Source organism: Notolepis coatsorum (genome assembly GCF_963971535.1).
Source record: "Notolepis coatsorum genome assembly, chromosome: 13".
NCBI lineage: Eukaryota > Metazoa > Chordata > Actinopteri > Aulopiformes > Paralepididae > Notolepis > Notolepis coatsorum.
The window spans coordinates 121,357,658-121,501,836 of NC_140177.1; the positions used below are offsets into that span (position 1 = coordinate 121,357,658).

General features: G+C 43.9%; 1 protein-coding gene across 4 annotated transcripts; it reads left to right on the forward strand.

Annotated features, from left to right (window-relative positions):
• Positions 1-42,419: 42,419 nt before the first annotated feature.
• Positions 42,420-98,618, forward strand: LOC311239652 (uncharacterized protein). Of its 4 annotated transcripts, none has more exons than XM_084328037.1 (11): positions 42,420-42,538; positions 43,012-43,149; positions 70,413-70,509; positions 74,356-74,456; positions 74,637-74,720; positions 76,384-76,445; positions 77,031-77,102; positions 77,415-77,469; positions 79,347-79,535; positions 93,821-94,617; positions 97,719-98,618. In XM_084328037.1, exons 2-11 carry the CDS (start codon positions 43,030-43,032, stop codon positions 97,720-97,722), a joined length of 1,581 nt encoding a protein of 526 aa, XP_084184163.1. In that variant the 5' UTR covers positions 42,420-42,538; positions 43,012-43,029; the 3' UTR covers positions 97,723-98,618. The 4 variants fall into 4 exon arrangements, with proteins under 4 accessions (XP_084184163.1, XP_084184162.1, XP_084184161.1 ...); XM_084328036.1 differs by lacking the exon at positions 97,719-98,618 and adding an exon at positions 96,400-96,785; XM_084328035.1 differs by lacking the exon at positions 97,719-98,618 and having other exon boundaries at positions 93,821-96,785.
• The last annotated feature ends 45,561 nt before the right edge of the window (positions 98,619-144,179 follow it).

Here is a 144,179-nt window from a genome sequence, read left to right on the forward strand (position 1 = left end):
CCGAGTTTGACTGGGATGATGTTTGGGCAAATGTGGCATTATCTTCCCGCAACCCCAATCACCAGCAAATTAATTTTAATTATATTCATAGGACCTATCTTACACCTAGGAAGCTATTTGCTATGGGACTGATAACCGACTCTCGGTGCACTTTGTGCTCTCAAAAGGCCACAGGCACTTATATGCATATGTATTGGGATTGCCCACCAGTGGCCCGCTTCTGGAGGTCAATAACGGACAAACTTTCAGATCTGTGTGGCTTAACTATCCCATTCACAGCTGTTACGCTACTCCTGAACGATATAACGACACTACCCGCTTCCGTACAACTGAAAAGGGTTGTCCTAGCGGGCGTCACAGCAGCGAAGAAGCTGATAGCAATGAGATGGAAGGAGCCTGAGAAGCTTACAATGATTAACTGGTCCCTAACTCTATTGGATGTAATTTATCTTGAGATATCCACAGCCCGGGTGATTGGGGTGGGGCAGGCTGGAATTGACCTGTGGTTCGCAGCAGCTGAGAAGGTAAAGACCGCAGTGTGCGGCTGAGCGGGGTTGGGGTGCGTGTTCGGGTGAGTCCGGCGGTCTCTTGGGAGGGGGAGGAGGAAATGTTTTTGTCTGTCTTGTCCCTTGTCTTGTCATCTTGAGTTTAGCTGGGGATATTATGGGGGGGCAGCTATTTAACTAGTTCTTCACTGTTTGGCCACTTTTACACGGTCTCTGTGAGTCTATGGAACACCTACAGGTTTTTGTTTTTTCATGAAGGTTCATTGCTCTGGTTTCAGGTCGTGTTCCCCCCCAAAAAATGGTCCTTGTGGTGGATTGGAGATGTACGTTTTATTAATATAGGGTCACACGGCCGGGAATCGGGACTGAACACTGGGAAAGACCATTTATTAGATAGTACCCCTTGGAATTAATTTAGTAGGTTGAACTCTGGTTTCTTTTCTTTTGTCTGTATAATTGTTAGTCATTATTATTATTGTTTTTGTTATTTTCTTGTGAAGTTCTATGTATTGTGATTGTGGTTAATGTGTTGTCTTGTTTTGTGAGAATGTCAATAAAAAAATTTGATCAAAAAAAAAAAAAAAAAATATAATACATCAATTTTGTATAGCGCTTTTCCGAATGCTCAAAGACACTTTACAGAGCAAAATAAACAATACAGTTTTAGTAGAAACAATGAAAATTAAAAAATTATATAAAAGGTGAGAGAGGAAGGAGTTCAAGGCTTGAAAGCAAGGGTAAAAAGGTGGGGTTTTAGGGCTTTTTTAAATGATGAGAGGGTGTCTGCATGACGGATATGGTTGGGCAGGGCATTCCAGAGGGTGGGGGCAGCTGCAGCGAAGGCCCTGTCGGCCCCCCCAGGTCCGGAGCTTAGTCCTGATGGGTTGGAGGAGGTTAGCATCTGCGGACCTGAGGCAGCGGGTAGGCGTGTGGTGGAGAAGGAGGTCAGAGAGGTAGGAGGGGGCCAGGTTGTTGAGGGCTCTGAAGGTGATGAGTAGAATTTTGAACTGAATCCTGGATGGGGAGCCAGTGGAGATCGTGGAGGATGGGGGTGATGTGGTCAGAGTGGCAGGTGGAGGTGAGCATGCGAGCAGCAGAGTTTTGGACGTATTGTAGTTTGCTGAGGATTTTGGCGTGTAGATTTCCTCTTTGGCTGGTAAATTACGGAGGCTACTAGGCTACTCAGCCACTCTGGCGTGTAAAAGAATTGGGAGCCAACTTTCTGAATTTTCATAATTTTCATAAAAGAAATAGCTTCTGTTGTCAGCAGTCACTTCTATACGTGACATGTGTCCGTGTGTGTGTGTGTTTGTGTGCGTTCGTAGCATGAGATGCGCACTTCACCACCAGGTTTTTTTTACCTACGCAATCGCCTCTTTTTGATTGATCGCGTTGCCTTGTTGCCTGAGGTGATCTGATCTGTGCGCCAAGTGTAGTTAGTTGCATCGTCGGAGAGCTCGAGAGATAAGGTAGGGCACATGCAATAGCAAAGAAATCAAGACCCTACAAGGACTTCGCTTGGATGTGCGAGTAAGTTGATTGTGTTTTTGTTATAACGTTAGTTCAGCATGTTCATATAGGTGTGTCGGCTTTCACTTTCAGTAAGTTATGTTTGTAAAGCCTGGACGAATTGTTTACAGAACAATGCATGATGTCCATATTCACAATGACCCAAGAGTAGTGTAAGAGTAGCCGCAAGTATTATGAAGGAAATTCTCTCTCTGTGTGTGTGTGTGTGTGTCCCGACCCCACTTCTCCTAGTCTCACACACAACTGTCTATACATGCAGAAGCATACTACTGGTAGTACAGCGGTGATTCAGAATACATGTTGCCAACGCAATTTGGCGGTGACGGTCTCTGGTTGCTACTACTAGATAGAACAGAATGGTAGCCAATACTGATTGATTGGTTAATTATGAAATGTTAATAATCTTATTGTTTTTAACAGTGTTTTTGAGAAAGAGTATTCGAATACTCGTTCGGAAACACCAAGGAGTATTCAAAGCCTGTAAAATGGTATTCGGGACAGCCCTACACTAAATATATGTTTCAATAAATTATCTGCATTTTAAACTATTAACGCAGACTCATTCCTCCAGTCCACTCAAAATGATGCTAATATTCCTTATGTTGTTTATGATATTAATTGCATATGAGAGTATTATATAGTAATAACATATGGCGATATACTAAAAAGCTATTTATAATTTGGTGGTAAAAAATCTGCCTGGCTGGTAGTTTTTTTAATCTACCAGCCACCTTGGCTGGTAAGCCAAAAAGAAAATGTTGTTCCCTGGTTGGTTGGATGGTAGAGCTGTCCCCGAAGCCTGTTTTTGGGATTCAAACTTCGGCATCGTTTTTCGAACGGACGTTCTTCGAACCATCATTTTGAATCATGCAAGAAATGTGCTCCTAAATATTTTTTCTGGTTCAGTACTGTCAAGTCTTGACTTTAGGCACATAGCGTAGAACTAGGGATGCCCCGATCACGTTTTTTGCCACCGATACCGATCACCGATCGTCGTGAGCCATATCGGCCGATACCGATCCGATACCGATCGTTTTTGATTAAAAAGAAATTAAAAATTATTTTATATAAAAAGTTTTTTTTTTTTCTTTTTTTTTTTTTTTAATAAAATATATATATTATATAATTAGACTTGTACTTGTATTATCTGCGAGACATCGCCACCACGCAACAAGTCAAAATGCTCGCTATCTGCAAACAGCTCCACTGTCTGTGTGTACTCTAGTAGCCCAGCTCCAAAAAGGATTCTCCGGCGCTGCAGCGGGACCCTATTGGTAACGTTATGCTTTGGTCATTTCACATTCAGCAAGCCCTCAGCTCGAATACGCATTAAATCAATGTTATAAGACATTGATATCAAGAGCTATCTGTAGCTACTGCTAGCCGGCTAGATGACGTTAAGACAGAACTTTAGTTCAATGGGACATTTCGTTTTGAACAGTAAACTAACGTCAGCTAACGCAAGCTAATGCAAGCTACCGGAGGTATGAACATGGACTACTAGATTTTCTGGATCATTTGTTGATATCAGGAGCTATCGGTAGCTAGCCGGCTAAATACCGTTAGACAATGCCTACTAAACGTGAATAGTTGACTGGGTAATTTTGTTTAAACAGTAACGATAGCTAGGTAGCTAACGTTAGCGCAGGTCGAATGCACTACAGACTCGAGCAGAGGAGCCGCACCTCTTTGTTTACAAACTCTACACAGGGGCGGGCGGGGCTAGGGAGGAGGAGCAGTTTGCAGGTCCTGTGCGTCTGAGACAAGCGAGTGAGATATCCACTTGATCAGTTTCCGCGATCGGCGAATATGACTCATTATCGGAATTCCCCGATCGCATATTTATACTGATTATCGGCCGATAACGATCGGTGGCCGATCGATCGGGGCATCCCTAGAGAACATATGCGCATATTGCTGCGGTCAAAAATGGTTATTAAAAGTAGTAGTACCACTACCTACTTATTGGTCACAGGAGGCTTCAATAACATTTGGATGGTAATCCATTTTGTGAATACATTTGTTGAAACAACATCTTTGACGGCTCCTGCTATCTTAACGCTAAACGTGCATAGCTTAACGTGTATAACATACCTGTGTAACGTTAAGTAACTTGTGTTCCGCTGGGAAAGTTCAGCATCACTGCATACACTTGGTTTAATCCAAACGTTGATTCGGAAACGTTGTATTATGAAATAAGACAGGTGAGTGAGTCTCTCTCTCTCTTTTTGCACGATTGATTCATTTCCTGATAATGTATGACGGTGACCCCTGACCCCTCCTCATCATCGACTAGACTGTGTTGTTGTGTCTGTGTTCACACGTGACTTTCAAATTACTGTAAACATAACATAGTACTGTGATATGTATCACATTCTGATATATCTTTTTAGTGTAAAATAAATAAATAAAAAAAAACTTTTAAAAAGCGGAGGTTCGAACCCATTCATTAAGATTCCGAACCTTCGAACGTTTGGGCTCAGCCCTATTGGCTGGTTAGTTGGTTAGTTGGTTAGTTAGTTGGTTGGTTGGTTGGTTGGTTGGCTGGCTGTCTGACTGGATGATTCCTGTTTGTCCTGTGTTTCAAAATAACTGTAAACCTTGGGAATACAGTTTGTTAATAAGAGTGTGGGAATAGGGGCACCATGTGTGTGAGAGAGATAGATAGAGAGAGAGAGAGAGAGAGAGAGAGAGAGAGAGAGAGAGAGAGAGAGAGAGGAGAGAGAGAGAGAGAGAGAGAGAGAGAGAGAACTGTGTGAGAGAGAGAGAGATAATGTCTGTGTGTGTGTGTGTGTGTGTGTGTGTGAGAGAGAGAGAGAGAGAGAGAGAGAGAGAGAGAGAGAGAGAGAACTGTGTGAGAGAGAGAGAGATAATGTCTGTGTGTGTGTGTGTGTGTGTGTGAGAGAGAGAGAGAGAGAGAGAGAGAGAGAGAGAGAGAGAGAGAACTGTGTGAGAGAGAGAGAGATAATGGCTGTGTGTGTGTGTGTGTGTGTGAGAGAGAGAGAGAGAGAGAGAGAGAGAGAGAGAGAGAGAGAGAGAGAGAGAGAGAGAGAGAAAGAGAGAGTGTGTGTGTGTGTGTGTGTGTGTGTGTGTGTGTGTGTGTGTGTGTGTGTGTGAGAGAGAGAGTGTGTGTGAGAGTGTCTGCGTGTGTGTGTGGAAGAGAGAGAGAGAGAGAAGAGAGACAGAGAGAGAGAGAGAGAGAGAGAGGAGAGAGAGAGAGCGTGTGTGTGTGTGAGAGAGAGGCTGTGTGTGTGAGAGAGAGAGGGAGAGCGTCTGTGTGTGTGAGAGAGAGAGCGTCTGTGTGTGTGAGAGTGTGTCTGTGTGGTGTGTGTGTGTGTGTGTGAGAGAGAGAGAGAGAGCAGAGAGAGAGACAGAGAGAGACAGAGAGAGAGAGTGTGTGTGTGTGTGTGTGTGTGTGTGTGTGTGTGTGTGTGTGTGGTAGGGTTCCGTTAGAATTTTTTTTGCAGGTCTGAGTGTCCGGTAGATTTCAATCTACCGGACAAATGGGATAAATTCCGGTCAGAGTTTATTGAGCTTAAAAACAATTGATAGACCTATATAAAGAATGACATCATCAAGGCATTTATAATATTTTAACTTAAAACTAGGCTACTTTTGCGTATCAGTCATTAATATATTCCAAATAAAATAAGTCCCTCGAGACTTCGTGCTGCTGCTGCCGACTTGAGGTGTCGGTGGGCAGTCTGCCCGACCTTAATAAACAGCAGTCTGTTATAATCACATTTTTATGAGCTAACTAATTCCGTTATATTGGACATTTGTATTAATTATATCAAGCGAAGAACTGAGAAATTTGGCACCGCTGTGTCAGCGCGAGCTGGCTGCTGATATATTTACGTGAAGCATGGAGCACTTGGAGCAGGCAGAGCAGAGCAGTGGTGTCAGCAGCGCCCCCACCCAACAGCTGAATTGCCAATGGCTGAATTGGAGTACTGCACCCTGCCAAGCCATGCTTCACGTAAATATATCAGCAGCCAGCTCGCGCTGACAGCAGGATGTCATTATTAGACCGGCTGCTTGGTGAGATTGTTTCGTTCATCGCATAGGCTATATAATTTTAGCCTATTTTAATACAATTCAAATAATCTAATTGTGTTTAGAGGGAATTATTTTCACCGGACATTATGACCGGAGAGATTAAATATGTCGGACTTCAACAGATTTTGCCAGTCAAATACCGGTAATTACCGGCTAACGGAAACGCTGGTGTGTGTGTGTGTGTGTGTGTGTGTGTGTGTGTGTGTGTTAGGGGTGGACGGTATAAACGGTATACGGTATAAACGGTATGAATTTGCTCTACGGTATGGATTTTGCCTATACCGTGTAACCGGTAGTGCAGCTCTAAAATAGCAATGACGTCATGTAACCACAGCGCGACTATTTCACTCGCATTTGCCCCTAAAAATAGATAGAATTAGTCATAGATAATAGATATGTGCGAACTGGAAAAAGTTATTTAGGAGGCTTCGCGCAGTGGGCGTGCCAGCCCCTCCCGCACGCATGTAAACACGGGTCTACTAGTAGTGGGACGGGACGTCTCCCTGAGCTAACGTTAGCTTAGCTACCGTTACAAAATGACCCAGTCAACTATTCACTTTTAGTTTAATACATGATGAGGCATTGTCTAACCGAACGGTATCTAGTCGGCCAGCTACCGATAGCTCCTGACATCAACAAACGCTCCATCAAGTCTAGTAGAGAGTAGACGTGTATGATAGCTCCGTTAGCCGTTAGCTCACGTTAACACAAGTTAGTTCACCGTTCAAAACGAAATGTCCCATTGAACTAAATAATTCACTGAGGCGTTGTATTAACGTTATATATCCGGCTAGCAGTAGCTACAGATAGCTCCTGATATCAATGTCTTATAACACTGATTCGATGCGTATTCGAGCTGAGGGCTTGTGAATGTGATTTAACGTTATATACCAATACTAGGGCCCAGCTGCAGCGCCGGTGAATCCTGGCCGTAGCTCGAGGCTACTCGAGTATAGGTCCAGCTGCAGCTCCGGAGAATCCTGGCCGTAGCTAGAGGCTACTAATGTACACACAGACAGTGGAGCTTGTTGCGTGGTGGCGATGTCTCGCAGATAATACAAGTACAAGTCTAATTATATAATATATATATTTTATATTAAAAAAAAAAAATATATATAAAATAAAAAAAAAAAATTAATCAAAAACGATGATACCGTGATATATACCGTTACCGTCTATGCTTCAAATTATACCGTGATATAAATTTTAGACCATACCGTCCACCCCTAGTGTGTGTGTGTGTGTGTGTGTGTGTGTGTGTGTGTGTGTGTGTGTGTGTGTGTGTGTGTGTGTGTGTGTGCAGCACCTGGCATCCCCCTAGCAGACACAGAAGTCAAATGCCTACTGTTTGCAGATGACCTGGTGCTGCTGTCCCCAACAAAAGAGGGGCTACATTACAACAGCACCTTGACCTTCTGCACAAATTATCCCAGACATGGGCACTGACAGTAAACCTAAACAAAACTAAAATTATGACATTCCAAAAAAGGCCCAGCCTACAACAACAAAAACAAATTCCTCCTAGACACTATTTCCCTAGAACACACAAAAAACTACACATATCTCAGCCTAAACATCAGTGCTACAGGGAACTCGTGAACGACCTGAGAGACAAAGCAAGAAGGGCTTTCTATGCCATAAAAAGGAACATCAAGTTAGACATTCCAATCAAAATCTGGCTCAAAATATTAGACTCCGTCATAGAACCGATTTCCCTATATGGTTGTGAAGTCTGGGGCCCACTTGCAAACCAAGACTTCACCAAATGGGACAAACACCCAATTGAGACTCTGCATGCAGAATTTTGCAAATCCATTCTCCGCACCCAACGGAAAACGCCAAATAATGCATGCAGAGCAGAACTAGGAAGATACCCACTAATCATCAAAATTCAAAAAAGAGCATTCAAATTCCACAATCACCTAAAAGAAAGCGACCCAGACACACTCCACAACATAGCCCTCACCCACAGAGAGACCCTCGATAGATGCCCACTCAGCCAGATGGTTCTGGGACTCTGCTCACAAACACAAGCAGAGCCACCAGACAGAAACCACACTGGACTAAATCAAATTATAAGAAAACAAAAAGAAAACTATCTGACACATTGGAAAGAAACAACCCAAAACCAGAGCAAATTGAAATTCTATTTGGCCCTAAACAGAGAGTACACAATGGCAGAATACCTGAGCACTGTGACTGACCCAAAACTAAGAAGATCCTTGACTAGGTACAGACTCAGCGAGCACAGCCTAGCCATTGAGAAAGGCCGCCATAGGCAGACCTGGCTCCCAAGCGAAGACGGACTATGCACCCACTGCACACAAGATGAGGTGGAAACTGAGCTCCACTTCTTAACAACCTGCCCACTATACCAAGACATCAGAGACATATACTTCCCACAAATTGCAAACACCCAAAGAGACTTTGAAAACATGGACAATAACTCAAAACTCCCATACCTACTGGGAGAAATACAAGAATGTGCAAACACAGCAGCAAGATTTGTGAGCTGCTGTGACAAGAAAAGGACATCCAGCGGAATGCAACCACCATAAAGACTGTACAAGAAATTCCGTCTGTAATGTACTGATTTCTTTTGTTTTCTCTGTTTGATTGTTTTGTTTTGTTTGGCTTTGGCAATGTAAACGTATGTTTCCCATGTCAATAAAGCCCATTTGAATTGAATTTAATTGAATTGAGAGAGAGAGAGATAGCATCTGTGTGTGAGAGAGAGAGAGAGAGCGTCTGTGTGTGTGTGTGTGTGTGTGTGTGTGTGTGTGTGTGTGTGTGTGTGTGTGTGTGAGAGAGAGAGAACATCTGTGTGTGTGTGTGTGTGTGTGTGTGTGTGTGTGTGTGTGTGTGTGTGTGTGTGTGTGTGTGTGTGAGAGAGAGAGAGAGAGAGAGAGAGAGAGAGAGTAGAGCCATATGAAATCCGTTTTATTATTTTCCAAATTCCATAAAATTTTTTCCCAAATTCCATTTTTTTCTGTTTTAATATTTCAGAATTCTGTATTTTGCTTTTTATGCTCATTTTACCATCAGAAATAGTGTCTAATAAGTGGGAATGAATAAATGTCCACAATTGAATAAGATATAACAGTCCATTTAATGTTTTTAAGTGCTGCAACTCAGAAATACAGTTCAATTTTACACAATATTTTTCAATTAATATTGTGACAAAATAAAAATACATATTTCAAGTGTAAACAATAGATACAGCTAGCTACTACTGACATTATCACAATGACAATGTCAGTAACCTAGCTATATCTATTATATTGTGATGAAATATAGTAATGCATAATTTAGGCACCTTTAGTTTAGTTTATTTCGATTATAAAGGACAGTGTATAATGACAATCGTTTGCATTAAACAAATGGATGGGTGCACTAGATTTAGCAAGAAGCTATCATTTCCATCTATAGTCCTATGTACTGTAACGTTTCATAGCTATTTAAGTTTATTTAGATTATAAAGGGCAGTGTATAATGACAATCGTTTGCATTAAACAAATGGATGAGTGCACCAGATTTAGCAAGAAGCTATCATTTCCATCTATAGTCCTATGTACTGTAACGTTTCATAGCTATTTAAGTTTATTTAGATTATAAAGGGCAGTGTATAATGACAATCGTTTGCATTAAACAAATGGATGAGTGCACCAGATTTAGCAAGAAGCTATCATTTCCATCTATAGTCCTATGTACTGTAACGTTTCATAGCTATTTAAGTTTATTTAGATTATAAAGGGCAGTGTATAATGACAATCGTTTGCATTAAACAAATGGATGGGTGCACCAGATTTAGCTAGAACTTCTAGAAGCTATCATTTCCATCTATAGTCCTATAACGTTACATAGCTATTCAAGTGTATTTAGTTTATAAAGGACAGTGTGTAATGACAATCGTTTGCATTAAACAAATGGATGGGTGCACTAGATTTAGCTAGAAGCTATCATGTCCTAACGTTATAGCTATTTAATCACAATAGTGTCGCAAGTGTTTTTGCGGGTCCAGTCCACGGAACGTTGACAGAATTAGCAAAACACCTTATCACCGGAGGCATAAAAGTCATTAGGATACTGTTCTGCTCTGAATTGAGGGCTTATTGTGGATTTTTTTAGCTTCTTGATGATGTTAACACTGAAGCAGCCAGACGCTTGAGCACCGCTGTGTTGTGTGTAACACGCTGTAGCGTCCCCGCCTCCCCGGTCGCGTGTGCACCAGTGCATGTGAGCGGATCGGAGCGTGAGCGGCGCGGGGCGCGGAGCGGCCCGTTTTGACGTGAGCGAGGAGTGGGTTTTAAAATGAGTCTGCGCGACGTCCGGAGCGAGAGTTCTCCTCCGCTCCAATCCACTCCAGGCCGCTCACAGTGGTTTAACACTGATGTAATATATACATGCACTACAATGCCAAAGCAACAGATGGCGATGTACAAACATGAAGGCCATTTTCAACCAATGAGAAGGGTGAACCTGTGATAGGCTAGCCTGTTCAGGCTTTGTCACTGTAGAGACGCCCACACTCACTCCAGTAGAAAAAGTATCGACGCCATTGTTGTTGACGTTAGCTTACATGCTAACGTTAATGGCAGCGACCATAGCATTGTGGCTCGGCTAGCCTATCATCGCTTAATAGAACTAGTGAATGGATAAACAACGTTATTTAACATTGCAGAATGGCTACAATTACAATGCGGCTCAATACAAACAATTGTTAAGGGGCCCAGGGGGTGTAGACTGTTGTAGTTTGAGCTAATTTACACCATGCTCAAAAAAAAAAAAAAAAAAAAAACTGCTGAGCGATCTGGCGCGGGGAGTGGGGAGCGCTCGATTCAAGGTGAGCGGGGAGCGAGCGGAGAGCGACTTGGGGGCGGGGTCAACATGAGCGATTAGCGGAGCGGACCAAGCTTTAAAGAGCGAAGAGCGGATTTCTCGGCCGCGCCGATCCGCTCACGTGGCCTGGTGTGCACCAAGCGTTCCACCCAAAAACGAAATTTCAGTCCAGATTAGGCCAAATTCTGCAATATTCCATGTTTTGCAGTTGATTCCATTTTTATTGGTTAATTCCGCGATTCCGTCCGCGATTCCGTGAACGCGGATTTCATATGGCTCTAAGAGAGAGCGTCTGTGTGTGTGAGAGAGAGCTGTGTGTGTGAGAGAGAGAGAGCGTCTGTGTCTGTGTGTGTGAGAGAGAGTGTCTGTGAGAGAGTGTCTGTGTGTGTGTGAGAGAGAGAGAGAGTGTCTGTGTGTGTGTGTGTGTGTGTGTGTGTGTGTGTGTGTGTGTGTGTGAGAGAGAACATCTGTGTGTGTGTGAGAGAGAGAGAGAGAGAGAGAGAGAGAGAGAGAGAGAGAGAGAGAGAGAGAGAGAGAGAGAGAGAGAGAGAGAGAGAGAGAGAGAGAGAGACAGCATCTATGTGGAGGAGGTTGAGGTACTGGAACGCTGGGCCCCGTTCCCCGTACCTGGCTAACTGAGTTAGCCGGATAATTTCCAGTATAGCCTGACTTAAGCCGGACCTTTCTGTTCCCCGACGCTTGATTGTCTAAATCACCATGACAACAGATCAAAAAGTTTGAGCCTGGTCGAGAGCAGGGTTAAGTTCAGTTAGCCGGATGAACCATGGCCACGCCCCCGCAAATAAATGACAGCTCGCTTCCTGAAATGATTCTCACAGTCTAGAGATCCCATTTATACCATTCTGAATTATGTTTCTGTGCTTCGTTTTCCTAGAGGGGGCTTTTGAAATGTATAATAATAGAACTAAATGCTGATAATAAATCATATTCAGCCTATAGATTTACTTTGACCTAAATAAAATAATGCACGTCATATACGGCGCTCGGAGTGCGATACACGCTGCAGGCGCATTGCAAATGTGAATCCCGCGGGGATATTTTTAATGAATGAAACCTATCGGCCGTTTGGCTCTGATTAGTTTCATATATTCTCCGCTGTAGATTTGCTTAACGGAGCGCCCGGATTGTGTTTCATTCAAGCATAAAATTGAAGTGTCTATGCGTGGATTGTGGTTTTTGTGGATTATGAATTACGAGGACTCTGAGGATTGTTGAATTGTATCATCACTCACACGTTATTGTGATATTGTAACTGGGATTAAAATGTCTGATGAGATGCGCTGTTTGACGGATTTGAGAAATTGAATGAGCCGTTGACGTCACATTAATGCATTTGAGAATAAAGAGATAAAACTTCATTCAAAAGAAAAATATTCGAAACACGGGTCTTTGTCCATTGATGGATATACAATGAATATATCACGCCTGGCACAGTGGTCCAACGGCTAGTGCTCAAACCTGTCAACCCGACGGCCCGAGTTCGAAACCCCGCGCTTCCAATATCATTTTTTTGGAATATAATATTAATGATTATACGCAAAAGTAGCCTAGTTTTAAGTTAAAATATTATAAATCTACATGCATTGAGGATGTCATTCTTTATATAGCTCTAAACGTGCACCAAAGTATTTACATTGCAAAAAGAGGAAAAAGACTAGAAAGAGGGGGATTTGAACACGGGCCGTCTGCGTGAAAGTCAAAAGCACAAACCGTCACACCACAGTGCAGATAAGTAAAACATCCACCATACATCAATCAATGGGTAAGAGAGCCGTATCCTTATTCTGTATAACAGTTGAACTAATTATTTTCGCTAGCAAGATCTCATTTGATTATCCATTCCATAAACCTACTGCCAGCAGGCAAGTTTAAAGAAATATAATCTGATTGATTGGGGTAATGAGGGACTTAAAATTAGCCTATAGATTATGCATTTAACTTGTCGGCGAGGCTATTGAGCCGTACTGCAATCTGTTAATAAAGTTTTAAATCAATTAATCAATCAATGCCGTTAGAAAATCAGGGTTTCTGCTCTCGATACTTGCTGGCTTTTCAACTGAAGCGGCCGCGCGCACTTATCCTGGGTCTCAAGTCTGGTTCGAGTTAACAAGACTGAATCCACCTTCGAGGAACAGGAAAATCCCGGCTTCAAACATCGGGTTAATTGAATCTGGATAATGGGACTCTTGATCGACTTAGTTGAACCAGGTACGGGGAATAGGGCCCTGGTGCCAGGACAACAGCCTGCTCCTGAACATTGGTAAAACCAAGGAGCTGATCGTGGATTTTAGAGACAGCAGGAGACACACACACCACTTAAGATAAACAGGGCTACCGTGGACAGGGTGAGCAGCTTTAAGTACCTGGGGGTCCACATCTCAGAGGACCTGACATGGACAACACACATAGACTCAGTCTTAAAAAAGGCGAAGCAGCGCCTCTACCACCTGAGACAGTTAAGGAAGTTCAGAGTATCTGGGAAGATACTCCAGTCCTTCTACTCCGGAGCTGTAGAGCATCTTGACTGGAAACATCACTGCCTGGTATGGAAACAGCACGGCACAGAACAAGAAGGCCCTACAGAGAGTGGTGCGCTCAGCCGAGCGTACCACAGGTATTGCACTACCAACCCTGCAGGTCCTATACAACAAGAGGTGCAAATCCAGAGCCTGCAGGATAATGAAAGACCCTCACCACCCCAACAACAGCCTGTTCATGCTGCTGCGGTCAGGCAAACGCCTGCGAACACCAGTAACTAGGACAGAGAGACTTCGGCTCAGCTTCTTCCCCCAGGCCATCAGAGCCTTGAACACTGAACTCTCCACACACAAGCACACATGAGCACACACACAACACACACACTGTACACGCTCACACACTAGCAGCCACTTTAACATGAGCACACACACACTCATACTGCACACGCTCACACTTATGGTCACTTTACAGAAGGAAAGGTCACTTTAAGAATAGTATAGTATAGCTTGAGATTGTAAAATATAGCATTGTATAGCAGTGTACATAAAGACCCAGTGCCTCATCCGTAGCTAACAGTGTATTGCACTACCACAGGACCTAACATGTCCTACCATGCTCTGTAAATAACTCATGTACATATACCGATATGCCCTACTTTGTTTACTTGTTTTATTGCACAATGTCGTTCTATTGGATTCTTATTATATATTACTATTGTAATTATGCACATCGTTGCGGGCAAGACCCCCCGCATTTCATTGTATACTTGTATGCCGTGACAAATAAAACTCTTGTATCTTGTATGTGTGTCTAATGTGTGTTCTACTTCTACCCCAGGACCTTTTCCCAAACTTTCCCATTTGATTTGCATGGACAAAGGAAAAAACCTCATTGCACATGTTCTCCCCTGTCCATGCCATCCCTTGTTCTCTCTCTCTCTCTCTCTTTCTCTCAGGTCCAGTGTGGAAAATACGGCCTCAGTGAAACCACTGTCACAGCTCTCCAAGTATCCTGTGTGTGTGTGTCTGTGTGTGTAACCTCTCATCCAGGAGAGGGTGTGGATGGTAAGTTATAACCAGCGTCTGCAGTGCACAGATGCAGAGGGCTGGTTTATAAACTCGTCTGTGACTCCTTACCTCAATCAAATTGCCTTAACCAATGTCATGCCGTTTCAATACCGGCCATCATCATCATAACTCACGGTCGTGTGTTATACGGTTCACAAGATACAAGCAATAATCAAACAGCTACACGAGTGCCTTAGTGAATCAAGTCCACGTCTCTCGCGGTTGTGTACAGACTAGTGTAACACAAAATACTTGCATAAGAAAGACAACTTTAGGCCACGGTAGGTTTCTGAGGGCATGATATGAGGGCATGATATGAGGGCTGGGCGAAATCGTATCACAACTGTTACTTAGGTATTAATATTAGGATATATAGCATATACACAGGGAAGACTCGAGCGTCCACACAATGGTATCACTGTGTGCTCGTTTGCCACAATGCATTCGTTTTAGTCCGAGCAGCCGGCTGCAGAGTTGTTTATTATAGCCTACTGTACAAAAGGGACGTCACTTACCATGACTTTAGTCGGGAATAATCCCTACATAGTCGTCAGCTCTTTTGCTGGATTCGCTTCCTCTCGACATTCTCCCGATGAAGTTTCTCCCCTCGAAGGTAGGCTATCCGTTAACGTTACATGAGTAATAATTACAACCAAATACGTATTATTTGTTTATTATATAGGCGTCATTCCACGGTGTGCACAACGTCCCGCTCCAAGTGCGCAACTCTGTTCTGCACGCAGCCGCCTAACCGTACGACGAGAGAAAAGACGCGCGTCTGTTCTGCCCCCTTTCTCTCTCTCTCTCTCTCTCTCTCTCTCTCTCTCTCTCTCTCTCTCTCTCTCTCTCTCTCTCTCTCTCTCTCTCTCTCTCTCTCTCTCGCTCTCTCTCTCTCTCGCTCTCGCTCTCTCCCAGAATCACCGCTTTCCTTTCCCCTGCCTGCATGTCTGCGACCATATTAATCTGTGTGCATTTTTTTCCTCGTGTAACGTCAGTCGGTCCCCTGTAGCCTCCCTCCCTCCCTCCCTCCCTCCCTCCCTCCCTCCCTCCCTCCCTCCCTCCCTCCCTCCCTCCCTCCCTCCCTCCCTCCCTCCCTCCCTCCCTCCCTCCCCCTGACCAGCCCTAACAAGAGCGCCACAGTCCCGCTCTGAACCGCCGCTGCGCTCACACTTTCCACGGCCCCCCCCCCCCCCCCCCCAGTGTAAAACAAAATAGACAATGAAACACTGTTACGCCACTCCATAAATAATTGCAAAACCTCTCTGATGTTTTATGGGCGCAGTTAGTGTTTGTGAAATTGTATTTTCTTAATTGTCTGAATGGGCCCTAAATCCCTAATTAAAGTTAACTTAATTTGTTTTCGTTTTTTTTTGTTCAAATGGCGATGGCACTCAAACGTTGTTGCAGCAAACAAGAGATGATTCTGAGTTTTAAAACATTCGCTGAATATATAGGCGAATTATATATATATATATATATATTTTTTTTTTACCTCAAGTGCAGTGGGCTATTAGTCAGTAGTCACATACATTCTTGGAGTTTGATCAGCTGTTAAGGAAAATAAATAATTAGGAATAGATCTGTTATAGACATTGTTCAGTGTTTACAAATATTTGCTACAAAAACAATCCATGTATAGCAACACTGCAAATACAATTAAACACTCGTAATTACCTGTTGTCTAGTGTTAGTCCTTGCATCAAAATTGGTCAGTCAATCAGTTACTGAATGCAAAATATGCTCCATTGTTATTTTGTATTTTTGGTATTGGGCTGGCCATTACGTTTGGATCACCGATGGGGCCTTTAAAACATTTAGCTGAAAATGTGTAAAATAATGTTTTTTCTGTCTTTCACTTTTGCTCAAAGATTTTGCCCCCAGAGACAACGTCTCTTATTTGTGAAGATAAAGAGACAGATTAATGGAAATAGTCAGACAGAGAGACATGTTGGTGATATATTACATACTGTTGGTGATATACATAATGTAACGGGTTGTGACAACGTCACCTCAAACTTCGATGCCCCGAGTGGGAGTCGAACCCCGGTCTCCCACACCGCAGGCAGCAACACAGACCGCTATACCAAGAGGTGAATCCACTTCTAAGTACTGGGTCTATGTGTCTTTTGAGGATGTGAGAGTGAGTTTAACCCATAGCACCGCTACTTACCCGAGTCACTTCACACAACATCGGGAGTCCATCGTGACTGCGCTTCGCGGTACCATCCATTACATATATACTGTTGGTGATATATATACTGTTGGTGATATATATACTGTTGGTGATATATACTGTTGGTAATATATACTGTTGGTGATATATACTGTTGGTGATATACAGTACCGTATATACTGTTGGTGATATACATACTGTTGGTGATATATACTGTTGGTAATATATACTGTTGGTGATATATACTGTTGGTAATATATACTGTTGGTGATATATACTGTTGGTGATATACAGTACCGTATATACTGTTGGTGATATATACTGTTGGTAATATATACTGTTGGTGATATACAGTACCGTATATACTGTTGGTGATATATACTGTTGGTAATATATATACTGTTGGTAATATATACTGTTGGTGATATACAGTACCGTATATACTGTTGGTGATATATACTGTTGGTAATATATACTGTTGGTGATATACAGTACCGTATATACTGTTGGTGATATATACTGTTGGTAATATATACTGTTGGTGATATACAGTACCGTATATACTGTTGGTGATATATACTGTTGGTAATATATACTGTTGGTGATATACAGTACCGTATATACTGTTGGTGATATATACTGTTGGTAATATATACTGTTGGTGATATACAGTACCGTATATACTGTTGGTGATATATACTGTTGGTAATATATACTGTTGGTGATATACAGTACCGTATATACTGTTGGTGATATATACTGTTGGTAATATATACTGTTGGTGATATACAGTACCGTATATACTGTTGGTGATATATACTGTTGGTAATATATACTGTTGGTGATATACAGTACCGTATATACTGTTGGTGATATACATACTGTTGGTGATATATACTGTTGGTGATATACAGTACCGTATATACTGTTGGTGATATACATACTGTTGGTAATATATACTGTTGGTGATATACAGTACCGTATATACTGTTGGTGATATACATACTGTTGGTGATATACCGTTGGTGTATGATTGACAAACAATGTTACTTACCCGTAGCTGCCAGAGTTGTACCCTTCCTGCTGACTTGTCATACAGAACTTTGGATAAAAGCGGCAGCTAAATGACTAAATGTAAATGTAAATGTAAAATAACTTCTGGGGCAGTTGTTGAGGGAAGGGAACTCCTGCATTTCACCCACCAAGATTTACCTGTTGGTCTCCCAGGCAGCGTTTCAAAGTGTCCTTGAGCAAGATACTTAGCCCCTAACTGCTCCTGATGAGCTGGTTGGCACCTTGCACGGTCGCCTCTGCTGTCAAAATAAAACCCTACAGTTCAAATAGGCCAATTGGACATCCATTGAGACCTTGTTAGGGGGTAGGTGTGTGTATAAGGTGCTTGAACAATACTTCATTCAAAGCTTTTGGTAGATCTTTGCCCAGAATCGTAAGCAAAGTATTCAAATTTTCTTTGCTATAGCTAATAGTCTCACAAAGATGTGGATGTGTGCTTAGCTGGAGCTGAGGATGCGGAAAAAATTCTTATTGGGGATTGGAACACGGATATGCAACAAAAAAATGCACCCGTCTTCAAATCCTTCAATAGGTTTTGTGATCTGCACGGCCTCAGCCAACTAATCACCCAACCCACAAGGATATGTGAATCAACTCAGACTACCATTGACCTCATACTGACCTCTGACAAGTCCAAGATCTCCAACAAAGGGGTTATAGCATGCGGGTTAAGTGATCATTACATGATATTCTGTACCCGCAAAAAGCTAAAACTAAAGGCTGGCTGTCACAAAACAGTCACATCTAGAGACCTCAAAACCTACTCTAGCGAGGCCTTTAACCTTGAACTGGAGAGTCTGGACTGGTCAGATGAACTCAATGGTACACTGGTTGAAGAAACTTGGCTTGGCTTCAAAACCAAATTTTCATCAATACTAAACAAAATGGCCCCCCTAAGAACCACCAGGGTAAAAAATCGCGCTGAGCCATGGATGCACACTGAAATACTGACCGCTATGAAAGCCAGAGACAAAAAATGCTCTGAGTTTCATAAAAGTCAGTCAAAGCTTACCAAAAGCACGAGCAGTGAACTCCAAGACCACGTGACTGAACTCAAACTAGAAAGAAACAGACTAAGAAATGACGTAAACTCCATGATCAAAACTGCAAAAAAAAAAATCATCAATGACAAAACCGAGGAAAACAAAAATAAACCACGTGAACTTTGGAAATTACTCAACAATCAACTAGGCTGCAGTAAAAAACTCAAAACCAGATTCTCAAACATAAACATAAAGACGGACAACACGCTCATCACAGACAAGCTGGATGTAGCCAATTACTTAAACACTTTCTTCACAAACATAGCCACAACACTGGTAAACAAACTACCCTCCCACTCAGGGCAGTATGGGGTAGAACACATAGTAGCATACTACATGAACCTAGGCGTCCACAAAGACGACTTCAAACTGGAAATAGTAACTACAGATGAGGTACTCAAAAAACTGAGCGCCCTCCAACCAAACAAGGCCACTGGCCATGACAACATCCCCTCCAAATTCCTCAGAGACTCAGCAGCAGCCATCACCCCAGTCATCACACACATAATAAACCTCTCCATAAAACAGGGACACGTCCCCAAGGACTTCAAAATTGCGAGAGTAACACCCCTGCACAAAAAGGGCAGCAAATTAGACCCGGGTAACTACCGCCCTGTTTCTATCCTTACATCCATCTCGAAAGTCATGGAAAAAATAGTATACGAACAGATCGAAAAGTACCTCGCGGAAAAAAATCTAATCTACGAATTCCAATCTGGCTTCAGAACATCCCACTCCACTGACACATGCCTTCTCTACTTGAACGACCACATCAAACAAGAGGTGGACGCGGGCAAATACTGCGGCATGGTCATGCTGGACCTACAAAAGGCCTTCGACACTGTCAATCACACCATTCTGATTGACAAGCTAAAAGCAATTGGTTTTGATAGTTTATCAGTGAGCTGGATACAATCCTACCTGGAGGGGAGGGAACAGATGGTGGAAGTAAACGGTACCCTATCCCCCCCCCTCACAGTGAGCTGTGGTGTTCCACAAGGAAGCATACTAGGACCGCTACTATTCCTAATTTATGCAAATGACATGTCGTCAGCTTGTGACTGCAACTTGTTCCTGTTTGCGGACGACTCAGCCCTGCTGGTCTCTGACAAGAACAAGTTACAGGTTGAAAAAGCCCTCAGCTCGGAACTAGGCAAAATCTGCATATGGCTCGCCGACAACAAACTATCATTACACATGGGCAAAACAGAGTCCATTCTCTTCGGTTCAAATAACAAACTCAGCAAGACCGACGGCTTCTCGGTTACAGTGGGTGACAATATTATCACAAGGAAAGATGAAATTACCTACCTGGGTTCCATCCTAGAGGCTAATCTTTCCTGTGACAAAATGGCATCCAATGTAATAAAAAAAGTCAACCAACGAACGCGATTCTTGTACCGGATCTCCTCTCTGGTAAACAAGAATACCCTGAAGACTCTAGCAGGAGCACTCATTCAAGGGTACTACGACTATGCTTGCACCTCATGGTACCAAAGCACCTCAAAGGCACTAAAAAACAAATTACAAACATCTCAAAACAAGCTAGTCAGACTACTACTTGACCTGACTCCTAGAACCCACCTCACCCCTGCCCACTTTGACAACCTAGGATGGCTTAGAGTAGACGACAGAGTACAGCAACTTGCAATGGGCCTGGTCTACAAGATACACTACGCGACCAAGGTACCCATGTACATGTCAAAATACTTCCCAAAGGTCAGTGAATACCACGATCACAACACCAGAGGGAGCTCCACAAATCATGTAAAACCCAGATTCGGCTCAAACAAGGGACTAAACACGTTTCGCAATTATGCCACATCAATGTGGAACGCCCTGCCTAAAGCTGTAAAGGAATGTGAATCACTACCCACCTTCAAAAACACTCTCAAAAAACACCTACGTGAGACTGCAATTCGAAACTGGCCCCTACAAATGTCCTAACCTAGTTGTACAGTAAATGACCAAGTAAGGCTTTGTCAACATTCCAATGTACAGTGTAAAATGTGTGTGTGTCCCCTACCCAACCCCCCCCCCCCCCCCCCCCCCCCACCTCCAATGTACAGCCCTCACCCAACCCACCCAACCCCACCCCACCAACCTCCTCCAATGTACAGTTTCTACGCCAAATGTATATACACTCCTTTTCTGGACACTTTTGTATCACAAACAGTACTGTATTTGCAAATCTGATATGTCATAAATGTATAGATGTAGCAGTACTGTCTATCTGTATGTCATGTATGTCATATATGTTATGATGAATTGAAAATGGGGGACCCTGGTGGAAACAAGACGAAAGTCTTTCTCTGGTCTGCATCCCCTTAACAATTGTATGTATTGAGATGTACTGTACTGTACCCATTCTGCAATCTGTTAATAAACTTTTCAATCAATCAATCAATCAAAGTATCACCAAGCTGCTCTGGTGAGGCTGATCTGGGACCAGTGGTAGTCGAGGGCTGTGGTTGTACTGGTGTGGAAGGGAGGAACTGTAGCTAGTGTGTGAGGCTGATCTGGGACCAGTGGTAGTCGAGGGCTGTGGTTGTACTGGTGTGGAAGGGAGGAACTGTAGCTAGTGTGTGAGGCTGATCTGGGACCAGTGGTAGTCGAGGGCTGTGGTTGTACTGGTGTGGAAGGGAGGAACTGTAGCTAGTGTGTGAGGCTGATCTGGGACCAGTGGTAGTCGAGGGCTGTGGTTGTACTGGTGTGGAAGGGAGGAACTGTAGCTAGTGTGTGAGGCTGATCTAGGACCAGTGGTAGAGGGCCGTGGTTGTACTGGTGTGGAAGGGAGGAACTGTAGCTAGTGTGTGAGGCTGATCTAGGACCAGTGGTAGAGGGCCGTGGTTGTACTGGTGTGGAAGGGAGGAACTGTAGCTAGTGTGTGAGGCTGATCTAGGACCAGTGGTAGAGGGCCGTGGTTGTACTGGTGTGGAAGGGAGGAACTGTAGCTATGTGATGAGGCTGCGTTGTTGTGTGCTTTAGTTAAAGGAGCACTTCACCAAAAAACAATGCTTGATTTATTTTGCACATGATCTCAGACGCATCCAAAAACTCTAAACAGTTTTGCACATGTTCATTCAGTTTGACAGTTATTGAGAGTACATCAGTTTGAATATGGGCACCAGTGAAGTCATGTTACAGCTCCATGGAATTATGTAGATGAAAAAATAGCAATAGTCTTATAAGGACTGCTACCTGATCTTTTCACTGAGCTGTAATTAACACAACACAAGGATTCAATGTCCCAGATGACATCACTGGCGGCCATATTGAAACCAATTTACTGTCAATAACTGTCAAACTAAATGAACGCGTGCAAAACCTTTTAGAGTTTTTGGATGTGTCTGAGATTATGTGCAAAATAAATAAGCAACGTTTTCTTTTGGCGAAGTTCCCCTTTCACCTTCCCTGGGGATGTGGAGGGTAGTAGCAGCTCTTTCACCGTCAACAAGAGAATTTGATTGACCTTTAGAATTATACTGTTGAAAGGAAACTGATATTCCGTAACCTTGCATCAGTAGACTGCAACCAACGTTTTGCAATGGAATTTTCATATCGGCCCCCATTGCTGCAAAAAAAAAAAAAAAAAAAAATTGCTCCACTGGTCTCTGCTCTGTGAGAGAAGTGGTTCAGTAAATAGGATATAACATCACTATCCCAGAGGGGGGACATTGCATTGTTGTCTACGACACGACGTGGCAATGATGTACAAAGGCAAACGAGAACATAAGAAGCCGAATAAGAACATAAAAAAAAGGGGGGGGGGGCATAATTAGATGTTAATAAGCCACAGGATTCCTATTTAAAATCTACAGGAGTCAGTAAATATGTACAGTAGGGCTGCTCAATTATTGGAAAAATCATAATCACAATTATTCTTGGTCAATATTGAGATCAGGATTATTTAACACAATTACACATTGACTTTGGAAACATCATGCATTTATTAAAATTATTTAATTTTTTATTTAACAGTGGATTTCCACAATAGTGTTTACCTCGGTTTATCTTGTTTTTATAATCATTAGAAATATGACCTTACCTATGTCACCTGTTGCAAATTTCATCTGCCACTTACAACACTCGTTCTGCTCAACACATTCTCCTAAAGATTCCGAAAACATAATGTACTTACTTGGTCAAACTTCATTCAGGGCTGCTGCTGCCAGTGACTGGAACAACTGACAGAAAACACTCAAACTAGTCACCTTTATGCCAGTTCTTGAGGTTCTTGAGAACATTCTTACTGATTCCTGCAACTGTTTCTCAACCCAGTAACATCCCTGTCTGTCATGGTGCCCCTCTCACTGCTATATTGCTTTATGCCTCTCGCTTTGCATGGGTGTGCTACTCTCTGTTGTCTGTGCTTGTTTCTATTGTCCTGCTTGTTGTCATGAGTAAGTGGAAGATATGCTGCAAAATTATAACTGTATATTGTTTTACTGGTATATTTGGACATGTCCCTTTGTCCTTTAACTTTTTAAGATTGTTGTGCTTATAGAGTTGGTGTAACATATTAGGGTTCTTTTTTCTTATACTTGTTCATAACGGAGGTTTACTTATTCAACTGTGGTTGCAATACAGGGCATGCTAATAGTGGCCAGTAGAGGGTGCTGACTGCTGACACTCTATTGATTGAACAAGTTACAGGTTGAAAAAACCCTCAGCTCGGAACTAGGCAAAATCTGCATATGGCTCGCCGACAACAAACTATCATTACACATGGGCAAAACAGAGTCCATTCTCTTCGGTTCAAATAACAAACTCAGCAAAACAGACGGCTTCTCAGTTACAGTGGGTGACAATATTGTCACAAGGAAAGATGAAATTACCTACCTGGGTTCAACTTCCATCCTAGAGGCTAATCTTTCCTGTGACAAAATGGCATCCAATGTAATAAAAAAAGTCAATCAACGAACTCGATTCTTGTACCGGATCTCCTCCCTGGTAAACAAGAATACCCTGAAGACTCTGGCAGGAGCACTCATTCAAGGGTACTACGACTATGCTTGCACCTCATGGTACCAAAGCACCTCAAAGGCACTAAAAACCAAATTACAAACATCTCAAAACAAACTAGTCAGACTACTGCTTGACCTGACTCCTAGAACCCACCTCACCCCTGCACACTTTGCCAACCTAGGATGGCTTAGAGTAGACGACAGAGTACAGCAACTTGCAATGGGCCTTAGTAGTCTGACCAGTTTGTTTTGAGATGTTTGTAATTTTGTTTTTAGCGCCTTTGAGGTGCTTTGGTACGATGAGGTGCAAGTATAGTCGTAGTACCCTTGAATGAGTGCTCCTGCCAGAGTCTTCAGGGTATTCTTGTTTACCAGTAAGGAGATCCGGTACAAGAATCGAGTTCGTTGGTTGACTTTTTTTATTACATTGGATGCCATTTTGTCACAGGAAAGATTTGCCTCCAGGATGGAACCCAGGTAGGTAATATCTTCTTTCCTTGTGACAATATTGTCACCCACTGTAACTGAGAAGCCGTCGGTCTTGCTGAGTTGTTATTTGAACCGAAGAGAATAGCTATAGGCTATGTAAGGGATAATGTATAACTACGAGGTCATTGTCGCAAAATAATTGACCGACACAGAGTTTAGAATACCGAGGCGCCTCGCAGAGGTGTTCTAAACGTAGTGAAGGTCAATTATTTTGCGACAATGACCGAGTATAGGCTATACATTATCCCGCTTATTACATGGCTAACTTACTAACAATATACCTAATTCATTTTACACCATCGACAAGACGAGATCAAATGCAGACGCAGTTGTTCTGTGGCTCCGCTGATAGCCCAAATAAAGTCATTATTATTATCGCCGGCAGCCGGCAGGTGTGTCTGATTGCACTGATGCAGTGTGTGTCAGTGGGCTTGATTGCTCCAGCTGCGAACAGCGGTCATTATTGCTCGGTTGCCCCAGAGGGTTGCTCCTGACAGCGGTCAGTTATCGAAAAATAACGGACCGCTGCTATGGGCAACCGAGCGCTATTGACCAATCACAATCAAGCATTTCGGCGAATGTTAAAACGCCATGTAATAATATGTAATATCCAATAATACATTACAGTTGGGTTTGTAAAAGTTTGCATTGCGGCTGTCGTTTAGCTACAACAGTATGTCGGAAATGCTTAACCTGAATTATTTTTCAGCCCCCCCTCCCTTCAAAAGGCGTTGTCTCTTGCCAGGCCATCATTGTAAATAAGAATTTGTTCTTAATTGATTTGCCTGGTTAAAAAGCTAAAATTAAATTAAATAAATACATTTGGTGGCGGTGTTGGAGATCATCATTAGAAATATTATTTGATTAATCGTCCAGCCCTAATGTACAGATATGAACAGTATCATGTAGACAGTGAGTGAGTTTGAATGGTGTTACTGCACAGAAATATGTGTAGACATGCACTACAGTGTATACAGTATGTATCTACCATCTATGTACTATACTACAACATATACTGTAGGTGTATCTCTTACCTACATGCAGAAATATGTAGGCTATACAGAAAGAGTTTACATAGACACACAGTGTTATTGTATGTATATATACAATATAACACAGTGTTATTGTATGTCTATACAATATAACACAAAGCAGGAAGTGTTACTCATCCACATCCACAGCTCAACAGTGACCTCATCCACATCCACAGGTCAACAGTGACCTCTAGTGTTCTTCGCCTGTTCTTGCATTCATAAATGAAAACATGATGTAGTTTGGCTATGGTGGGGTACACTTTATGAGCAGAAATATCACTTTAGTGAACCTCTAATCGTGCTGGCCACAATATGGCCAGCGAGATGAGTGATACCTCGAAGCCTGTTGGTATGCTGGGGGGGCAACACCAACACCAACACAGACAAAATAAATAAGCTGGTAAAGATTCAAGAGTTGTATTTGTCACATACATACACGAGACATGCAGTGAAATGTAGGATGTCATGAATGTAAATGTAAATGTAAAGAAAGCTAGCTCTGTGGTGGGAGCTGACCTGGACACTGTCCTCTCTGGTGTTCAATCTGGGTTTCGTCCTGGTTATGGCTGTGGCACGCTCAAAGTTCTGAATGATATAACATCTGCATTAGACTCAAAACATCACTGTGCAGTAATCTTTATCAACCGCTAAGGCAGTGCTTCTCAAACTTTTTCTGTCAGGCCCCCCTTTGCCGGACCAAAATATTTTGAAATAACACCAATATCGTGACCTGTTTTCAGAGCTGTCATGGATGAAAAGCCAGCTTCACACAGATACTGTATGTGGTGCTGAATGGTATCAACACCTTAACTGCTGCATCATGAGATACTTGGTGGGCCATGAGATGAGATACTTGGTACTCAGCACCACACTCTGAAACTAGCTCTCTAGGTGGTATCAGATGAGATTTCAAAGAGTTCTTCCAAGAGTTTGGATGGAGATGTGTCGGGAAGCTTTGTCTCAATGTTGTCTGTAAACGTTTTTTTTATCCAGAGTAACTTGGTGATCCTTTTCTGTGTTTTATTAAATAATGATTTTCAGATTTTGAGAAATGGTATTTTCATGGAGAACAGTGCAGCTGCAACAGATAGCACTTTAGTGATAATTTTCTGTAATAAAAAAAAAAAAAAACTTCCTCTCACAACCCCTCCCCGTCACTAAGGGTGTACCCCCCAGGGATCGATCCTACTCCCCACACTCTTCTCCATTTATATAAATGATATTGCATATGTAATGGATGGTACCGCGAAGTGCAGTCACGAAGGACTTCAGATGTTGTGAAGTGACTGGGGTGAGTAGCGGTGCTATGGGTTAAACTCACTCTCATCCTCAAAAGACACAGACACGTTACAAAACAGTGAGTTCACTTCTTGGTATAGCGTTCTGTGCTGTTGCCCGCAGCACGGGAGACCCGGGTTTGAAACTCCCTCGGGGCATTGAAGTTTAAGGTAACCCGGATGCCTTGGGTGGCGTGGAGTGAGTTTAAGAAGGGTGAGTGTAACGGATGTTACCGCGAAGCTCAGTCACGAAGGACTTCAGATGTTGTGAAGTGACTGGGGTGAGTAGCGGTGCTATGGGTTAAACTCACTCTCATCCTCAAAAGACACATAGACACGTTACAAAGAAGTGAATTCACCTCTTGGTATAGTGGTCTGTGCTGTTGCCCGTGGCGTGGCGTGGGTGACCCGGGTTCGAAACTCCCTCGGGGCATCGAAGTTTAAGGTGACGACGTCACAACCGTTACACACTCGGTTATAAACTCTTCTATTCAACTTTACACTGATGACACCATTCTCTATTCCGTCGGTCCCTCCCCAGATTTAGTATTCACCTCACTCCAGGATGAGTCTCTACAATTCGTAGCCGCATTTCTGCAGACCCCTCTCTGATTGGTTGAGGCCATTTCTGCAGACCCCTCTCTGATTGGCCGAGCGCGCGCATGCGCATGAGCCGCGACAAGCTCCTCTAGCCAGGAGTCGAAACTCTGTTAAGCTCCAGAGAGAGAGGCTGAAAACCCACAGTTGTTGCCCGACGGATGGGAGCCGAATCCCGGATCCGAGTTTTCTGATGAATAGCCCCAAAACATGGAGGTCGCGAACACAATTTATACGCATGGAAGTATTGATTACGCCATAACGAATCATTAAAAAAATATACCGTTAACTGGAATATGTTGTGTGTGCCTTTACATGTTGTATAGGAATCTAGATTATGTAATTGGTTTGTCATTAAAAACCAATAATAATCGCTCGCCGGCTTCGCTGACCAGAGCTCTCTCAGATTAAAAGTTTTAATTGCATCCTGGAACATACATGTTTCGGAACCAATGTGTAACTAGACAGTTACAATATAACATTTATATTAATTAACCCAGTTAATGCCTTAAGAGAAAGAGTCTGGTGGTCAATTGCTACGGAAATGTTGTGTCTTACTAATAATAACTAATTCCTTGGTCAATAGAAGTCTCTGTGATACTTTCTGAATATGATTTGGGAACATCAAATGGGCAGTGTTACGATTAGTACGCTTCTTTGGCATGGTGAACCCAGATGGCAGAGTAGAGATTGATGAGACCGGAGACAGAACGTGACGATGAACAGTTTACTTCACAACAAGGTACATACACGACTAACACACACAGGTAACATTTAACAATGATCGCGCCCAGCAGGGCAGGACAGACAACACTATATACACAGACTAATTGACAAGACACTGATAGACACAGAGGGTAATTTACAAACAAGACACAGGTGTGGTAGACAGAAACAATAGAACACAGAGTACACTGGGAAAACAATAACAAATAAACAACCAGACTAAAACATAATTACAAACCACAGACAGGGGAACACAAGACTAACAAAGTGGAGACAACAGACAATAAACACAATAAACATAACTGACAATAAATCATAATGAGTTGGTGTGTGAGCTGATGCCAGATGTGCATCAGCCCACCGGTTGGCAATGTTGACTGAGGGTTATTGATGGGAGATTGTAAATGTGAATGTCTGGGTCCTGGTCCCATAGGACCAGGACCGGAGGAAGTGTTACAGGGCAGGCCGCGAAATAACAACGTTACAATGTACAGTTTCTGACAGCTGGCTGTGTTGTGAAATGTGCATAACGTTATGAATAAACCGTGAAGTCACGCGAAATAACGTTATATGCGAATCTGGTAGTACATTTCCAATCAGAGAGGGGCTTCGCTCAACCAATCAGAGAGGGGTCTGCAGAAATTGAGCTCAACCAATCAGAGAGGGGTCTGCAGAAATGCGGCTACAAATTGTAGAGACGCCTCCAGCGTAGCTTCCATAAGGTCCAGCAGGCCTTTTCTTCCCTCAACCTCCTGCTTAACACCAGCAAGACCAAGGTCATGTGGTTTGGGAGGAGGGGCTCTGCTGCAACCCCCACTGGCTGGGACATCATCACCACCCTTGAGGGGCGCTGTTCTAGACCAGGTCACTGAGGATAAATAATACTTGGGGATCTGGCTAGACAGCACTCTGTCTTTCTCTCACCACATCACCAGATTACAGTCTAAGGTCAAATCCAAACTCGACTTCTTGTACAGAATGCGCTCCACCTTCACTTCCTCTGCTAAACTCACTCTGATTCAAATGACAATACTCATGTTTGGACATGTCCCTTTGTCCTTTAACTTTTTTTTTTTAAACTTTGACCAGTCACCTGGTTCTTTTAGCGTTTATCGCTTTTTCTTCGCATTCATACTTGGTCAAGTTCGACTGACAGAAGCAGGCTGAAAGGGTTCAGATGGGGGGGAAAGACACTCTGGGAATGGCACGGCTGCCGTCCGGGATTCGAACGCGCTCAGCCCCAGATCCGCGCGAGCGCGGTTGTCCACGGCGCTGAAATAGCACTTGCGGTACGTGGTGAGCTACTGGAGCTCCCCTGTCCTTTAACTTTTTAAGATTGTTGTGCTTATAGTTGGTGTAACATATTAGGGTTCTTTCTTATACTCTATAAGAATGACACCCGGAGACATGAAGCTTGTTCATAACGGAGGTCTACTTATTCAACTGTGGTTGCAATACAGGGCGCGTCTATTCTTAACCCAAACGGTTCATGCGTTTCGCGAATCTGATTGGCCACTGACGTTTCTGGTCATGTGACATGTGCGCCCAATCGCGTGACGCGCCCATTTCCGCCTCGACCAGCAGCAAACCCTAACCCTAACCCTAACCGTTCTATCGCCATGCTCTAAGACAAACTCTAACCTTAACCAACTTCGAAAGAGTGCCTAAGTGTGAGGTTTGGTCCGCTCCCCACCCACACGCTCCGTTCCTTTAAGGTATTTGATTGGTGCTCTCCCCACCACACGCTTCTGGAGCAATGATCAATTTCATCCGGCAGCTGTCACAGCTTGTCATCAGCGCCCTGTGGCTTTATATACCCTGATCTCCCTAATATCGATGTTGGATCGTTTTGAATATACTCCTGCATTTGCCTGTCTTTCCCGTCGCTGTTCCCTGTCTGTTGCTCCCCAGGACTTTCGTGAAGTAATCCCTGTGGAGAACCTGATTCCCCGTACGAAGCTGCGCCTCGTTTATCTGCCCGCTTTACGCGTTGCGCTCTGGTGAGTTTTTGGAAACAGTTCTTTTTGGATCACCAGTTTTTTGTGTGTTTGTGAAACACAGAAGAGATCCTGTTTTTGTTATACTGTTCTCACCTATTTTTTGTTGTTGCATTTACACTTTGGATTACCGTATTGTTTTTTCTCTGGACTCTGCTAACTGTGTGTATCACACCGAAGATCAAGTCACTTGGATATTTATTTGGATCAGTCACCTCTCTGTTTCTGTTGTGCGCTGGGCTAACTGGGATTTCTCTCTCTCTCTCCGTTTCCACCTGGAGTGAATGCTGGGAGGATCTGCAGAGCGGCTTCAGATGTCACAAGCTAATTCCTCACCACCACCTACTGGGAGAATCTGCAGAGCCGCAACAATCTTCACATGCCAGATTCCCCGTTTGTTCTGTTGCTCAACCTAATTCAATCTTGTGACTCTGAGAATAAATACGCCCTTGCTTTGGCTAACTCTATAACAACTCTCTCTGTGCCGTTGCGCTTGAGGTCGGTTACAAACCCTAACATTACGATCCAACCATGACGACCCCAGCCGACACAGAGAGAGTCAGAACAGCATTGGCAGTCCAGATAGAGTTAACCAAGGGCCACAGCCTACAGCTAGATGCGGCTGCGGCTGCTGTACAGGAACTCCGAGAGCAGGTCCTGCCTATTCAGGGGTCCCTGGGCTCTCTGGCTAGCCAGCAGTCTAGTATTCTCCTCCACTTACACACGCTGAGTGAAACCGTTAACACCTTGCTTGTAACCCCACTTCCTTCAGGAGCCTTGGCCGGAGCATCACACGCAGCCCTGGCAGGCCCCGCGTCATCATTTTTCGTCATCAACCCAGTCGTTTCACTTCAAGGGGAGCCCAAGTGGCTTACATGACTAACTTGCTCTCAGGCCGGGCAGCCCAGTGGGTCACTGCCTCCTGGGCAATGAGGGCAGACTTCTGTTTCTCCTACCCAGACTTCATGGCTGAGCTCCGCAGGGTTTTCCACCACCCAGCCCGTGGCCAGGACCCTGGAGCCCGGTTGGGTACCTTCCGGCAGGGCAGTGGCGGGGTTACCGACTACGTGCTGGAGTTCAGACTGGCGGCTACGGAGAGCAGTTGGAACGATCAGGCACTTCATCTTACCTTCATGAGGGGGCTCAACGACGCAGTCAGGGACCAGCTCGCGACCCGTGAGGAACCTGAGTCCCTCGAGGACCTGTTCAGCCTCGCCATTCGCATCGACGGACGCCTCCAGGAGAGAAGACGTGAGAGAACCCGACAGGGACCTCCAGAGGTACTCCGGACCCCCCGTACTCGTGACGGTACTGCTGGTCGCCCTGCTCCCAACACGACTGGTGGCTCTTTTCCCTCCCGTTCGGTGCCCGAGGAGGAACCCATGCAGCTGGGACGTTCTCATCTTAGCCAAGCTGAACGGGAGGCGAGGTTCAGGTCCGGCCTTTGCCTCTACTGCGGTCGGGAGGGACACCGTATCGCCAACTGCCCCACCCGGCCAAAAGACCAGGCTCGCCGGGACCCCGGGAGATCCTGGTGAGCCGTTTTTCTCGTTCCCAGAGCCGTGCACCACCTGGCCATCTGATGAACGTCACCCTGGCCTGGGCGGACCAACGGGCCACGGTGGAGGCACTCATTGACTCGGGGGCTGACGAGAGTTTCCTAGACTTCGAGTTTGCTACCCGGGCCAACATTCCACTTGAGGACCTAGTGAGGCCATTGGAGGTATTCGCATTGGACCAACACCGCCTGGCTGACATCACTCAACGCACCTGCCCTGTCCTGCTCACCATTGCTGGTAACCACGTTGAGAGACTCCAGTTCCTTATCACCAGATCCCCTCTTGTCCCAGTAGTCCTGGGCCGGCCCTGGCTCGCGCTGCACGAGCCCCACATCGCCTGGTCCTCCGGTACCATCAAGGGTTGGAGCTCCTCCTGTCATGCCCAGTGTCTTCAGGCGGCGTCCTGTCCCTCGCCCCGGAGATCCGTTGGTGAGCCGCCTCCGGACCTCTCGACCATACCCCCCGAGTACCACGACCTCATGGAGGTTTTCAGTAAGTCCAGGGCTCAGGCCCTTCCGCCTCACCGGCCTTACGACTGTGCCATCGACCTCCGCTCAGGGGCTCCCCTTCCCGGCAGCCGCCTCTACAGTCTGACCGTCCCGGAGAAGGCAGCGATGGATCAATACATCTCTGAGTCCTTGGAAGCAGGACTCATTCGGCCGTCCTCCTCTCCTGTGGCGGCCGGTTTCTTCTTTGTTGGGAAGAAGGACGGAGACCTTCGACCCTGCATCGACTATCGCCAGCTCAACGAGATCACCATTAAGAACAAGTATCCTCTACCTCTCATGAACTCCACCTTCGAGCCTCTCACCCAGGCTACCGTCTTTACCAAGCTGGACCTCCGGAGTGCCTACCATCTAGTCCGTATCCGAGAGGGCGATGAATGGAAGACCGCCTTCAAGACTCCCAGGGGCCACTACGAGTACCTGGTGATGCCATTCGGCCTCACCAACGCTCCGGCGGTATTCCAGGCGCTCATGAACGACGTCCTTCGTGACATGCTGGAGGAGTTTGTGGTAGTATACCTAGACGACATCCTCATCTTCTCCAAGACCCTCGAGGAACACATCCAGCATGTCCGCCGTGTGCTGGAGCGCCTCCTCCACAATCGGCTCTTCGTCAAGGCGGAGAAGTGCCGATTCCACTCCGACTCCGTCGATTACCTGGGCTTCATCGTGGAGAAAGGCTTGACCCGAGCTGATCCTCGCAAGATCCAGGCCGTGGAGGAATGGCCGGAACCCACCTCTCGGAAGGAGTTACAGAGCTTCCTCGGGTTCGCCAACTTCTACCGAAGGTTCATCCGGAACTACAGTCAAGTGGCGGAACCGCTTACCAGACTGACCTCTCCCGCCTTGCCGTTCGACTGGTCCCCAGCGGCGTGTGCTGCGTTCCGCTCCCTCAAGAAGAGGTTCACTTCCGCCCCGATCTTGCTCCATCCAGACCCCAAGAGACAGTTCATCGTTGAGGTGGACGCCTCGGATACTGGACTGGGAGCTATCTTATCCCAGCGGTCGGCAACGGACCAGAAGGTACATCCGTGCGCCTTCTACTCGCGTCAGTTCCTCCCTGCCGAGAGGAACTATGACATCGGCAATCGGGAGCTGCTGGCGGTTGTGGCTGCCTTGGAGGAGTGGCGTCATTGGCTAGAGGGGGCCGAGGAGCCGTTTACCATTTAGACGGACCACAAGAACCTGACGTACATCCGTGCTTCCAAGCGCCTCAATGGCCGGCAGGCAAGATGGGCCAGCTTCCTCAGTCGGTTCGACTTCTCGCTGACGTTTCGCCCTGGTTCCCGCAACACGAAGGCCGACTCCCTGTCCCGGTTACACTCCAAAGGGGCTCCAACCACTGAGGACCCGACTCCCATCCTCCCAGAGGCCAGGGTGGTAGGAGTCGTCACCTTGGGCATCGAGGGGGTGGTAAGGTGTGCCCTACGCTTCCATCGCGCTCCAGGCAATGTACCGGTTCATCGTCTCTTCGTCCCCGACTCGGTCCGGTCCCGGGTCCTCCAGTGGGGCCATACCAGCCGGTTCGCCTGCCACCCGGGCGTTCATTGCACGTTCTCCTTCCTGGCTCGTCGATTCTGGTGGCCCACCATGAGGAACGACGTCAAGGAGTTTGTACTGGCCTGCGCAGTCTGCGCCCGCAGCAAGGCCTCCCACCAGGCACCCTCCGGGCTATTACAGCCGCTTCCCATTCTGAGCCGTCCTTGGTCACATGTGGCGCTGGACTTCGTCACGGGTCTTCCCTCCTCCCAGGGGAACACGTGCCTTCTGACCGTGGTGGATCGGTTCAGCAAGGGGGTTCACCTCGTGGCCCTTCCCAAACTTCCCTCGGCGGCCGAGACGGCGGACCTCCTGACACGCCACGTGTTTCACCTCCATGGTTTTCCCCAAGACGTCGTCTCGGACCGGGGGCCCCAGTTCACTTCCCAGGTATGGCAGGCTTTTTGCAAGGGATTGGGGGCAACGGTCAGTCTTTCCTCTGGTTATCATCCCCAGACTAACGGACAAACGGAGAGGATGAACCAGAGCGTGGAGTCTGCTCTTCGGTGTGTGGCTGCCGAGAGACCGGCTTCTTGGAGCCGTTTCCTTCCCTGGGTCGAGTACTCCATCAACTCCATGGTCAGTTCCGCCACCGGCCTCTCACCCTTTGAGGTATCCCTGGGCTACCAACCCCCTCTTTTCCCTGCACAGGAGACGGAGGTGGCAGTTCCCTCCGTACAGGACCACCTCGACCGGTGCCATCGGGTCTGGGAGATCGCCAGGACCGCGCTGCTCCGGTCATCAGAGCGCGCCTGTCGTGGGGCTGACCGGCGCCGGGTTCCTGCGCCGACGTACCACCCTGGGCAGAGGGTGTGGCTTTCCGCGAGGGACCTCCCACTTCGGTCCTCGGCCAAGAAACTTAACCCCCGGTTCGTCGGACCTTTCGAGGTTCTGAAGGTACTCGGTCCGGCGGCGGTGCGTCTTAAGCTTCCTGCGTCCATGCACATTCACCCCGTTTTCCATGTGTCCCGGGTTAAGCCTGTCTCTCTCAGTCCCCTGATGCCTCCTGCTCCGGAACCACCTCCTCCCAGGATGGTGGACGGTCACTCCCAGTGGCAGGTCCGCCGGTTGATGGGCGTTCGACGGCGGGGTCGGGGGTTCCAGTACCTGGTGGACTGGGAGGGGTACGGTCCGGAAGAACGGAGCTGGGTCTCCCGCCAGCTCATCGTGGATCCCGGCCTGATCACCGACTTCCATCATGCCCATCCGGGCGAGCCGGGTCGGCCTGGTCGCCGGGTGGCTCCCGTGGAGGGGGGGGTACTGTGAGGTTTGGTCCGCTCCCCACCCACACGCTCCGTTCCTTTAAGGTATTTGATTGGTGCTCTCCCCACCACACGCTTCTGGAGCAATGATCAATTTCATCCCGCAGCTGTCACAGCTTGTCATCAGCGCCCTGTGGCTTTATATACCCTGATCTCCCTAATATCGATGTTGGATCGTTTTGAATATACTCCTGCATTTGCCTGTCTTTCCCGTCGCTGTTCCCTGTCTGTTGCTCCCCAGGACTTTCGTGAAGTAATCCCTGTGGAGAACCTGATTCCCCGTACGAAGCTGCGCCTCGTTTATCTGCCCGCTTTACGCGTTGCGCTCTGGTGAGTTTTTGGAAACAGTTCTTTTTAGATCACCAGTTTTTTGTGTGTTTGTGAAACACCGAAGAGATCCCGTTTTTGTTATACTGTTCTCACCTATTTTTTGTTGTTGGATTTACACTTTGGATTACCGTATTGTTTTTTCTCTGGACTCTGCTAACTGTGTGTATCACACCGAAGATCAAGTCACTTGGATATTTATTTGGATCAGTCACCTCTCTGTTTCTGTTGTGCGCTGGGCTAACTGGGATTTCTCTCTCTCTCTCCGTTTCCACCTGGAGTGAATGCTGGGAGGATCTGCAGAGCGGCTTCAGACGTCACAAGCTAATTCCTCACCACCACCTACTGGGAGAATCTGCAGAGCCGCAACAATCTTCACATGCCAGATTCCCCGTTTGTTCTGTTGCTCAACCTAATTCAATCTTGTGACTCTGAGAATAAATACGCCCTTGCTTTGGCTAACTCTATAACAACTTTCTCTGTGCCGTTGCGCTTGAGGTCGGTTACAAACCCTAACACTAAGCTTAACCGGGGAAAGAACTTGCCGTCACACGATTGGTGCGACCAGAAACATCAGTGGCCAATCAGAGTGCAAAACGGGAACGCGGAAGCATGCACCGTTTGGGTTAAGAATATAGGCATACAGGGCATGCTAATAGTGCTGACTGCTGACACTCTAGAGATAGGCTATTATGTAATATCCAATAATACATTACAGTTGGGTTTGTAAAAGTTTGCATTGCGGCTGTCGTTTAGCTACAGTATGTCGGAAATGCTTAACCTGAATGTTAAAAAAAAAACATTCAGTTAAAAAATGTTAAAAATGCTTAACCTGAATAATTTTTCAGCCCCCCCTCCCTTCAAAAGGCGTTGTCTCTTGCCAGGCCATCATTGTAAATAAGAATTTGTTCTTAATTGATTTGCCTGGTTAAAAAGCTAAAATTAAATTAAATAAATACATTTGGTGGCGGTGTTGGAGAGAAAATTGCCTGGCGGTACTAGTGACCAACACATGCACAGTGCACACACTCACTTTAAACATTCACCTTAACATTCACTTTAGACACTTTAAACACGTTTAACACTACACCATATTTGTATCTATTTATTACAAAAAGATGTACACGACATCCCTACCTCATTCTTGCATTTTAAAAAGCTTGCATTTGTACTTTACTTTAGGTTGTTCTTTAGTTTGTATATTGTAGATTTTGTATAGTGTTTGGTATTTTTATTTTATTTTTAACTTTTTACTGTATGAAGCACAGTCTCACTGGGCTCATACAGAACCAAGCATTTCATTGTAATGTTATGTACATTTTATATATATGTGACAAATAAAACAAAACTTGAGACATGACTTGAACTTTGATGTAGAGGGGGACTTATACACGGGGAACTTAGGACCCGGGGGACATAGGATCCGGTGGACATACTTTACTCAACTGTAGGTAGGTACGCTCATAGATATATATAGAACACTAGATAGCTTAAGGCGGAGTCACCAGCGTCACTGAACCGCCGCCATCTTGCTCGAGTCAGCCTTGAGTGAGCTTGAGTGAGCTGCACAGACAAAAATACTCATAACTCGCTGAAATATTGACGGATTTACAAACGGGTTGGTTTGCTATAAACATCAAAGATGTAGTTATGATACTGCATACTTATAAAAATGTTTTCTTTTAAAGATGTTTTTTTTTACAAACCGCTTGAATCATAGCCACGTTAATAATGCTTGTAATAAACCAAACCGTTTGTAAATCCGTCAATATTTCAGCGAGTTATGAGTATTTTTGTCTGTGCAGCTCACTCACTCTCACTCAAGGCTGACTCGAGCAAGATGGCGGCGGTTCAGTGACGTCGCTCTCCATTGGCCGGCAGCGCGGGTAAGCTATCTAGTGTTCTATATATATCTATGGGTACGCTCCCGTTTAATTACCTGCACCTTCGCGTCACACGCAGTGGTGCAGTGGCAAATTGACAGTAGGTCAAACGCTCCACGCGCATGCGTGCGCGCGCATGTGCACGCGCATGCACAGTTTTTTTTGGCACAGATATTTTTTTTTATTTTTTTTGCTGCATACTTATAAAAAAAAATTTAACTATGTTTTTTTTTTTTACAAACCGCTTGAATCATAGCCACGTTAATAATGCTTGTAATAAACCAAACCGTTTGTAAATCCGTCAATATTTCAGCGAGTTATGAGTATTTTTGTCTGTGCAGCTCACTCACTCTCACTCAAGGCTAACTGGAGCAAGATGGCGGCGGTTCAGTGACGTCGCTCTCCATTGGCCGGCAGCGCGGGCAAGCTATCTAGTGTTCTATATATATCTATGCCTTAAAGTGTTGCGGATTGCGGTCCTGAGAGTGTTGGTGCTCTCGTCCTGCAGCTGGATACTATTGCCTCACAGCGCGGCCGTCCAATAGTACCCAGCTGCAGCTCCGGAGACCAGCGCTTACAAGCCCCGCACATACAAGCCCGCACATAGCAACCCCTCGCTTCCATTGGCTGATTTTGGTCACGTGATTTTGGGTCACGTTGCACGTTGCACTGCGGGATTGATTGATTGATTGATTGAAAACTTTATTAACAGATTGCCGTATGATTTGGGTCACGTTGCACTGCGGGATTGATTGATTGATTGATTGATTGATTCATTGATTCATTGATTCATTGATTCATTGATTGATTGATTGAAAACTTTATTAACAGATTGATTGATTGATTGAAAACTTTATTAACAGATTGCCGAATGGGTACATGTGACCACAGGCCCTGATTGATTGATTGAAAACTTTATTAACAGATTGTAGAATGGGTACACGTGACCTGACCGATTGATTGATTGATTGATTGATTGATTGATTGAAAACTTTATTAACAGATTGCAGAATGGGTACAGTGACCGATTGATTGATTGATTGATTGATTGATTGATTGATTGATTGATTGAAAACTTTATTAACAGATTGCAGAATGCAGTACAGCTCAATACACACAATTGTTAAGGGGATGCAGACCATGCAGTACTGTTACATTTGTGACATACAGTAAATATATACAAGGGGGAGGGAACTGTACATTTATGATGAATTGAAAATGGGGGACCCTGATGTAAACAAGACGGAAGTCTTTCTCTGGTCTGCATCCCCTTAACAATTGTGTGTATTGAGCTGTACTGCAGATATATTTCAATTGCCTTACTTATTTACATAAGTATTATAGGCCTACAGCAGTATTGTACAGACAGTCTGTGTGAAGTCTGTGTGGTTCTCCAGCTGCACAAAGGCAGAGCAAGAGGCTCTACAGAGGGTGGTGATGATAAAGCCATGATAAAGACCTTCAATCAGCTGAAGGGGAATCCCTCCAAGCTGCTGTCAGCGCTACACACCTTCGGCCGCTCTGGTATCAGCCATGCATCAAAACGTGCACACGCACTCAGGCGAGTCGCTAACCGTGCTGGGCCAAGTATAGCGGCTCAACCCACCTCTGTTGCCCGTCGTAAAATGAAGCTCGGGGGTCGACGACGGCTCGCTGCGGGGAGGCCGAAGAAAAGTGTGGTGAGCACAGACCATCGCTATAGTTTCCCAACAGGAGTAAAGTCTGGAACGCACCACAGCCTGTCACAAGCAGTAGAGATGTGTCGTAGCAATCCGAAGTGACATTGACCACCAATATAGCATGTACATAAAGACCCAGTGCCTCATCCGTAGCTAATATTGCACTACCACAGGACCTAGCATGTCCTACCATGCTCTGTAAATAACTTATGTACATATACCGATATGCCCTACTCTGTTTACTTGTTTTATTGCACAATGTCGTTCTATTGGATTCTATTATATGTTATTACTATTGTATTATGCACATCTTTGCGGGCACGACCACCCGCATTTTTTTTTTTTTTTTTTTTTTGATATTTTTTGCACAAATCTCTCCAATATTCAAAACATCTCTTTCCACATCACCATATGCAACTTCCAAGATTTGCCTTTTTCTTTTTTGTAAGAACATACAAAACATGTAAAGGACTCATACAAATACATTAACAACTCAAGTTCAAGTTCAAGTTCTTTAATAGTTGTCATACAGAAGTACAGAATACTTTCATACAAAATGCTTCTTACTGTTAAGCTCCAGAGACTGTGCTAGACAAGATAGTATCAAATAACATAATAACATAATATAGCATGAATTTAGAAGAAGAAAATGAGGTCACAGTGTTCGGTAAGCGTCCCAGACACATGTAGGTGTGCATGATAGCATGCATGCATGTGTGTCTCCAACATATGTATGTGGGTACGTGTATTGATTGATTGATTGATTGAATTGATTGATTGATTGATTGAAAAGTTTATTAACAGATTGCAGAATGGGTACAACTGACATGGAAAATAAAAAAGACTTACGAAAAAAAGAAAAATACTATACTATACATTGTGCGTATACATCCCTGATATATATACTTTGCATGTAGACCGATCTACCTGCGAGCAGGTATGTGCTGCATCCTCTATCGGGATGCCACCCTTCTCCATATTGCATGTGAGAGAAAGCGTCCCAGACACATGTAGGTGTGCATGATAGCATGCATGCATGTGTGTCTCCAACATATGTATGTGGGTACGTGTATTGATTGATTGATTGAATTGATTGATTGATTGATTGAAAAGTTTATTAACAGATTGCAGAATGGGTACAGTACAGTACATCTCAATACATACAATTGTTAAGGGGATGCAGACCAGAGAAAGACTTTCATCTTGTTTACATCAGGGTCCCCCATTTTCAATTCATCATAACATATATGACATACATGACATACAGATAGACAGTACTGCTACATCTATACATTTATGACATATCAGATTTGCAAATACAGTACTGTTTGTGATACAAAAGTGTCCAGAAAAGGAGTGTATATACATTTGGCGTAGAAACTGTACATTGGAGGAGGTTGGTGGGGTGGGGTTGGGTGGGTTGGGTGAGGGCTGTGTACGTAAGCATGTGTACATGCCTCACATGTGTGTGTGTGTGCATCTTCCAGGTATGCGACTGTACTCCTATCTCTTGTGTGTGTCTCGTATCCATGTGTGCCTCCGCCCCCTATGTGAGTGTATATCTCAGGTGTGCATATATATGTGCGTCTCAGCTACGTATGTGTGTGTGTAGCCGGTGTGATCTTGTCTGCATTGTGTTTAAAGTCGATTCGACCCCTGTTAAGGGATCGCCCTGAGTGGGAGTTGAACCCCGGACGCCGGCGTCGCGGGCGGCATCACAGACCACTAAGCAAGAAGTGAATTCACTGCTTGCTTCCGGGTCTGGATGCCTCTGGGGAGTGAGTTTACTTGCAGTACCGCTTACCATCCACAGCCACGTCACTACTTGTACCCGTGACTGTGGATATACTGCGGTACCTCCGTTACACTCACCCCACTAAACTCACACCACCCAGGGCATCCGGGTCACGGCACCACATGTAGCCGGTGTGATCTTGTCTGCGTTGTGTTTAAAGTCGATTCGACCCCTGTTAAGGGATCGCCCTGAGTGGGAGTTGAACCCCGGACGCCGGCGTCGCGGGCGGCATCACAGACCACTAAGCAAGAAGTGAATTCACTGCTTGCTTCCGGGTCTGGATGCCTCTGGGGAGTGAGTTTACTTGCAGTACCGCTTACCATCCACAGCCACGTCACTACTTGTACCCGTGACTGTGGATATACTGCGGTACCTCCGTTACATGTGTCTCCTATGTACATGTATATCCCCCATATGTGTCAGTGAGAGCCTATACCTCAACTATGTGTATATGTAGGTGTGTGTATGCCTATTTCCTATAAGTGAGTATGTGCATGTATGTGTGCCCCTGACATGTATAACTTAGCCTTGTGCATATGAGTGTGTGTAAACCTATTATGTACACATACGAATATGTGTATCCTAGATACTTGTATGCGGCTAAACATGCACATATGAGAGTGTGATAGAGACAGTGACCATTCCATAGATATACCATCCGGACATAAAATCCATGTACATACATATATAACACATTATAAAGTACAAGTACCATCAGATCAGATCCCCTTTTTCATATTCATCCTTGATATCATTGTAACCCCACCTTAATCATTTGTCCCCAGACCGTTCAGTCAGGTGTAGAAAACTGTCCCATAAACGTGTATGCAAATAAACAACTTGTGACAAATAAAACTCTTGACTTGACCACCAGCCTCTCTATCTAAATGTTATATTGTTAACTGTCTAGTTAGGCATTAACTGTGTTAATCTAAATGTTATATTGTTAACTGTCTAGTTAAGGCATTAACTGGGTTAATTAATCTAAATGTTATATTGTTAACTGTCTAGTTAAGGCATTAACTGGGTTAAGTGGGGAGTGCGTCATGGTACAGTTTCAGTAAGTGGGGAGTGTAAACAAGTTGAACGCGTCACGTGAAATAACGTTACGTGAATAAACATATAACGTTACAATGTACAGTTTCTGACAGCTGGCTGTGTTGTGAAATGTGCATAACGTTATGAATAAACCGCGAAGTCACGCGAAATAACGTTATAAACGCGAATCTGGTAGTATATTTATTTGTATCTTCTTGAGATGATAACATTAACATCCGCATTTTACCGCATGGCGAGCTAAACCAATCAGAGAGGGGCTTCGCTCAACCAATCAAAGAGGGGGCTGCAGAAATGGAGCCCAACCAATCAGAGAGGCGTCTGCAGAACTTCAGCCATTGGGTGGGACCCAAATCACGTGACCAAAATCAGCCAATGGAAGCGAGGGGTTGCTATGTGCGGGCTTGTATGTGCGGGGCTTGTAAGCGCTGGTCTCCGGAGCTGCAGCTGGAAGCATCTCCGGCCGTCAGCGCGCGGCCCAGAGAGCGCCGCTGGCTCTGCGGCTCTGCAGCTGCATGCTTCTCCGGGAGTCCGGTTGGATAATGCCATGTAAAAAGTCGCATGCCTGACATATCGGCATGTAACTCGAGAACCGAGGCACGGATTTTGGCGATCCAGATGGCATTCGAACGGCAATGAATAGCGCTTTATTCTGTAATTTATATGTTCGGCGAAAAATGCAGCCCCGAGCCTTCAGATGCTCGCAAAGGGCCGTGAAACTGAAACTGAAACTGAAAAACAGTGAAACCCCGGACATTTCGATGAATTAATAAACCCCCCCCGGACGCCCCGGACAGGGCGTGAAAAGAGGACATGTCCGGGCAAAAGAGGACGTTTGGTCAGCCTACTACCTGTGCTTTTGTTATGTAAAAACGGTGGCCGCGCCGAGCCGGCACTTAGTTACAACGAATGGGAACAGCTGATTTTTGTGTGCGTGACTGCGCGTACACGCGGGAACATTTCCGTGCGCGATTGCGCGTACTTCAGCCTCAGTGAGTGAGATACCGAGTGATACGAGCACTGCAAGCCTGGTCACACGGTTGAAGTTCCACCAGGTAGGCGGCCAGTTTATCTAAGAGGCGATGTCCGTCTTATTTTTCCTATAAGAAAACAAATTTACAACGCTAACGTGTGTTCATAGGCGAAGGTAATGAGGCGAATAGTTGAAACGAACGAGTATGTTGGTTGCCTAATTGCAGAATGTGGACTTGTTGTTGCTTCCCCTTAAGAAAGGAGAACCGAGTGTAACCGAAACTGAACTCTGAATCCAGTTGAATTGTTCATTAGCCATACTACTCGAGTCATGCCATATTGCACAAACGCACACATCACAGAAAAAGTCATGCACATTAATTAACGTTATATACTTTTTGGTATACGTTTTTGGACTGTAAAAATTGAGAGGGACAAAAACAAGATTTTGAAAAGTGAGGGGGGACATGTCCCCCCCATGCCTTAGGTCATAGCCTGCGTGTTGTGTTTGTACGTAGTATTGTACGTAACGGTGATTTGTGTTCGCTTGGAGGAGATTTAGCGAGGCGCAGTCATGGGCAACACGCAAAGTACCACCGAGAAACATGGGTATACTGCCGTGAAGGGTGGCGGTGGTGTTTACACGTCCACGGAAGGCGACCAAGTTGTCATCTTGAAAGTTCCCATACCACAGGTGAGTTGAAACTGTGCTACGACCACAGTGTATTAGTATATGGATTTTTATTGTATGGCTGACTGTTGGCAGTTTTTTAACATGTATCCCTATTACCACCAGGAACTGTTTTTAAAGCTGAGGGGAGAGGGCGTGCCTGGTCATATTAGGCTTGTTCGAGATGGATTTCGGTTCGCCTCGACTAGTAGACGAGAGTAGCCGAGTGAAGCCGGGGGAGGAGTTAAAAAGGCGGACACTTCCGATTTCACGAGAGCCTCTCGCCTAGTCTCGGCATGGCAGATACGCTTTCACGTCACCACACACACATTACACACCTGTCCAGCTCATTATAATGCGATGGCAAAATTAGATCAGATTCAAATGTACAGCACACCATATACTGCTATAGTGGAATATACTATTCATATACCATAATGTATACCATCTTGTTCCGCGCTCCTGGCCACACGCACACACAACACACTGCTGAATAATTCTGTTTTGCATCAATATATATATGTATACTGTGTATATTGAGGCAAAACGGAATTATATATACAGTATTGAGGCAAAACAGAATTAACAGTATTGAGGCAAAACAGACGACGCATGTGTGTATGTGTGTGTCTGACAGCTTGAAGTTTATCATGATGATAACGCATAACATAATAAAGTTTTCAATCAATCAATCAATCAAACGTCTCATAACTCCCTGGCTGTCACGTGGTTGGTGACTGACAACTTTTCTGAGCCAATAGGCGCTTTGCCCGACCATAGCAAGTCGCTTCCCAGCCGGGAGCAGCCGAGTGAGAGGTACTGTGGAGCCTCGCTCTGAAGGCTGCTTGTGGCTCGCTCCCGCGGGAGTTCCACGCCTCGCCTCGTCAGATTTGCAGAGCAAGTCGGACAACATTCTAACCGTCATGCTACGCGCTTGGCGAGGCAGTAGTGAAACCTGCGCAGATCTGCGTCCGCCTATCCCATCTCGAACAAGCCTAAAATTAGAATCCTGGCTTTCTGGTATGCGAACCAGACCATGCAGGTCACATGGGGCAGATCTGCGTCCGCCTATCCCATCTCGAACACGCCTTGTTAGAATGTTGTCCAACTTGCTCTGAAAATCTGACGAGACGAGGCGCGGCAAACTCGCGGGAGCGAGCCACGCACAGCCTTCAGAGCGAGGCTCCACAGTACCTCTCACCCAACTGCGTGTATCCTTTCGGCAACTGGCTTGTCCTTCCGCGCTCCCGTTTTGCGCTCTGATTGGCCAGGTCATGTGACATGACAGTGCGCCCAATAGCGTGACGACCCATTTCCGCGTCGAACAGCCTGCAAACTACCTGGCGTTCTATCACCATGCTCTAAGACAAACTCTAACCTTAACCAACTTCGAAAGAGTGCCTAAGCTTAACCGTCGAAAGATGCACCCAGAAAAGTGGCGCTTTTTTTTTTACTTGAACTTGAGGACTGCATACTTTTTTTGCAAAGCTTATCTTTATACTTTATGCTTATAGCACATGCATAAGCCTGGTCTCTTTTGAAAGATAACATTCTGAAGTTTCGTACACAATAAAGAAAAATCACTTTTAGTGCTAATGAGTAACATAGGGCTGAACATGAGTTGAACTTGTGTACTCATGTTTTTGTGTAGTATAGTTGCAATATTCCAAAATAATATATATTTTTTTTGTATAAGCTGGAAAACACAGCAAATCCATAGCCTGAAGGGACATGGGCCTGAAGGGACATTAACGTGTGTTGTTGGGCCTTACAAATACATTTGATTTTGATTTGATTATCAATAAGGTAGGATATCTGGAACACACAAACATACTATTTTTTAAATCACATGCCATGAAACTCTGGGACCTGGCTGAATTTAAGACTGCACAAATCATGTTTAAAGCGCGAAACAACTCCCGGGTAACATCCAAAAATTCTGTTATAGAGAGGGGGGTTACAATTTAGAGGAGAGTCTAACTTCAAGAAACAGGCTGTTCATTCAACAATGTATGTATATTTCAGTTTGTGGAGTGAATATGAGTTGCATAAGATAATAGAGTGTGAAGGTATACTGAATACTGTCTATCTGTATGTCATGTATGTCATATGTTATGATGAATTGAAAATGGGGGACCCTGATGTAAACAAGACGAATGTCTTTCTCTGGTCTGCATCCCCTTAACAATTGTATGTATTGAGCCGTACTGTATTGTACCCATTCTGAAATCTGTTAATAAAGTTATCAATCAATCAATCAATCAAGGGGGTAGGAATACATACGTTTACACTTCATTCTATACTCCTGCTTGTTTGTTTTTTAATCTGTTTATTACTTGTTTTTTATTATTGTTTATTTTCAATTTATGTTCGAAATAAATAAACGCATTCACTCAAGATATTGTGTGAGCAAAAGCAGGGCTGTACGCTAAGCTTTTTCACTAGGGGCACACTTGCCCCTAAATGAGAAATTTAGGGGCAAAGAATATTTTTTAGGGGCAAATTTTTAAATAACTATTTTACCATTATAGTAGGGCTGGGCGATATGGCCTCTAAATGATATTGCATATTTTTTGGCCATATCACGATACACAATATATATCGCAATATTTTGACATTTCCTAAAGCACTTAAAAATGCTTGATTTAACCCTTTGATGCATACAGTCACGCCAATATGATGATTATAATAAGTCCCTGCAACATATGTTTGCATTATTAAACCATGAAGATGCTTTAAAAAATTATTTAATGAAAATGTACTAAGAGTAGTCTACTGACACACTAATAAAAAAAATTATTTACATCTAAGACTATTTATATAAAAACTCTTGGGTGCCCTTTTTTTGCACAGTACTGTGTTTTCTATCCACTTTAGCCAAACACACACACACACACATATATATATATATATATATATATATATATATATATATATATATATATATATATATATACTACTGTGAGAAAATAATAATTACACACAAAGGGATAATGGCTTATAGCAGACTTAATGATTTTAGAATATTTCAGATAATGAAATTAAATGTTTATCATCAACTATCCAGTTAGTATTTATACTGTCTGTAACGTTTGGCTACTTTAAATCATTGAATGTAGAGAGAGAGCGAGAGAGAGAGAGGGGGCGAGAACGCACAAGAGAGCCAGCCCCCCCCCCCCCGGGTTTTGTTCTAGGTTCGCGTTTTGATCGTCTAAGCTGCCGTAGGTGATGACGTCACACTCAAATGTAAACAGGAAGAGTCTAACACGGAGATGGAAAGTCACAGTGGATGATATACAGAAACGAATAATTAATAAATATGAAGTTATGTTTAAACTTCTGTTGTCAAGCGTTGTCACTTGTCAATATAACCCACCCCCTTTCCTCACTTTTCCACCGTCCCTGCTTCACTCGGGACCACCAGCTAACGTTAGCCTATAGCTCCGCCGTCCCTGCTTCACTCGGGACCACCAGCTAACGTTAGCCCATTGCTCGTGTCAATTAAATTGCATGTTATTAAATGTCCGCGCTGGTCTGTCTAATGAAATTACAACCGCAACATTATGTCGCCTGTACAGCCCTGGTTGTAGGCTAATGTTAGTGTAGTGAAATGCGAATGAAGGGGTGAAATCACTATTCGCAAGCTTGCGAGTAGATATAATTTTTCATTCGCACCGGCCAAATTAGGGGGCAATTTGCGACGATCTCGTCGCAGCGTACAGGCCTGAAAAGTATAGTTCTGTTTCGTATTCGCTCTCGCTCGGCATCGCTCTCTGCACTATCTCGCATATGTGCACGCGCACTGAATAAAGACCACAAATGTACCTTTAATCCCAATATTCGTCTGACCACACCCCTATCAGCTTACCCATATAAGCAGGGGTGGGGCCACCCACTCGCCTCCTTCTCGCTTTCACCACAAGGAAGAAGTGCCTCGGTAGATCCCCACACTTGACACCATGCTGGAAGAAAGGATTAGGAGCAGTTTTGGGAAACAAGGATACGTTGACATCATATCTTTATTTTCTCTCTCACTATTTTCGAGAAAATACGGCGATATTGTCTTCGTACTGGAGTGTCTGGAAGATGATGATCATTCTAAAAATCCTCCACCGGTTTTCGTATTGGGAGTTCGTGCCGCTACATGCTTTTCCAACTGCAGTCCTTGCTGTGTGCTGGTTGCGGTAAAGGCACAGCTGGGCTGTAGGACGCGCCGCGGTTGTGAGACGCGGTGGGTTCCTGGTTCTGGTGAGTTATGTTTGCTGGCAGGCTTCACTTGTCTGTTAGTGCTATGGGGGCTACTTGACGATGTTTATGAAAACCGGCCCCAGGCTAGGGTCCTTTGTTCAGTCTCCTAGACGACAGAAGACCTTGGTCTGAAGCCATTTTAGTTTAACTAGTGAGCCGCGACCATTAACACTGGTGATCCCTGTGTGTTCTGGACGAGTGGGTATCTCTGTCCCGTGTTCTTTCATATCCAAATGAGAGTATTCCTTCACGAGGAGATATGTGCATGGATGTGCGATAGCGGCAGATCCATGTTCAAGTCAGCTACACAGGCCAGTTTGGTATTGTGCTGATTCCGTCGGGTGTTGGTAAAATCACCGTTGTAAAGCAGTGTTGACATCTTGTTTCTCTTTTCTCTTAAAAAGTGAGGAGAGGTTCAGAACGGCGGCCTGTCTGGGTGAGTGTTATGTCATTGTATACAAGTTCAGGTGATAGCTGCTTAGCTTACGGTTAGCCAGTCAGCTGTTAGCTGCTGCGTTAGCCTGCTGGGATCGCTGCATGGCCTACTTAGGTTGGGCCTACTGTTAGCCAGTCAGCTGTTAGCTGCGGCGCTAGCATGTCGTGATCACTAGGTAACGTTAGCTTGCTGCTACAGGCCAAGGCCTGGCGCGGGGTAGCTTCAGCTCCTCGCGCGCCGCCGCAAGCTCGCTTCTGGTCGCGTGCGCCGTTAGCTCGGCGTCACGCGAGCAGGGGCAGTAGCGCCCGAACGGTTGGAGCGGCCGTTAGCTTAATGCTACTCTGTTGAACGTGCTTTGATTATAACATGTTTTTAAACACTCTGGACTACGACGTCGTCTTTGACAGGAGATGTTCGTCGACCCTGCCCTGAGCCAGGACGGCAAGGTTGCGTCAACAAAGAGGACTGTAGTGCGGGTTGGAGCGGCGACGCTGCCCAGTTCGAACAACACAGGAGCGGCTGTGTTCCTACGGTGTCTGTGACTGCACTTCGCTGATCTACGTTCCGGGTAGGACAAGGTTTGACCAGACCTTATAACACGTCTTCTGGTTTTACCTTTCTAAATGTTTTGTGAATAACGATGTTTTCCCAAAACGTGTGTTGCTGCAATGCATTTAGGATACGACGCGAGTTATGTGTGAACTGTCTTTGTCACTGGCAGTTAGCTTCTCCGTGCAAATCGGGTTGTTACAGAAAATGATCTGGTTGTTGTGTGAGAAACATCATGTGTGTTTATATGTACCGTGTACTCACAACTAAGGTAACTAACCTATGAAGCTATGCTTAGTGACAAGTGAGTAAAAGAATGTTCTTTTCTCAGCCTGTGATGACAATGAACAGTGTTCACATATTAACAGGTTTTCCTGTTTTAACTGGCCGTATTAAGGGTAAAATAAGAGGATTGTGTTTCCCCCCGGTTCCCTGGGGACTTTTTCATCCTCCTATCAGACATGTTGCACTACATTGTGTCTTTTGTGTGGTAGGGATGCGATGTAACCCTTAGCTTGATTGCTGAGGTTGTGCTAAAACTGCTGGAGAAACTTTATTTTCCTGAAAGAAAAGATTGTTTGGTCGCTGTCGTGTGTGCTTAGCAAGGCCTGTGGCCGATACTAATCGAGAATTATGTATTCTCTCATTATGAAAAACGGCGTTCCTCTGTAGAGTGTTTTTGCCATTTTTTGTAGGTGATGATGGGTTGTGTGTGTCATGTGACCTACAACTGGGTTGGACTGGCCACAGAAGCACATGTGTATGTTGGACCGGGGCTCTTAGAGCCCTCTCTATTCTGTGTTTTTTCCTTAGTAAAAATCAGATAGCAGGTTAGCTCATGCGCTGTGTGGAGCTGTCAAACGCTTCATAGAGCTGACTATGACTGTCATATTCTCTTTTTGTCATTACATCGTATCATGGGTGTGGGGTCGTAAAGGGGTGAACTGGTAACCTTTCCTCTCCTCCTTGTTTCTGTCGGTCAGGGGTACACCCCCTGTCCTTCAAGGTTCCCGTCACGTGGCGGTTCGGCACGTTACGGGGGGGGGGGGGGGGGGGGGAGGGAGTTTCCTGGTCCCACAGCCTGGTATATTGGGCGTGTGCACCGCAGGAATTCCCCCGCCATAGAGTACGTCACCGTGCGCGTCTCTGTTGGTAGGACTTACGTGTGCTGTTCAGGTCCATGTGATGGATCTGTTTCAGGGGGGTGGTCAGGGCTCCTCCTCACCAAGCGCCTATTCGGGCCTTCTGTGAGTTCGGACTCCTTCTTCCATGTGAGGGAGCCTCCATCAGAGTACAGAGCCTTCCTCCTCAGATTGTCAAAGTGAGTGGACCCTCTAGAAGGTGTCCTATTCTATTGTATATGTATTTGATTCAATTCGATTATTGAGTGTGTATGGGTTCAGTGCCTCTTCCCCGGAGAGCCCTAAAACCAATTTTTTACATGGCTCAAGGTGCAATATTTTTTTTTCAATCTGTACAGCTCGCGTGGGAAGTCTCTCTGGGGATCCCCGTCTCCTTCCTATGGGAGGGTGGTGGGATGTAAAAATGTGAACAATTTTTACCCCCGGCTGTGTAGACTGGGATACATACTGTTGATGCTTTCTTCTTTTCTATTCAAAAAGTGTTGGAGTTAGGAAGTGTCACACCCCTCTTGTCGTTCCCTGGGCGCCTTGGGGATTCAATGACAGGTCTAAATAGCCTGTTCATTGATGGGGGTGTGTGCCGACGCACATATAGTGCTAGCTCGCTGTAAACAGGTGACTGACTGGCACGCCTTGGTTGCTTGTGGTTAAAACGGCGTTTTTATAAAGCAACTGAGATGGGGGTTTTTCCTCTTCCGACGACCAAATCCCACGACCTGGGTTGGTTTTCGACGGATTCTCGTTCATGTCTGGGGGATGATGACGGAATGGATCTGAACATATATAGAGGGGTCTCACGCCCTTGGGGTGGGCCACCAGGCGCGGTTCGCCCGAACGTCTTGGTGGCGCCTTTTTTTCATGTTAAGATCGACACGCATATCTGTCCTTTCTCCTGGAGTAGGCATGTCGGCGTGGTTAGGGCACGGGACTGGTTCTGGTCACGCTGGTCCGGATCAGTTGAACCCGTTGTCCGCCGGGGATGCAGATCTGCTGTTCTGGTACCCTGAGGGACTTGGGCTTTTTTCAGGGGGAAAAATGCCAGGTCGGTCCGGGTGTCACAGGGTTAAGCGCTATGGAGACCCTGGTTGGGTACGTTTTTACTCAGCACTGTCGTAATGGCTTACGGCCATGCCATTCTGTACACGCTCGATCTCGTCGGATCTCGGCCGCTACACAGGTTGGTCCTGGTTAGTACTTGGTTGGGAGACCGCCTGGGAATACCAAGTACGGTGTGCTTAGGGGCTGGTTCTCCATTCTTTTTCGCTCCTCTCTCACGCATGGCGAAGAGGGGCCTGTGGGGGTCAATAACGTTAATTTACTCCCTCGAGTCTGGCCCCGCGCGGATCTCACAGCTGTGCCCGCACAGTGCAATACTCCAATTCAGCCATTGGGTGGGTGGCGCTGCTGAGCGGCCCTCACAGCGCGGCCGTCAGCGCGCGGCCCTGAGGCGTGTATCGCTTCCGCAACGGAATTCGGTTTCCGGGTTCCTCTGATTGGCAGCGACCCCCACGTGACCCGCCCCCCTATCCACCGCTCTGCCGCTGCGAGCGAGCGGCCGCGGACTCGCTCGCTTCCTCAATTTATACGCATGGAAGTATTGACTGAATGAATGAATGAGAACTTTATTTAACAGATTGCAGAATGGGTACAATACAGTACGGCTCAATACACACAATTGTTAACACTTTAACTGCCGGGAAACGCTTTACAGAGTCATTCCCGGCCATGCTCAAGTTGCCGAAGGATCTTTAATATCAATATTTCAAAAATCTGTGATCGGATTCATATTTCCCCTCCGCTGGCCTGAGATCCACCAGGAGGACCCACTGAGCTCTCTGGCGGTTCAGGAGCGCCATCTGGTGGCCGATCGGCGCAATCGCCAAACAGGAAGTGCTGTGGAGGTTGTGCTGGTCGGCCATATTACTTCCGGGCACTCGGTTTGGCTCACGGCACTCTGGCCCGTCACAATATATAGCGACCCATTGCCAATAACTCGATAAACAACATGATTTGGACTTATATAGTATTATACAAGCTGGAAATGGTTCATCAGGATAAACATCCCATAATCGAAAACGGTCTACACCACGCTGATCGTCCAACGGCGCGAGGAAGATCCGGTAAGATTCAGCGTTATTTTTGAACGTGTTCCATATAAACTGTTATGATGAACATATGACCCACACTAGATGAATGATATAACGCTGCCCACGGAATTATAAACGATCCCCCGCCCATCCGGTCATCATCAGATCATACGTAGATCATTCTAGAAGTATGTCCAATTGAAATTTTTTATATCGCCCCGATTGCCATCAAACTGTATTTCATCATCAATATAATGCATTTGGGGCTATAGATCACGTTCTGGAGAAAGCTGCAGAAAGAGATGAAAACATACTTATACATTAGACCATACTTTACTATGAATATATGAATGAAAAAGTTTAACGTTGCTACACAATGAACAATACATATAGGACTTTGAATGGGCCCTAATAATGGCAATGTAGCAATAGAATTTAAAAAGTTATAGCCATGCAAAGAAGGGGTACTTCTCCATAGACAAATAGAGCTAGCAATCTATGGTATATCATGAATTTAACCCATGGCACCCAAAGTGTTAAGGGGATGCAGACCTGAGAAAGACGTTTGTCTTGTTTACATCAGGGTCCCCCATTTTCAATTCATATAGAACGACTACGCCGTAACAAATCATTAAAAAAATATACCGTTAACTGGAATATGTTGTGCCTTTACACATATGTTGGATTATGTAATTGGTTTGTCATGACAAACAAATAAAATAATCGCGACCCGCTGGCTACACCAACACAGTGACTGCATGTAGTCACTGTGTGTTGATGTTGTAGCCACCTCCTCCGCGGCAGGAATACTAAGCTCCCCCTTAAGCTCCAGGAGAGAGGGGAGAGGCTGAAAACCCGCAGTTCTTGCCCGCCTGATGGGAGCCGAATCCCTGCATCCGATTTGTCTGATGAATACCCCCAAAACGCGGAGGTCCCGAATGCATAGAAGTATTGATTGCGCCGTAACAAATCATTAAAAAAAGATACCGTTAACTGGAATATGTTGTGCCTTTACACATATGTTGGATTATGTAATTGGTTTGTCATGACAAACAAATAAAATTAATGATTTGTTACGGCGTAGTCGTTCTATATGAATTGAAAATGGGGGACCCTGATGTAAACAAGACAAACGTCTTTCTCAGGTCTGCATCCCCTTAACAATTGTGTGTATTGAGCCGTACTGTATTGTACTCATTCTGCAATCTGTTAAATAAAGTTTTCATTCATTCATTCATTCATTCAGTCAATACTTCCATGCGTATAAATTGAGGAAGCGAGCGAGTCCGCAGCCGGCAGCGGCAGAGCGGTGGATAGCGGCCGCTCGCTCTGGCGCGCATGGCAGCGGTGGATAGGGGGGCGGGTCACGTGGGGGTCGCGGCCAATCAGAGGAACCCGGAAACCGAATTCTGTTGCGGAAGCGATACACGCGGCCCTGAGAGCGCCGCTGGCTCTGCGGCTCTGCAGCTGCATGCTTCTCCCGGGGTGATAATCTGGCGCGCCATGTAAAAAGTCGCACGCCTGACATATCGGCATGTAACTCGAGAACCGAGGCACGGATTTTGGCGATTCAGATGCCATTCGAACGGCAACGAATAGCGCTTTAATTCGGTAATTTATATGTTCGGCGAAAAATGCAGTCCCGAGCCTTCAGATGCTCGCAAAGGGCCGTGAAACTGAAACTGAAAACAATGAAACCCCGGACATTACCATGAATTTATAAACCCCCCCCCCCCTGGACGCCCCGGACAGGGCGTGAAAAGAGGACATGTCCGTGCAAAAGAGGACGTTTGGTCACCCTATTATATCCATCAATGTTTGCCACCAGTCTAAGTCTATGGAGATGTTTACCTTCTTTGCAGGGCTATAACTTTTTTAATTGTATTGCTAAATTGACATTACTATGGCCCATTCAACATCGATTATCTATCGTTCAGGATAGGAACGTTTTACTTTTTCATTCACACATTCATACGAAAATACCTTCTAGAGTATAAATAATATGTTTTTATCGTTTTCTGCAGTAATTCCTAGAATGTGAGATATAGGCATAAATGCATATTGGATTATCAAATGCCGTTTGATACCGATCGACGCTATATAAAAAATTTCAACTGTACATGGTCCTAAACGTTATGACTGATCATGCGCGGGTGAAGGGGGGGGGGGGTCGTTTATAATTCCGTGATCGTCGTTAAATGATTTATGTAGTATGGGTGATATATAGATCAGAGCAGTTTGCATCGATAATAATAAACAAAAACGATAAGTCACGGCAGCCTCCTCTTACTGTTGGGCGATGATACTGGAGCAAACAGATCCCAGTTATTTGATGGGGATCGAGGCGATCCATTTCCGGTTTGTATAATACTAATACACGCCCAACAGGGGGGGGGGGGGGGCCCATCTCTCTCTCTCTCTACTGGTTCAATTAATGTAGAAAAGTAGAAAAACGTTGCACTATAAAAACGAACTGGATAGTTGATGATAATAAACATTTAACTTAATTAGCTGAAGTATTCTAAAATCATTTAAGCCATTCTCCTTTTCTGTGTGTGTGTGTGTGTGTGCACGCGTCTCATATCTGGTCTGACATCAGAGAAGTTTGATAGTATTTACTGAGGATTGCCAGATAATGTTGATATTTAAACACAAAAAAAATTATAATACAAAATAAATATACATGATCATGCAACATAAAAAAAAGTGTTGTAGGAACAGTTTGGGAGAGGGAGGTAAGGGGTTTTAGATTGTGTGTTGTGAAGTTTAGACTTCAGAGAGGGAGAGTAAAGTACAGAAAAAAAGGTACCGTTGGGTACCGGTATCGATTCCCAGGTAAAAAGAAACATTTTCAGACTCGGGTGTCCCGAACAGACCCACCGCGTAGGCCAGATGCAAGCCGCATTTACAATAAACCTATGTGGGGCTGCTTAAAAAAAAAAAAAAAATTGCAAATGTAATCGCAATCGCAATATCTGTCAGAAAAATCGCAATTAGATTATTTCCCAAAATCGTGCAGCCCTACTAGAGTCCTGGGATGATAAGCGAGTGGCCGGACGTAATTAGGAGACGCACCGAGATCCAACCGGCATATCCGGTTTGGCAACTCACCGATCATCCACCAGGTGGCAGTATTGAAGCGTTGCAGAGTTGTGCTGAGTCCCACAGCATCAGACAAGGCTCCGTGAGTGAAATATGAATACCATGGCGAAAATATGAAATATGATCACAATAACGTCGTACGCCGTGATCTGGCAGAATTAGCATGAACTTGAAACACGTCGTACAACGTGATTGGCGCAGAAAGTGTTAACCAACTTCGAAAGAGTGCCTAAGCTTAACCGTGCAAAAACTTGCCGTCCCACGATTGGCGCACATGTCACATGACCTGGCCAATCGGAGCGCAAAACGGGAACGCGGAAGGACAAGCCTGTTGCCGAAAGAATTCACGCCACCGACTGCTCCACGCAAATGCATGATGGGAAATGACTTGCTATCTCTGCGCAAAGCGCCTATTGGCTCAGAAAAGTTGTCACCACCAGCCACGCCCACAAGAGGAAGTTATGAGACGATTGATTGATTGATTGAAAACTTTATTAACCGATTGCAGAATGGGTACAATAATACAGTACGGGTCCCGTCTATCAGATATATTTATTATTATTGGATACAGGAGTTTGGGTACCAAGAGCTTCCTCAAATAAAGTTATCATCATGATAAACTTCAAGCTGTCAGACACCAAATAATTTTTTATCAGAGTAATGAATGCTGTCTTAATAACCATCTCTGCAATGGAGTTTATATCAAAATAACAATATATCAACCCCCCTGAACAAATGGTGATTGCTTCTTCCAATCCAACCTCCCCCGTCAAATCAAGCTCAACTTCTTTCATGCAACAGTTGAGTCTGTCCTTTTGTATGGCAGTGAATGCTGGACCTTGAAGCCCACCCTGCAGAAGTCCTTGGATGGGTGCTACACCAGAATGATGCGCGTGGTGCTCAACATAAACAGGGATGAGCATGTCACTAATGCAAACTTGTATGGGGGGGTGCTAAAGGTGAGCGATAAAGTGGCAGTCAGGAGAATGAGGCTGGCAGGTCACTGCCAGAGACACCATGATATGCCAACCAGCAAACTTGTGCTGTGGGAACCAACACACGGGCATCGATCACGTCCCACGTTAACCTACGTGGACGTACTCAGGAGAGATGCGGGAACAGAAAGCACCAACGAGCTAGCCAGATGCATGGAGGATCGGGATGACTGGAAGCACCGATGGAGGGCCCGTCCGAGGACGACCTAGATGGATCTTCAAGTCGATTCTACAGACGGACTGTTTCTATCATCGAAATTAAATAATTATAATTAGGGATGGGAATCGAAAACTGGTTCCAGTTGGGAGCCGGTTCCTAATTGTCCGATTCTTGGAATCGCATGCCTCCGTGACTATCGATTCCTCTATCGATGCCATGTTTTTCCGACAGTTGCGCATTTCAAAACAATAACGTTAGAGTTAGCATGTAGCCATGGCAGACTATTTGATTCCTTACGCTCAAAATTGCCTGGGTTTTGGTCATATGCTCCAGAAATGCTCCCGCTGTTTGACTGTTTCTAAGTGCAGTGATTGAAAACTACTCGAATGCTTTAGAACCAAGTCACCTAACAGCCACGGAGCTAGCGCTGGCTAACGCTAGCTAACGACGCGGGCTAATCAGGCTCATACAGACACACGGAGAGAGATAACAGCTGACAGCAGGTAGTACAGGTACAAATAAAAAAAAAAAGGGGTGGGGGCTGTTGTGTAAACCTTCACTTGTACTCTTTAGTTCACATAATAATAGACGGAGGGTTGACTGTTTACTTGTAGGTACCGTGCAACATACAAACATGTCCGTGTAGCAACACAAGCCCATAGCTTACAGGACAGGGGTGTGCGCTGGTCTTCTGAAAGACCAGAGACCGAGAAGTCAGAGGAATAACGACCTGTTGAATGCAACTACGGTTCAATAGATTCAATTAGTTTAAGATATTGAACTGTAGTTATATTCAACAGGTCGTTATTCAATAGATTAAATTAGTTAAGAGAATCTCAAATACATTATTTTATTTAAGTGTAGGCTATATTAAATTTTTTTTGTTTACAGTTTTTGTATTTTTCTGACATGGGGGCTCAACAATAAATGACAATCAGAAATGTCAAGTTGCATGTTGTTATTCTAACCAGCTTAGTTCTGTTGTATTTCCAATGAATGTATTTAAATTATAAAGCAGGAATCAATAAGGGAATCGATAAAGAATCGAACCGATAAGCAGAATCGATAAGGGAATCATATAGATAACATTTTATCAATTCCCATCCCTAATTATAATGATAATGAATACGACAATTACGTTTTTCATCATGACTCTATGAGCAATCTGACCATTACCGCTCTATGTACAGTACTCCTCTAAGTTCTCTCTAGGCTCTTAGTTAACCCAATCGCTAGATAGATTAACGAATTCCATATAAATCTATAGTTCATTAACGATGCAGCAGCTGAGCTGATAGTACTGTATCCCACACACACAGTACTGTATCCCACACACACACACACGTCGTCTGTTTTGCCTCAATATATACTGTATATATAATTCAGTTTTGCCTCAATATACAGTCTACTCTCGTCTATTTTCGAGGAGAGCCGAAATCAATCTCGAACACTCCTATTGATTTCGGCTCGCCTCGAAAGTAGACGAGAGTAGACGAGTGCAGCCGGGGGAGGAGTCAGAACGTCGGACACTTCAGATTTCAAGAGAGCCTCTCGCCTAGTCTCGCATGGCAGATACGCGTTAGATTAGATTAAATTAGATTCAAATGTACAGCACACCATATACTGTTATAGTGGAATATACTATTCATAATATACCATAATGTATACCATCTTGTTGCGCGCTCCTGACCACCGCAGCGCACGCACACACAACACACTGCTGGATAATTCTGTTTTGCATATATATATATACTGTGTATATTGAGGCAAAACAGAATTATATATACAGTATATATTGAGGCAAAACAGACAACGTGTGTGTGTGTGTGCGGGATACAGTATCTGCTCAGCTGCTGCATCGTTAATGAATTATAGATTTATATGGAATTCGTTAATCTATCTAGCGATTGGGTTAACTGAGAGCAGACGGCTTATACTGTACATAGAGCGGTAATGCTCAGATTGCTCATTGAGTCATGACTATAAATGCAAAATGTAATTGTCGTATTTATTATCATAATTATTTAATTCCGATGATAGAATCGACTTGAAGAAGCTCTTGGTACCCAAACTCCTGTATCCAATAATAATAAATCTATCTGAGGGGATAGACGGGTAGACGGGACCGTACTGTATTGTTGTACCCATTTTGCAATCTGTTAATAAAGCTTTCAATCAAAAGTCTCATAACTTCCTCTTGTGGGCGTGGCTGGTGGTGACAACCAGGTGACAACTTTTCTGAGCCAATGGGCGCTTTGCGCAACGATAGCAAGTCGTTCCCCATCATGGATTTGCGTGGAGCAGTCGGGTGAGAGGTACTGTGGCGCCTCGCTCTGAAGGCTGAGCGTGGCTCGCTCCCGCGAGAGTTCCGCGCCTCGTCTCGTCAGATTTCCAGAGCAAGTCGGACAACATTCTAACCGTCATGCAACGCGCTTGGCGAGGCTGTAGTAAAACCTGCCCAGATCCGCGTCCGCCTCGCCAATCTCGAACACGCCTAGTATCCAGCTGCAGAGCCGCAGAGCGGCGCTCTCAGGTCCTCAGGACCGGCTCTGAGGACCGCTCGGCAGCGCCACCCACCCAATGGCTGAATTGGAGTATTGCACTGTGTGGGCACAGCTGTGAGATCCGCGCGAGGCCAGAGGATGTACATACTGTATGAGTAAATTAACTATACTTTTGCTCACACAATATCTTGAATGAATGCGTTTATTTATTTTGAACATAAATTGAAAATAAATAATAATAAAAAACAAGTAATAAACAGATTAAAAAAACAAACAAGCAGGAGTAGGATGAAGTGTAAATGTATGTATTCCTACCCCCTTGATTGATTGAAAACATTAACAGATTGCAGAATGGGTACAATACAGTACGGCTCAATACACACTTGTTAAGGGGATGCAGACCAGAGAAAGACTTTCGTCTTGTTTACATCAGAGTCCCCCATTTTCAATTCATCATAACATATATGACATACATGACATACAGATAGACAGTATACCTTCACACTCTATTATCTTATGCAACTCATATTCACTCCACAAACTGAAATATACATACATTGTTGAATGAACACTAACAGCCTGTTTCTTGAAGTTAGACTCTCCTCTAAATTGTAACCCCCCTCTCTATAACAGAATTTTTGGATGTTACCCGGGAGTGAATTGTTTCGTGCTTTAAACATGATTTGTGCAGTATTAAATTCAGCCAGGTCCCCGAGTTTCATGGCATGTGATTTAAAAAATGGTGTGTTTGTGTGTTCCAGATATCCTACCTTATTGATAATCAAATCAAAATCAAATGTATTTGTAAGGCCCGACAACACACGTTAATGTCCCCATGGGCCAGGTAACGGCTATGCTATACACTACAGTCTATGTGATGTGGGTATGATGGTAATTAAGGAATGGTGAATATTATGTTTAATGTAAATATGTGTATACTGGATATAGGCCATATGGTGAAGGCTGTATCGTTTCATCCCGTTCCCACCTCGGCGAATTACACAATTTTCACTTTGGGTGAAAGTTCGATTGGTGTAGATTTAGGAACAAAAATCGATTAGGCAATCGATTGAATACAGCTGTGAAACAGGCGATAACGTTCGTGTTATTAACCATACTGTACATTTAAATCATATCGCCTTCCATCTACACCAACAACACAGCATTTCACACCGATGCATGACGTCCTGTCAGGGCAATTATTCAATAAACCTCCATAAACACACATTCTGTGATGCATGCAGCACATTTGTATCAAAAACACTTTACTTTGTGATTCCCAACCTGCAATATTAAAGATGCTGGTACAATTTTCTAAAGATTGAGGTCGTACACAAAACAGTTCAGTGGATAGTAATGACAAATGTATTAATTTAAAGACAAAATAGAATGCAGGTACAAAAATAGATTCAAGAGGTTTATTCGTCACATACATACACAAGTTACATTTTTTTTTATCTCAATAAAATATAGTAAAATAGGTCGTTTACGATGAAATGCTTGGTTCTGTATGAGCCCCTGAGAGTGTGATTCATACAGTAAAAAAAGTAAGTAAGTAAAGAGGAATATTCAATATACACAATATACACTACGGAATAAAATTAGTAAAGAGTGAGGTGTGTGGAAGGATCAGTGTCAAACTGATTTCAACAAATAAACAAATCACACTACTACTGTATAACCCTAATCCCCTCACCCTATACATCCACTATCATCTGAGTCATCCTCTAATGTAGCCCTATCCTCTGTTTCCTTAGAAACATTTGCACAGTTTTGGCATTGACAAAGATCTGTACATGGTAGTTTTGCAGACACACATGAACATCTTCCTGTCTCACATTTTCCTTGTTTGCAACCGCAATCGACTACTTGCAACTAGGGATGGGTACCGAATTCGGTACTTTTGAGATACCGAACCGAAACACGTCGGTACTACCGAGTATCGATTCAACGACTTGACTTGACTTGAAGTGAGATACAGATTTATTTTTACTTTATTTTTTTTTACCTTTTTTCTTCTCATGTCAACGTTCACACGCACAATATATGCTTACCTAGGATTTGACTTGATTCAACAACAAAGCAGTCGGAGCAATGGCAAGCCGAAAACTGTCGAAATTGTAGTTATTTGAAGTTTGGATTTTTTTTTTCACGACTGAGGTAGGTAAATAACATTTCTTGAGACTAAAGTACAGAAAAAAGGTACCGTTGGGTACCAGTATCGATTCACAGGTACCGGCGGCGGTACCGTATCGGTTAAAATGTGAAAGGTACCCATCCCTACTTGCAACACACTATCAGGGGTCAGATTTGTAGTCATCCAGGTCACTGTTAACTCCCCATCCTCAACGTGCCACCCATTGGTTCATTTTCAGCACTTCTTGGTTGACAATTATCCTTTGTCGGATGATGTTCTCACAGAAGATTTTGTAGCTGACATCAAAATTTGGCTTGTTTCTGATACACACAAACACACACACACACTTAATGAATGCATGTGCCAAGGGTTGGGCAGTCATGAATGCTACAGACAAACAGAATAGGTGGTCAAGCTTTACTTTTAAAATGTGCAATATGCAGGAATTAAGAATAGCTCATGGTATAATAACTCACTCTGCTTCCGTTTCTTCCAAAGTCCCAGTAGCTGTTGCAGTTGATTGAGGTCTCAAGGATCTATACTCTGATCTGGTCTGGTGTACTCCCTGTAACAGGTTGTGTGATATCGCACCTCAATTGCCACACAGTCTTTGTCTTGGATATGCAAAAGCAGGCTGGTGTCTTGCTTCACCTGGGCAGCTCTCAGCAACAGGCCTTTAAATAAAATTGGAGAATTTCTTTGATTGTATTTTGATAATGCGAGGAAAATGTATTTTGATAATGCGAGGAAAATGTTATCTATGTCAATCTGTGTTAAATCTCTGCAGACTTTGTGGAGACTGTAGCTTCACCCCCCCCCACACACACACACAAGGACACAGGACACAGGCATGCACCCCTCCCCCAGTATATGTGTGTGGGGGTGGTTAACAGAAGCTAACATACTTTAAACATCACTATGATATTTAGTAGTAAAACTACATACAGTATCTGAAGAAAACTAGAATGCTAGTTATGTCAACTATAAAAACACGGCTAAACTGTATCTCAGCACAGCATCAAATAGTGTATTTTCACATTAGTGTAGCTAGGCTTTTTTTCATACCTGCAGACAATGTTTCAGCCATAGATGGATGGTCCCTCTTGCGTTTGCCCTTCACAGTCACATATTTGTCCCTTTTCTTGCAAATGATGCACAAGACTGGAAGTACAGGTCCGACAAAAGCTGGTATAAGCCTGTCCTGGATCGAAGTTTCTTCAGAGGACTTTCACTTGTAGAGCCATGAGTTCTGGCTCTGCTTCCACATCTTGAGCTGCAGAACACATAGCCCGTTTTGCAGATGCATCAAAGCGTTTTTTTGTAGATAAAACGCCTATAGCAAGTAGCGTGAAAACCAGCATCCCCGGGAACATTGGCAAACTCTATCTCTAAACAATGTTTGTATGCATCTGCAATCATACGATTCTCTCCTGGCAACTTAAGCCACCGCTCGACAGAGTTTCTATCTATCCCACCGTGTCTGTGTAAAATCTTGTACACTTTCTTTCTGAACGGACGTGAGATGCATATAACATTGTTTCGAAACCTTTTTGCGAACTTTAGAAGGTGTTTTTTCTCCATTTTCGTCATCTTCTGTACTCGTCGATGAGTGCTGCCTTTCAGTTGCTTCCATTACTACTGTTTACACAAATCTCTTGTTGTCTGTAACTTGACAACAAGGAGAGCTGCTATTGGTCTAGCGCAAGATACGTGACCGAACTCGCACCAATTGCGTCAGATAAAAACTCTGCGGTGACCAAATATCCGTTCGCAGGGAAAGATCTAGTCCCGACTTTACGAAAATAATTGCGCAAAATGTGCTATTTTGTCAATGGAGAACTTTTTGTTCCTAAATCTACACCAATCGAACTTTCACCCAAAGTGAAAATTGTGTAATTCGCCGAGGTGGGAACGAGAATCGTTTTCTAGCCACTTCTCAGCTTTCACCATACGGTCTAATATGAACAGCAGTATTATAGGCCTACAGCAGTATTGTACAGCCAGCAATATTATACATGACTATTCTATGCAAGTAGGCTATGTCTAAGCTATTTTACAATATTATACATGAACTATGTGAAATTATGCATAAGACTACATAAGACACTACATGTGGGTATGCAGGGCTGTACGCTAAGCTTTTTCACTAGGGGCACACTTGCCGCTAAATGAGAAATTTAGGGGCAAAGAATATTTTTTAGGGGCACATTTTTTAATAACTATTTTACCATTATAGTAGGGCTGGGCGATATGGCCTCTAAATGATATCGCAATATTTTTTGGCCATATCACGATACACGATATATATCGCGATATTTTGACATTTCCTCTAAAGCACTTAAAAATGCTTGATTTAACCCTTTGATGCATAGTCATGCCAATATGATGATTATAATAAGTCCCTGCTGCAACATATGTTTGCATTATTAAACCATGAATATGCTTTAAAAAAGTATTTAATGAAAACGTACTAAGAGTAGTCTACTGCCACACTAATAAAAATTGTTATTTACAAGACCATTTATATAAAAACTCTTGGGTGCCTTTTTTTGCACAGTACTGTGTTTTCTATCCACTTTAGCCAAACACACACACACGCATATATGTATATATATATATATACACACACTACTGTGAGAAAATAATAATCACACACAAAGGGATAATGGCTTATAGCAGACTTAATGATTTTAGAATATTTCAGATAATGAAATTAAATGTTTATCATCAACTATCCAGTTAGTATTTATACTGTCTGTAACGTTTGGCTACTTTAAATCATTGAATGTAGAGAGAGAGCGAGAGAGAGAGAGATGGGGCGAGAACGAACGAGAGCTGGGTTTTGTTCTAGGTTCACGTTTTGATCGTCTAAGCTGCCGTAGGTGATGATGTCACACTTGAATGTAAACAGGAAGAGTTTAACACACGGAGATGGAAACTGGATGATATACAGAAACGAATAACTAATAAATATGAAGTTATGTTTAAACTTTTGTTGTCAAGCGTTGTCAATATAACCCACCCCCTTTCCTCACGAATGGAACTAGTGTTGTGGAGTCCGCTTTGACCGTTTTCCAGGGTTAGCAGCTAACGCTAGTTAGCTTAGCATAGTCCTAATGGATACCTTGGTTAGCAGCTAACGTTAGCCCATTGCTCGTGTCAATTAAATTGCATGTTATTAAAGGTCCGCGCTGGTCTGTCTAATGAATTACAACCGCAACATTATGTTGCACTGTACAGCCCTGGTTGTAGGTTAATGTTTTACTATTTTTTTTATCCAATTTGTATGGATTAATTTAAGAGTGAAATGCGAATGAAGGGTTGAAATCACTACTCGCAAGCTTGCCCCCAAATATTATTTTCCACTCGCACGGGCCAAATTAAGGGGCAATTTGCGATCATCTCGTCGCAGTGTACAGCCCTGGTATGTCAGGTGGTCTTGTGGTCAATGTTATGTCTGTGGAATCATATATTTATTTAAATTTGTTTGGACTTTATGGTGTTCTTGTTTTGTTCTTGACTTATTGTGATGTTTCTTCTTGACTTGTTTAAAGAAGATGTGTCCGGCCCATGGGGACATTAACGTGTGTTGTCGGGCCTTACAAATAAATTTGATTTTGATTTGATTATCAATAAGGTAGGATATCTGGAACACACAAACACACTATTTTCACATGCCATGAAACTCGGGGACCTGGCTGAATTTAAGACTGCACAAATCATGTTTAAAGCACGAAACAATTCACTCCCGGGTAACATCCAAAAATTCTGTTATAGAGAGGGGGGTTACAATTTAGAGGAGTCTAACTTCAAGAAACGGGCTGTTCATTCAACAATGTATGTATATTTCAGTTTGTGGAGTGAATATGAGTTGCATAAGATAATAGAGTGTGAAGGAATACATATGTTTACACTTCATCCTACTCCTGCTTGTTTGTTTTTTAATCTGTTTATTACTTGTTTTTTATTATTATTTATTTTCAATTTATGTTCGAAATAAATAAACTCATTCATTCAAGATATCTGGCCTCGCGCGGATCTCACAGCTGTGCCCGCACAGTGCAATACTCCAATTCAGCCATTGGGTGGGTGGCGCTGCTGAGCGGTCCTCAGAGCCGGTCCTGAGGGCGTGTATGCCTTCTACAACAGAACTGTGTTTTCGCGTTCGAGTTTTGCGCTCTGATTGGCCAGGTCATGTGACATGTGCGCCAATCGTGGGACAGCAAGTTCTGCGCCTATTTCCGGGTCTAACAGCCTGCAAACTACCTGGCGTTCTATCGCCATGCTCTAAGACAAACTCTAACCTTAAGCAACTTCGAAAGAGTGCCTAAGCTTAACCGTCGAAATCAGGGCAGGCGTTCTATCGCCATGCTCTAAGACAAACTCTAACCTTAACCAACTTCGAAAGAGCGCCTAAGCTTAACCAGTGTAGAAACTTGCGGTCCCACGATTGGGCGTACATGTCGCATGACCAGAAATGACCTGGCCAATCAGAGACGCGGAAACGCAGTTCTGTTGTAGAAGGCATTCAGGCGGTCCTGAGGACCTGAGAGCGCCGCTCTGCAGCTGCATGCTTCTCGCAAGAGTAGACTATTGCAGCCGGGGTAGGAGTCAGAAAGTCGAACACTTCAGAGTTGACGAAAGCCTGCTCGCCTAGTCTCTCATGGCAGATATCGCGTTCACGTCCCCGTCCCCCCCCCACACACACACTGCTGAATAATTCTGTTTTACATCAATATATATACTGTATATTGAGGCAAAACAGAATTATATATATTGAGGCAAAACGGAATTATTCAGCAGATGCTTTATCATGTAAGATGTGTGCAACGAGATGTAGCCTATATATTATCATTTCAGCTAATTATAATTTCAAGAGCGCACTGATAATGTTTGGCCAGCTAATTATCCTTTGGATTTTATGTGGGGGGTATAATGAGAACAGGTAGAAATACTCGTATTTATTATCATTATAATTATTTAATTCCGATGATAGAAACAGTCCGTCTGTAGAATCGACTTGAAGCAATCACCAACTATTTGTTCAGGGGGGTTGATATTGTTGTTTTGATATAAATATAGCAGCTACAAATTTGACAGTGGCTAAGGAGGTAGAGCAGTCGTCTGGTAATCGGAAGATTTCTGGTTTGATTCCAGCTCCTCCCATAAGTGTCCTTGAGCAAGCCATTTAACCCCTAACTGCTCTAACTTGGCCTCTGTTGGTGTGTGAGTGAATGGGGGAATGTAAGACATTAGTTGTAAAGTGCTTTGGATAAAGGTGCTATATTAATGCAGATATATAAAAACAAGTTTGAGGGTTTTTCTAGCTTAAAGATATAGTACAATGGTGTTTCAGTCATAAATAGCTTATTGTGAAATATTATGTCATGAGTAATAAAGTGTTTCAGGTCACCCTCTCTGAACACAGCCAACTCTCAGTAGGCTGAGGGGGCGTGGCTTAGCGCACCCTCTCTGAACACAGCCAACTCTCAGTAGGCTGAGGGGGCGTGGCTTAGCGCACCCTCTCTGAACACAGCCAACTCTCAGTAGGCTGAGGGGGCGTGGCTTAGCGCACCCACTCTGAACACAGCCAACTCTCAGTAGGCTGAGGGGGCGTGGCTTAGCGCACCCTCTCTGAACACAGCCAACTCTCAGTAGGCTGAGGGGGCGTGGCTTAGCGCACCCTCTCTGAACACAGCCAACTCTCAGTAGGCTGAGGGGGCGTGGCTTAGCGCACCCTCTCTGAACACAGCCAACTCTCAGTAGGCTGAGGGGGCGTGGCTTAGCGCACCCTCTCTGAACACAGCCAACTCTCAGTATGTTGAGGGAGGCGTGGCTTAGCGCACCCTCTCTGAACACAGCCAACTCTCAGTATGTTGAGGGGGCGTGGCTTAGCGCTCCCTCTCTGAACACAGCCAACTATCAGTAGGCTGAGGGGGCGTGGCTTAGCGCACCCTCTCTGAACACAGCCAACTCTCAGTAGGCTGAGGGGGCGTGGCTTAGCGCACCCTCTCTGAACACAGCCAACTCTCAGTAGGCTGAGGGGGCGTGGCTTAGCGCACCCTCTCTGAACACAGCCAACTCTCAGTAGGCTGAGGGGGCGTGGCTTAGTGCTCCCTCTCTGAGCACAGCCAACTCTCTCAGTATGTTGAGGGAGGCGTGGTCATCTGTTCACTAGACACTATACAATGTAAAATGGTTCCTTAGGAGTTCCTCTAAGATGGTAAATAAATGGTAAATGGCTGCATTTATATAACAGCTTTTATCCAAAGCGCTTTACAATTTCACACATTCATTCACACACCGAAGGCAGAGGCGACCATGCAAGGTGCCAACCTGCACATCGGGAGCAATTAGGGGTTAAGTGTCTTGCTCAAGGACACTTCGACATGGTGCCCGGGAGGAGCGGGAATCGAACCGGGAACCTCTTGATTGATTACCAGACGACTGCTCTACCTCCTGAGCCACTGTCTCCCCCATAAGATCCCCTGGGTTCCCTCAAGAACCAATGGGTGCATGAACGCCCCAAATGGTACCGTGTCCTCTCAGCGAGATGTGACTGATGGGCCAATCGGAGTAACCCGTGTGTATTATGCAATATTTCAGAGGAAGCAGATTGGATATCTGAAATGGCTTGATTTTGTTGATATCCAGGGGGATATATATCAAAGGGCTTTAGTCATAATTTTCACAACAACAGTTCTAACATTTTAAGTAATTACCGTAAATCCTCTAATAGTGACCTGTATTCAATAAAAAACCGACTCTCTATTAACCCATTCTCTGCCACCACTTTGATCATCCTAAACCATTCTCTGCCAGCGATATTTGTCTATGGAGATGTTCACCTTCTTTGCAGGGCTATAACTTTTTAAATTGTATTGCTAAATTGACATTACTATGGCCCATTCAACATCAATTATCTATCGTTTTACTTTTTCATTCACACATTCATACGAAAATACCGTCTCGAGTATAAATATGTTTTTATCGTTTTCTGCAGTATTTCATAGAACGTGAGATATAGGCATAAATGCATATATTAGATTATCAAATGCAGTTTGATACCGATCCATGCTATATTAAAAATGTAAACTGTACATGGTCCTAAACGTTATGACTGATCATCTGCGGGTGAACGGAGGGGGGGGGGTATAAAGAAAAACGCTGAAACTCACGTCAGTCTCCTCATAGCGTTGGGCGATGAGAGTGGAACAAACTGATCCCAGTTATGTGGTGGGGATCGAGGCGATCCAGTTCCGGTTTGTATAATACTAATATACGTCCAAATCATGTTGTTTATTGAGTTATAGCAACGATCCATGTCCACGGTGTGTGGATTGAGTCCCGGGACGATAAACGAGTGGCCGGACGGAATTAGGGGACGGACTGAGCTGAAACGGGCATTTCCGGTTTGGCAACTCGCGGATCGGCCACCAGGTGGCGGTATTGAAGCGTTGCAGAGTTGTGATGGCTCCCGCAGCATATGACAAGGCTCCGTGGGTGAAATATGAACTTGAAACACGCTGTACAGCGATATTGGCAGACAACGCATGGCGGGCAATAGCGCTGAACAGTGATTTTGGCGGGTAATGGGTTAATGACCGGGTGCGCTGTTGAAATAAGCAATTATAAGCCGACCTCCTAATACAAACCGGGTTACTAATATACGCGTGAGCGAACCTCCCCTTACTTCCGTATATGGAACACTGGTCGCATGCAGCACGTAACACAACAACAACAGAGCAAGCATGGCTACCGGTACTAAGCAGAGACGAAAGTTTGACGTTACGTTTTTAATAAAAAAAAAAAAATGTGTATCTCTCTTTCTCCGATTTTTCTCTGTTTTTCTCCCCGTCCCAATTTAGTCGTTGTGCCAATTCCCCCCCTCCCCCACCTGGTTGTTGTGCGCATGTTCTCCTATTTTTTCGCCATGGCATTCATAATTCATCCAGCCTCCCTCCGGAGCCTGTTCTGATATTGCAACGCCTCAATACCGCCGCCTGGTGGATGGTCGGGTGAGTTACACTCACGGCAAACTGGAAGTGGCGATCGGTGCATCGAGGAAATTCCTCCGCCAGAGATATATTGTGGCGTGGATCAATATACACACTCAAGTGCATTTGGATCGCTTTCGAAACGCAATAATCGATATGATTTTGGCGTTTATTGCATCATACAAACCGGAAATGGATCTAGCAGATCGACGTCAAATAATTGGGATATTTTTCCTCCAGTCTCATCGGCAAACGGTAAGATGAAACTAACGTTACTTTCAGTTTGATTGTCCATTTCTTTGTTTGCAATCAGTCTGATCAATACATCAACCCATACTAAATAAAGCCGTTACTGACTATCAAGGAATTATAAACGCCCCCCCCCCCCCCTTTCCTTCACGCATGATGAAGCATAATGTATACAGATCATATACATTTGAATTTTTTTATATAGCGTGTATAGGAAATAAACGCCATATCGATAATCTATCATATGCTTCAGGGCCTATAACTAGCGTTTTTGGAATTACAGCAGAAAAGCTTATAAACATACTTATATTCTCGACGGTATTAACACAACAATGTATGAATGAAAAAATATAACGTCCCCACATCCGGAACGATCGATACCCGATGTTGAATGGGCCATAGTAATGCAGATATAGATATAATATTTAAAAAGTTATAGCCCTGCAAAGAAGGTAAACATCTCCATAGGATTACAGCGGTGGCAGAGAGGGCATAATGATGGGCAGAATGCATGGCGCCCAATGTGTTAAGCCCGGAGCCCATTTTCTGAAAATCAGCCTAAAATATTTACCTAAGTAAATGGAATATTGCGCCACTTCTACAAGGTCCATTTGCATATTCTTGGTATAGGGACATCTATGGACCTCAGTGAATGTATTCCCAGTGTCAGAAATATTGTCTATTACTAGGCTTGCTTAAATTGTGATGAAACAAAGGAGAATATGAATTATGATTTTTCTTGATCTCGTTCAGTACCTTCTTGAGATCATGTGTACAAAAAATCTAAGGAAATGAATAAAGGCAAGATGATTAAACAGAAGGTTCTGTAGATACAGTACTGAATTCTACCATCCGGACCAATGCAATTTGAAATATTATTATAGAATAGCAGGCGTATAAATTACCGTATTATAGCCAATTCGCACATTTATATATATACATATATTATCTTTCAAATAAAAAGAACGTTTTCATTGAGTGCAAACTGCACAACCCTACACATTTATATTCCTTAACTCTGGCCTTTGATCAGAGTTAGCCTGCCACCTGTCAACTATGTTTGCTGTTACTCTGGACTTTTTGTATCTATTTTATTACTTCTAGTCTCTTTTTATATTGCACCTTGCTCTTGTTTCTTAGTGTACTATACTTTTATTTGTTACTGTACTGTACGTGTTTTATTGTGTTCTACCTGTAAAGCACTGTAAGTGGCTTTTGGTCATTGTAAACATGCTATATAAATAAAGCTGACTTGACTTGACACACGTGGTGTTCTGCCACTGGAGCTGAACGTGTGCGAATTGTAGGTGAAAACGCGTATCTGGACAAATGTAAACAAAAGGTTCACTGTACCTTCACTGTCTGCCTCCACCTTGTTTAATTGATATTTTTCAAGATGAACATGATTTATTCCATTAATGTCTTGATTATAATGGATACTTTTTTTGATTTTGAATAGCACTTCATCTTTGATTGATAAATGTGATCTGGCAGAGGTAAATGGCGAATGTTAACCATATATGCTGAAATTGATAGATAAAGTTAACATCTGTTAAATATTTTTACATTTATTGTTTTGGCTTTATTGTTTTAAAATCCAACGGACCTGTGAACATTGGGTGAGTAACAGAAAATGTGACACAAATATCAACATTCACCCCAAAACTGCTTTGTCCAACAGCAACCCAACACCAGCTCTCAGAAATTGGACTCAGAGATTGAAACCCTTAAGAACACATGTCATCCACATATCGTCAGCTACAAAAACTCCTTTCAAGGTTGGCCTTATAACTACCTATTAGCAGCTTGATGACTCTGCTATATAATACAGTGTCACAATATTGTAATATCACGATATATCACCCTTTTTCAACTGCAAATTATGTCCCCAACGGAAAACCTTGTTAACAGCTGTAATAAAGAAATATGTTTTATTCAATAAGATAATTATGTTAAATGTTTTCAGTCTGTTCACCTCATTTCAATATTTTTTATTGCAGTATAATTGGAATGTCGAGCAAAAAAAAGTAATTTTTTATTTAAATATCGATACAGTCTCTGTATCAATATAACTTTAGCATGCAAAATATCTTGCACGCATTTGATATTGGTGTGGGTGGTATGGCCTAAAATTTACATCACGGTATATTTATAAATTTGGATGGTGACGGTATATACCCAGGGGTCGGCAACCTTTTTGACATGAAGTGCCAGTTTGAAATATAGTTGTAACTAGTGTGCCATATCAACAATATACCATGCATCGTAATTTTTCCCCCTCATAATCAGGTATTTTTTATGATAATTATTACATCATTATTGTTATTATTAACAATATTATTATGATGGTTGTATCAACCCTAAATCTGAGTTGGGGGGGGGGGGGGGGGGGGGGATGCAGATCCAAAATGCCACGTGGGCTGGCTCCACCATCGGTGTGTGTACTGTACGTGTGCTGTACTGTACGTGTGCTGTACTGTACGTGTGCTGTACTGTACGTTAAACAAGACGAAAGTCTTTCTCTGGTCTGCATCCCCTTAACAATGGACCTGTCTCAAACCCTGCCCTCTTTTCTTGATCCTCCAATCACAACTGTCGCTTACCTCGGACAAACTTGGTTTGTCCGAGGTAAGCGACAGTTGTGATTGGAGGATCAAGAAAAGAGGGCAGGGTTTGAGACAGGTCCATTGTATGTATTGAGCTGTACTGTACTGTACCCATTCTGCAATCTGTTATACAGTTTTCAATCAATCAATCAATGCTGTGTCGTAGCTCCACCGACAGGCCTAATGGAGAACACCACAATGTGTGAATGAATGGGTGAATGTGAGGTATAACGTGTAAAGAAGTTTCGATTGATCGCAAGACTACACTGTAAAAAAAAAAACAATAAGTTACCAGAACTTAAAAAGATTGAGTTCAGTTACTGTGCATTAAGGTTTTCAGTTTTCAATCCATAAGTTAACAGAAAAATAAGTACACAACCACATTATTTCAACCTAATAAAACTATGTTTATTGTCATTGTTTTAAGAACACAAGTTGACTTGGTAATACTCACATTTTGAGTAAAAAGAAATGGCGTTGCCCTCTCTCTTTTTAACATGTGCAATGTTAAAATGAAATAGAAAAATAAAGAATACAATTAGTTGATTAATCCCACTGGTCCCACTGGTCACAATGGTGACCGTAATAATGTTTTTGTTATAAGGCTCTGAAAATGTTACTGAATGATGTATCAATGTATTTCACTTTAAGCTGCACACCGGAGCATATTTTAATCCAGCTGTTTGCTGTTCTCTGATATTTTCTGACATTTCGTTGATGCGTCGCTCGACACTTCGAGCTGACATGGGGATATCTTTTATCCTTGATTTGATTGTCTCTTTGTTTGGCAAGCCTTCAAACAACATCTGAGCTACAGAGAAAAGCCTCCTTGATATACTCGCCATCAGTGAATGGCTTTCCACATTTCTCAATGCAATGAGCAATGCGATAGCTTGCTTCAGTTGCGTGGTTTTTAGCAGTCGTGAACACTTTGAGGGTGCTGGCTTGCTTTCCATACCTGGCCACGGCACGTTTAATCGATTCTGCCTTATCCGCCTGATCTTTGAAACTTTTTTGATGCTTTGTCTCAAAATGGCGTTTCACACCTGACGTTCGGCAAACTACATTTTCTAAACATAAAGTACACACAGCACGGTCCTTCTGACACACAAACTCGTAGTCGTCTGTCCACGAGGGCTGGAATGCCCGAATTTCCTTTGCTTTAACTTTCTTAGCGGGGGTTGCCATCATGAAAGACGGCACATACAGAATGCAACCGCAGCACTGTGTGATTACCTGGGAACTGCTCGCGGGCGGCCAGCTGACTGCTGACAGCTGAGCACCATGGGAACAGCTGTATAGCTGTCATAGGGGTGTGCAAAACAGTCGACTTACAAAAAATAACCGGTGGGAGGATTTCAACAAGATAAATGCGACAACAGTGCAAAATATTTCACTATAATATTTCAAAGTAAAAAAATAAATAATTTATTATTATTATTTTTTTTTATGCTGCCACCCGTGCCAATGAAAATGCTCCCGCGGGCACGCGGTCCTAGGGTTGCCGACCCCTGGTATATACAGTATCATGGTAGGAGCAGTACAAGACTCTGGGATGGTAGCAATTTATTCCATGTGCGCGCACACACACAAGAGGGAGGGAGAATGGCTTATAGCAGACTTAATAATTAAAGAATATTTCAGCTAATGAAGTGAAATATTTATTATCAACTATCCAATTTGTTTGTTATGAAGTAACATTTGGCTACTTAAAATCATTGAACGTACAGAGAGGGAGATTCAATTAATTATTGTTGGGGCGGCTAGGTGGTGCAGTGGGCAAGTCGCTCGCCACCAACGCTGGAGACGCTGGGTTCGAGCCCAGCTCTCGGCGTTGCTATCAGCTTGGCTGGTCGTTCACACTAACACAATTGGCAGTGTTAGGGGTGGGAAAGCTGATGGGTGGGTCCTGGGAGTTGTGGACAGCGACCCCTACAGTTCGGTCGGGGCGCCTGCACAGCGAGGGTAGGATCTGGAGAAAGGTAGTGTGACCTTCCACATGTTACACTCTCCCGGTGAGAATCTGCTCTGCCAGGCTGGCTGCCACATGTGTCGGAGGAAAGCATGTGACGGTCTCCGGCCTCCCAGACCAACAGTAAGGGGGGGTGCGCAACAACCAGGAAGGGGGTTGGGAATTGGCATAACGACTAACAGTGGGATGGGAGAAAAATCGAAAAAAAAGGAGGGGGGAAAAAGATAGTAAAAAAATAAACGTATTATTGTTTTGGGACTAGTTTAGCAGCTAACGTTAGTTTAGGTCATTGAACATAGACTTTGTAATGTCCTTCCACCACTTTTTTGTGTCATAAGGACACTGGAAAGTGACTCGACTAGCGATGTCTGTGTTGTGGTTTTTCGTTTTAGCACCACCTGTGTATGCGCACATCCGGCAACAACTCTCGCTCCACAGATGAGAGTTTTCTGCTCAATGTCCGACTTTTTAAACCCAAACCATGTCCAGATGATTGACGAAGCACCTTTGTTTAGAAATTATTATTGTTTTCATCGGGAACGAGAGCTCTGCATCACACTCGCTGCGTTTCACCATGCAGCATTTTTTAGTAGCCAATAATAGGCTGACTTCTTGACTAGTTTATTATCTTTTAATGGTGAATGAATGAATGAATGAGAACTTTATTTAACAGATTGCAGAATGGGTACAATACAGTACGGCTCAATACATACAATTGTTAAGGGGATGCAGACCTGAAAAAGACGTTTGTCTTGTTTCCATCAGGGTCCCCCCTGGTAGGGTGCAGTTTGCTAATTTGTGTTACATTTGTAAATGTGAAAAAGTATTTTTACTTTCAAAGAGCCTAAACGTCGCTTCTACCAGTTAATCCGGCCAAACCTCTACCGCGTAACACTGATCTCTACCGGTTTTACCGTTCTACCGCCCACCCCTTATAGCTGTATCAATTTCTATCCCCCACACCTACTATATGAAGTAAATCCATATACATTGAATTGTTGGATTATTGCTTTGACTGTGCTGACTGTCTATGTGTATCCTGATAGATAATAGTCACTACATTGTGATGGACTATTGTCATGGGGGGGATCTGGCTCAAAAGATCAAGAAGCAGAAGGACTCTGGCCAAGAGTTTGGTGAAGATCAGGTATACATAAAAATTTTACATTTTACCTGTGGACAATTGACCTATCTCAAAACCCTGCCCTCTTTTCGTGATCCTCCAATCACAGCTGTTGTGATTGGAGGATAAAGAAAAGAGGGCAGGGTTTGAGGTCAATGGGTCAATTCTCATGCAGATTCATAGACAGGATTTTTCTCTTCACAGATATTAACCTGGATTGTTCAAATCTGCATGGCTCTGAAATACATCCACGAAAATGAGTTACCTTACAAAGACTTAACACCACAGGTACAGATTTACCTTACAGAGTTACAGTGATGTACCTGAACGCGTTCAATGAACGATCGTTCATGAACGCGTTCGTATTTTGGGCGACCGTGAACTAAACTTACTGTATTTCCGCTAAATGAACGTAATTGAGAACACGTTCATTCTCAGCGCTGTATAACGGCGTTCAAAAGTGCGTTCATTCTCAGCACTCTATTATAACGGCGTTCAAAGGTGTGTCCGATTTCATATGCCTTTCAGCCGAAAACCCAGTTAAAACTCCTCACAACAAACAGTGGAACCGCGGAATCGCGAGCATTAGTATCATGGACGAAGCTGAGAGCTGCAGCAGCACTCGCTCAGTCAGACTCTACCTCTACGACGTCGGCGTATGAGCATTTAAAAGAGTTTAACGTTAAAGTCAGTACTGACTCAGATGGAAAAAATCTAACGTTTGTCTGTAAAAAGTCCTGTTTTTGTTTTCATAATAAAGACAATTCAAGCAAAGTTTTTCCTCATGTTTTTGAAAATATACTGTAGAGATGAAAGCTGCAGCTGCTACTAGTGTGGACTGAATGGGCGGCAGCAAAGCGTTATGGAAATGCCAGTATTCCGATTGCTGTCTGTGGTTCAATCATTTTTACAAATAATAGCTCCCAGCAACGTATTGAAAAAAAGAAACTATAAATTAGTTCATTTTTGAAACCATGAACTTTAGTTCAAAATTTTGAATTATGAACTGAACTAGTTCATTTAAAAAATTGTGAACTGAACTAGTTCATGTAGAAAGTGAACTTTCCCAACACTGCAGAGTTACCTTACAAAGACCTAACACCACAGGTACAGATTTACCTCACAAAGTCAAGACCTTACAGATTTACCTTACAAAGACCTAACACCACAGGTACAGATTTACCTCACAAAGTCAAGACCTTACAGATTTACCTCACAAAGACCTAACACCACAGGTACAGATTTACCTTACAAAGACCTAACACCACAGGTACAGATTTACCTTACAAAGACCTAACACCACAGGTACAGATTTACCTTACAAAGACCTAACACCACAGGTACAGATTTACCTCACAAAGACCTAACACCACAGGTACAGATTTACCTTACAAAGACCTAACACCACAGGTACAGATTTACCTCACAAAGTCAAGACCTTACAGATTTACCTCACAAAGACCTAACACCACAGGTACAGATTTACCTTACAAAGACCTAACACCACAGGTACAGATTTACCTTACAAAGACCTAACACCACAGGTACAGATTTACCTCACAAAGACCTAACACCACAGGTACAGATTTACCTCACAAAGACCTAACACCACAGGTACAGATTTACCTCACAAAGACCTAACACCACAGGTACAGATTTACCTTACAAAGACCTAACACCACAGGTACAGATTTACCTCACAAAGACCTAACACCACAGGTACAGATTTACCTTACAAAGACCTAACACCACAGTACAACACACACATTCATATTGTGCAGCAATATTTGACTGTTGCCTTGATGATGTACAATGCAATATATTAATGCAATGTGCAATCAATTTGGAATATTTGTTATAACTACTTTATTGTGGATGTTTTGATTAATTAATGTTATCTGCTCTAATGTTTGAATAGACATTCTTTAACAACTTTTCTCAATCTCTTTAGACAATATTCCTCACACAATTTGGGACAGCTTGTCTAGATCGATTTGGGAAACTCAGGAAAAGGTACTGTAAACTGACATGTTATATATATTATAAATATATTATTGTACAATATAATTAAAGGAACACACCAACATTATGGGAAATGTACTTGCCATCTTCTCCAGAGTCAGACAAGAAGAAGGATACCAAAGACACTCTGTGCGTATCTGCCTGCAAGCTAGCTTAGTTTAGCACAAATTAATGGATACGGGACCAGCTAGCCTAGCTTAAAACTATGGATACGGACCAGCTAGCCTAGCTTAAAACTATGGATACGGACCAGCTAGCCTAGCTTAAAACTATGGATACGGACCAGCTAGCCTAGCTTAAAACTCCAGTGAGGGGTGTTTTTGGCCAACAGCTAGGCTAGCTGATCCGTATCCGCTTCCATTAACTTGTGCTGTGCTAGGCTAGCTTGCAGCCACATAGCTTTCTACTAAACGCAGAGAGAAAATTGGTATCTATCTTCTTGTCTGACTCTGGAGAAGACGGTAAGTGCATTTCCCATAATGTTGGCATGCTCCTTTAATTAATGAATGAATTAATTAATACTACTTATTGACTAAAGTGATGCTCTTCAATACTCCATGTTCCTTCTTTTGACAGTATATCCACCAAATCTAGTCTCCATTATGCAGCCCCAGAGCTTTTGAAGAATGGAGTGCATGACAATAAAGGGTACAGAAATTATTAATTTTCTTTATATTTCTGATTTATTATTGATTGATTGATGTTTAGTAATTAGTTTGTTTATAAATGCCCTACCTTTCTGGTAATAAGATTATTTGGGACAAACACGTTTCCTATATTCTGTCATCAACCTATGACTTTAACATGATTGATCGAGACAACTGTTAAGGCTCTATTAGGGTGAAATATTGTCTTGATAGTAGGGATTATTATGCATGAACAGAGTGGCATTTTACAATCGAGAGAATGGAAGAAGGAAGAAGACAATGGTGCCAATGATACGTTATTTTAATTTTGCAGTGATGTTTGGGCTATGGGCTGTGTGCTGTATGAGCTTTGTACACTGAGGATAGCGGTAAGCATGACCTCGCCGTTTTGCCTTCTATTCTATTGACCATGTTCACACAGGGGGTGATTCCCCTTTGGCTGTCTGGTAGATGTTTGAGGTTCGAGTCCAGGTGGGTAAGTCTGGACAGCCGGTATGCACACAGCACACGCATCCACACGCACACACTCACTTTAAACAAACAACACACTGCAGCACCCACTCTCCACACTTTAGAACACCTAAACACACTTTATATTTATTGGTAAAGGATTTGCACTACAACCCGCACACCTTACTGTAAATTGTACCTAAATTGTACCTCATCCCATTTCTGCTTTGCACTATATAGTATTGTATATTAGTACATTGCATAGTATATTGTATATTGTATGGTAACTCAGTTACTTCTATTCTGCATCGAACATTGTACATATGTCTATACTGAACACTGTGACTTCTATTTTTACTATTTTTACATGCTATACTATTTTATTTTATTTCATACTTATCTTGTCTAGCACAGTCTCTGGAGCGTAACAGTAAGAAGCATTTTGTATAAAAGTATTCTGTACTTCTGTATGACAACTATTAAAGAAACTTGAAACTTGAACTTGAAACTCTAAACCTTGTCGGAAGTGTCCTTGAGCAAGACATGGAGACCCTACCAGGCACAGGGGACATGGAGACCCTACCAGGCACAGGGTATGTGGGGTTCTGGCACCCCTGGTCCTGGTAGGCTGTTCGCTGTTAGTCAATCAACTGATTTCATTCATTTATTTAACACATCTAAAACAACAACAGATTTGGCCAAAATGCAGATGTGGCCGCAACCATTAAATTAATAGTCTGCTCTGTTGGGGTGGAGTGGGAGAGTCTGGATGAGACGGGGCCGACAGTGGCTCAGGAGGTAGAGCGGTCGTCTGTTAATTGGAAGGTTCCTGGTTTGTTGCCCGCTCCTCCCGGGCAGTGTGTCGAAGTGTCCTTGAGCAAGACACTTAACCCCTAATTGCTCCCGATGAGCAGGTTTGCTCCTTGCATAGTTTGCGTCAGTGTGTGAATGTATGAGTGAATGGGTGGAACAACATTGTAAAGAGCTTTGGATAAAAGTTCTATATAAATGCACCATTTACCATTTAGACAGGCTTTGGGGAGAAGGCGACAGCTGGTCTTGTTGGAGTCCAGACCATGATAGAGGATGTGATGGATGTGCTTTCATTTATTTAATTTTTAATTTTTTTATTATCTTTCTTCCCCTCTTTTTCCCGATTTTTTTTTCTCCCATCCCACCCTTCCTGGTTGTTGCATACTTTCCCCTACTGTTGGTCCGGGAGACCGGAGACTGTCACATGCTTTCCTCCAACGCATGTGCAGCCTGCCGGCAGGCCAACCTGGCCACGCAGGTTCTCACCGGGGAGAGTGTAGCGTGTGGGAGGCCACACTATCTCTCCTTAGTTCCAACCCTTGCTGAGCAGGCGCCCCGACCGAACTGTAGGGGTCGCTGTCCACAACGCCCAGGACCCACCCTTCAGCTTTCCCACCCTCTGATACAGCCAATTGTATCAGTGTGAGAGGCCAGCCAAGCTGATAGCAACGCCGGGAGCTGGATTCGAACAGGCGAATCCAGTGTCTCCCAGTGTTTGTGACTAACGTAATCTCCGTGCGCCACCTGCCCCCCGTGCTTTCATTTATAGATGGATTGTATTGTTTATAAAACCTGCCTTACTGTACATCCTCTTCTGAGCTTCTTGTTTCAAGCCTGATGTGTTCTATTTGAGGGTGTTTGCCATGCAGGCCTCCATGAATTAAAATTGATATTATTATTCATGATATATATATATAAAAAAAAATAATGCAGTGCATCACTGGTATACAGAGAGTAATTTCTTAATAATGTTTCTAAACAGTTCACAGCAGATGACACTCCCAGGCTGAAACGTAAAATACTGGATGGTCCGTATCCATCTCTCCCAGAACATTTCTCAGAGGAGCTCTGTGACCTGCTGGAGGACATCTTCAAATCAGACCCTCACTGCAGACCAACGGCCAGAGAGATCCTGGGGAGACCCTTCATGATCAGCTTTCTCTCCAGAAAGGTAGGTCTGTCTGCCGTCTGCCTGTCCATTTTCATCCATCCATCTGTCTAACCGTCCATCCATCCATCTGTCTATTCATTGTTTTTTTCCCCCACTGAATGAAGCCATAGGTTGACACTCTAATAATTCCTCTTGTCTGAATCCATGATGATAAAATTAAAATTAAAGTAAACTACACTTTTACATTTAGTCATTTAACTGACGCTTTTACCCAAAGCGAGTTACACATTCTGTACAACAGGAAGTCAGCAGGAAGGGTACAACTCTTAACATTGTTCATCAAACAGTGTTGAACTTGGGTGCTACAGACTTGAGTGCATAGTAGTATAGACATAATACTGTAGCATAGAAGGTAGTAATATATGCAAGGTAGATTCCTTAGAAGGTTAGTCTGTCTGTGACAAACAATGGGTTTATCCCCAAATGGCCCGAATGATCAATCCACTTTTTGACCACGCCCCTAATCGTAGCCGTTGAGGAGTAGTTAATGTTTTCCGTTTTATGAGAATAGTGCCATCATGAGGCCAGATGACTCAGAACTTCACAGGCCTCCGTTATTATAAGGCAAACATTTTTTTTTCAGAAATTTTATTTGGACCTGGCGATCATATGGTTTGGTTTGATCAAGTGTTTTTCCAATAATTCAAGATGGCGGATATTCCTATATGGTGGACTTCATAGGTCCTTATGGCAGAGTTGTTGTGCATGAGAAACACATCTCTGGAGACCAGTTCCATGACCGTATAACTAACTAATCAGGATATAACCTAATGTGAAAATTGAAGGTTTGGCCTGATGGTGGTGTTAGAGGAAAGGTCACAGGTCGCCAACATCAATAGGCTACTTCCCCTAGGGCATAGGTGTCAAACTCATGGCCCGCGGGCCAAATGCGGCCCGCCACGTCATTTGATGTGGCCCCCCAAGAGCTCTGGTAAAAATAATTTTTTTTTTTTTTTTTTACGTTAATCTTGGGTTAAAAAATAGCTGCGTTAAAATAATTGTGGGGTAATGCGTTAATAAAGCTTTGACAGCCTTAGTTATTACACATTCTTACACATACATGTGTGTTGAACATCTGAGGTATTGATGAAGTAACAAAGGAAAAAAGCCAAAAGCACTTACAAAATACAAAAGATCCAGGCGGAATAGGTAACAAAGGGTTGAAGAAATATTGTCTGAACTCTCGGATGCAAGCTGGCTGTGTGACATAACCGAGCATCTCACTCAATTGAATAAGAAGCTGTAGGGACGCAAACAAGTCACACCCAAAACTTGACCAATATAGTTGTGAACTGAGACAACCCTTATTTTGTTATTTTTGAGTACAGTTACAGTTGTGTGTTCATGCAGACACATAATAGCAATTTCATTACGAATTGAAAATGGGGGACCCTGATGTAAACAAGTCGAAAGTCTTTCTCTGGTCTGCATCCCCTTAACAATTGTGTGTATTGAGCTGTACTGTACTGTACCCATTCTGCAATCTGTTAATTAAAGTTAATTAAACTATCTTCCATTAGTTGGATGTATGGCCTCTGCAAGGTTGTGTGCAGCCATTTGTTTTTGTAACATCTGCTACATCTGTCCCACGCGTTATTTGCAGCTCACAGTTGTTAGTTCTGCCCCTCTTGACTGTGACAAAAAGGTTTTGAACAAACTTAATGTCATAGCTTGTATTTGATGATATTCTTCTTTGTTATTTACTTGAATGGTTTGATCATTGATTGATGGAGTAATATGGGGTTCTGATAAACTAAAATTATTTGTTAAAATAACATAAGCTAACATAGATTTTTACATCTATGCAAATGCATATGCAATATGTATAACTTGAATAAGTAATAAATACAGAAACAACATGTTTAACAATATGTAAATGAGTAGCTACATTTATTTTACATTACATTAACATTTATACAGTCTTTGGCCCTTTGAGGGCAACCATAATGCTGATGTGGCCCTCTGTGAAAATGAGTTTGACCCCTGCCCTAGGGGTTATGAATGTGCACAGTAAATTAGAAAATATTTGAACTGAAGGTATGCAAGATACACTCATTCTAAAATTGAAAGTTTGGCCTCATGGTGGTGGTAGAGAAAAGGTCATGGAGTAACCAAAATCAATCGAGTTCATCGTATAGGTGTTCTGAATGTGCACCGCAAATGAGAAAGTATTTGAATGAAAGCTATTTGAGTTGTCACATTCACAAGTAGGATATAAATGTGTCCTGATGGTGGCGCTGGAGGACGCGTCAGGGGTCACCAAAATCAATAGGCTTCTTTCTCTAGGGGTCATGACTGTGCACAGCAAATTAGAAAAGATTCAAACCAAAAGTATTCGAGAGACACTAATTAGAAAATCTAAAGTTTTGCCTGATGGTGGCGCTAGAGGGAAGGTCATGGGGTCACCGAAATCAATATTTGAAAGGATTCGAATTAAAGATATTCAAGCTATTGCATTCACGCAGAGTCCAACTGCCCCCAAAACCACCCGTCCCACCTGGATCCTGAAGAGCCACTTGGGATGCATCGGTTACAATAACCCTGTGGTTCCCTCATAGTGGTCTATGGTTGTTCCCTCATAGTGGTCTATGGTTGTTCCCTCATAGTGGTCTATGGTTGTTCCCTCATAGTGGTCTATGGTTGTTCCCTCATAGTGGTCTATGGTTGTTCCCTCATAGTGGTCTATGGTTGTTCCCTCATATAGTTCTATGGTTGTTAAGATAAGATAAGATAAGATATTCCTTTATTGATCCCCTTGGGGAAATTCAGGCATCATAGCAGCATGGGGGGAGGGGGTGGGGGTACAGGTAGTAAAAACAACACAGGCAGTGTAAACAATTTGGTCAATATAATTTACTATCTGACTAGCTGGAGAAATATTCACATTATTCAGTGTCACATAAGGTGCAGTATGCATAAGGTAGTTATAATTTACTATCTACTGAGTATACATTATTCACAGTATCACGGTATCTACTGAAATATACATTCACAGTATCACAGTATCCACATAAGGTGCAGTAAGCCTAAGGTAGTGTAGGTTGTCCTCCTTGGGTTCCTATAAGTCCCAGGTCAATGTCTGGTAGCAGTCGCTGTCGCTGCCCCCTGTTGTGGAGCCTGGAGGCTGCTAGTCGCTGCCCACTGTTGTGGAGCCTGATGGCCGCTGGTATGAAGGACTGTCCGAGGCGGTTAGTTGAGTGTCGGGGGGGAATGAGTCTGTGGCTGAACGAGCTTCTCATCTTGACTAGCTCGTCGTAGAGGGGGTGGTAGGGGTTCTCCAAGTTATATGGTTGTTCCTAATAGTCTAATGGACTGCTGGAGACATTGTTCCCTCATATATTATTATAATTTTTTTCTCACCATCGCACATTGTGCTAACCATCAGTGATGTACCTGAACGCATTCAATGAACGATCGTTCGTGAACGCGTTCATATTTTGGGAGAACGTGAACTGAACGGATGTTTCCCCCCCTAAATGAACGTAATTGAGAACGCGTTCATTCTCGGCGCTGTATAACGGCGTTCAAAAGTGCGTTCATTCTCAGCACTATATTATAACGGCGTTCAAAAGTGTGCCAGATTTCATATGCCTTTCAGCAGAAAACCCAGTTAAAACACACCGTAAACAGGCTTTAAAATCGTCATGTTTGTTTATATGTTTGTTTAAAAAATAATAAAAAAAATTAAATGCAAAAAAAAAACAGGCTTTAAAATAATGCTGAAAACCACACAATCTGGCAACCGCTCTGGGCGGAGCTTCGGGCAGTCTGGTAGTAGAGCAGCAGCACTCGCACTTTTTTTTTTTCTTTTTTTTTTTTTTTTTTATTATTGCTAAACAGAAATTATTAAAAGTCAGTACTCAACACACAATGCATAATGAAACTAACAGTCAAGGTGGCTAAAATTACATGCAAGTACAGAAACAAGACAAAAAAAATATCTATAATAATATTTTACCGTATACAGTGTATATCCAATGAAATTACAATTATACAAATGCCTTATACAGGATATACCCCTAATACCTATTTTCTAAAACCCTACACACATATGCTCCAGCTCGAACCCCCCCCTCCCCGACCCCTCCTTGGATAGTACCTCCATTATCCCTCACTCCTAACCAGACACTACCATTATAAGCTAGCTTTTATTCTCTCCACCACTTCTAACCACATTGACATTTTGGATTCGTTGAGACCCAGAATTCCTGCTGTAGATATTTCTTGATAAATCACATCGAGATATGTAAGAGACCAAACTTTCCGGCACATTTTTTCCGGTTGAAACCAGCGTGATGTGATCAGTTTTTTTAGCTACTGTGATACCCGATAAAACCAATCTCTTTAGCTGTGGATTTACTGCAAACTCAAAAACATCATTCAAAAGCAATACAGAGGGGTGTACTGGTATATTCCAAGATACGAGTTTTGATAATTGATGGGTCACATCTTTCCAGAATGCCTTAACTGGTGGGCAGTCCCAATACATGTGCATAAATGTCCCTTCGTCTCCATTTGTACATTGGGAGCATTTTGAGTCTTGTTTCAGGCCCATTCTGTTCAGTCTTATAGGAGTCAAGTATGTCCTGTGAATATAGTTAAGATTGATTTGTTGATGGTCCGGGTTCCTTGATGTAAGACGAACATTTGCCCATGCTTCTTGCCAATCAAAGTCACTTTCCAGGTCTGGTATATCCCTCCTCCAGACAGTGTCTAGTTGGAGGGTTTCATACGAGGACGTTAGTAATTGATAATAAAAACCTGATACAAAACCTCTCAATGTTTCTCTTTCATAGAAGAATTTGTGGTATCTGTGGTGTTCAACTGGTATGTCTAATGGAACACTGTGAGACCTCAAACATAGGCGTAACTGTATGTAAAAAAGCCATGTGGACTCGGTGAGGTTAAACTTTGTGCATATTTCTCCATAACTACAAAAGCCCTGGTTATTAAAAATATCCCCTAATGAGTGTATGCCTTGCTCTTCCCATATAGGGAATCTTATAGGACGTTTTTCCATTAAGAGTGCATTGTTATTGAATATGGGAGTGTGATTATGCCATTTTTGAGGGTTAGGATATTTTTTGTGTGTTTCCCGCCATGTTCGGATTGCATGGGTAATTATGGGGCCAAATTTCCGCTCACGGTGCTTGATTGGAAGTTTAGTGTGTGCTATGTCCTTCAGTCTCTGTGGGGCTACTATGTTTTCTTCCAATTCTCTCCAGGATACCAAAGCGTGGGGATCAAACCATATTGTCAATGGTCTTAATGTATAAGCCTTAAAATAGGAAATCTGGAACTGCCATGCCACCGTCTGCTTTATTTCTCTGTGCGGTGGATCTTTTTATGCGAGGTGGTTTGTTATTCCAAATAAATTTGTATGTGGAGGAGTGTAATCTTTTCCAGTAGCCCTCTGGAGGGGGCAACGGTAGCATTGAGCTGATGAAGTTGATTCTTGGTAGTACATCCATCTTAACTATTGATACCCTTGCCTGTACTGAGTTTTTAAGTTTTGCCCACCTGTCCAGGTCGTCTTTGATTTTGTTCTGTATTTTTGTGTAATTGTGCTTCACCGTTTGTCTTATGGTGGGAAATATTTCCACACCCAAGCATCTAAAATGTTTTACCATGGGTATCGCACCTGGGAGGGTTGTGTCTTTTTTTGCATGGGTGTTAAGTGGAAGGAATTTATTTTAAATCCCGATAAATCACCAAAGTTCTCTATCAACTTGAGTAGATGAGGCAATGTGGTGTTGGGGCTTTGCATGAACAATATTACGTCGTCCGCATATAAACTAATTTTATGTTGTGTGCCCTTGATTACGATTGGTTCTATGTATTGGGATTGTCTTATATATTGTGCTAAAGGCTCTAATGATAGATAGAATAGTCCGGGACTAAGAGGGCAACCCTGTCTGGCTGAGCGTGATACCGGAAAGATTTTGGAGATGAATGTACCTGTTGTAATCATGGCCGATGGGTCCTTGTATAAAACTTTAATCATATCAATGAATCCTTTTCCTAACCCCATCCTTTCTAATACTGCCCATAGAAACGACCATTCCAGCCTGTCAAATGCTTTCATAGCATCCAGGGACAGCATCGCCTTAGGTATGGTGTCCTCTTTGTCTGCATCTAGTACGTGCAGTATTCGTCTTATGTTATCATTGATCAGGCGACCTCTTATGAAGCCAGTTTGGTCCGGATGAACTAAAGACGTCATATGCTTTTGTAATCTGATGGCTAATACCTTAGAGTACAGTTTGACATCGGTTCCGAGGAGGCTTAAAGGTCTGTAACTACCGCACTCGGTGGGGTCTTTGTCTTTTTTGAGAAGGACTGAAATGAGTGCAATATTGTCGTGTTTATGGAAGCTCCCCTCCTTGACTGAGTATAAGATCATATTTAGTAATAAGGGTCCAAATATGTCCCAACAAGAAAGGTACATTTCTGATGGGATACCGTCTCTTCCAGGAGCCTTAACATTTTTCATTTCGGATATGGCCTTCTTGAGTTCCTCTAATGTGATCGGTGCTTCTAACTGTTTAGCGTCGTCCTCCGAAAGTTTAGGGAGAATAATTTGATTAAGATATGTGTCCAATTTGTTTTGATCAAAGGTCGTTTCTGATTTATATAAGTCGGAGTAGAATTCTTTGAATGTATCGTTTATTATTTCGGGGTCTGTTACAAGTACTTGTTGTTTTCTAATGGCAGTTATATCTGCAAATGTTGCATTAATTCTTAATCGCATGGCTAATAGGTGACTAGGTTTAGAACCTTGGGAGTACTGCTGTTGTCTTGTGCTGCGTATTTGCATTTCCGATTTTTGTCTGTATATTGCATTGATCTCTGTTTTTAGTACGTTAACTTGATTTTCTAGTCTAGTTGAGTTGTTGTATTTTAAAGAATTAAATAACGTTGAGTAAAGCGTTTCCAGTTCAGACAGTTTTGTGCATTGATTCTTGCGCAATATGGAGGAAAATCTATCCGTGAAATCCTTGATCATACCCTTTACCGACATCCATATTATTCTGGGGTCTTGCACCGCGTTTGCATTCTCCCGTAGGAATACTGTGAGAGCTTCTTTGAGTTGTGTAATGAATTCCTTGTTGTTAAGCAGCATCGTATTAAAACGCCATCTTGGGGCCCGGGAAGATAGTATACCAAATGTTGCTTTTAGGAGTAAATAACAGTGATCTGAAAGCGCATTGGGTATCATTTCCACTTCATATTTATCAAATAGTCTCGGGGATGCAAAGACATAATCAATTCTGGATAATGTGTTATGTCTCGCCGATCGACAGGAGTACTTTCGGGTCGTGGGATTGAGTGAACGCCATAAATCATTTACCCCTGTAGTCTTTGACCAATCTTTTAATGCTTTAGATGCATTTTTTTGTTCGCTGGAAAAGGCGAGGTAAGATTTGTCCATCCTTGGATTCCAAATGGCATTAAAATCCGCACCTATTATAAATGAGTACTCGGGATGGTTTAACATTTCATCGGTTAGTGAAGTGAAGAAACCCTCTTCGTACAAATTTGGGGCATATACCGCTGCCAACGCTATTTTCCTGTTATTGTGTACAATCCTAGCTATAGTTATACGCCCCTCAGCATCCGACCATACCCCCTTTAATTCGATATTTAATTTACGTCTGACGACTATGGCTACACCTCGAGTTCTCATACCAAAAGAAGAGTGACTAATATTATGGTATGTGTTATCCGCTAACGTATCTATGTCTTCCTCTAAAATGTGCGTTTCGCTTAGTAGAGCCACGTCCACATGTTCTTTTTTCATCAGTGTGAGCACGCTTTTGCGTTTGTGTTGTTTGTTTATCCCACCAGTGTTCCATATCATTATATTCAAACTAGCCATAATCTATGCATGTTTTTGTGTAGTTTTTGGTAATGCTTCTGGAGTGCGAAGCTACAATAGATGTACATCCGATTATTGAGGTCCCGTTGAGAGCCGAGCTTAAAAACATATATATATACAAATAAAAATCCCCTATTTTCCCCTCACCCAGAGAGTCGTACAGGCCTGTGTTCCAAAAACACATCCTCCGCGTATGACTCTCTCCCTTAGGCCACCGGATTGCCCAAACTGAGCATTGTAATCCTAATCTTCCTATGCTAATTGCCATAGGATCTAACATTTTCATTCTAATACAATAGAATGTCGCTTTTGGTCTTGCACCTTCCCTTACTGTAATGAAATATTGTGAAAAATGAAAAAAAAGAGAATAAACTTTCATCGACATATTCATTTGAACCCTCTACTAACATATGTAGGAAACATCAGGAAAAAGGAAAAGATTGTAGAGGAATATTAACACCTTAATGTGAAGAACAATGGAAAAGAACAATGTAAGATAAATAAAAAAAAAAAGATAAAAATAAGGAGTGAGAGATAGAATAATACTCGACGTGGAGAAGCCACTAGAACAGAATTGAGTAATTAGATAAAATAGAGATACAGAGCCTTTTAGAGCTACAATGTGCCAATCTCTTCATCAGTGGAGTGATTACTTAAATTGTTAGAATAACCTTGTTGTGCTCATACGTTTAGGTGTGGTTGAATTTTTTTAAAGTTTTATTAAGGCCTGATTAAACTTCAGTCAATTGATCATATGCTATGTTTATACACACCGGATGTTAATGTTAGAGTTGCAAGCCTTCGTTGTCATGGTGCATTATATTCTAGAAGGTTGTAGAATACACTAGTACTGTTACGAAGGATCAGATTAAACCGAATATATATATTTATTTATGGATATATATTGAATAGTATTTGTATGTCGTTTGATATCCCTTGTATATTCCTTGTACATATGCACGGAATATCCCTTTAGCCTACTATAGCCCATAATAGTTCATTCTCTTATTGGACAAAGGACCAGGCGCCAGGGGACCAGCCCCTGGCGTCAAGTTCAAAGGTACCGACGAGACATGTCCGTACTAGCCCCGGCTCCGCTCAGGGATACGGCTACCGAAATGAGAGTGGCACTATTTGTTCACCGTGCATATAAATATGGCGCAAGTAAATGTAGAAGTCCCTTACCCTTCTTCCCAACATAGTAACAGAACGTGAAGCCTCACCCACGATACGACGTGCGGTGAAGTATGGCCTGTTTGGCCTTAGAATAGCATTGAGACCTCGTGCGAATTAATAACTGAATTGTCAGAGTTTGGCACTGTACCGTCGAGTGCGACGTATTTCTATCAAGTAATAATAGTCTATCGTGTATGGTGCATCGTGCGGTTAGAGTTCTAAAGTGACCAGCATCTCCAACGCTTCCTCGTGTTATCTAGAGTCTTATCCAGGTTGGGCCGACCACATGGCGCTTTCATCCGAGGAGATCTAGGCGAGGACCGAGGGACATGTACACTGGATTACCTACCCGACGACTGCTGAGCCCTATGCGGCTGGAATATATATTTGCTTTGGTACTGTGATTTGTGGAGCGGATAATCGCCGACGCCTGTGAGTGTTGGATTTACCCCCGAGAGGAGTCAAGTTGAGTCGGCGCTCAGAGAGACTGAGGTCGCCTAGCTTCTTCTTCATTGTGGAGCTACAGCCTACAAGAGAACCAAGGTGTATTCATCTGCGGATCAAGAGTCTATTGCACTGTCTTCTGTACTTGAAGTCTCCATAGATATCGTTGACCAGACGGTCTACTACCGACGGCTCTCCTACCCCCCCTACCGGCTTACAACCGGGAGGACCCCCTCCAGAATATCCCGCTATATCATTAAGTGTACCATAGATATAATTCCCTAAGAGCTAGGTTGTATACTTGCTTCCTGCGTAACCAGAGATTGGACATTCAGTGTTGATTTGCCTACGAGTACTCATTTGCCTTACAAGTGCATTCAAATGATAAATGTAAGATAAATATTCTATGTACCTTTTGCTCTATTAAATATTTGATTATTACCTTTGACTGGAACCGATTTCATTGTGGAAAGTGTTCATCATATTTAGATATCGTGTACTGTATGGCCAGTAGTTAAAGTACATAAAGCGGTAGTGGTTTAATGATACCATACTTATCAATACAGTCAGGGAATTGTACCCCTCAGTTACAAGTACTAATAGACTGTTGTTGTGTTCCAGAAAGCACTCGCACTTTTATAAGGCGCTGCACTCGCTCAGAGTCAGACTCTACGACGTCGGTGTATGAGCATTTAAAAGAGTTTTAGTTAAAGTTAGTAAATGTTTTGCACTTTGAATATTGAACTTTGAGGTACAACCTTAGTTTCATACCTCAGCCTGGTTCCTACCTCGTGTTGTGTTAGTACAGAGTTATGTCAGCACATGTTTATATGTTATATGTTTGCACAATGACTACTTTCACTTTTGGTACTTTAAGTATATTTAGATTATTATACTTAATAAAGACCATTCAAGCAGCAGGTTTTTCCTCATGTTTTTGAAAATATACTGTAGAGATGAAAGTTGCAGCTGCTACTAGTGTGGACTGAATGGGCGGCAGCAAAGCATTATGGAAATGCCAGTATTCTGTGGTTCTATTATGGGTTGTGGCAATACATTTGAAAAATAATAGCTTGCAGCAACGTATTGAAAAAAGAACTATAAACTATATATTAGTTAATTTTTTAAACTGAACTAGTTCATTTTAAAATTTGTGAACTGTGAATTGAACTAGTTCATGTAGAAAGTGAACTTTCCCAACACTGCTAACCATTGCACTTTACTGTACAGTTTTATTTGTGTCTTATCGCAACTAACTGTTGATTGTCGTCACATCCTTCCATCCACGTACACAATCTCGTTGCACTGTCTTGTACTGTGTAATAAGAATAAAGTGAATCTAATCTAATTGTTCCCTCATATAGTTCTTTGGTTGTTCCTACTGGTCTAGTGGACTGCTGGAGACATTGTTCCCTCATATAGTTCTATGGTTGTTCCCTCATATAGTTCTATGGTTGTTCCTACTAGTCTAGTGGGCTGCTGGAGACTTTCTTCCCCCATAGTTCTATAGTTGCTCCTACTAGTCTAGTGCAGGGGTTCCCAAAGTTTTCAGGCCGCGACCCCCGAAATAACGGTGTCGGAGAGCCGTGACCCCCACTATTATAAGGAGGTAAAAAAATAAATGTATTACAAATCTTTTTTTATTTTTTTTATAAATGTAAATGTATGGTTGAAACATGCAAACGTTCAAACGCACACGCACTAATAAGCATTGGAGGCTTTTAACCAGGGCCAGACTGGGGAAATCATTCAGGCCAGGAAATATAGTGCGAAATATAGCCCCAGTCAGGCCACTTTTTAAGCGGGGGGGTCTGGGGGTACACCCACCAGGAACATTTTTGTTACAAAAACTTAATTTCCTGCATTCTGGTGCAGGAATCTTTGAATTTGTACTCTTTAAATGCCACTGTTTGTGATGGCATCACAAATTATTGTTTAAAAAAACAGGCTAGCATATGTCAATAATTAGCAACAGCACTGATTTTGATTAGTTTTTTTGTAATGTCAGATTGGAGAAATAAAATTTCACACTCGTACCATAATAAGGGACTAAATTGTCTCCTTCAAAAACGCCATAAAATATTATATGTTGAAATAATTGACCTTTTTCTTTCATAAATCTTTTCAAGTTCAGCCCTGATCATAACCCTTTAAATGCCAGTGTGTGTGATGGCATCACAAATTATTGTAAAAAACAAACAAACACACAAAGTGAAATATTTGCAATATATCAAATGCAAAGTCGATTTTTCTGGGGGGATTATTACAGGCTAGCATGTGTCAATGATTAGCAACAACACTGATTTTGATGGATTTTTTGTAAGGGTCCCGCCCTTACAAAAGATGGAGAGAGATAGTTCTCCAACTTGTGAGTTTAGACTGCGTTACCCACTGTTGCAGTGATCTCCTGGTTGGTCCCCACCTAGGTTATCTACTGTAACCATCGCGCCGCTGCAACTAGAAACACTGACCTGGCCTGCTTCTAAATTCAGTGGCCTGACAGCATTAAAAAAAAAAAGGGGGGGGGTCGCGACCCCCACTTTGGGAACCACTGGTCTAGTGGACTGCTGGCACAGTGCTAACGCAGTGTGAAGAGAAGTCTGGCTATGAGAGACTATTAGTGGAACAAAATGTATTGAGATTGAAATACGTGTTGTTTCATATGAGACTGTAAACACTGTTGCTTGACTGCCATCACACACAATCGGTTCTATCACCTGCTCTAGCTAGCTAGCTAGTTAGCTCTCACCCTAGCGCCCCCAAAATGGAGGTTTTTGACACCAGGAGCTGACGCAGCCATGACATGCGTTCCAGGTGACGTTAACGTCACTCACATTATGGAGCCAAAAGCAAGACGGCAAGTCATACCTCTCGCTTGGCTAAATGTCTACTGAGGTTGACGCAATTCTGCCTTCCAAAATAAAAGCGTTTGGGGGGGTTGGGGGTTAATCTTTCCTAATTAGGGGGCCTGACTGAAAATGACTGCAATAACCCCAATTCCAAATGCTATAAAAGCAATTGGAAATGAACTCCTATACATTTTAAATGATCTACAGTACACACGTTTTAAGTACAATAAATCAAATTATTAAATCAAATCAAATCAAATCAAATTTATTTATAGGGCCCGACAACACACGTTAATGTCCCCATGGGCCGTACAGGTCTTATTTAAACAAGTCAAGAAGAAAACATAACAATAAGTCAAGAACAGAACAAGAACACCATAAGGTCCAAACATTTTTAGATGAATGCAAATAAAAGAAAGAATGCAAGCACTCCCAGACATACCCCACGCGAAGGTAAGGAAAAACTCACTAAACCCTAACAATAGGGAAAAAAGCTCCACAGGCAGTGTGGAGGAGAGAAACCTTAGAAGGGCCATTCAAGGGGGGATCTCCCTTCTTAGATGTTGGTGATAATAGTGTTGCAGACGGACAGTTGGTAAGCATGCACTCATGTGTGTGGTGAAACAAACATTAAAGGTCCCCTGTCTTATAAATAGCCTTTTCCAGTGTTTAGCATTGTTTTCTAGCAATGGGGGTTTGTATCAATGGGGTCTGTGACTCTAATTCTCATTTTGGCGGATTGCTCCAATTCAGTTGAGACAATATCCTCCCCCAGTGAACTAAGCTATTCTGATTTGACTCGCTATCCTACGTAGCAAGGAGCTGATCTGCAGTAACGGGTATATATTGTCATTTGAAACAAGTTACCAATGCATTGTCCCGTGGGAGTATGCCCCCCGCGGCGAAATAAATTAGTATCCCCCTCAATCTCTCTATATCGCTCTCGGTCTACCAGTGCAGACTGTGGGTGACTGTCACTCAAAGCGCTTATGGGCGGAGCCCAGCCCAAAACAGCTTGAAATCTTGAAGTTGAAAAATGCTGCTTTAGAGTACTTGATTAGAAATACAAAACAATGATTTTTTTGAAAAAAAACATTACAGATGTGTTCCATAGACTCACAGGAATTGTGTAAAGTTGCCCAAATAGTGAAAGGAATAGCAAGACATGTCCCGTTTAACTTATTGCAAAATATTAATTTGTCAAATAATTATCTTTTTTTATCTACTTTTTCTCATTTTTCTATTTTTCTCCCATCCCAATTTTGTATCGCCAATTCTCCCCTTCAATTCTCCCCTCCCCTGTCTTGAACGTTGCTAGACTATGCCTCCCACTGGTCAGCTGTAGTGAGGATAGAAGCCTTGCATCATGTGTCCCCTCCGGTACACGAGGAGGCAGCCTGTCGCATCTTTTCACCAGTGGCGAGGAGTAACGCGTGGGAGGCTCACGCTGCCCAGATACTTCCTGTCTCTGCTTGTACAGGCGTCACCCAACCGACCTGTAGGAGTCGCTGTCCACAACGTCCAATCCCCACCCATCGACTTTCCACCCACTACCTCTGCCAATTGAGATAGTATGACGACTGGCCCAAGCCGCAGCCAATGCTGACTTGCATTGGTGACGAGCGCAATCTCCGCTACGCCACCCAGCCGCCCCAATTTGTCAAATAATTTATTGTTTACCTAATATAGTGAATTTAGGCTCCAGCACATTCAGTCATTTGTTAATTCATTCATCCATTCATTCATCCATCCATCTCTGCATCTTTCCCAGCTGCTTGTGCTCTTGTTCTTCCATTCTTCCACCTATTGATTTGTCCATTTCTCCCTTCCTCCCTTTTTAATCTGTCCATTCCGCCTGTACTTCCTCTCCCTTTACCCCTCCTCGTGTCTCCTCTCTCTCTGCTGTCCGTACACACTTTTCTTTGTTCCCGTCACAGAGCAAAGCAATGGTGGAGGAGCTTCAGGTAACCCTGGGCAAACTGAGAGCCTTGGCAGATGGTCTGGAAAGTATGCACCAAGGCACCACTATTGGGAGTCTGACAGGGGGTGTAATTGGGGTCCTTGGAGGCATCACCACCATAGTGGGGCTTATTCTGTCTCCCTTCACTCTGGGCGCCTCTCTGATCGTCACCGGCGTCGGCATCGGCGTGTCTGTGGCTGGTGGAGCAACGGCCGGCGTGTCAAACGTCACCAACATGATCAACCAGTCCAACGACCGCCAAGCCATCAGAGGCATCATCAAAGAGATCAGCGAGAAGATGAACTCTGTGGTGGCATCACTCCAGGACATCAGCGAAGGCTTGGAGAAGCTCAGGCAGAACGTCGACTCTCATGACTTAGGGGAAGGCCGTTTCAATGCCAATAGCCTGCGGCAGCTAGGGCTAAGGGCCGGGAGGGGCCTGGGCGGCATCACCGAGCTGGCCCGGCTGGTTCAGGTGATGAACGTCGGCAAGGTAGCGGCGCAGGCGGCCAGGGCGGTTCGAGTGGCAGAGGTGGCGACGGGGGTCTTCTCCGTTTTCTTTGTGGCCATCGACGTCTTCTTCATCGCCATGGATGCCAAGGAGATCCATCACATAAGACAGGCGAAGGCCACGGAGGCAGAGGCGACCGGTGAAACGAGTACCAGCAGGCTGGAACTGATGGAGAGCGAAGCAGACTCTCAGCCGGAGACCGAAGCAGGCTCTGAGACCGAAGCAGACTCTGAGACCGGAAGAGTCATGTCGGAGACCATGAGGTTTGTCGGATCGATCAGGCAGACCGTTCAGAAGCTGCAGGAGATTGTGAATGAACTCTGTGAAGTTACCGCACTTATTCCTTGATTGTTTTGAGGGTTCACTTTGTGATCATTAATTTGGTCATAATAATGCATAATGTACACCCTTGCACTTTCATGATTTTCAGGACATGTGATAACCGGGACATGTAAACCCGTCTGCATGTTCCGTCTCGAGAGCTCTGCTGCCTCAGCACTAGGGTTGGGTACCGAACTCTGTACTTTTAAGGTTACCGACCGTATTACATCAATAGTACGGAGTACCGATTCACGTTAGCTCAATCGGTGCCACATTTCGGTACCTTATCACCCGCCCAGTTAGAAAATAATCCGAATTCCAATGATGCACGATTGTCATTTCATAATAGACACAGACCAGCGCAGACCTTAAATGAGTCGCAATTGTCATTTCATAAAAGATACAGACCAGCGCCGACCTTCAATTTTAGAAGCTACAGTTTGACATCTATCTATTCAGGGTTCAACAGCCCTGTGACAACTCCTTTCGCGAGTTGCACTGTTTCTATGCGGTGAAAACTCTGCAAGCAATAGGTCCAATGTGTCTAATATGATTAGCATCATTGCCATTCCTGTATGCCCATGTCACGCTAAAAACCTAAACTAACGTTAGTTGCTAACGTTAACTAAGCTAAGCTAACAACCCTGGAAACACTCACAGTGGAGAAATACTCTACTGTAGTCAGTTTTGTTTTCGTGGAGTTCCAATAGTGAAGAATGGGAGGGGCTGAGTCTGTCTCTCTCTTTCTCTTTTGCTCTACGTTCTATTTTACGTAGCCAAATGTTATACTATAAAAACAAACCCCCCCCCCCCAAAACTTAATAATTTCAGGTAATTAACATTACATATCTCTTGTCGTGGAATTAACACAACATTATGCATACTTTTGACAATAAATTAAATAAGAAATTGTTGGGCGAACCACATAACCACATAACTCGCTGAGTCGCGGCACGGTCGACCCGGGTTCGATTCCCAAACCCGTCGTTATTTGTCGAATGTCTTCCCCCCCCCCACTCTGTCTCCCGTTTCACCTCTCTCTCTCTACTGGACTGCCCAGTAGAATAAAGCGATAAACGCTAAAAAAGAAATCTTTAAAAAAAAAAAAAAATTGTTCTTACTTGCTTGCCTGGGTAAATAAAGGTTAAACAAATGTAAAAATGTAAAAAAAAAATTATTTCTATTTTTTTTACATACCGATAATTTCCGATAATACATTTGAATGCCAATATCGGTAGGCCGATAATATCGGACATCCCTAGCTATAAGCCATTCTCCTTTTCTGTGTGTGCACGCATGTCCCATCTCTGGTCGTTGGAAAGACTAGCCGAGGTCATTTTAACATAAATATAATAATACATAATAAATGTATACATGATCATGCAACATTAATATGGTTGTAGGAATGGTTTTGGAGGTAGGGAGGGGTTTTAGTTTGTGTGGTGTGTTGTGTGGTGTGTGATAACAGTTTTACAACTGAAATTTTAAGTGCAATGACAACAGTTACTGTTACTATGAGTCACTTATGTAATTTGACCCCCAAGGTTCCTGGTTCGATCCCCGCTCCTCCCCGCAGCCTATCAAAGTGTCCTTGAGCAAGGCACTTAACCCTGTTTGATTTGACCCCCACCTGACCTTCAACATCCACATAAAACACCTCTGCAAGACATCATTCTATCACCTAAAAAATATATCGAAACTCCGTCCCACTTTAACCCCATCAGATGCAGAGAAGCTTGTCCATGCCTTTGTCTCCTCAAGACTGGACTACTGTAACGGACTCCTGGAAAGAGCATCCAAAAACTGCAATACATCCACAACAGCGCTAGGTACTGTAGGTAGGTAGGTATTTATTTAGACAACAAAACATATACAGATTATTACATCACATATTTGCTTTAGTCAAGGATAGGAACGAAAAAGCCAATGACTTATTTACATCGTTGTCCATGGAAGTCAAGGATGCTTGATACATACACATACAACTCATTACAGAAAATCATTCACAATTATTACATTTGATAGCAATTTTGGCACAATCATTAATTAATACAAACATGCGCATTTGTTGAGACATGTTACACTAGCCTTGAGTCTGTGTGTCTCAGAGCACCCCGAGGGGAGGGGGTGGTGGTGGTGGGGGGGAGGGAGGACGGAGATAATTTCCGGACTCTACTCTGACTACAGTTTCTGTCAGCTAGGACCGGAGGGGGAGGAGCTGGGAGATGACTACCGTTGCCGTCAGCATAGGCGCCAGGTGTACACGCGGGATGGGGGATTGGGGGTGGGGGAGGGGGAGCCGCTTGCCACTCTTATCTCCCAGAGGGCCTTCGACTCCAGCAGCTCCCTGGTTCGACCTTGGTCCAGGAATTTGTTTTGGCTGAACTGACTGGCAACATTTATCCCAGCCACGTCACTTTAAATTTGATTTGAGTAGAGAAAAATATAGCTATTTATTTGAGTGGAGTGAGTTTTAACAACTCCGTCCAAATGACTGAATGCATTAGTCCAAGTGACTTAATCAGTTCATTTTTGTAGGTCCTGTGCGCGGTAAACAGATCCAAAATCATCTTATTGCAGTCCAAAAGCTTCGATAATCCAAAAATGACCGTCTTCAAGCTGGTAGCCCGATTATGATGTCCCAAGAGGCAGAGAGCGTTAGCCTTATTCTGCTTCTTGACGAAAATATGCAATCCACTGATTAGATCCATTTCGAGTTGATTTGAGTATAGTCCGGCAACCGGCACGAAGCACAGAGCATAGCAGCGTCGGGCTTCATGGAGCAGTAGAGGCGGCGGTAGGAACGGCCTTGAGGAGCCTGGGGAGAGGAGAGAAATGCGACTGTCTCTGGGAAGGGCTGCCAGGATCCTGATGAGAGTCCGTAAACACGATCACATAACCCCCATCCTCCACTCACTACATTGGCTCCCCATCCCGGATCAATTACAAAATCCTGATGCTCACCCATAACTGCATAAACAGACACGCACCCCTCTACCTTCAGGAACTCATCACTCCACAATCCTCCACCCGTACCCTGCAGGTAGCCTGCTCCTTCGGGTCCCCAATACCCGGCTCTGCACCATGGGTGACCGAGCCTTCTGCACGGCTGCACCACACCTGTGGAACAGCCTCCCCATCCAGCTGAGGGCACCACAGAGCCTGGACTAAAGCAGGCCTGAAAACCTATGTTTAAAAAGGCCTTTGACTGTTAGCTTTTTATAATTGTTTTTCTTGTGATATTATTATTTCATTTCTTGTGCTGTTTTAAATGTTCTGTTTATACTATGTTTTTAACTGTTCTATTTTTATCTTTTTATTCTGTATTTAATTTTTTACTAATAATTATTGTAACAGCAATTTTTCCTTTCCAATGTCCTGCTTTCTCTTGCCCGTTACTTCACCGGTATGATGGGGAGTGATCTTACGCAGTAGACACAGCAATGATGGTTGTCCAGTCGTGATTCCAGGTTTAGGGGTGTTTATTGCTGAAGTTGCAGTTGTATATTAAATGTATTGCCAGTGTGGGTTCTGTAGGAATTATATGGTATTCTATATTTATTTGGTATTTCTTTCTGCTTCTGGCTGCTGAGCTGCTGAGCTTCTGGTACTGAGATTCTGGTAAGAATGGTGTGCCCCTCAGAGTCTATACTTTCCGTAGCCGCATTTCTGCAGACCCCTCTCTGATTGGTTGAGCGAAGCCCCTCTATGATTGGTAAAATGAAGCTCGGGGGTAGACGCCGGCTCGGTGAGCACAGACCATCGCTATAGTTTCCCAACAGGAGTAAAGTCTGTAGCAATCCGAAGTGACATTGACCACCAGACTATTTCTCTTAAGGCATTAACTGGGTTAATTAATATAAATGTTATATTGTAACTGTCTAGTTACACATTGGTTCCGAAACATGTATGTTCCAGGCCGCAATTAAAACTTTGAATCTGAGAGTGCTGGTCCGCTTCCTGCTTTCTTCTAACTGTCTAGTTAGGCATTAACTGTGTTAATCTAAATGTTACATTGTAACTGTCTAGTTAAGGCATTAACTGGGTTAATCTAAATGTTACATTGTAACTGTCTAGTTAAGGCATTAACTGGGTTAATCTAAATGTTAGGTATTGTCACACCAGGATCAGTTGGTATGATGAAACGCATGTTATTATATGTTTGATTGAAATGTTGTGTCTTACTAATAATAACTAATTCCTTGGTCAATAGAAGTCTCTGTGATACTTTCTGAACATGATGTTCCCAAAATGTTTGGGAACATCAAATGGGCAGGGTTATAATAGAAGAAAGACAGTGTAAACAATATAATTAACTCTGAATATAATAATGAGGAAAAAGAAACAGGATACACAACAAGGTGCATGAGATGAATGCGAAATAACATAACGTTATGTTATATAATGTTACAATGTACAGTTTCTGACAGCTGGCTGTGTTGTCACGTGAAATAACGTTATACGCGAATCTGGTAGTACATTTCTTTTTAATCTTGATATGATAACATTACGCTCGCCTTTTGCCGCGTGACGAGCTAAACCAATCGGAGAGGGGCTTCGCTCAACCAATCAGAGAGGCGTCTGCAGAAATGGGCTCAACCAATCAGAGAGGGGTCTGCAGAAATGCGGCTACGGAAAGTATAGACGCTGCTCCTCACTACCTGTGTCCTTGTTGATTACTGCACCTGTGACCCTCTAAATACAACTTCCAACGAGCAGGTTGGCACTTTGCATGGTTGCATCTGCCACCAGTGAATGGGTGAATCTGAGGCATAAGTTGTAAAGCACTTGGGATAAAAGCAGTATATGAATGCATTACATTTACCATTTACGTTATCTGTATACTAGCGGTATATATATCTGCAACATGTTCTCTTTCACTTACTCTTAACTTATACTTAATTGAGTTTTTCTCTGGAATTCTGGAACCATAGAATCGATATCTAGAAACTATAAACTACAAATTCTAAATCACGTGTTTGCTAAACTCTAAACACATTGTATCATTTAGCACACTTTGTTCTCCAGGAAAATACTTTCCTTCCTTGTACGTGACATCTTTCCTATAAAAGCCTCCTGTGGACAGGTGTTGTAAATGAGCGCTTCGCTACAAACACTAAACTCATCTGATATTTTGTTCATAAATGTATGTTACAATGCTAATTCTACTGTAATGACTAAACTTAATCTGAAATGAGAGGGTGCTGCCCACCCATATCGGATGAATACATTAGGGATATATGTTCCATCCATTTCAGAATGCCAAAAATAATCTGGGATTATAATGATATGAATAAATACCAGATTCTCAATATATTATTGGCCAAATAATATGGTATGCGTTACCTATGTGATGTATGTATCATCTGTCTCTTTTCTATATATATATTAGGGATGTCCGATATTATCGGCCGACCGATATTATCGGCCGATATCGGCAGTAAAATGTGATATCGGAAAATATCGGTATCGGTTTAAAAAAAGAAAAAAACAATAACAATATTTGTTATATATATATCCAGTGAAATGATTAGTTACCTGAAATTATTCCGTATTTTGGGGTGGGAAACCCTGCATATATCGGTTGATATCGGTATCGGAAATTAAGAGTTGGACAATATCGGAGTATCGGTAAAAAAGCCAATATCGAGCATCCCTAATATATATATATACTTTTTTTGTATCCCCTTTCCCTGTTGCCCTTCGAGGGGACCTATTGTCCTCGCACCAGGCCATCATTGTGAACAAATTTGTTCTAAATTAAAATAAAACAAAAATAAAGAGAAATTGTGAGATGTACAGTATGTTCTTGTAACTACACACTGATATGCCCCAGCAGTCCCGTGCCCACACATGCACACACAAAATCATGCATATTGACACACAGACACACATGCAAATAAATACACAATTTTGCACATAATTTCTACTTGTGTGAGAGTAAACTGTAAAGAGATATTGAGGATGTCATAGTTAGAAATGTAATTAATAGTTGTGATGGTTAAACATGTTATCATTTAAAGATGTCATACTTAAGAATTGTGATATATGTTGATATAGAAAGCTCATGATGGAAATTGAGAATCAGTTTTTTATATTTAAGGACTAGATATTCATTTTCTATATACAGTACGTGGCTAAGTAGAAATGATCAAAATTCATGTTAGAATTACATTTATCATAACCATTGTAGCCTAATATAATGTATATTTTATAGCTTTGTCTTTGGCCAGTTTATACAAAAATAAAATACATTTATTTTATTTTACAAGTTGTCCGATGGTGTTTTATATTAATATTATTACAAAAACCATTTCTCCTTATGACCATTTCTATTATTCAGTTGTACAATCATAACCATTTCTATTATTCAGTTTTACAATCCTAACATTTCTATTATTCAGTTGTATAACCCTTTCTGTTAAGCCTACATGAGGCCAGAAAAGGACATCATTCTGTCATGGGCTGAATTGTGATCACACTAAATTACAAAATCATTTAGTAACATACCGCAAATATACAGTAGAAAATGTTAATGTTAGCAGGAGAAGATGAGGCACACCTTGCTTTGTGTGCTATTCTGCGAGTACAATACTGCCTTTCTGTGTTTTATACAGAATTATGAGACAATGTTGTGGTGAGAGGTTTTTCTACCAATCTTATCTTCACTTTATCACTGAGGTTGTGGTCATATGTTCAGGTCTGGACTCTGCTTACCTCAGCTTGGTGTAAAGGATATAACTGGTCATACGCAGTTGTAGTGATGTGGTTGAGGATTATTTTACTCAAAATAGTAACATTTGTATACGTCATGCACAGGTTTAAGATGTTTTCTCACTACAAGTAGTTACACTTTTACTTAAACAAATTAATTTACACATTGATTGTCTGAATACTTAAAGGACAGGTTCAGTGTCTCAGGAGATAGAATTGTTGCCTCCATCGTCGGTGTGTGAGTGAATGGATGAATGTGAGGAACAAGTTGTAAAGTGCTTTGGATAAAATCGCTATATAATGCAGTCCATTTGAACCTTTTGTCTATAATGATGACTAGTACAGGCCATAAATTCACTGATTGCTTCAGTATTGAGAAACTTGGCTTTGTTGCTGCATCCTCTCACCAGGCTCTATCTAATAGTAATACATCCTCTCACCAGGCTCTAATACATCCTCTCCTCAGGCTCTATCTAATAGTAATACATCCTCTCAACAGGCTCTATCTAATACATCCTCTCAACAGGCTCTATCTAATACATCCTCTCAACAGGCTCTATCTAATACATCCTCTCAACAGGCTCTATCTAATACATCCTCTCAACAGGCTCTATCTAATACATCCTCTCATCAGGCTCTATCTAATACATCCTCTCATCAGGCTCTATCTAATACATCCTCTCAAATACATCCTCTCAAAACAAACTGGTCAGACTACTGCTTGACCTTACTCCTAGAACCCACGTCACCCCTGCCCACTTTGACAACCTAGGATGGCTTAGAGTAGACGACAGAGTACAGCAACTTGCAATGGGCCTGGTCTACAAGATACACTACACGACCAAGGTACCCATGTACATGTCAAAATACTTCCCAAAGGTCAGTGAATACCACGATCACAACACCAGAGGGAGCTCCACAAATCATGTTAAACCCAGATTCGGCTCAAATAAGGGACTAAACACGTTTCGCAATTATGCCACATCAATGTGGAACGCCCTACCCAAAGCTGTAAAGGAATGTGGATCACTACCCACTTTCAAAACCTCTCTCAAGGGACACCTACGAGAGACTGCAATTCAACACTGGCCCCTGTAAATATCCTAACCCAACCCCCTCCAATGTACAGTCATTTACCTAGTATGGTTTTGTCAATAGTCCAATGTACAATTTTGTTTGTTTGTACAGTGTCTCCCCCCCCCCCCTCTCAATGTACAGTTTTGCCAATGTACAGTCATTTACCTAGTATGGTTTTGTCAATAGTCCAATGTACAATTTTGTTTGTTTGTACAGTGTCTCCCCCCCCCCCCCCTCAATGTACAGTTTTGCTTGTTTATACAGTGTGCCCCCCCCCCCCCCCCCCCAACCACCTCCAATGTAGATTACCAGGTATGGTTGTCAATATCCCAGTGTACCAACCCCCCCACCCAACCTCCTCCAATGTACAGTTTCTACGTCAAATGTATATACTCCCTTTTCCTGACTCCTTCTGTATCACAAACAGTACTGTATTTGCAAATCTGGTATGTCATAAATGTATAGATGTAGCAGTACTGACTATCTGTATGTCATGTATGTCATATATGTCCTGATGAATTGAAAATGGGGGACCCTGATGTAAACAAGACGAAAGTCTTTCTCTGGTCTGCATCCCCTTAACAATTGTGTGTATTGAGCTGTACTGTATTGTACCCATTCTGCAATCTGTTAATAAAGTCATCAATCAATCAATCCTCTCAACAGGCTCTATCTAATACATCCTCTCAACAGGCTCTATCTAATACATCCTCTCATCAGGCTCTATCTAATACATCCTCTCAACAGGCTCTATCTAATACATCCTCTCAACAGGCTCTATCTAATACATCCTCTCATCAGGCTATATCTAATACATCCTCTCATCAGGCTCTATCTAATACATCCTCTCAACAGGCTCTATCTAATACATCCTCTCATCAGGCTATATCTAATACATCCTCTCATCAGGCTCTATCTAATACATCCTCTCAACAGGCTCTATCTAATACATCCTCTCATCAGGCTCTATCTAATACATCCTCTCAACAGGCTCTATCTAATACATCCTCTCAACAGGCTCTATCTAATACATCCTCTCAACAGGCTCTATCTAATACATCCTCTCATCAGGCTATATCTAATACATCCTCTCATCAGGCTCTATCTAATACATCCTCTCAACAGGCTCTATCTAATACATCCTCTCATCAGGCTCTATCTAATACATCCTCTCATCAGGCTCTATCTAATACATCCTCTCACCAGGCTCCAATACATCCTCTCACCAGGCTCCAATACATCCTCTCATCAGGATCCAATACATCCTCTCACCAGGCTCCAATACATCCTCTCACCAGGCTCCAATACATCCTCTCACCAGGCTCCAATACATCCTCTCACCAGGCTCCAATACATCCTCTCACCAGGCTCCAATACATCCTCTCACCAGGCTCCAATACATCCTCTCACCAGGCTCTAATACATCCTCTCACCAGGCTCCAATACATCCTCTCACCAGGCTCCAATACATCCTCTCACCAGGCTCCAATACAGGCTCTCACCAGGCTCCAATACATCCTCTCACCAGGCTCCAATACATCCTCTCACCAGGCTCCAATACATCCTCTCACCAGGCTCTAATACATCCTCTCACCAGGCTCCAATACATCCTCTCACCAGGCTCCAATACATCCTCTCACCAGGCTCCAATACATCCTCTCACCAGGCTCTAATACATCCTCTCACCAGGCTCCAATACATCCTCTCACCAGGCTCTAATACATCCTCTCACCAGGCTCCAATACATCCTCTCACCAGGCTCCAATACATCCTCTCACCAGGCTCCAATACAACCTAATGGGTTAGTGTTTTCGCTTCAGAAACCACACAAACTTGATACTTACCGTATAATCAGATAGTGTGTTAAAACTCTTGCCCCATTGGATTGGATTGGAGAGAGGATGCAGCAACAATGCTAAGTATTGCAATACTAAAGCGATCAGTGAAATTATGGCATGTACTAGTCAACATCATGCCAGCCGATGTTTCATTAGGGCCTGGGTTCAAAGGAGCAAGTATCTTGTTTGATTATAAAAACGTTGAGATATTGAAGGGACTGAGTTTTTGGTTCTATATATTTAGTCTCATTAAGGAGTGTGGGTTTCCTCATGACTTCACACTCTTTATTTGTGGAGAGTTGATGTTTTCTTGTTGACAAATTGGTAATTTCAAATCTCATTGAGGGCCAGCCAACATCTAAAAGGTGATTTCAGGAGATAAAGTCCCAGCAGATATGTTCTCCTCTGTCTCCTGGTGTCTCTCAGCAGGGAGAGAGAGTCCAGTCCCAACAGAGTAGTACTCAGTAGTGGGAAGGATGTAGCCTGTATATCTGCAGTCAGAACAAAACCTTGTAATGACTCTGTTTTCAGGAATGAAGAAATGCACCCTTACTGTAATTTCAGGTTAACCACCCAGTAATCTTTTTAATTACATGAGGTTATGAATGGGTGTTCATGAATCCTAGGATCATGAAACCTACTGAGCACATAAAGGATCAACCTTTAATTCATATTAAAAACGAGAAGAAATAAAAACTTACAAGGTTTTGTTTTGAAAACATACCAGGTCACATAGGAGGATGCCATATTTCTTAAAACACCTCAGGTAAAACAGTTAGTTGTATAGAAAACATCATATCATATAGAACGTTGTACAACATTCAGCAACATCAGTGAATTAATTAATTGTTCCCACATCAATATGAAGGATATGTATGTAAGGTGTTAGTGTAATAATAGCTTCATCCAGAGAGGGGCGCTAGAGGCCAGATATCTTTACTTCAGGGCTTTTCAGAGGACCATGTGATTGATTGAAAAGTTTATTAACAGATTGCAGAATGGGTACAGTACAGTACAGTACAGCTCAATACATACAATTGTTAAGGGGATGCAGACCAGAGAAAGACTTTCGTCTTGTTTACATCAGGGTCCCCCATTTTCAATTCATCATAACATATATGACATACATGACATACAGATAGACAGTACTGCTACATCTATACATTTATGACATACCAGATTTGCAAATACCGTACTGTTTGTGATACAAAAAGTGTCCAGAAAAAGAGTGTATATACATTTGACGTAGAAACTGTACATTGGAGGAGGTTGGGTAGGTGGGGTTGGGGGGGGGGGGGGGGGGGGGGGGGGGGGCTGTACATTGGAGGTGTGGCGGGGGTGGGGGGGGGGGGGGGGGACAATGTACACTGTACATTGGAATACTGACAAAGCCATACTTGGTCATTTACTGTACAACTGGGTTAGGACATTTGTAGGGGCCAGTTTCGGTCTCCCGTAGGTGTTCTTTGAGAGTGTTTTTGAAAGTGGGTAGTGATTCACATTCCTTTACAGCTTTGGGTAGGGCGTTCCACATTGATGTGGCATAATTGCTAAACGTGTTTAGTCCCTTGTTTGAGCCGAATCTGGGTTTAACATGATTTGTGGAGCTCCCTCTGGTGTTGTGATCGTGGTATTCACTGACTTTTGGGAAGTATTTTGACATGTACATGGGTACCTTGGTCGTGTAGTGTATCTTGTAGACCAGGCCCATTGCAAGTTGCTGTACTCTGTCGTCTACTCTAAGCCATCCTAGGTTGTCAAAGTGGGCAGGGGTGAGGTGGGTTCTAGGAGTCAGGTCAAGCAGTAGTCTGACTAGTTTGTTTTGAGATGTTTGTAATTTGGTTTTTAGTGCCTTTGAGGTGCTTTGGTACCATGAGGTGCAAGCATAGTCGTAGTACCCTTGAATGAGTGCTCCTGCCAGAGTCTTCAGGGTATTCTTGTTTACCAGAGAGGAGATCCGGTACAAGAATCGAGTTCGTTGGTTGACTTTTTTTTATTACATTGGATGCCATTTTGTCACAGGAAAGATTAGCCTCTAGGATGGAACCCAGGTAGGTAATTTCATCTTTCCTTGTGACAATATTGTCACCCACTGTAACTGAGAAGCTGTCGGTCTTGCTGAGTTTGTTATTTGAACCGAAGAGAATGGACTCCGTTTTGCCCATGTGTAATGATAGTTTGTTGTCGGCGAGCCATATGCAGATTTTGCCTAGTTCCGAGCTGAGGGTTTTTTAAACCTGTAACTTGTTCTTGTCAGAGACCAGCAGGGCTGAGTCGTCCGCAAACAGGAACAAGTTGCAGTCACAAGCTGACGACATGTCATTTGCATAAATTAGGAACAGTAGCGGTCCTAGTATGCTTCCTTGTGGAACACCAGAGCTCACTGGGAGGGGGGGGGGATAGGGTACCGTTTACCTCCACCATCTGTTCTCTCCCCTCCAGGTAGGATTGTATCAAGCTCACTGATAGACTATCAAAACCAATTGCTTTTAGCTTGTCAATCAGAATGGTGTGATTGACAGTGTCGAAGGCCTTTTGTAGGTCCAGCATGACCATGCCGCAGTATTTGCCCGCGTCCACCTCTTGTTTTATGTGGTCGTTCAAATAGAGAAGGCATGTGTCAGTGGAGTGGGATGTTCTGAAGCCAGATTGGAATTTGTAGATTAGATTTTTTTCCGCGAGGTACTTTTCGACCTGTTCGTATAAAAAAAATGCCATGACTTTCGAGATGGATGTAAGGATAGAAACAGGGCGGTAGTTGCCTGGGTTTAATTTGCTGCCCTTTTTGTGCAGCGGTGTTACTCTCGCAATTTTGAAGTCCTTGGGGACGTGTCCCTGTTTTATGGAGAGGTTTATTATGTGTGTGATGACTGGGGTGATGGCGGCTGCTGAGTCTCTGAGGAATTTGGAGGGGATGTTGTCATGGCCAGTGGCCTTGTTAGGTTGGAGGGCGCTCAGTTTTTTGAGTACCTCATCGGTAGTTACCATTTCCAGTTTGAAGTCGTCTTTGTGGACGCCTAGGTTCTTGTAGTAAGCTACTATGTGTTCTACCCCATACTGCCCTGAGTGGGAGGGTAGTTTGTTTACCAGTGTTGTGGCTATGTTTGTGAAGAAAGTGTTTAAGTAATTGGCTACATCCAGCAGTCTTCTCAGAGGACCATGTGACGTGCAGCAGTCTTCTCAGAGGACCATGTGATGTGCAGCAGTCTGGTTGTACCTGCTGGGATATTTTCTCATCTTTGAGTTTCTGACAATAGAGGCCTTTCATGGAATGTTTAGAATGCCCATTTCCCCTCCATGTTGGAAGAGACAGCAGTTGCTATGGGTTGATATTCATTGTGGTCACAAACAACAGGTGTTTGTAATCAAATAGCAGGTGATTATCATTAAATGACAGCCTTGGCCAATGAGCTGGCTGTGGCCTTGCACCATATTGTATGGCATATATGCCATGAGAATACTATGTATGTGAGAAATATACAACAATGAAAATGCAATAAATTGGTGTTTTATTAGACTACTGTATTTTGTAAATAAGTAGTACCAGAACAAAATGCCCCTCCAACATTGTATCTACTCTACCACTACACAGAAATAAGGCATTTTGTTTTGAAAGACACAAGCATTCTGTGAAAGGCCTCTATTGAAACCCCTCTGTGGTCTGTGGCTGTTGGCCTATGAGACGCTACAGGAACCTCTGCTCCAAGTCAAGCTGACTCAGGAACAGCTTCTTTCCCTCAGCTGTCATTTTCTGTATGATATATAACTGATAGCATGTACAATAATGCTGTTGTATATACACTGCTCAAAAACACTTAAACAACACATGAATGAATGAAAAAGTTTATTTTTGAACATGTATTCTTCATATTCCTTCAAACAAATCACGGCATCTAGCTCCGTCAAACAGAACAATCATAACAACAAAACATTAAAACATTTTTTAAAACAATTAAAAAAAACATTCAAAAAAGGAATTATAAACAAAAAGTCAAGAGCAATGCATTTTGTTAGCAGACATGTCCAAAAAATGAGTAGAGGGAAGCTAAGCTTATAGATCCCTACCCCCCTACATTTACATTTGTTCTTCCATTAATTTGACTAGTTAGAACATAATTTAGTATAATACAATATAGAATATACTTTTACTTATAGTACAAAAAGAAAAAAACTTGATTCACATGGCAGCAGTGAATACAGTACAGACATAACACAATATAGCATTACTTTGTTTATCCTCATTACTAATTTATGTATTTCTCTAATGTGTATTTTTTAAGCTGCTTTTTAAATTGTGCCATATGTTTACTCAGTTTGATGTATTCAGGTAAAATATTCCACAACTTCACTCCACAAACAGATATGCAAATAGATCTCGATGAATGAAGTATTCCAGTTGAAAATCTTTATTCATTACATAGTGGAATGCGTTGAGCACAAAATAACATAAGAATGATCAATGGAAATCAAAATCATTAACCCATGGAGGTCTGGATTCAGAATCATACTCAAAATAAAAGTGGGGAAAATCAGATCACAGGCTGATCCAACTTCTGTGGAAATTCCTCAAGACAATTCAAAATTAGGCTCAGTAGTGTGTGTGGCCTCCACGTGCCTGTATGCACTCCCTACAACGTCTGGGCATGCTCCTGATGAAACAATGGATGTTCTCCGGAGGGATCTCCTCCCAGACCTGGATCAGGGCATCAGTCAACTCCTGGACAGTCTGTGGTGCAACGTGGCGTCTGTGGATGGAACCAGACAGAGGTGCTGGATTGGATTCAGGTCTGGGGAACAGGCAGGCCAGGCCATAGCATCAATGCCTTCATCATGCAGGAACTGCTGACACACTCCAGCCACATGAGGCTGAGCATTGTCATGCATGAGAAGGAATGGTCCAGTTCTACACTGCCATCATCCAGTCCATCCTCACCCTCTCCATCATCACCTGGTTCCCTGCAGCCACGGTCAGGGACAAGGCCAAGCTGCAGCGGGTGATACGATCAGCGGAGAGGGTGATCGGCTGCCCCCTTCCCTCCCTCGAGTCCCTACATTCCTCCAGGGCCTTGAGGAGGGCGAGGAAGATCATGGCAGACCCCGCCCACTCAGGTCACAACCTCTTCACCATGCTCCCCCATGGCAGGCGGCTACGGCTGCCCAAGACATTAAAGTCCCGCCACAGACTCAGCTTCTTCCCCTCAGCAGCTCGCCTGGTAAACGAGTCAGGTGTCCCCCTGCCCCCCCCCTCTATGGCGAGCTGCTAGGGCTGGACTTCTGGACTTGAACTGTGCTGCACTGTTTCCATGTCCCCTACCACTGCACTTTACTGTCTTATTGTTGTCTCACTGTTCTGTCCTGTTTTGCACTTACTTACTTATTTATTTATCATTATTATTATTATGTTGTTCCTATTTGTGAAAAAATCAATCATGCACTGTAATGTCAAATCACGTTCCATTTTGTACCTGTACAAAATGGTGAATAAAGAAATCTGAATCTGAACCCAGGGCCCACTGCACCAGCATATGGTCTGACAATGGGTCTGAGGATCTCATCCTGGTACCTAATGGCAGTCATGGTACCTCTGGCTAGCACATGGTCTGGCAGAGCGCCTCCTGTTCCTCCTTGCACAAAGGACCAGATAGCGGTCCTGCTGCTGGGTTGTTGTCCTCCTACGGCCCCCTCCACATCTCCTGGTGTACTGGCCTGTCTCCTGGTATCTCCTCCATGCTCTTTTTTTTTATCCACTTTTTCTCCTTATTTTTCTATTTTTCTCCCATCCCAATTTCGTGTTTCCAATTCTCCCCTCCCCTGTCTTGAACGTTGCTCCACTATGCCCCCCACTGGTCGGTTGTAGGGAGGATAGAAGCCTTGCATCACGTGTCCCCTCCGGTACACAAGGAGGCAGCCTGTCACATCTTTTCACCTGCCAGCGTGGACTCTCAGTGGCGAGGAGTAACGCATGGGAGGCTCACACTACCCCCACTACTTCCTGTCTCTGCTGTGCAGGCGTCCCCCAACCGACCTGTAGGAGTCGCTGTCCACAACGCGTGAATATTAAAGGCAACCAACTTGTGTTCGGCTTTTCTCTGCCCCCACGCGCAGGCAGTCGTCCCACGTCCCAAATGAAATCCAAGGAGCAAGCGAGCGGCAGCGCGGGCAACCAACTTGTGTACCAACGCACTTGTGTTGGGCTGCTGTTCCAACGCACTTGTGTTCAGCTGCGGTAGCAGTGGGGCGCTATGAAATGCGCTGAACTAGAAAGCGTAACGTTATTATGTTTCGCGTTTTTAACAACCAACTACCAGATTCACTCGTGTATAAACAAAGCCCATACAGTTATGAAATGCGCTGAACTAGAAAGCATAACGTTATTATGTTTCGCGTTTTATTATGTTTCGCGTTTTTAACAACCAACTACCAGATTCACTCGTGTATAAACAAAGCCCATACAGTTATGAAATGCGCTGAACTAGAAAGCGTAACGTTATTATGTTTCGCGTTCCATTGATTAACGCCATTACCTGCTGTGCTGTAGGAAGCAGAGGTACAGTAAGTTACAGTAGGTGTAGGTTACATGTTTAATCAAAGCCCATACAATTTTTTAGATGAATGATTGTGGATATAATATAGAAAACACATCATTATGATATTGTCAGATGGCGCAAAATACAATGGTGAGTGAGAAATATATCTCCAGTGATAAAACCCAGTGCTCTATGTCTCTATGATACACAGCGTGGATGGGCTTTCAGAGGGAGAGGCATGACTTCGCGACAGCCATATTAGACACTCACTGTACATCAGTGTGGAACTGTAACGTTATATGTTATTTCGCCCGTGGAGGCTGCTGAGCCTGAAGCGCCAGCGGGGCGACGCGGTGGTTTATCCCCGGCTTCCGTGCGCCGCCCGCGGCTTGACTCGGTTCAGCTCCAGCAGCAGAAGCCCTTCAATGACAGCGCTCTCATATTTTGCGAATGCATAAACTATATCTTAAATTATGGCTATGTGTCTAATATGGCTGTCGCTTATCAATGACTTCGCGACAGCCATATTAGACACATCGCCATAATTTAAGATATAGTTTATGCATTCGCAAATATGAAAGCTCTGTCATTGAAGTGGGTGGTGGCAGCATTACTAACAGTAGCGATTTTTATTGTTTTGTCATGACCAAACATAATCCCAACATAGATAGGAGGTGTACTGTATGTCAAATGTCAGTCATGTGGTGGAAGAGTTTAGTACAGTCACACAACAGAACACCGCTGTAGTACAGTCACACAACAGAACACCGCTGGTTCGACCAGCGCTTCTGCCGCATCTCTCTTGCCGCAAGGGCGTGTGCTAGTGGATTGATTGATTGGCCGTGTGGCCAATCAGAGAAACGCTGAACGAAAAGCTGAACACAAGTTGGTTGCCTTTAATATTCACACGTCCACAACGTCCAAATCCCCACCCATCGACTTCCACCCTCTAACTCTGCCAATGAGTTAGTATGACGGCTGGCCCAAGCCGGAGGCAATGCTGACACCCGGATTCGAGACCAGAGTCTCTTGCATTGGTGACGAGCGCAATCTCCGCTGCGTCACCCAGCCGCCTTCTCCTCCATGCTCTTGACACTGTGCTGGGAGACACAGCAAACCTTCTTGCCACAGTGCGCATTGATGTGCCATCCTGGATGAGCTGCACTACCTGAGCAACTTCTGTGGCTTGAAGACACCGCCTCATGCTACCTCAAGTGGTGAGGGCTCTGGCAAAATGCAAAAGTAACCAAAAATCAGCCAGAAAGGATGAGGACAGGGGAATGGTCTGTGGCCACCACCTGGGGTTGTCTTGCAAATTGCCTCTCATTTCCACCTGTTGTCTGTTCCATTTGCACAACAGCAGGTGAAATAGATTCACAATCAGTGTTGCTTCCTAACTGGACAGGTTGATATCCCAGAAGTGTGATTGACTTGGAGTTACATTGTAATGATTAGGTGTTCCCTTTATTTTTTTGAGCAGCGTATATACTTATTCTTACCATGTATATCTATCCACATCCGTCTGTACATACCTGCACATAAACCTTTTGAATATCTGTAGAGACTATATATGTACATATCCCTTACCTACTTTTAGTTATGCTGCTGGCCAGTATGACTACTACCATTATTGTCTTTATACCTGTAACTCTGTACATACATATGATTAGCACTACACTCAGTGGTACTAATTTATATATGTTGTACCCAGTTTAATCACCTGTACATTGTATATCACTATTGCACTTTACTGGTTGGATGCAAAACCTATTTTGGTTGTACTGTACTTGTGCTGTATAATGACAATACATTTTAATCTAATCTAATCATCCATCTCCTCTGTGGACTGTCACATAACAATACTACATTTGACTACTGGCCTATTTTATATATATATATGTAAAATAGGCAAACCAGTTTGTCTTTACATTTTCATTTAGTCATAGCTGACGCTTTTATCAGGAGGAAGGGTACAACTCTGGCAGCTAAGAGTAAGATTGTTCGTCAAACAGTGTTGAAATGTAATGCTACAGTCTTGAGTGTATAGTAGTATAGACATATTAGCATAGTAGGTAGTAATATAGACTAGGGGTAGCAAATTGCCTGATAGTAAAATACTTTCTCTTCATCTTAGTAGCAGAGTCATGATAGTAAAAGATGTTATCTTAATCTTAGTAGCAGAGTCATGCTAGTAAAATATGTTTTCTTCATCTGTGTCTGCTGTCACCACTTCCTTCTTCACCTCCTTTCTCTGAATCCTCCCTCTTCTTCACACCCTCCTCCTCTTCCTCTTTGCTCTTCCTCCTCTCTATCCTCCTTTCTTTCTTCCTCATTCTAAGATAAGATAATTCTTTATTGTCTGTTGGTACAGACATTTGTTTTGTGTCAGAACACACCATACTGCGTAACAAAAAAGAAAACACAAGACAACCATGTTACAGAGTCGACAGACATACAGACATCAGAGAAACAATGTGATTAACCCTTTCAACCAACGCTATTCATCTGATGTGGCACAGTCCCCATAAGTCCAAGGTTATTTCATATTGTACATCCCTTTTATATTGTCCTATCATACTTGTTGAGTGTGTAATACATGTGAGGGATCTTCTATGATTTTATGGGCCATTCTCAACATAGTTGTAGTGTAACTTTCCAGAAATGTTTGGTTGATGGATTTGCTGAATATCTTTGAGGCCATTTTAAGGAGGCTCGCCACTTTGGATTTTGCCTGGACCGTGATGCTGTTATACCAGACGATGATGCAGTACTGGACAACACTCTGGATGGTAGAACAGTAGATGATGCAGTACTGGACAACACTCTGGATGGTAGAACAGTAGATGATGCAGTACTGAATAACACTCTGGATGGTAGAACAGTAGATGATGCAGTACTGAATAACACTCTGGATGGTAGAACAGTAGATGATGCAGTACTGGAGGGGCTTCCCACCCTCCAGAACATTTACAACAAGCGGTGCAAGGGGAAGGCTAAGAGAATTATTAAGGACTCGAGCCACCCGAACAACTGCCTCTTTGAACTGCTGCCGTCAGGCAAGCGATACCGGAGTCTTATGGCGAGCACAGAAAGACTCAGAAGGAGCTTCTATCCCCAGGCCATCAGGCTGCTAAACGAACAATAATCGCTAAACGAACAATAATCACTATGCAACAACCATCAAATGCACACAGCACACACACCCACACGCACACACTCACTCAAACAAACAACACACTGCAGCACCCACTCTCCACACTTTAGATCACACAAACACACTTACACTTTATATTTATTGATAAAGGATTTGCACTACAACTCGTACACCTACTGTGAATTGTACCTAAACTGCACCTCGTCCATTTATGCCTTGCACTATATAGTATTGTATATTAGTACACTGCACAGTATTGTATATTGTATGGTAACTACGTCTACGAACATTGTACATATGTCTAAACTGAACACTGTGACCTCTTTTTTTACTTCTAATTTTTACTATGTTTTTATTTCATACTTATCTTGTCATGCACAGTCTCTGGAGCGCAACAGTAAGAAGCATTTTGTACAAAAGTATTCTGTACTTCTGTATGACAACTATTAAAGAAACTTGAAAAAAACTTGAAGTACTGGACAACACTCTGGATGATAGAACAGTAGATGATGCAGTACTGGACGCGTGAATACTTTCCCTAAGGGGGTTGTCGGTTTGCACAATCTGATTGGCCACTGACGTTTCTGGTCATGTGACATGTGCGGCCAATCGTGTGACGGCAAGTTCTTTCGCCGGTTAAGCTTAGGCACTCTTTCGAAGTTGGTTAAGGTTAGAGTTTGTCTTAGAGCAGGGCGATAGAACACCAGCCCTGATTCCAAACTCTAACCTTAACCAACTTCAAAAGAGTCGCCTAAGCTTAACCATCTACTGTTCTACCATCCAGTGTTGTCCAGTACTGCATCATCTACTGTTCTATACCATCCAAAGTGTTCTCCAGTACTGCATCATCTACTGTTCTACCATCCAGAGTGTTGTCCAGTACTGCATCATCTACTGTTCTACCGTCCAGAGTGTTCTCCAGTACTGCATCCTCTACTGTTCTATACCATCCAGAGTGTTGTCCAGTACTGCATCATCTACTGTTCTATACCATCCAGAGTGTTCTCCAGTACTGCATCATCTACTGTTCTATACCATCCAGAGTGTTCTCCAGTACTGCATCCTCTACTGTTCTATACCATCCAGAGTGTTCTCCAGTACTGCATCATCTACTGTTCTACCGTCCAGAGTGTTCTCCAGTACTGCATCCTCTACTGTTCTATACCATCCAGAGTGTTGTCCAGTACTGCATCCTCTACTGTTCTATACCATCCAGAGTGTTGTCCAGTACTGCATCATCTACTGTTCTATACCATCCAGAGTGTTCTCCAGTACTGCATCCTCTACTGCAGGGGTTCCCAAACTTTTCAGGCCGGGGCCCAGAAAATAAGGCGTCAGAGAGCCGCGGCCCAATGCACATCGTCAGGCTTTTTTTTGTTTGTTTTTTTGCCAGGCGACCGATTTTTTAAGCCAAATATCACTTCAATCCTATTAAGTTAGTTCAAGTGAGTTATTCATTTATATGTGCTATTTATGAGAGGGCTAACTTGTTGCAAAATAATAATGATAATAATAATAGCCTCATTAAAATACTATTGTTGCTTCGGTTGTTTTCAGCGTTTTATGTGCATAATCTGTTATTTAGTTTGAAATGTTCGTTGAAATAAGTAGATTTTTCGTTTTTGTTTATTTATTAAGTTAATATAAAACCATATAGTCACATTTTAGAATACAATAGAATATAATTTTAGAATACAACTAGAAACACTGTCCTGGCCTGCTTCTAAGTTCAGTGGCCTGACAAAAAAAAAATAAAAAAAAAATAAAAAAAATAAAAATAAAAAAAAGATTTTTTTATTTTTTTTTATTATTTTTTTAAATCATCTCGCGGCCCATCCGTGGCTGCTCGCGGCCCACCTTTGGGTCGCGACCCCAACTTTGGGAACCAGTCTACTGTTCTACCATCCAGAGTGTTGTCCAGTACGCGTACTGGAAGACTGGAGAACACTCTGGATGGTAGAACAGTAGATGATGCAGTACTGGAGAACACACTGGATGGTAGAACAGTAGATGATGCAGTACTGGACAACACTATGGATGGTAGAACAGTAGATGATGCAGTACTGGACAACACTCTGGATGGTAGAACAGTAGATGATGCAGTACTGGAGAACACTATGGATGGTAGAACAGTAGATGATGAAGTACTGGACAACACTCTGGATGGTAGAACAGTAGATGATGCAGTACTGGACAACACTCTGGATGGTAGAACAGTAGATGATGCAGTACTGGACAACACTATGGATGGTAGAACAGTAGATGATGCAGTACTGGACAACACTCTGGATGGTAGAACAATAGACGATGCAGTACTGGAGAACACTATGGATGGTAGAACAGTAGATGATGCAGTACTGGACAACACTCTGGATGGTAGAACAGTAGATGATGCAGTACTGGACAACACTCTGGATGGTAGAACAATAGACGATGCAGTACTGGAGAACACTATGGATGGTAGAACAGTAGATGATGCAGTACTGGACAACACTCTGGATGGTAGAACAGTAGATGATGCAGTCAGGGCCGCCTGGGAGAAATGCGAGGCCCTGTGCGAGATTTAACGCGAGGCCCCCCCCCCCCCCCCAAAAGGTAAAAAAAAAAAAAAAAAAAAATTATATATATATATATATATATATTTTTTTTTTTTTTTTTTTTTTTACAGTCAACATATTCTTAAATAATAGCGCTGCCCGAGGCGGGGCATGATACAGTCAACATATAGCAAAAGAGAGAGCGAGAGAGAGCTCCCGTTCTACAGTCAATATACAGTGTACAGAGAGAGAGAGAGAGAGAGAGAGACACATTGGAAAGAAATTGAAATGCTATTTGGCCCTAAACAGAGAGTACACAGTGGCAGAATACCTGAGCACTGTGACTGAAGATCCTTGAGCACAGCCTAGCCATCGAGAAAGGCCGCCATAGGCAGACTGTGTGTGTTAGAAAGAGAGAGAGAGAGAGAGAGAGAACATGTGTGTTTGTCATGTGTGTGTGTGTTAGAGAGAGACTATAGCATGTATGAGAGATTCAAAAGGACAAAGATCAACAATCCAACAAGAAGAGCGTCTATACCAGAGAAACCAAAGCAGCAAGGAGCCAATGGCCGACATCAGCTAAATAGGCTAGCCAGGTACTGTGACACCAGGCCACGTGACACACAGCTTTGGCCAACGGCCCAACGCTACCCAAGCTACACAAACGACCATTCACACACAGCACATGTCGTATCTCCAAATGTTGTGAAGTAGCATATGTTTTGCCTGGAAAAAAACATCGTTATTAACAAAACATTCGGGAGGGGAAGGAAGGAAGAGTGGGGTAATGTCATGACATTTTACCTGCACGAGGAACACAGGTCTCCACGTTGACGAAAGGCCTCTCGCTGTCGGGACAAAGCTATGGCCAGAGCCTTGTCATGGTGCAGGCCCGACTACATCTTCTGTCAAAGATGATGTCGTAGTCAGAGTGCCAGGGCCTGCTATTCTCAAGGCTAACTGATAGCATCAAACGAACGTTCCCAGCTGACGCTAAACAGCTAACTGGCTAACAGTTAGCTCAATCAGGCACCTGGCTGCATGTAGTAGCCGCATAGCTTGCTTCTGCGTTAGCTAACAGCTAACAAGCTATGCGGCTACTGTCTACATACAGCCAGGTGCTCTCAGCAGGCACACACAGTTAGCTACTAGTAGTACTATATATTAGCTAGTCGACCAGTTTGGCTCCAGAAAGAGAGAAAGATAGATAGGTCAGGACAGGTCCACGGCGGGTATTTAATCATAGGTTGACTCACATAACGCAGTATCAATGAATGCGGCGCGGCCGGCGCCAATGGTGAAGTTGGAAGCAGACTTGGCCCACGGTGTAATTCTTCTTCTTCTTCTTCTTCGAGTACTTTCCGGCAGACTGGACACCTTTCGGCATATTGCTGCCTAACAGATTTATCTGCTCACAAGTTCTCTTCTCCTTCTTTTGAAAAGACATCCACTCGCCTCGCTCCTCTGAATAGCGCTGAATTATCTACCTCGTGTGTCTTCTTCCTCTATTTGGTATTACGGCGGTCGGCGGACGGGCCGGAAACACTATCCTAAAATCTGTAGAGCAGCAAATCCGCAGAAACCGGAAAACTGCAGTCTGCAGAGCCAGGAAGTCAGACACATTCTACAAACGTGTCTAATGTGAAATATATAAGCATATAAGCAAAACTAGATTTTAGGTCTGTGATGAAAAAGGGCCTCGCGGGAAGGGGGGCCTCGCAAAAAAATAAAAAAAAAATAAAAAAAAATAATAAAAAAAAAAAAAAAAAAAAAAAAAAAGATATTTTTTTTTTATTTTTTTTTTATTATTTTTTTGCGAGGCCCCCCTTCCCGCGAGGCCCTGTGCGACCGCACTGCTCGCACACCCCCTGAGGCGGCCCTGGATGCAGTACTGGACAACACTCTGGATGGTAGAACAGTAGATGATGCAGTACTGGACAACACTCTGGATGGTAGAACAGTAGATGATGCAGTACTGGACAACACTCTGGATGGTAGAACAGTAGATGATGCAGTACTGGACAACACTCTGGATGGTAGAACAGTAGATGATGCAGTACTGGACAACACTCTGGATGGTAGAACAGTAGATGATGCAGTACTGGACAACACTCTGGATGATAGAACAGTAGATGATGCAGTACTGGACAACACTCTGGATGATAGAACAGTAGATGATGCAGTACTGGACAACACTCTGGATGATAGAACAGTAGATGATGCAGTACTGGACAACACTCTGGATGATAGAACAGTAGATGATGCAGTACTGGACAACACTCTGGATGATAGAACACTGAACAGTAGATGATGCAGTACTGGACAACACTCTGGATGGTAGAACAGTAGATGATGCAGACAGTACTGGACAACACTCTGGATGATAGAACAGTAGATGATGCAGTACTGGACAACACTCTGGATGATAGAACACTGAACAGTAGATGATGCAGTACTGGACAACACTCTGGATGGTAGAACAGTAGATGATGCAGTACTGGACAACACTCTGGATGGTAGAACAGTAGATGATGCAGACAGTACTGGACAACACTCTGGATGATAGAACAGTAAAACAGATTGAGGACGCTGCAGTTGAGGAGACTCTGGTCTTATAAATGTCAAGAGTACAGAAATGTAAAGGTTTATTTCAGTACTGGAACACTAATCTGAATGTTCACACAGAGCAGACAACAATATTCTCAAACTACATTCATTATTGATATAATTTATGTGAGTAAAAAACATAGTATGGCAATTCCTTACGGATCATTGGTTTAAAATATAGACTTAATTTATGGGAAAACATCTTGGGTGGTAACACAGGGTATGTTCGCTGAGCATAAATACGCCCTGCTTCACCCTCACACAGTTACATAGTACAGTACATTCACACTTGGGCAGTTTGACACTTTGACATTTTCCCCAGAGACAGTGAACTTATCCTAATTTGGTCACGCTACACACACACACACACACGCACGCGCGCGCATGCAGCACCTCCAATTGTGATGGGGGCCAACTCCGTCTTCCTCCCCCTCCTTCTTCATAGAGAAGACAGTATATGGCATATTAATACAGTATTATTACAGTAGATATCCGCAGTGATCGGTTTAGTTCTTATTTATTTAGTTTGCAGTGTGTGTAATGCTCACAATGCCTCATTGAGTAAGGACTATAATTGCTAAACGTAATTATTAATTATACACATATTGTCGTGTTAATTATCATTATAATTATTTAATTTCATGGATGTGTAGTATCGGCAATCCCCAATGACTTGTCCCAGAGAAAGCTGTTGAAACCACGGGCTCACACCAGTCTGTCCGATTTACAACTGCCTTTTCGAGTACGTAAATCCTACAAAGAATTTTACAATACCAAACTGTTCGAGAATGCCGAATAAGTACATAAATCGAGTTACGAAGGGAATCCTTGGTAAGTTTTACGTATGTCCATTCGAGAATGAGGACCAGTTGTTGGTTTAACTCCTGCTCTCCATCCCCCTCTTCCTCCCTCTCCTCCTGCTATTCTTCATCGCCGGCTTTCTGTTGGTCTCCAACACTTGATCCTCCTCCTTTACTTGTTCTCTCCATCATTTGTTTTACTCCCCTCCTCACATTTTCATATCAAATCATGTTGACTATCTTGCCACCACAAACGTATTCATTACTTTATGAGAATGGAGTGCAGTACCAAAGTGACTCATGTATGTGTGATATTTACATGTAACAGTGTATAATCTATGTTTAGTTCAGATTAAACCCATCAGTTTATTCTCATGTCAGATCTCTATCTCAGATTAAACCCATCAGTTTATTCTCATGTCAGATCTCTATCTTCATGCCCCTCTGTGTTTAGTTCAGATTAAACCCATCAGTTTATTCTCAAGTCAGATCATATCTTCATGCCCCTCTGTGTTTAGTTCAGATTAAACCCATCAGTCTATTATCAAATCAGAGTTCTATGCACCTCTCTCTTCCAATAAAGAGGATGGAAGATGAGAGAGGCTGAATAACATGATGTGAATCTAACTTCTTTGTCTCATTCTTTTGCTTCCTCTCTCTCTCCCCCCTCTCTCTCTATCTCACACACACACCACACACATTCTCTCTCTCTCACTCTCTCTTTCTCTGTCTTTCTCTCTACCCCCCTCTCTTTCTCAGTGTCTTTCTCTCTACCCCATCTCTCTCTTTCTCAGTGTCTTTCTCTCTACCCCTCCCTCTCTCTTTCTCGCTTTAAGCTAATTCTCTGTATAGGAAGTAGGTAGAAGGTTTAGTCAGAGTATCTCAGTCTCTCATCAGCAGGAAAAGATGAGGCACACCTTGCTTTGTGTGCTATTCTGTGAGTACAATACCGCCTTTCTGTGTTTTATACAGAATTATGAGACAATGTTGTGGTGAGACTGGCTTTACCACAGAGCAGCAGAATCTTGTCTTCACTTTATCACTGTGAGGTTGTGATCAATGTGGTAATATGTTTAGGTCTGGACTCTGCTTACCTCAGCGTAAAGGATATAACTGGTCATAGGCAGTTGTAGTGATGTGGTTGAAGATTATTTTACTCAAAACGGTAATGTTTTTATTTTTATGTTTCATATAACGGTAATGTTTTCTCACAGAACAGGTATTTAAATGTTTACTTACAAACTAATTTATTTACACATTGATTGTCTGAAAACGTAAAGGACAATTTAACTTTTTTAACCCATGATGTTGACTACAGGCCATCATTTCACTGACTGCTTCAGTATTGAAAACCGTAGCATCTTTGCTGCATCTTCTCACCAGACTCCAATACAATCCAAGTGTTTTAGTCATGAAACTTACTGAGCACATAAAGGACCATATCAACATAAAATTCAGATCAAAGAGTTACAAGGTTTTGTTGTGAAATGTGATGTGGTAACCAGGTAACATAATATGCCATAATTCTTAATACACCTCTGGAAAAACTTTTAGTTGTATAGAAAACACAATATTATATAGAACTTTGTACTTTATAAAATGTACAGAATTCAGCAACATCAGTGAATAATGAACTGTTCCACATCAATATCAAGAATATGTACAGGTGCAGCTCAATAAATTAGAATATCGTGGAAAAGTCCATATATTTTGCTGTATTGATGCAGTCATTTGTGCAAAAGGAGCCCCAACCAAGTACTGAGTGAACATACATGAACGAGTTATATTAGTATTGGCTGAGCGTCCCGCTCTGAGCCTTATGAGATACCCCTTATCTCCTATGATACCTACTGTATCCCCAACGAAAACAACTACATGCACCCCCACCTGTATGGGGCCCCGCCCCTATGGTGGCATAGCCCATATAACCATGACTCTGGTCACCAAACACCCTTCCTCGCCAAATCCCGTTCCAGGAAAAGATCCCTCAAGAGGGAACTCAGGGCCGCACAGAGCGGGACGCTCAGCCAATACTAATATAACTAGGTTATCTACATAACCTATCGTTATATATCGTATTTGCTTATCGCGTCCCGCTCTGAGCCTTATGAGATATGGGGAAGAGCGGACGCGAGACCCGACAGATGTACCCCCTGAGGACCCGTAAGCCCACATCAAGGGGTGCGGGGAGCCCTGTCACCCCATCCTTCCTAATGGTACCAAAGCACCTCAAAGGCGCTAAAAACAAAATTACAAACATCTCAAAACAAACTGGTCAGACTACTGCTTGACCTTACTCCTAGAACCCACCTCACCCCTGCCCACTTTGACAACCTAGGATGGCTTAGAGTAGATGACAGAGTACAGCAACTTGCAATGGGCCTGGTCTACAAGATACACTGCACGACCAAGGTACCCATGTACATGGCAAAATACTTCCCAAAGGTCAGTGAATACCACGATCACAACACCAGAGGGAGCTCCACAAATCATGTTAAACCCAGATTCGGCTCAAATAAGGGACTAAACACGTTTCGCAATTATGCCACATCAATGTGGAACGCCCTACCCAAAGCTGTAAAGGAATGTGGATCACTACCCACTTTCAAAACCTCTCTCAAGAGACACCTACGGGAGACTGCAATTCAACACTGGCCCCTGTAAATATCCTAACCCAACCCCCTCCAATGTACAGTCATTTACCTAGTATGGTTTTGTCAATAGTCCAATGTACAATTTTGTTTGTTTGTACAGAGTCTCCCCCCCCTCAATGTACAGTTTTGCTTGCTTATACAGTGTGCCCCCCCCAACCACCTCCAATGTAAATTACCCAGTATGGTTGTCAATATCCCAGTGTACCCAACCCCCCCCACCCAACCTCCTCCAATGTACAGTTTCTACGTCAAATGTATATACTCCCTTTTCTTGACTCCTTCTGTATCACAAACAGTACTGTATTTGCAAATCTGGTATGTCATAAATGTATAGATGTAGCAGTACTGACTATCTGTATGTCATGTATGTCATATATGTCCTGATGAATTGAAAATGGGGGACCCTGGTGGAAACAAGACGAAAGTCTTTCTCTGGTCTGCATCCCCTTAACAATTGTGTGTATTGAGCTGTACTGTATTGTACCCATTCTGCAATCTGTTAATAAAGTTTTCAATCAATCAATCAAAGGGGGGGCGCAGTCAACTCCACCTGAATGCGAACAAGAGGGAACCAGAACCCCTTGAACACACCGTACAGGCGGAACCATGTGTGACTCAACACACTGTGGCCCATACCCATACACTCCTGCTACCCGACCAAGGACGGGAAGCAGGAAAGGCCACAGACCCCAGAACCGCCTGGGAGACAGAACCCCCGGTCATGTCCATGAGGTAAAACCTTACAAAGGGACCCGGGGAGGACCATGAAGCTGCAGCACAGATGTCCTCCACCGAGGCCCCATCCAGGAGAGCGGCAGAAGCAGCCACCCCACGAGTGGAGTGCGCCCTGACGCCCCCAGGGGGATCCTGCCCAGCCAACGTGTAGCAGAGGGTAATGCCCTCGCACAACCAATGGGACAGGCGCTGCTTCGACAGTGCCTTACCAGCACGAGCCCCACCGTAACAGACAAAAAGCTGGTCGGTAACCCTGAAGTCCTGAGTACGGCTGAGGTAAATCCCCAAAGCACGGACTGGACATGACAGGTGAAGGCCCGCATCTAACTCACTAGTGTGAGGAGGAGGAGGACGAAACGCCTGAACCACAATATCCCGGGAGCGGAAGGAACTCCGGATATTCTTAGGCACGAAAGCAGGATTAGGTCGCAGAGTGGCACCGCAATCGGTCCGAAAAGACAGGCACTCTGGACGTACCGAGAGAGCACAGAGCTCACCTACGCGTTTAGCGGAAGTGACAGCCAGTAGGAACGCGGTCTTGAAGGACAGCTGTCCCAACGGCGCCTGCTCGAGCGGCTCAAACGGGGCCAAGGACAACCGACCGAGGACCAATTGAAGATCCCAAGTCGGAGCCAAGGAGCGTTGCACCGGCTTAACGCGTCGAGCGCCAAGCAGGAAACGCTTCACAAGAGGGTGGCTGAACAAGACATCCCCTCAAACCCCTCATGATAGGAGGATATAGCTGCTGCATATACCCTCACCGTCGAAGCCGACAGTCTATCAAGGAGAGACTGAAGGTAACTAAGGACAGCATCCAGGGGGCAGGAGACTGAGTCCCGGCCCCCCGCCTTACACCACACTTGGAACATACGTCATCTGCCCGCGTAAGCGCGACAGTGGAGGGAGCATGCGCATTCCAGATGGTAACACCATCAGGATCAAGAACCTGCGCCCCTCAACGTACCCGTCCCAACAACTGACCTAACAGATGTATGGGGAAGAATCCCTGGCGGCATGGCATCGGTCCCAGACCTGCCTGGCCATGTCCTGACGTAATCCTCACCCGTCAGGATGAGGACCGCCCCGCGACAGTAACCTGCACCCACATTCTCCCTGCCGGGGATGTGGGGAGCCCTCAGGCCACGCAGATGGAGGCCGCCCGCCGCCTGGTGCAGACAGGGGGAGCGTACTCCTCCCTGTCTGTCGATACACGACACTGACGTCGTATCGTCCGTCCTGATCAACACCATTTGTGGACCAGAAGGACCGCTTTCAACACCAACACATTGAACGTAGCGCAGACCGGGCAGCATGGTTTGCCAGCTGCCCCCTACTGCGTTGGCCCGACGCGTCACCAGCGAGGGAGGCGTCGGTGAAAACGCGACGTGAGACAGCGCCGTAACCGTCCTAGGACGGAACCTCCCGAGCGTGTTGACAACACGCTCTGAGATGGATGCCCATAGCCCTCCAACCGTTGACTGGGAAGAGGAGTACTCTACATCCAGTCTACAGCAACCCCAGGCTGGTAGAGACCTGCCTGGTACGAGACCTGACGATCCACCTTGACCGCGAAGGACCAGAATGTCATCAGGGCAGAACACTCCGTAACCCCTGACGACGCAGAGGCCCCAGTGCGGCCTCCACGCACTTGGTGAAGATGCGGGGAGCCAGAGAAAACCGAACGGCAGCCTCTGGTACTCATACGCTAACCCTGCAAAGGAAGCGTAGGTAAGCCCTAGGATGGAAGATCGGAGATGCGCATACGCATCCTACAGGTCTATGGAGGAGAACCAGACCCCCACCTGACAGTGTTCAACAGGTAGGAGACGATCCAAAAAATGCTGAACCTTCCCATGGGACAGGTCCAGCCTGGGTCTTACACCCCTCCCTCCCGACTTCTCAGGCAGAGAACACCGGGAGGAGAACGCCACGACGATGGCTTGCTTCGTCCACAGAGATTGGATCTCGTTGACCAGAGCTGTCACTGCTGGAGACCCTGACAATAGGGTCTGTACCAAACCTGAAAACGGGTGGGGTTGTGTAAACACAAGTCCCCGCCTCAGCGTTCTCTCCATCCACCTCGACATATGGTACTGCCGTAGTCATATGTGATGACACTCCCAACGCACCCGCCGTCACATGGCGCAGGTCCGCCAGGAACTGTAGATAGTTGGCCCGGTCCCCCCGCTGTGCGTAGCCAACCCTGGAACCGTGCGAGCAGCGCGTTCCGTGTCGGAACATCTGACCCTGACACCACCCACGAGGCAATCGCACCCAAGGGGGAACCCCGACAGAAAGGGCCGGTCTGATACGGGGGGCTTCCGATGAAAAAAGCCCCCCCACTGAACACCCCTCCAGAACATGCTGAGGAGTTGTTCTGCAGCCGGACATGCAAGATGTAAGGCCCCCATGGGTTCCTACACACCGTAGCCCTGCAGTGATATTACTACCACCCCAAATCATGTGAGCTGCGACCACTTGCCAATATTTCAGGAGTGGGAGGCACCAACATGATACCTGGCCTGGCGAAGGCGAGGCCGGGGAAGCCCGCACTGTGTGCCTCAAAAGGTTTCGAGCCCCCCTGCTGACAACACTTAAGTTGACAGACGTAACACCAGGCTCAACCAACACAGCTCAAGGTGTGGGAGCCGCTTGACAGCACAACATTCTCATGGACAGACCCAGGCTCAGCCATCAACTGGGTGTCAGCCCCTGTCCCCATGAGAAGCGAAAGGGGGGCCGCCCGCGCATCAACGAAGGCACGCGGCCCGCAGCCAAAGGAAACAATCAGAGCCCACTTTTTCCGCTGGTGTTGGGGAAGGGAGTGATCGGAGAGCGGGCTGCTCGCGGCAGGACGGTGACGGCTTGTTTTTTCAAGCCGAACCCATCCTACATGGCCGATCCCTCGGCCGCCAAGGCTGTCGGCCTTGTGGACACCTGTCGAATCAACGCCCAGGATACCTCCGGCGGGGGAAAACATGGCCGCCTGTCGAGGGCCTCGTCATCGCGTTGACGAGGCCGTGCTCTATCTTCTTCTGGCTGCGCGGTGTGAGGCGGTGTAGGGCCTAGGACAATACCGCCCGCGCTCCAGCAGAAGACCAAAATCCCCTGCGGAGAGGGGAACCCTGAGCGGTTATAGCTTGCGGCTGGGTCAAAGCTAATAACGTCAACAACCTCGCGCGATGTGTCGACGTCGGCTGGCCCTCAAGGCCCCGCCACCAGACACAATTTTTTTAATAGAAAAAAACAGCAATTCGAACACAGTTCTAATCGTTGCCAATTCCATACCGTGGCGGTACAAGCTTTAACAGCCCACCAGCCACTCGCCAGGCCGACCCACCCATGGCGTCGGCCGGGCGGGGCACTGTTTCAATATGTCAAAAACAAAGGACTGATGTTAACACGGAGCACCAGTGATGGTTGCAAACAGCAACCTCCACTGTGGTGTGCACCATGAAAGGGTTAAATGAATAAAAGAACTAAACCACAAAATACTGTAGAATGAGCAAACCCATACACACAACGTTAAGGGGAGGCGGACCAGAGCGAACTAGTCCCGCCTTCATTCAAAATATTCACAACAGCACACCAGCCCTAGCTTAGCCCATTTACCAAAAAAGGTAAACAAAGCCCCCCCCGCACTACTCCCCCAGTATACCGATTGACCGTCAGTATGAATGGTTGAGAGGAGAGAAAACTGTAGCAAGACAGACCTTCTCATAGCAGAGTGACAGAACGAAACAATAGCCCACTACACAGGGCCGCCTCAGGGGGTGGGGGGCCTCGCGTTTAAATTCGCACAGGGCCTCACATTTCTCCCAGGCGGCCCTGCCCCTATACTACTACAGCCTAGCGTGAGGCGATGTGGGACCCAGATCAACAACCGCCTGCGCACAGATGTTTACCATGTCGGCTGGACCCATAGCCCCACTACCCGACGCCAATGTGGATAGGAACTAGCCAGCTGAGCCATAACCCGCCGTTAAGTCCCATCCTGCAGTAATATAGCTCTACTGCTACACCGCCGAGCTCACGCATCGCCCCAGATGGGGACACCGTTCCATAGACCCCGCCGGAACACAAGGTAACATACCTGGCTAGGAAACCTAGCCACGGCCTACCCTGTTGTCAACCCACTTACCCGAAAAAAGGTAAATAGGACTCAGCAAAAAAAACCACAACAGCTACCGACTGACCTTCATTGATGAACCGGGCAAGAGGAGGGAGAAGTGACAACATCTCACGGCGGAGACATTAGAACAGCGTAGCAGTTAGCAGTAGTAATAGCATGTAGCATTAGCGATAGCATGTAGCATAGCATTAGATGTTTAGTAGCACGCCCAAGACAGCTTGGAAACCGTTCCCTGCAGTGAACGTTCACCAAACCATCCTGCCCCGGGCGCCAACACACAACATGGTTGTGTAACAAAACAAACCAGCATTACTAACACTAATACCCATGCCTGAAGACACAGGGCCTACCTGAGTACAAGCTGGCCCGACAGCCAATCTTGTACAGCTGAACCTCGATCTGCTGTCATCAGACGAGGAACATCAACATAGGCCCGTCGTGTCGCCGAAAACATGCGTCGAAGATGCCAGGGGCCAGCAACCTCCGGTAAGCTTTCAACATTATGACTCTGATCTTTTTCATCCTGCTAGTTACGTATGGTGCACGCAGCCAGTACGCTGGAACGAAAATAGAGGAAGGGTGTTTGGTGACCAGAGTCATGGTTATATGGGCTACGCCTCCATAGGGGCGGGGCCCCATACAGGTGGGGTGCATGTAGTTGTTTTCGTTGGGGATACAGTAGGTATCATAGGAGATAAGGGGTATCTCATAAGGCTCAGAGCGGGACGCGATAAGCAAATACGATATATAACATACTTTTCAGAAGGCCGACATTTCTATATACAAAAGAAAAATACATCTATTTTTAATTTTTTATTGGTGATACAGAATTTTGGGCTTTCATGAGCTGTAAGACATAATCATCAAAATTCAAACAAATAAAGGCTTGAAATATTTCACTTTGCGTGTGTAATGAATCTATAATCTACGAGAGTTTCGCTTTTTGAATTGAATTACTGAAATAAAATAACTTTTCCACAATATTCTAATTTATCGACCTTGACCTTACTCCTAGAACCCACCTCACCCCTGCCCACTTTGACAACCTATGATGGCTTAGAGTAGACGACAGAGTACAGCAACTTGCAATGGGCCTGGTCTACAAGATACACTACACGACCAAGGTACCCATGTACATGTCAAAATACTTCCCAAAGGTCAGTGAATACCACAATCACAACACCAGAGGGAGCTCCACAAATCATGTTAAACCCAGATTCGGCTCAAACAAGGGACTAAACACGTTTCGCAATTATGCCACATCAATGTGGAACGCCCTACCCAAAGCTGTAAAGGAATGTGAATCACTACCCACTTTTAAAAACACTCTCAAAAAACACCTACGGGAGACTGCAATTCTAAACTGGCCCCTGTAAATGTCCTAACACAACCCCCCCCCCCCCCCCCAATGTACAGTAAATGACCAAGTATGGTCTTGTCAATATTCCAATGTACAGTTTTGCTTGTTCAGTTGTACAGTGTCCCCCACCCACCCCTCCTACCCAACCTCCCCCCCCCCCCCCCTCCAACCACCTCCAATGTACAGTCCCACCTCCTCCAATGTACAGTTTCCACGTCAAATGTATATACTCTCTTTTCTGGACTCTTTTCGTATCACAAACAGTACTGTATTTGCAAATCTGGTATGTCATAAATGTATAGATGTAGCAGTACTGTCTGTACTGTATGTCATATATGTTATGATGAATTGAAAATGGGGGACCCTGATGTAAACAAGACGAAAGTGTTTCTCTGGGCCCCGTTCCCCGTACCTGGCTAACTGAGTTAGCCGGATAATTTCCAGTATAGCCTGACTTAAGCCGGACCTTTCTGTTCCCCGACGCTCGATTGTCCAAATCACCATGACAACAGATCAAAAAGTTTGAGCCTGGTCGAGAGCAGGCTTAAGTTCAGTTAGCTGGATGAACCATGGCCACGCCCCCGCAAAGAAATGACAGCTCGCTTCCTGAAATGATTCTCACAGTCTAGGATCTGCATTATACCATTCTGAATTACGTTTTTGTGCTTCATTCTTCCAGAGGGGGCTTTTGAAATGTAAAATAGACCCAAAATGCTGATACTAAATTCACGTTGTCCTAAATAATGCACGTTATATATACCGTGGCGCTCGCTAGGTGCGATGTACACATTATGTGGTTATTTTAACAACGCGCAGCATTGCAAATGTGAATCCTGCGGGGATATTTTTAATGATTGAAACCTATCGCTCGTTTGGCTCTGATTCCTTTCATATTCTCCGCTGTGGGAGCGCCTGGATTGTGTTTCATTCAAGCATAAAATTGAAGTGTCTATGCGTGGATTGTGGTTTTTGTGGATTATGAATTATGAGGAATCTGAGTATTGTTGAATTGTATCATCACTCACACGTTATTGTGATATTGTAACTGGGATTAATGCATTTGAGAATAAAGAGATAAAACTTCATTCAAAAGAAAAATATTCTAAACACGGGTCTCTTGTCCATTGATGGTCTTGGATACACAATGGATATATCCTGTCTGGCACAGTGGTCCAACGGCCAGTGTTCACTCCTGGCAAGCCGGCGACCCAAGTTCGAGACCCTGCGTTTCCAATATGATTTTTTTGGAATATAATATTAATGATTATACGCAAAAGTAGCCTAGTTTTAAGTTAAAATATTATAAATCTACATGCATTGAGGATGTCATTCTTTATATAGCTCTCAACGTGCACCAAATTGAAGTATTTACATTTAAAATAGAATACCAGAAGAAGTGGGATTCGAACGCGGGTCGTCCGTGTGAAAGACAAAATGCTCGACCATCAGACCACGGTGGCAGACAAATGAAACATCAACCATACATCCATCAATGGATAAGAGAGCCGTATCCTTATTCTGAAACTGTTGAACTAATTATTTTCGCTAGCACGATCTCATTTGATTATCCATTCTATGAACCTACTGCCAGCAGGGCACGTTTAAAGAAATATAATCTGATTGATTGATTGGGGTAATGAGGGACTTAAAATTTGCCTATAGATTATGCATTTAACTTGTCGGCGAGGCTATTGAGCCGTACTGCAATCTGTTAATAAAGTTTTAAATCAATCAATCAATCAATGCCGTTAGAAAATCAGGATCTCTGCTCTCGACACTTGCTGTCTTCTCAGCTGAGGCGGGCGCGCGCACTGATCCTGAGTATCAAGTCTGGTTCGAGTTAACGAGACTGAATCCACCTTCGAGGAACAGGAAAATCCCGGCTTCAAACATCGGGTTAATTGAATCTGGATAATGGGACTCTTGATCGACTTAGTTGAACCAGGTACGGGGAATAGGGCCCTGGTCTGCATCCCCTTAACAATTGTATGTATTGAGCTGTACTGTACTGTACCCATTCTGCAATCTGTTAATAAAGTTTTCAATCAATCAATCAATCAATCAATCAATCAATCAATCAATCAATCGAGCTGGTCTGTATGTAAGGCGTTATAGTGTAATAATATCTTCATCCAGAGAGGGGCGCTAAAGGCCAGATATCTTTACTTTAGGGCTTTTCAGAGGACCATGTGACGTGCAGCAGTCTTGTTGCCCCTGATCTTTGAGTTTCTGATCTTTGAAACTCCACCGATATCAGTCACAACACTCGAACACCCGTGCAAAACATCAACAGAAGCCAGGGCGGGGCTAGGGGGTGGCTACTTGGGCTCAAGCCCCGAATGCTTTCTGAAAAGCCCCGAATCTATTTAAATTTTTTTTTTTTTTTTTTTTTTGACAATTCATCATTGTTACATGAAAATATGTTTGCACCAGATTTAGCAGAAGCTAATTTCCATCTGTGGTCTATCCAGCTGCTAACTGTATTTGAGTGAGTTAAGTCTTGTCTTGGTGTTATGGTAGACTCAGACCTAAGTTTTAGATCACAATCAACAAGTTGACAAAAACTTTATTCTTCCACCTTAGAAACATAGCTAAAGTACGGCCATTTATAAATCAAAAGGACGCTGAAAACCAGATCCATGCCTTTATCTCAAGCCAACTCGACTACTGTAATGCACTCCTTACCGGCCTCCCGAAAAAATACGATGATAACTATTTTATTGCAATGCACTATTGCATTATTTTATTCTATTTACTAACTATTTTATTGCACTGCACTATTTTACTTTGTATCAGTGAATCATAGACGCCTGGCCATAAGAGCATTCGGAGCATCTCTGCTCTCCCACTATTGAACTTGGGGGAGCAAAGGTATGCTCTTGCTCCACCACTTTTTGATCATATGAAAAATATGATATATCCCCCCCCAATATATAAATCTAACCATAACTACGTTATGGTTAACTGAGTTTTATAGTGAAAAGAGCAGCTTTATTGGTCAAGATTGAAGGCTCTATATTGCAGGAAATTGCACGTACAGGTTCATTAAATTCAAAAAACCTACTGTCAGTCTGAGGAGGGTGTAGACTACCCTACTGTCAGTCTGGGGAGGGTGTAGACTACCCTACTGTCAGTCTGAGGAGGGTGTAGACTACCCTACTGTCAGTCTGAGGAGGGTGTAGACTACCCTACTGTCAGTCTGAGGAGGGTGTAGACTACCCTACTGTCAGTCTGAGGAGGGCGTAGACTGCCCTACTGTCAGTCTGGGGAGGGTGTAGACTACCCTACTGTCAGTCTGAGGAGGGTGTAGACTGCCCTACTGTCAGTCTGAGGAGGGTGTAGACTGCCCTTCTGTCAGTCTGAGGAGGGTGTAGACTGCCCTACTGTCAGTCTGAGGAGGGTGTAGACTACCCTACTGTCAGTCTGAGGAGGGTGTAGACTACCCTACTGTCAGTCTGAGGAAGGTGTAGACTACCCTACTGTCTCTCTGGGGAGGGTGTAGACTACTATTATTTATTATTATTATTATTATTATTATTATTATTATTATTATTATTATTATTATTATTATTATTATTATTATTATTATTATTATTATTATTATTATTATTATTATTATTATTATTATTATTATTATTATTATTATTATTATTATTATTATTATTATTATTATTATTATTATTATTGTTATTGTTATTATTATTATTCTTTTAAAAAATATTTATTCTTTAATTTATTAGATAGATTTAATATATTGTGATACAGTATTTATATGTAACTTCTCTAACAGTGTATAATCTACTGTGTGTTTAGTTCAGATTAAACCCATTCAGTTTATTCTCAAATCAGATCTCTATCTCCATTCCCCTCTGTGTTTAGTTCAGATTAAACCCATAAATGTATTCTTAAATCAGATTTCTATGCAAATCTCTCTTCTAATAAAGAGGAAGGAAGGAGAGAGAGGCTGACTTCACCAAAGAAGAAGTTGGACAAAAAAATTAACTAAATAAAATGGTTTATAAAGGACATGTATCATGGTTTATAAAGGACATGTATCATGGTTTATAAAGGACATGTATCATGGTTTATAAAGACATGTATCATGGTTTATAAAGGACACATATCATGGTTTATAAAGGACATGTATCATGGTTTATAAAGGACATGTATCATGGTTTATAAAGGACATGTATCATGGTTTATAAAGGACACATATCATGGTTTATAAAGGACATGTATCATGGTTTATAAAGGACACGTATCATGGTTTATAAAGGACACATATCATGGTTTATAAAGGACATGTATCATGGTTTATAAAGGACATGTATCATGGTTTATAAAGGACACGTATCATGGTTTATAAAGGACACGTATCATGGTTTATAAAGGACACGTATCATGGTTTATAAAGGACATGTATCATGGTTTATAAAGGACACGTATCATGGTTTATAAAGGACACGTATCATGGTTTATAAAGGACATGTATCATGGTACTGTGGTTTTTTGGCAACTTGAACATTTCTGAGAAAAGTAATGAGACGAGATTGCAGACGTTTCTCAACCGGAAGCCATGATACATTTCTGTGCATAACTCCAATATTAGTGCACTTTGAACAGTGGATAGCTAGCCTGGCAGATGACATGATGACAATTCAGTTGGTTACAGCCATGTTATAATGCTGGACACACCATCCAAAGTGTACTTGGGGTGTAAACAGTTGCTTACAGCTATGTTTATAATGTTGGACACACCATCCAAAGTGTACTTGGGGTGTAAACAGTTGCTTACAGCTATGTTTATAATGTTGGACACACCATCCAAAGTGTACTTGGGGTATAAACCGGAGCAGATGTTATGATTACCAGGATGGACATTTGTCTTTTGTGTATTTGTTGTTTGTTTACTCTACCTGACATTGGTTTAGTACCTGTCCTATCCGCCCTTCACTAGCTTCCGGTCCAGTGCAGGATTGATTTTAAACTGCTATTGATCGTTTTTAAAGCCCTAAATGGCCTTGCCCCTCCCTACCTCGCAGATCTCCTGCATGTCCACACCCCGTCCAGAGCTCTGAGGTCCTCTAACCAGATGCTCCTGGACGTCCCCAGAGCGAGGCTTAAAACCAGAGGCGATGGAGCCTTTGCTGTGGCTGCCCTGCGCCTCTGGAACAGTCTACCTGCTAACATTAGGTCTGCCCAGTCACTTGCCACTTTTAAATAGCTGCTCTATTCAGCCTGACCTTCTAAATCCCTTGCATAGAGTATCTGCTTGGTTTTAATGTATATATGTTTGAAATAGTTTGATTATGGTTTTGAGTATAGTACCTTGAATTTTATACAAATTGTTCAGCACTTTGTCAACTGCTGTTGTTTAACCCTTTCACTGCGACAATACACAGAAGGTTAACCCTTTCACTGCCACACACGGCGACTGTCGGTTGTGTGATAGTAAAGGGTTAACCTTCTGTTGTGTGGCAGTGAAAGGGTTAAAATGTGCTATATAAATAAATAAAATGTACTTGACTGAATGTTTTGAATATTTCTCATGAGATGTCTGTCTTTGTTTTAGTGCTGAGTACACTCCTCTACTATGGACACACCCAAGGTAATCATTGATTTTCTATTCACTTTATCTTGTCACTCACTAGATAAAACATCTGCCTATCAATTACTTCAATATGCACAGAGTAAGATTTTATTTTAACTTTTGAATGCCATGTTGTTATGGTTTGTAACCGACCCCAATCGCACAACACAAGACAGGTATGAGAGTAAGCCAAAACAGGGCAAAATATTTATTATTGAACAAAAGGCGGCACAGTCCCTTTAAGGGAAAACACAAAAACACTGGAGTCAAAGAAAATAGGGAAAATGCGGCACTGTGCCTTTAAGAGGCGAACAGGCTAAGGGACTAAGGCTAAGGGACAGGGCCAGGGCAAAAAGTCAAGGACCAGGACCAGGGGGCACTGGAGAGGGGGACAGGGACAGAGGCCCGGAGAGGCGGGCTGGAGACAGGGACAGAGAACAGGGTTAAGGCCTTGGACAGGGCGAGGGCCAGAGCTGCTTACAGGGATGACAGGGTTCCGACGGCGGAGGCCTGGCAAGGAGATCTTCCTCGGATGCTGCAGACGGGCAGCGCAGAACACCAGGGTCCCAGGGGACCGGGGCGAAGAGACGCATCCTCCCGTGGAATTAGGAAGCGATGCGCGCCGGCTTGACGTCTGGAGTGGGAGCGCGCCGGCTTGACGTCTGGAGTGGGAACACCACTCCAGGCCTGGCACGGAGATCCCCCCTCAGATGCTGCAGACGGGCAGCGCAGAACACAGGGGTCCCAGGGGACCGGGGCGAAGAGACGCATCCTCCCGTGGAATAGGAAGCGATGCGCGCCGGCTTGACGTCTGGAGTGGGAACACTGGAAAACCTCCCATAGAGAATTAGAGAGCGCAGACGGTGTCCCACTCCAGGCAAACGGTGACAGGTGGTGATGGCTGGCACGTCGTCTCACGCCGGAGACGCGGCAGGTGATGATAACGTCCAGGACTCCATGAACACTGAACACAGATAAAGATACAGAGTCGAGAACACAGAACCAGCATACAGAATGACCCGACAAGGACTGGAGGGGAGGTCCAGGTATTTAAAGCCCTCTGGGGCGCTAATCATAAACTAAGACAGCTGTGAAAGGTAGTCCAAGGGTGGGGGCTGGTGAAGAGTAGAGGAGAGTAAAACATCGCAAGGGTGGGGGCTGTTGAGGAGAGTAGACAGGGAAAGTCCAAAGGTGGGGGCTGGTGAGGTGAGGAGACAGGGAACAAAGGTCCAGGGAACAGGCGAATCCTCACACATGTAGACTCAACCACCACAATTAGGTGGAATAATCAAATTAGTGGTTAAATTGAATCTCTACACAGTTCTCATTCCAAATGATCAGAAAATCTTACTCAGTGCACCTCTCCCTCTCTATGCTTACTGCCTCTCTATCACTGTCATCTCTCCCTCTCTATGCATACTGCCTCTCTATCACTGTCATCTCTCCCTCTCTATGCATACTGCCTCTCTATCACTGTCATCTCTCCCTCTCTATGCTTACTGCCTCTCTATCACTGTCATCTCTCCCTCTCTATGCTCACTGCCTCTATCACTGTCATCTCTCCCTCTCTATGCTTACTGACTATCACTGTCATCTCTCCCTCTATATGCTTACTGCCTCTCTATCACTGTCATCTATCCCTCTCTATGCTTACTGCCACTGTCATCTCTCCCTCTCTATGTTTCAAATCGAGTCGTAAAAAGGCGAAGCAGCGCCTCTACCACCTGAGACAGTTAAGGAAGTTCAGAGTATCTGGGAAGATAATCCAGTCCTTCTACTCCGGAGCATCTTGACTGGAAACATCACTGCCTGGTATGGAAACAGCACGGCACAGGACAAGAAGGCCCTACAGAGAGTGGTGCGCTCAGCCGAGCGTACCACGGGTATTGCACTACCACCCCTGCAGGTCCTATACAACAAGAGGTGCAAATCCAGAGCCTGCAGAATAATGAAAGACCCTCACCACCCCAACAACAGCCTGTTCATGCTGCTGCGGTCAGGCAAACGCCTGTGAACACCAGCAACTAGGACAGAGAGACTTCGGCTCAGCTTCTTCCCCCAGGCCATCAGAGCCTTGAACACTGAACTCTCCACACACAAGCACACATGAGCACACACACAACACACACACTGTACATGCTCACACACTAGCAGCCACTTTAACATGAGCACACACACTCATGCTGCACACGCTCACACTTATGGTCACTTTACAAAAGGAAAGGTCACTTTAAGAATACTTGAGATTGTATAATATAGCATTGTATAACAGTGTACATAAAGACCCAGTGCCTCATCCGTAGCTAACAGTGTATTGCACTACCACAGGACCTAGCATGTCCTACCATGCTCTGTAAATAACTCATGTACATATACCGATATGCCCTACTTTGTTTACTTGTTTTATTGCACAATGTCGTTCTATTGGATTCTTATTATATATTACTATTGTATTATGCACATCGTTGCGGGCAAGACCCCCCGCATTTCATTGTATACTTGTATGCCGTGACAAATAAAACTCTTGACTTGACTTGACTTACTGCCTCTCTATCACTGTCATCTCTCCCTCTCTATGCGTACTGCCTCTCTATCACTGTCATCTCTCCCTCTCTATGCATACTGCCTCTCTATCACTGTCATCTCTCCCTCTATATGCTTACTGCCTCTCTATCACTGTCATATCTCCCTCTCTATGCATACTGCCTCTCTATCACTGTCATCTCTCCTTCTCTATGCGTACTGCCTCTATATGCTTACTGCCTCTCTAGCACTGTCATATCTCCCTCTCTATGCTTACTGACTCTCTATCACTGTCATGTTGTAATTGTGTAATACTGTATGTGTTTGTATTATCAGTGTCTAGTGTTGTAATTGTCTAATACTGTATGTGTTTGTGTTATCAGTGTCTAGTGGTGTAATTGTGTAATACTGTATGTGTTTGTGTTATCAGTGTCTAGTGTTGTAATTGTGTAATATATGTGTTTGTGTTATCAGTGTATAGTGTTGTAATTGTGTAATACTGTATGTGTTTGTGTTATCAGTGATATACAGCGATAATGTCTTTGCCACCAGAGTGTCTAGAAGATGATGATCATTCTGACCTCCACTGGCGCTTCGCATTAGGCATTGTCTCCGGCTCTGCAGCTGGACACTATGCTTGGGAGGCGGTCGGCTGTGTGGGGGCTGACGGCATCTCTGGGCGGGTGATGTTTTTTGCGACGCGGGCACCAGGTGTGTCAGTTGTGGGGGGTCAACTGCACAGCTTACGAAGGTCGGCTCCAGGCTAGAATCCTTTTTCGCTGCCCCTTAGCAGCGTGGAGGGGGTTCTAGTCTGATGCCCCACGATAACATTAGCTCCTCCTCAGTGAAGTCGTAGCTTTGTTTTCCTGGGACCGTGATTCCGAATCTACGGTTCAATTCCCCGGGTCTCTGGACAAACGGATACCCTCTGTCGCCGTGCTGGCCCCGCTTTTCAAGATGAAAAACACCCGGCGCGAGGGAGGTGAGCTTGGTGTTTCGTTATGAGAATATCCCCGAGCTCAGGTCGGCTGCAGCCCACCTACAACGAGGGGCTTGCTGCCGATACCGCTGTGTCTGGTAAACACCTTTCTGAAGAGGGGCGTGTGTTGCCTTTTTTCCCTTTTTTCTTTGGACAAGAGGAAAAGACAGCGGTTGTCTGAAGTGTTGGCCTGTATTGTTTCTCACGTTGTGCAGCTTTTAGTAGTAGCCGCTTAGCTTGCCACTGCGTCAGCTGGCGGCTGCGCTCGGCTGGAAACGTTAGCTTGATGCTATCAGTTAGCCTAGAGTTAGCTGTTTAGCTTGTGCTACAACCATTGGCGCTAGTCGTGAGAATAGCGGGCCCTGGCACTCTGACTACGACGTCATCTCTGGCAGAAGATGTCGTCGGGCCTGCACCATGACCGGCTGCAGGAGGGGGGCGTCACGCTGGAGCAAGGCTCCGGCCATTGCCTCTTCTGGCCTTGCCAGCGAGAGGCCCTCGTCAACATGGTGGACCAACCTGTGTTACGGCCTTTCGTCCTGCGTTCGTTGGTGCAGGTAAGGTGTCCATTGGACATTACCCCACTCTTTCTTCCTCCCCCTCCCGAATGTTTTTGGTTAATAAAGATGTCTTTGTTTAACAAAACATATGTTACTTCACTACATTTGGAAATACGACGTGTGGTGTGAAAATTGTCTTGGTCGCTTTGTATAGCTTAGGTTAGCGTTGGCCAAGGCTTATGTCTTCTCACTACCTACTGTAAGAACAGCGTTGTTTTTTACGTGAGTACAAATTTACTGGGTTTTTTGTTGTATGATGAGAAGTTGTGTGTGTTCATGTAACGTTTAGACAACGTGGCTAAGCCCACAACTGGCTGGGTGTTACCCTACAATGCTGTGCATAGTGGCATATGATCGAGGGCCTGAGTCCCTCTCTTAGCTTGTTATTCTTTACTTGAGGGTAATGATGAAAATAACAAGTGGCAAGTTTTTTTCACACATAAGCAGAGCTGTGGGAAACCTGTTTTCAAACAAGATTTTTCGGCTGTGGCTGGCGTGCATGATGTAAAACTTTTACTCTACACATTTGGCATCGTATCAGGGGTGAGGTGGTGAGGGGGTGAGTGAAATTATTCCCCGGTTTGCCCCTGCCCCCCCCCCTCCCCTCAAATATGATTTTGTTTACAAAATGTGTGTTGATTCACTATATTTTTGGGGATAGGGTGTAAATCCCTCAGCTTCTGCTGGGGTTGTGCTCTTGCTTAGAGAGAGGCAATTTCTCTGAAAGTTGTTTGGTCGCTGTTATGTAGACTTAGCAAGGCCTGTGACCAGCACTTGATCGAGGACTCATGTCTTCTCTCATCATAAAGAACGGCGTTCCTCTTGCAGTAGTGAGAATGAACTTTTGCCCTTTTTTATTGTGATAGAGGGTTGTGTGTATCGTGTTCACGTTTAAGTAAACGTGGCATTGAATCCACAACTGGGTTAGGTGTTGGCCTACAGAAGTTTACATGTGTAGCTCTTGTACCAAGGCCCTTGACCCCTCTCTTGGTCTGTGTTTTTCTTACTTTAGGGTAAAGGTGTAAAAAATTCAGGTGGCAAGTTCGCACATGAGCCTGAAGCCATGTATAAAGCCAGTTTTTGCACAGACGAGGTTATCGTCTGTGGCTGGCGTGCAGAATGTGAAGCTGTTACCCTAACAGGTATAATGCGCTTTCATGTAGCACGCTATGACTGGTGTCATGGCTCTGCTTTGTTGTTGCATCGTATCAGGGGTGAGGGGTCATAAGGGGTGGGCTAATAAATCCTTCCCCCCCCTTTACTGATTGGCCGGGAGGTGAGACCTCCTGCCTGTCAGTTTCCCTGTCGGCTGAGGGGCAGCGCGTCACAGGGAGGGGGAAGGGGGGGGGGTTCCCTGGTTCCACTCCATGTTAGGATGGGTGGGTCACAGGATTTCCCCCCGGCCATGGAATACGTCACTGCGGGAGACATCCGTGAGGTTACAGGCTCTGTGCTGCAGACCGCTGTCTTTGTCAAAGTTGGATGATGCGATGCATTCGAAAACTGTTTGTTTTCTGCTCTGCTCTCTATTACAGTGTGTATTGGGCCGTTGGTCGCTTGGCCCAATTATTATTGCATGTATCTTTTTCAATTGTACTCACATAGAGGTCTCCTTGGGCGAACTTCTGTCTTCCCCTCTTATGTGAGAAGCAGAATTGACGGGGTAGCCCTCAGACGTGTCATATAAGGCCCGTGTCTGTGTCTTATTGACCGGCTTCCTGCTGCTCGTCCCAGACAGCATGGAGGGAACGTTGTCTGGTGTTTCTTATTAGAATTCACCATTGATGTGTTTCGGGTTCTTGACGTGCATATAGTGCTGGCCCTGGGTGCTTCCAATGTGGAACCACGTTATGGGCCGGCGCGCCTTGGTTGCCCAATTCATAGAAACAGCGTTTTTTATGCGGGCGACTAGGAAGGAGATTTTTTATCTCTACCGAGCGCCGGTGCACTAGGTTAGACTCGATGACTCACGTGCATCTCCGGGGGGAGATGACGGAGTAGATCATTACATTAGCGGAGGGGTCTCACGCCCATGAGGTGGGCCGCCAGGAGCAGCGCATTCACGTTCTGTCCATCTTGGTGGCGCCCTCTGTGATGTTTTAGATCGACACGCGTACCTACCCCCCTCTTAGGACTGGGGATGGCGGTGTGACTAGGACGCGGGACTGGTTCTGGTCGCGCCGGACCAGGTCAGTTAACCCGTTGTCCGCCGGGGCGCAGATCTGCTGTTCTGGTACCCCGAAGGACTTTGTGCTTTTCTGGGGGGGAAATGCCGGGTCGGTCCAAGCTTCGCAGGGATTGATGTCATGGATGTGTGTGTCATATGTATGCCACTACGACTTGCCCATAACAGTGACGTGCTTGGTCCATACTGTGTTGTACCTTGCGCTGTGTTAGGGGCCCTCGTCCTTCTCCATTTGTTTCACTCCTCCCTCCCCCTGCTGGGCAGGGATGGGAGGGGGCTGTCGAGGTGGTTGCTGTCAACCCCTCTAGGCATCCCTGTGTAGGTCCCGGTCCGCCAGGTCCAGGTCCGGACTCGTTCTCGTCGACCTGTTGGCCTGGGTTAACCCTTTGAAAACTGAAACACTTGTACTGCTTGTATAGCCTGTGTATACGTGCAGTTATGTTTCTAAGTTTTCTTGGTGGGTTAAGGGAACAACCGCCTCCTGTTAAACTAAACATAGGGAGGTGGTTGGTTCTCCGGTTTGTTGGTAGCAGAGTCGACTCTCGGGTTGAGGCCGGGCTTGACCCCGTCTGCCCGAGAGTGTGCCCCCGCATCTTTCATGACGTCTGCCAATTGTGTCGGCCTCTCCTTTGAACCTCGACCCCACTGGAGGAGTCGGGTTTGTTGAGGTCATGACATGGTGCACAGCATACCGAACACCCCTTCCGCCGGGTACTGTTCTTACAGTAGACCCCTTAGGCGCCTGTCTAGTCCGCAGTGCTCCAGGCACGGGTCGAGTTCTGGCCTGTTGCCTGGATTGAGGGATCAACCCCCTTTTGGGGGTTGTCTCCCCGGCGCGCCGTCTGGCCCCACAGTATTGTGGGGGGGTAGCCTCTTGGGGCTTACAGCCATGCCAACCTAGACACGCCCGATCTCGTCAGATCTCGGAAACTAAGCAGGTTCGGCCCTGGTTAGTTCTTGGATGGGAGACCCCCTGGGAATACCAGGTGCAGTAAGCTAGAGTGCTTCAGGGCGGCATGCCAAAGGGGGGAAGGGCCTAATCTTGATTAGGCCCTGTCCGATACGCTGGCGATGTGGGGGGTGGTGTCACCAGTGACCATCTGGTGGGGTCCCGATGCTACAGCCTTGCCACGGGGTTGGGTTCTTGACCTTCGACCCCGTGATGTTGGGGACTGTGACGGGGGTGTTTTGCTTCCCGTCCGTTCCCTGGTGGCATGTGGGATGCGCGCCTGAGTGGTCGCGGGTCCTTCTGTGTGAAGGTAAGTCCCACGTCTGCTCACCCTGTGCATTTGAGGTGCTAACCCCTCTTCGCACAGTCGGATCCGATTCCCTCCCGTCCTCCTCTAGGGGGGTCCAGGGGGCTCGGGTCCTCCCCGGTTCTGATGGTTGTGGGGGGCCTCAGCGGGTACATTTGTCGAGCTTCCGCTCTGCTCAGCTCCTGTGTTCCAATAGAGCAGAGCGTAAGCTATACGATAATATAACGTAAGGTTATTCTATAACCCTAGTTATATGAGTATAGCGAGCGCTCTGCTCTGACTCACTGAGGACCCCGTGGTCTTTGCCTTCGGTGGTGAAAGACTTGGGAAGGAGCTGATGGTGTGGCCACGACCCCGCTTATGTAGAGGTGCGGATGTGGGTGTGGCCAGGCGGATGGGTGTGTGCATGTGGAGAAAATTATTCAATATTAGACTGGATAAAGGGATAGGTCCAATAGAGCAGATCGCTCGCTATACTCATATAATTAGGGTTGTAGAATAACCTTACGTTTCAGTGCTATGAGATTATCTGAATCCCGATTTTAGTAGCAACTAGCAAGTAACAAGTAGTGTTACAAGTAGCAAGTAACAAGTAACAAGTAACAAGTAACACATAACACGTAGCAAGTAGCCAGTAGCCAGTAACAAGTAGTAAGTAACAATTAACAAGTACCAAGTATCAAGTATCAAGTATCAAGTATCAAGTAGCAAGTAGCAAGTAACAAGTAACAGGTAACAGGTAACAGGTAACAAGTAGCAAGTAGCAAGTAGCAAGTAGCAAGTAGCAAGTAACAAGTAACAAGTAACAAGTAGCAAGTAACAAGTAACAAGTAACAAGTAACAAGTAGCAAGTAACAAGTAGCAAGTAGCAAGTAACAAGTACTAACAAGTAACAGGTAACAAGTAACAAGTAGCAAGTAACAAGTAGTGTAACAAGTAACAAGTAGTGTAACAAGTAGCAAGTAGCAAGTAACAAGTAACAAGTAACAATTAAAAAGTAACAAGTAAAAAGTAACAGGTAACAAGTAGCAAGTAACAAATAACAAGTAGTGTAACAAGTAACAAGTAACAAGTAGTGTAACAAGTAACAAGTAGCAAGTAACAAGTAACAAGTAGCAAGTAACAGGTAACAAGTAACAAGTAACAAGTAACAAGTAACAAGTAACAGGTAACAAGTAGCAAGTAACACGTAAACAAGTAGTGTAACAAGTAACAAGTAACAAGTAGTGTAACAAGTAACAAGTAACAAGTAGCAAGTACAATTAACAAGTAGTGTAACAAGTATCAAGTAACAAGTACTGTAACAAGTACTGTAACAAGTAGCAAGTAACAAGTAACAAGTAGCAAGTAGTAAGTAACAATTAACAATTAACAAGTAACAAGTAACAAGTAACAAGTAGCAAGTAGCAAGTAGCAAGTAACAAGTACTGTAACAAGTAGCAAGTAACAAGTAGTGTACCAAGCATTATGCAGCAGCTTAGGGCACCGCCGTAGCGCTGGGTCTTCATGTCCTCGGCTACAGTCCACCTGTCGCTGCTCTGGTCGTAGTGCTCCACCTTGTTGGAGATGGTTTTGAAGTCAGTGATGCCTCCGACCACGAAGAGCAGGTCGTCCAGCACCGCGATGCCAAAGTGTCTGCGGGGGGTGAGCATGTTGGGCAGGCCGCTCCAGGAGTCAGTCAAGGGGCTGTAGGCCTCCGCGCTACGCAGGACTCAACCATCCATCCCTCCCACCTGAGGACAGGACACATGAGAGGAATGTTTTAGTGTGTGGCTCAGGCAGGCAGACACTGTATTAATCCACTTAGGGAAATGAAGGCATCACAGCAGCATTGCAAGTCAAATGATACATATCTATAGAAATATCTAGTATAAAGCATTTGTCTCTGTGTGCACCTACCGCATAGACTTGACCTCCGTATGCAGCGACTCCCAGTCCCCAACGCCTGCTGCTCATGGGGGCGATCAGAGTCCACTGGTCGGTGTCTGGGCTGTAGCACTCAGCTGTGGACAGAGACCCCGCCCAGTTGTCGCCACCACAGATGTAAACCTGTAATAAGAAAGAATATTCTAATTTAGTTTATATATTCCATTTGATTTCATTCTACTTTAATTGTCTGTTAATGTTGATGCACCAAAGGACCCAGACACATCTTTTGTATGTGCAAGCTTACTTATATAAATAAATAAAGACATTTATGATTTCTGATCTAACGTTCCTTGTGTTCATCTAGCACCCTGTGTCCCTCAGTACCACCCACCTTGCCCTGGAGGGCT

What these genes read in the sequence shown, in the direction of transcription:
- LOC311239652 (XM_084328035.1), top strand. Translation starts at nt 43,030, where the DNA reads ATGGGCAACACGCAAAGTACCACCGAGAAACATGGGTATACTGCCGTG. An exon ending in AAGAGTTTGGTGAAGATCAG is followed by an intron (nt 74,457 to 74,636) that starts GTATACATAAAA and finishes TTCTCTTCACAG; the next exon opens with ATATTAACCTGGATTGTTCA. An exon ending in ACAAAGACTTAACACCACAG is followed by an intron (nt 74,721 to 76,383) that starts GTACAGATTTAC and finishes CAATCTCTTTAG; the next exon opens with ACAATATTCCTCACACAATT.